This window comes from Acanthochromis polyacanthus, chromosome 9 (assembly GCF_021347895.1).
Source record: "Acanthochromis polyacanthus isolate Apoly-LR-REF ecotype Palm Island chromosome 9, KAUST_Apoly_ChrSc, whole genome shotgun sequence".
NCBI classification, from domain to species: Eukaryota; Metazoa; Chordata; class Actinopteri; family Pomacentridae; genus Acanthochromis; species Acanthochromis polyacanthus.
The window spans coordinates 3,130,122-3,253,122 of NC_067121.1; the positions used below are offsets into that span (position 1 = coordinate 3,130,122).

Consider the following 123,001-nt stretch of genomic DNA (forward strand, 5'->3'; position numbering starts at 1 on the left):
CTGAGGTTCATCGATTCCCTTTTCTCTCCTGACAGAATCCTCTAATAAATGCCACAAAAACACATCTGCGGACGTGAATCAAGTATTAGAGAGTGCAGTTTGAGGTGAGCTATCAGGGTGGGACGTCTAGCACCAGAAGAAACTGTTTGAACGGCGTCAACATGAGAAGCTGTAAACGGTAGCTAGTGTTAGCGCTCCATTTAAATTCTTCAGCCTGCCAGCTTCTGTCCTCCACAGTTTGATGGAAAAACCTCGCAGCTTTCCCCCAAAAACTGAAACACATCGAGCTGTCCCACAAGTCTTCACCCTCGCCTTCCAGAAACAGATTCCAGTAAAACGACTGAACAGAAGGAGGAGACTCTTCACCGAGCATTAGCAGTTAGCGCTAACTCTACCGGCGACATTCTGCAAACAAAGCTGTGAAAAAGAGCAACTCACTGAAGTAGTGTAAATAAATCTGCACGGCAATAATCACCGAGTCCCTCTGTGATGAGATTTTCACTGTTAAGTTGCACATGGATGCGATGAGATAAAGAAGAAGCTACATGAAGCTGCCAGTGGACACGCAGACAAGCCTCAGTCTGCTCAAACATCTGGATGAACTCAGTGTTGGTCTGTTTACAGGCTGATGCAAAAACAGAGGAGGAAAAATAAAAGAGGAAATTAAAAGAAAGCAAATAAATAGAGTAAAAGGATGAACGGTGCTCTACATGCACAGTAAAGTGCTTTTTGTCTGCAGGCCCTGATCCAGAGAGAAGGCGTCCTCGATGCTCTAGTGATGGTGGTTCTGGTAGCCCTGACGTTATTTCCTTTTTAACTCTCCCTACTGGGGGGACTTGGGGGGGGTGTGGTGGGGATCCTTGCTGGGGGGTTTCCCTGGATGTGGAGGAGGAGACGCCCACGCCCGGCCGGCCTCCGGGCCTCCTTGGGGGGCCTGGCTGGAGTCGCAGGGCCGGCTTTGGAGGAGGGGTGGTAAGTCTCTCTGGCCTTGGCCTCCCCTGGGGGGGTGGAGGCATCAGCACACTTCCTCTCCTCGCCTGTGGGGGCGCTGCAGGCTGGCTTAGCTTCCTTGGGGGTCTGCGGCTGTGATGTCGGAGCGTCTTTGACCCGCTGGCAGATCTCAGCGTAGGAAGGTTTCCTCAGCTCCTGCAGAAAGAGTTCATGTTCAGCTGTAGGCTCATTTTAAGCCACTGTAGGCTCACTTTAACTCACTGTAGGTTCATTTTGGCTCACGGTAGGCTCATTTTAGCTCACGGTAGGCTCATTTTAGCTCACTGTAGGCTCACTTTTAACTCACTGTAGGTTCATTTTGGCTCACGGTAGGCTCATTTTTAGCTCACGGTAGGCTCATTTTAGCTCACGGCAGGCTCATTTTAGCTCACGGCAGGCTCATTTTAACTCACTGTAGGTTCATTGTAGCTCACTGTAGGATCATTTTTTTTAACTCATTGTAGGTTCATTTTAAGTCACTGTAGGTTCATTTGTACTCATTGTGGAATAATCTTTCCTCACTGGTTGCTTAATTTGTACTTATTGTGGGTTTCACAGTAGCCTAGCCACGCTCTTAAGACACAAGGGTCTAGGAATTCTCGAGCAGGGAGGGAGGCGGGCTAAAAGGTTGTCTTTCAAATCACTCTGGCAGCAATTGGGTAAGTATACAACCAATCAGCACAACGAATAGGTGATGTAGTTCATAGAGCGCCGGATTGTGGCGCTAAGTCCCATTAGCTTCCCAACCAGCGGAGCCAACTGGTTATATTAAGGATTTGCCATATCCCCGTCGGCATAAGTCCAAATACGTCTTCTTTCTCAATGAAACACTTTCAGTGCCGTCCTTTGTTTATCTTTCAAGTTGAATTTAGCTTCAAATCTTTAAGGGCTGTGGCCAAAGCCCGAGTCGAAAGATAACTGTTTATTGTGCGCCGGTTGTTTCTGTCAGAATCGTCGCGCCTCTGTTGTCACTTAGTTACGGCCCGCCTTCTGACTCTACACTTCATGGTGATTGGTCCGGCCAGTTTAGGAGAATCCAGCCTCGAGGCTTATGGAGGGTAACTAGACCCACCCTGGCAGAGAATAATTCGTTTGCCGTGGATTGTCTAGTGCGGCTAGGCGAGGTTCCACAGTACAAAGGAACATTAGTTTATTTAGTCAGTAAACATAATGATCAGGGCTGTTACTGTTTCCTGTTGTCATTTTAGCATAAAGAGGTTGAACCAGGAAGCAGTCAGGAGTCTCATTATACCCACATTAGTAGATTAATTATTCTCCTGTTCTGTCTTTGTGCCACCAGGTTTTAATCAGAGGTTGTTTTTTCCTCCAGATGTTTTCATCTGGACCCCTCCTGACCTAAAGAACAGCAATAACTGGTTTCCTCTATCAAATCCTGCCTGCAGGTTGTTCCCAGTAAATCTTTTTTTTAAAAACCTTCTCCTGCAGCAGGAGTTAGCAATGTGTTCAATAAAAATCAATATGAGACACTGCAGAATTAAGGTGGAATTAATTTACCCTCCTTTGTTCACGATTAGATGGATTGGTCTGTGATTGAGGTCTCTGAGGGCAGCTGAACGTTAGAGCAGAAAAAGCAGAAATCGATACTGACTGTGGCGGCTCCGTTGACTTGCACTGATTTGCTCGCGGTGGACAAAGTGCCAGGAACTCGCTCCACGGAGAGCTGCACCTCCTTCGGCTTCACCTCCGTCACCTTCACCTCCCTGAAAGCAACAGCAAGTCATTAGAGGAGCAGAGGAAGGGCAGAGGAAGGGGCAGAGGAGGGGCAGAGGAGGGGCAGAGGAGGGGCAGAGGAGGGGCAGAGGAGAGAGGAAGGGCAGAGGAAGGGCAGAGGAAGGGCAGAGGAGGGCAGAGGAGGGGCAGAGGAAGGGCAGAGGAGGGGCAGAGGGAGGGGCAGAGGAGGGGCAGAGGAGGGGCAGAGGAGGGGCAGAGGAAGGGCAGAGGAGGGGCAGAGGAGGGGCAGAGGAGGGGCAGAGGAGGGGCAGAGGAAGGGCAGAGGAAGGGCAGAGGAAGGGCAGAGGAAGGGCAGAGGAAGGGCAGAGGAAGGGCAGAGGAGGGGCAGAGGAAGGGCAGAGGAGGGAGAGGAGGGCAGAGGAGGGGCAGAGGAAGGGGCAGAGGAAGGGCAGAGGAAGGGCAGAGGAAGGGCAGAGGAAGGGCAGAGGAAGGGCAGAGGAAGGGCAAGAGGAAGGGCAGAGGAGGGCAGAGGAAGGGCAGGAGAGGGCAGAGGAAGGGCAGAGGAGGGGGCAGAGGAAGGGCAGAGGAAGGGCAGAGGAAGGGCAGAGGAAGGGGCAGAGGAGGGCAGAGGAGGGGCAGAGGAGGGGCAGAGGAGGGGCAGAGGGAAGGGCAGAGGAAGGGCAGAGGAAGGGCAGAGGAAGGGATGCTTTCACTGTCAGGACCAGGAGATTAATGAGGACTAAACCGACCTCATTAACAATCAATTGGAGATTAATGACTGAAATGAATGAAACAGTAAAAGTTTCACCATAAAAACACTTTTAACCACTGATATCTTATTTTACCTCATCTTAACTCATCCTCTCTTGTCTATCTCAACTTCTATCTCATCTTATCTTGTTTTATCTCATCTTACGTCAATTTGTCTTACCTCATTTTGTCTTCTCTTATCTCATTTAGATAAGATCAAATGAGATAAGAGAAGCTGACATAAAACAAGATGAGACTAGATGAGATGTTATTAAAACCCAGAGGAAGTTCTTGTACCAGAAATTACACCATAAACACAGAACCTAAAAAAAAGGAATGAGATCTACGTATGACACTGTTCTGAATAAAATAAGTCAGCTGGAACACAGCAGTATGATGTAATGCTGGTTCTGATAACGGATATATTTCACCAGTTTTCCAGTTGACTACAGTTTTGCACACTGACATACGGTTTGTCAGAATAAAATAACTTCAATCGGAGGTTGATAGATTTGTTTAGATGAATGTGTAGATGTCTGACAGATGAACAGAACAGCTGTTATTTTCAGCTCGACTTCCACACAAAACAACGACCAGAGGCCTATACAGGTGTTCAGGTCTTACGTTGCAGGGATGGAGGGGCGGGGCTATGTGGCGTGGCGGAGGCGGGGCTCAGCGTTGGGGTTGGGGTGGTGGCGGTGGGCGAGGGCTGCAAGCTGGTGGGCATCGGGGAGGTGGAGCACCGGAGAGGCTCCTTAGGACCGGCCGGAGAAACAACTCCTCCACTGCTGGAGTCAGCGCTGACGTTCTGCAGATAGAGAAGATCCACAGCTGCTTCAGTTTCGATTTTATGTTCATCATTAGGACTCATTTACGCTCGAGTCTACACGAAAACGACTTCGTCATGAACCTATAGTACTGGAGATACACTTTATAACGGCCGTTTGCTCACTTTTCCTCATTGTGTGCTAATTTTTACTCACTGTGTGCTCATTTTTGTCACTTTTTGCTAATTTTTAATCTATTTGCTAGCTTTTACTCACTGTTTGCTAATCTTTATCCACTGCGGACTCATTTTTCCACTCCAAAAGAAACCTCTGCTGATCTCAGTTTTAACTCTGGATGATGTTTAACTAAAGCTTACAGATTAAAAATAATTTAATTTTGAGAAATTTAAACCATTTTTCACCGGAGGTACTTCTCATTCCAGCTGATGTTTTATTGAAAAGCAGAAACTGAACCTCCAAGGTGACAGCATGAGTCTGTGGTTTAAATTTGACTCTTGTGTTTTTAATCTGCTGGGACGGCTGGTGTCGGAGGCGTTTCTGACCCGTTCCTTGGCGGTTCCCACCACCACGCTGCTGGCCAGCCGGTTGTCGAACACGTCGTCGGTCTTCAGCTGGCCGGCGGCTCCAGGCAGCGGAGGGAAGCTGGACAGGCCCAGCTCAAAGCTCGGAGACGGAGGTTTGGGAGCGGCGGCGGCGACGGAGGCGTCACTCTCTGGAGGAGGCGACAAGCACAGAGTCAGAACCACAAAAACAACAGAAACAGTTACACGTATCAAAGCTGAATTCACCATCAGAAGAGGAATAGAAAAACAAAAGGTACTCACTGTAAAACTTTTTCGTCCCTCTTTTTCCTAGAAGCCAGAAACATTTTTCCTTTAAGAAAGAGAACATCTCCATTACAAACATCCATTCTGTCTGAAACAGTGACTTCACCTCACACACCGAGGATCATCCCAGAACCGAGAGGACGTTTTACATCCAATAATCCATGTTTTTAAACCCTAAAACATCAGCAGTGTTAAATGTTCTTAGCTGAGACCAAATCTATATAAACTTGGAGAAAAGAATGTTTAAAATATTTTAAAACCAAACAAGTCTTAGTTCTCCTAAAATGCCATTTTTCTTTTGTCCTCCTGATGACCAAACTGGACCTCTGATAAAACAGAATCTGATTTAATCTACTTCCTTGGTTTTATTTTTTCATTCATGTGTCTGTAAATGTGGGAACATTTATTTAATCAATATTTGAATACTAATTACTATCCATGGAACGTGTCCCACAACATGCAAGCAGAAACTGTCGATGACGTCGTCGTCTTCTGTCTCCCTCGTTTGTTGTTTCAAGTCTCGTTTTGGTCGTTTCCAAGTCTCGTTTCTGTTGTTCTAAGTCTCGTTTCTGTTGTTCTAAGTCTCGTTTCTGTTTGTTCTATAGTCTCAGTTTCTGTTGTTCTAAGTCTCGTTTCTGTTGTTCTAAGTCTCGTTTCTGTTGTTCTAAGTCTCGTTTCTGTTGTTTTAAGTCTCGTTTCTGTTTGTTCTAAGTCTCGTTTCTGTTGTTCTAAGTCTCGTTTCTGTTGTTTTTAAGTCTCGTTTCCTGTTGTTCTAAGTCTCGTTTCTGTTGTCTAAGTCTCGTTCTGTTGTTCTAAGTTCTCGTTTCTGTGTTTTAAGTCTCGTTTATGCTGTCTTGTCTGTTTTGTTGTTTTGTGTCTCATTTGTTGTTTCTGTCTTGTTTTTGTCGTCTCCATCCTCCAACAGTGTTCTACAGAATGTGTAGATCAAAGCTATGTCCTCTCTTCTATTTCCATCTTTTCATCCATTGTCAGCCTTGATTGAATGTCTCACTCTACCTCATATTATCAGGATCAGATTCATTCTTTGGACTGTTTTCCATCAGTGGTCAGCAGTAACAGCTAGCTAAATATTTAGACTTCTACTGCTGAGAAAAAAGATCACATTAGCATGGATTAGAGTAGGGTTAGCAACACACAGAAAACATGGAATAAAGATGAGACAATCAATACCAATTATTGATCAATATGGAGCAGAAAACTGGACAAGAGAAGGTTTAGTTTCACACATTTAGAAAGCTCAGATGTCCTCCCAGTCCTGGAATGATTCCTTTCAGAAACATCAGCTCAACGCCTCATCCGACCACGTTAGCTTTCAGATCTCATCAGCTGCATGTTCCACAGCTCTAGAAGTAGATTCTATGGGGTCTTCTCTTAGAGTTAGTTTTTGATGCTTTAATTTTCCACACATTATTTTTATATTTTTCCAGGGGCTGCTTGTTCTTTGTTGGCCTCTAGACGGCGCTAAATGGCAAATGGAGCAACACCAGGTAAATAAGTGAGAAAAGCTGCCAGTGTTTCAGAGGAAAACCCAGAACAGAACACCACTGTTCTGATGTAAATGAGCAGTAAATACACTGTGGAGGTTATTTCCATGTAGAAAGGACTGACGGTGACTTTCCTCCGTGTTTTTTCCCCTCTATACTGGAGTGCTGTGAGACATAAAACACGTCACGTCAGAGCTGTTTTACCTGAACATGGAGCGTCTGATGATAACCGCACTCATCAGTTTGAGTGTATTTTTTTAAATGTGAACACTGCATCAAATTTCTGTGATTACAGCTTTTTAAATGTGAATATTTTCTGGTTTCTCGTCTCCTTTGTGACAGTAATCTGAATATTTCGGGTTGTCGACAAAAGACATTTGTTAAACATGTTATTGATCACAGCTTTTAATCCTGAACATCTACATAATAACAGAAATAAATTTTGGACTGTTACTGAATTGCAGGAGTTTAATATACAAAGAGCTTTACTAGTTTTGTTGAAATGTGTCTTCTGGGTTGCTTTGACCAGTAAATTTGGTTTAAACTTAGAAAAACTTTGTTGTGAAAGTGAAAAGCAGATGTGGACGTTGTGTTTTACATAACGTTTTCAGTCAGTAAATCTAGATTTAAGATTGTAGCTGTTTAAGTACCTGAACTAACATTAAATCTTGAAATAATGATGACAAAAAAAAACAAAGAACAGAGAACGATGTCTCCTCTGTTAAGTGTATTTCCCTGACCTGAACAGACTCTTTCTAACATAGGTTCCTGGACCATCACTGAGCTACAGCAGGTCTGTGGAGCTCCATACCTTCCTCTGGCCGAGGCCCAGGGAGTAGTCGTGCTGCTGGGCTCCGTCACCCGGCCGTGCCCACCGTGTCTCTGCGGGGGAAGGCCGTGGCGGGGGGCAGCCGGGTCCTGGCCTGGCCGCCGGGGAGTCGGTCGGCGGGCTGCTGCGGACGCGTTCAGTCCTTCGCTGGGGAAGCTGGGAAACAGAGTCGGGTTGTCCAGGAGGCCGCGCTGCGATCCGCCGTTGGGAGGGTCGGCCTCAGGTGAGGTTTACTGTGATTCCTGCAGGAAACACAAGACGTGGTGAGAACAGCAAAAAGGAACTGATGAGATGAAATATGACATGAGATGTGACATGAGATATAACATATGATGAGACATGACACAGATGAGATATGATGAGATGAGATATAACATGAGATGAGACATGAGATATGAAACATGAATGTAATGAGATATGAGATAAGAATATGACACAGATGAGATATGATGAGAAGAAATATGAGCGAAGATATGAGCTGTAATGTGAAGAGACATGAGATGATACATGAGATAATACAGATGAGAATATATGAAACATGAGAGATGACATGAAATATAACATGAGACGAGACATGAGATATGAGATAAGAGACTAGATATGAAACATGAGATGAGATGTAATGAGATGAGATATGACACAGATGAGATATGATGAGATGAAATATGATACGAGACATGAGATATGATGAGATGAAATATTAGATGTAATGAGAGATATGAGAGATGAAATGAGATGAGATATGATGAGACGACAGATGTGATGAATAATGAGATGAGACATGAACATGATGAGATGAGACATGAGATATAATGAGCTGTGATGTGAAGAGATATGAGATGTGATATCAGATGTAATGATATGAGATACCAGAGGATGAGATATGAGATGAAATATAATGAGATATGATGAGATGAACAGATCTGATGAGATATGAGAAGACGAAACATGAGATATGAAACATGAGATATGACAAATGAGTTTTACGCTGTTAGAGAACACTAATATAGAACAGATTCTTCTTGATGTAGAAAATATTGATAATAAACGCGTTTGGATGCAGTGCTGCTGGAATGTGTCGGTTTTCCTACGTGTGCTCTGCTGGTTCCTGAGGTCTGTCCAGCTTGCTGTCAGAGTTTATTTTATTTCTACATGTTTTAACTTGAGAGCAGACCCTTCTCATGTTTTGGGTGTTGATGTTTTCGGTATCTGTGCAGCCGACAAACATCTGTAATCATGATAAAGTTGAGTGAAGAAGCTGAACATCATGAGTTGACTGATATAAGACACCAACACCAATCATCTGCAGGTCTAATGAGACAATCATCACCTCAGCCGTTTAAAGAGTCAGACTGAAACAGGAAGTAGAGATTTGAACCAAAGGGACTCTTTGGATTCAGTCACAACTAATCGTGATCACAAGAGTCCAGTTAAATCTGAGGGGAGAATTATAATAACTCGGATTCATGTTTCTGGGATGAAAGCATCGTCACCTGATCCTCTGAGGAGATCCCAAACTTCAAATACTCTAACAGGTTGTATTCTCATCAGCAGGGTTTATTGATGTTTTCCTACATTCAGAGCGACAAACCTGTTTTCGGGTGAGAAGTGTCTGACGGTGAGTGGCGACGCTGGTTTGAAACTGTGACGTCGTGAATCCGTTGATGAACTGGTTGTTGTGAATGGAGCAACCTGGGAAAAAAAACAGAAAACAGAGTCATCAACAAGAATCCAGAGAGCTGGGAACTGGACACAGCTTCAAAATAAAAGATTCTATATGGTGCCTAAATAAACCAGATACCGTGTAATTAAAGCGAGTCTAGATGTTCGTATTCATAGAGGTCTAGGTGTTCATAGAGTCTACTAGGTGTTCATAGAGGTGTAGATGTTGATGTTCATAGAGGTCTAGGTGTTATGGAGGTCTAGGTGCTCACGGAGGTCTAGGTGCTCACAGAGGGTCTAGGTGCTTTGTGAGATTAATAAAGTCTATCTTATCTGGAGGTAGAGGATAATAATTTGCCTTCGGACAATAAACAGACTACGTCCTTGTTACATTTCTGATTCCAATCCACACCTCATCTTCTGGTTCTTACCAGCGTGGGGTCGATGAAGCTGTGAGTGGCCGACCAGGCCTGCGGTGTGATGAGGCTGTACAGAGGGAACTGCTTGCTGAGGGCTGTAAACCCGGAGGATGTAGTAGGACGTGTAGCGTTGCTGGGCGTATGGGTCACCTCCACCGGCCGGTAACCGTCTTTGGCATGAAAGTGTTGATAGCGATTGCCTTCGCCTTTATCCTGGCCTGGTCCAAAGAACCAGAACAGAGGCAGAAATCAGCACCAAACACCCATGGAGATAAAACAAGAAGCAACATTACGCCCAAAAATGAAATCAGAAAAACTACAAAAGCTACCATCATTAAACCAAGAAGTTTACCTTAATGGTTTCCCTGGAAGGTCTTCACCTCCTCACGGAGATACTGATATGCCTTCAACGGGAACACGACAGAACAACGTTAGCTTTGATTTAAAAGTCATCAGAAAACAGGATTCACAAGCCTCAAGGCTTCCTCTGGAAGCGCTGACATCCCTGAGTTTGAGAAAGTCCCTCCAATAGTCATCCAGCTGAGACTGTGTAGCTCCGCCCCTTCACCTTTGACAGGTGAACGTTTACTTCCTATGGCCAGCTTCTGCTAAACTCTACAACTATCTGAACCCACGAACAAAACTCACCAAATGTTCTGTTGTTAGAGTGAACACAAGAGTCCCATGCATGACAACACCCAGATTACTGCTGGGACAGTCCTTAGTGTTAGCATGCCACGCAGCTAATGTGGCTAATGCCTAATGTTAGCCACTCTGTACAAAGGAGAATCCTCACTGTTAACTCATTTTGTGGCTCATTTGGCTAACATTAGCACTGGCTACAACAATAGGAAAATCCTTTGTGTGAGCATTTCGTGTGGCTAATGTGGCTAACATTAGCATTAGCCACAACATGACGTAAAAGAGATTTCAAACCAACAAGCTGGAAGAGCTTGAGTTCAACAGAAATAGAAATGTGCTGCCTATCCTGAGCATTAAATCTGAGCTAAAAAACACAGAAAATCGAGAATAAAACATGACTTAGTCTAATTATTGAACTTCCAACAAACTTCCTGACTCCTGTGTCATCCCTACCAAACACCTGATGTCTCCTCCAACACCCTGCCTCGTTTTTTAAGCAAGAGGATAAATCCATGAAGAGATGGAAAAAGATTAAATTGTTTTACCCCTGCTGCTGCATTCTGCTTCTGATTCGAAGGTGATGATGACCAGTTTGTCGTTGTAAGGCAAATTCACAGTTGATGAATCTTGGGTAGGTTGTCCCATTTAAACACAGAGCCTCCCACCTCCTGGAAAACAATAGCAGGTTTACTGCATTATTTACCAGACTACCTATCAAGGAGGAAAAGCTTTCTGAATGCATTAGTTTTAAGCCTAGAACAAACATCTGAAATCATTCCTCACTACAGAAAACTAAATCCTCCGAGTGTTGAACGCTAAAGCAGGTTTTAGATGTGAAGGGATTCTGACACAGGAAAGCAGATTCTTAGACTTTTATCATTCCTGTTCGCTACAACCATCAGTGCACCAGAAAACTCTGAACCACTGCTGCTGTTAAAACATCAATAAATGCTGCACCAACCCACCATAAAACAAAAAAACCCACGACAGGTCTGGGAACAGCAGCATGTGGTCAAACAGAGGCGTCCAACAGCCACGAGAAGGTTCACATGGAGGAAATAAGTCAGGCGCCTGAACACAAACAGAAATATCACTAAAATCCAAAACCTTCTTCAGCATGTGGTGAAATATAAGGCAATGTAAGAAAATCCAGATTTGATCAATTTTGGACAAAAATTTCCAGGTCCTGTTGAACAATTTTTGACAACTTTTGGGAAATACGCGAGTCCATTTTGAAGGTTTTTGACATTTATTAGGAACAAATTGTAATATTTGTGGGAAAATTTGTGTAATTTTGGACATCTTTTGTAATTTTCAACAACTTCTGAACCATTTTGGCAAATTTGAGAAATTTTGAGTAATTTTATACAACTTTCCTGTAATTTGACCCAATTTTTAATGAAGAACACATTTGAGTTCTGATAAAACTGACACCAGATCAGTTTTCCATGTCATTTTTTAGTCATTTATGGAGGTTTGACAGTTTGGACAAATATTAAAGTCATTTTGAATGTTTTGTCTTTTTCTGTCTTTTCCAGTAATTTTCGTCAATTATTGAGCATTTTTGTCAATGATTTTGTTTAATTTAAAAATACTTTATGTCACTTTGACGATTTCTGGATAATTTTGCACATTTTTAAACATAAATTTAAACATTTATCAAGGTCATTTTGGACACTGCTGTCATTTTATCATGTCACTGTGACCATCCAGGTACCTATGATTTTGAATATTTTCAGAGCTCCAGACCCTTGAAGTACATAGAGGGCTAGATCAGTTTTACATCCATCCAGGTGCTCACAGACTGAACACTGGATCTGTTTCTGTTCATTTCCTCCAGAACCCAGCTGTGACCATCAGTACTTTGCTACGATCCATTTTAAATCCAGAGAAAACTAGTTGGATGTCATTACCCTCCACGTCAGTCGTCGTCATGGTGGAAAACACGACGTTCTCATGGACCCAGAGTTTCAAACCATTTTTTAGCCTGCAGTGCTAACTAATCATTTGCTAAAATAAATTAACTACAGTCAACTTTATTTCTAAAGATATCAGTTACTTTAACCTTTAAACATTTGACCTACAAGTTGCTTCTTTACTGCAGACACTCAGGTGTATAAAAGCTGCCTCAGTAAACTGTGAGTGAATTTATCCCTCCAGTAGCCCCCCATTTACAGACACCAAAAAAATACTGTTTCCCTTGTCTAAAAAAAAAAAATGCAAAAATTCAGCAAAAAAAATTTCCCAAAATTCCTGAAAATTTGCAAAACCTTTAGGAATAAAATTCCAATAATTCCTGAAAAGTTTCCCTTAAAAGTTTTATTCAATTTTTTTGAACAAATTCCCAAATCTGGCATTCTTGTAAATATTTTCAAAAAATGAGTAAAAATCCTCCAAAAAAAAATTCCGAAAAATATGTAAATGATTACACACACACACCACATATATATATATATATATATATATATATATATATATATATATATATATATATATATATATATATCAGTAAAACTTTTAAAATATCTTAAAAGAACATTCAGATAAAAATCAACCAAAATCCAGCGCTGGATTTAGGTTGATTTTTTATCTCAATGTTCTAAAGAAACATTTTTTAAACATTTCTTTTTCCGCACCAAAAAATGTTCAAGGAATTCTCAAAATGTTGCAAATGCAGACATCAGAAGTTTCACTGCAAAAACGTATTTTTTTCCCCACATTTTCAAAATTTTAAAATGGGTCGATTTGACCGCTGGATGGCACGAGGGATCAAACACCTGAGCTCTGGTTTGGAGGTCATTAATCACTCTCATCAGACTTTGTCATGGTGCCCGCTGCTGCTAAACTCCCACAATGCTCTCTGCTTCAACTGTAGTCTGAGTGACGCCTCCTCTGGTCTCTACAGGATTAACCCTTACAAGGCCATGTTTCTGGAGAAGTACATATTCTAAAACATATACTAAAACCACCTAATCCATAAAAATATCGATCAAGTCTTGCGAGGTCACATTGTCGTAGACATTTGCTATATTGAAATTTCGGCCGGTACGCGGCCCGATAAGAGCTTCGTAATTGCGGCTTCGTTATAACGGCTCATACGGCTTTATCGTTTGAAATACGCAGATTTGGGGCCAATGTTTACATCGACTTAAACATACGGGTGTGTGCATATTTTATGCTAATTAGCAATCATAAACAAGTCACACGTGTTGAGCCAAGAATGTTCGGTTTCGGCTATATGTACGAGTAACGTGAATGAGTATACTCGGTCCCGGCTTTTTAAGGGTTAAAAAGAAGAGGCTCCACCTGGTGGAACAACCAGGAACTACAGCTGATCTACATTTACCATTCAGGAAACAGTCTGATGTTTCTGCTGCTCCTCTGTAGAAGTTCAAGAGAACTTGGTACAGGGTGGAGTGAACTACTCAAGCTCCTCTGTGTAATGTTCAAGCATTGGGACTCAGATCCCAGACGTGAAATATGTGCACTACGAACGGTACTTTCAGTTAAATGGCTCAGTGTAGCGTATTTTATTACTATACTATCATTATGTTATTATTACCCATGCATTTACATAAAAGCAGGATTTTACCGCTATAATAATCTTATAAGAACTATTTAAATACAGTCGACACCAGCTCCACCTCTGGACTGATGTGAGCTTCCTCCTCCCCCATCAGAACACAGAACCAAGGAAACCCGGATGTAGAATCTGTTGACTTTAAGAGACTCTGAGAACCTTCCCAGGTGGACTGAAGCTGTCTGGAAGCACATAGACTTGTATGTTGGTGTTCCTTAATGTGTCCCACTCCCCTCTATAGGCGTGCTCTCTGGAACTCTCTGAGGATCACGATGCAGCGGTTCTGATTGGGTCGCACCTCTCCCCCTTCTCATCCACCTGGACCAACGGGCAGAGCTGCAGGACGCCACGGAGGAGGGCAGAAATGTCAACGACCAATCAGAGATGACCAATGATTACACCTCTCCACAGAAAGACACAGCTACAGAGTTCAGCTTCAATAACTCCTGCATCTGACCAGCATCTTCTTCTACTAAAGCTGCTCAACACTCTACACAGAAAGATTCAATACCCGATACAAAAAACGACAAAAAATGAGACCAACGACACAACAAACAAAAAAAGACAAATAACCCAACACAAAAGTTAGAAAGGTGACAAGAAAATGGACAGATGACAAAAATGACAAATGTGAGAAACAAAACAATGAATAAAGCAAACACAAATGACAAAGGAAAAAAAAACAGATTAGACAAAAAGGAAACACAAAACGACAAAACGAAGAATCAAACGACACAACAAAACAAAAAAGAGACAAAAGTTAGAAAGTGACAAAAGAATGGACAAACGACAGAAATTTGACCAAAAAAAAAAACTCACCAAAAGCGAGAAACGAAAGGTCAAAAATAGGCTAACAACGCAAGCAAGACGAAAAACAAAATGACAGAAATGACACACAAAACAACGAATAAAAACATGAAACAAATCACAAGTCAGACAGAAAAAGACAAAAACAGACAAAATATTATAAAGTGAGAAACAAAACGAGAGAAACAAACAAAAAATGAGACAAACAACAAAAACAGACAAAATATTACAAAAATGAGACACAAACAACAAGAAAAACCAAAACGAGAAAAATGAGACAAACAAGACAAAAAAGTGACAAAGTGACAAAAAAATTTTACAACGACAAAAAATTTGATACAAAAACAACAAAACAGACAAAATATTACAAAGTGAGACACAAAACGACCAAAGACAATCTAGTATTTTACTTCATGATCCAAACAACTTATCATGGTCTAGAAATGATTTTAAATTTATAGTTTTACTAGTTTACAATCTGCAGTTAATGTCTTCTCTGTGATTTTTTACACTTTGAGGGCCGGATTGGACCCTCTGGAAGACCACTTTTGGACCACGGGCCTCATGGTGGACACCCCTGGTTTACAGAAACTCATCCAGTTCTGAAGGTAAAATGCTTGCAGGTCATTAAGCCCTAAAATAAAGGCAGAGCTCTGAGCAGAGAGGATTCATCTGAGCAGTAAATGAAGCGTTTAGGACAGCCTGTCCTGGGAATCAGCCGTCTTTCACTCACATCGTAAAATGTCCACGATCAGCTCCACGTCGGTGCTGAGCTTCTTGACATGGTCCAGGTTTGGCCACCGTCACGATTGGCACATATTGGTCGCTGTCCATCTGGGAGATGAGGTACATGTCACTGGCCAGGTTCTCCCTGAAGGACAGAGGAGACGGGAGGAGGACAGAGGAGACGGGAGGAGGACAGAGGAGACGGGAGGAGGAACAGAGTCAACAACAGCTGGGAGGTTTCTGTCTCCTGCGGACACATTTAACAGTTTAACAGGACACTTCTTGTTTTATTTTGGACACATTTTTGTCAAGTCTGAACAGTTTTCTAAGACTTTTTTTTTTTAAGGCTCTTGTGATGATTTTCTGTGTAATTTTACCACTTTCATGTAATTTGATCAATTGTCAATAAAAAGCACATCTGAGTTCTGATAAAAACCGACACCACATCAGTTTTCCAGTCATTTTTGGTAATTTCTGAGTAGTTTTACATCGGTTTTTCAAAGTTTGGACAATTTGAGACATTTCAAATAATTTTTGACGATTTCTGAGTAATTGTCAACATTTTTCAGTAACCTTTACTGATTTTTGTATGAATTTAGGATACTTTTATGCCACTTTAAACAATTTATGGATAATTTTCCTGTAATTTTTTATTGATTTTTGTATAACTTTAGGATACGATTTATGGATAATTTGAGCAATTTCAACAATTATCAAGTCACTTGGGCCATTTGTCACAGTAATTTTGTACTTTTTGTGTAATTTGCAAGTAATTTGTATAATAAACAACAATAAATATATTGTATGGTCTTAATCTTAATATTTATGATCTAAACTAGACCAAGAAGTTTGTATAATAAATAACTATAAACGTAGGGTCTTAGCCTTGGTACTCAGGTTATTTGGTGTTGTATATAATGTTGTAGAGGCAGATATATCTGTAATAATATCACTGTAGGGCCTTAACTTGAATATTTCAGTGAAATCTGTAACACTAATCAGATTCTCTACTAAATCTGGCTGAACTCATACAAACATGTGATGTTGATCATTTCTGTGCTGTTCTGAAGGGCTCTTGGAATCAGGACTAGGCCGGTAGTGAACCTCGGTCTGAATCATCGCTGACATGAGCTCACCTGGACAGACAGAACTCCAGGGTCTTCTTCAGGTGCTCCCTCAGGCCCTCCTGGGGGTTTTCAGGCTGGGAGTCGCTGCCTGCTGACAGAGGAAAGCTTTGGTCAAACAACATCCGAGTTCTGTTCAGACCCAGCGTCGTATGGAGGGCAGAGACCAGAAGTGATCCATGGATTGATGAGATTTATCTGAAACTCTCCCTGTAGCTGTGGAGGATGCTGAGAGATAAATGTCTGCTACAAACCCGATAAAACCTTAATGCTGCTGATGAATAAACATAAACAACAAGCAGCTCTTCAGCGGTGGCTGTATCCTCCAGGAGATAAATCCTGCTGCTGGAGGATGAGCTCAGCTGTAGTCGTAGTTTCATTCCAGTCAGACTAACCGGGTAGAAGGAAGAGAGGTATCAGTAACGATGACTGCTAACCAGAACAACCAGCTAAAACTAGCCCCTGCTGACCAACAACCACTCAATTCCTTCACTCAGCTGCATCTTTAAATCACACATTTTAACAATTTAACTCTTGATTCTAACGTCCTGCAGCAGGATGAGCCGAGCTTTCTTTGTGAGCTGGTTCTAAAAACCCAACCAGAGACATGAGGACATCAGCTACATCTGGTTCAGATCACTACCTCTGAGAATAATATCAGCAGACATAGACTTTATCTGTGCTCAACAGAGCTAGAGGTAAATCAGGACCAAGCAGAAGAACATATCTACACATTTTCTGCTTTACAAACTGAATGATTACAGGTTTTCTACAGTTGATGCTGCCTGTAAACTGAGCGCTTCATTCAGCCGCTTCGCAGGACGCAGAAAAACATCAATGCTCAGAACATCTGGAGAACCACTGGAGCTTCATCCAGAGGATTTAAATCTAAACTCTGACAGAACATCAGTTTACCATGGAGCTCTAGCTCTGTAGCATCAGTTACTATGGAGATCTAGCTCTATGGCATCGGTTACCATGGAGATCTAGCTCTGTAGCATCAGTTACCATGGAGATCTAGCTCTATGGCATCGGTTACCATGGAGATCTAGCTCTGTAGCATCAGTTACCATGGAGATCTAGCTCCACAGCATCAGTTACCATGGTGATCTAGCTCCGTAGCATCGGTTACCATGGAGATCTAGCTCAGTAGCATCGTTACCATGGAGATCTAGCTCCACAGCATCAGTTACCATGGAAACATAGCAGTGTTTTAAATCAGAGAGCCCTCTCTCTAACCCATTAGTTTTTGTTTGTTGAGTCCTCAGGTGTGAATTCAGATCACTGGTCCTGGTTGAGTCCTGTAGCTTGATGGTGTCTAAGGTCTGTTTAAAAGCCTCCAGGCATCATAGACAGATGGTTAACCTCCACTAACTAGCTAACTAGCTCATTAGCTCACAGTCCCTAACCAGCCACCTGTGTGCCCTGGCTGCCCAGCTTCGGGGTATTCTGTGTAGGTGGACTCGGAGCTCTCCAGGGTCACGGGGCCACGGGAGCCGGCTCGGCCAGCATTACTGGGACCGGTGGAGGCTCATCTGGGTGGGTTAGAGGGGGCTTGTCCTCACTGGCTTCACAGCCTGTCAGTCAACAAGGGAGGATATAAACGTTAACGGCAGCAGAACAGGGACTCATCTGTGACTAAAAACCAGCAGCTGGACGAGACAAGACCGGACCCAATTTATAATAACATATTATTAAGATTGTTTTCAATCAAAATCATTCCTCATCATTTAGAACCATTTCTGCTCAACTGTCTCCTGATTGTCTGATTGTTTTATAGCATGAAATATGGGACACTGACAAAGACATTTGTGTATATTTAGCTTGATTTACGGAATACTTCTGGAGGTCTGCACCTACTGAATGAATATTTTAGTTTCTGTGGAACAGCTTGTCAACCTGCTCAACCAGTTACTAAAGTTCAACTAAATTTATTTTCACTAGGTTTACTTCTGATTATCAGTTTTTTTATTATAAGCTTAAAAAGTTTAATATTAATTAAATCACAAAACACCCAGAGATTATCTGATCTACGGTCCGATATTAGATTCTGAATTGGTGACATGATGATCAAGAAAGAAAATTTCAGGGTTTTATCTGTAATAGTTCCTCAGATGTTATTGTTCAACAGACTCAGATTTAAATGTGAGAAAAAAAACTCCAAAACATTAATTATCTCAATCTAAAATGTCATAGATATGACTGAATATCCAGAGTTTATTGTAATAAGTGAAGCAGAGACGGCTGAGCAGACGCTCTGATCTGATAAATTCAGAAAAAACCTCAAACTAAAAATCTACAAATAACAGATGAAGGCAGCACAAATAAATAAAGGATGGATAAAAAAAACAGATGTTTCCAACAGCTCTAATCCAATAAAATAACTCATCTCTTAAGAATTTGCTCTAAATGATCAGAAAAAAAGGAATTATTTTTTGTTAACTAATAATTTATAATATATATAATATATATATAATATAGTATATATACTATCAAATCAAATTTATTTCAAATCAAATGAAATTTATTTATAAAGCACCTTTAAAACAACCACAGTTGACCAAGGGCTGTACAAAGGCATAAACAACGAGATTAAAATAAAAATAATAAAAACAAAGATAAAACATTAACTACGATAAAACAATAAGTAAAAGCAGACTGCACAATAAAAACAAAAACAATAAATAGACTAAACAAACTGGACTGCCCCTCCCAAATATATATACATGCACATGAAAGAACAAACCTGCGTGGTGTGAATGCCAATGAGAAAAGGTAAATATATATATAATATATATACACACACACACACATATATATATATATATATTACATTAAACTTTCTAAATTCAACTTCCTGGAAATATTCCCCATCATAAGGGAATCCTGTCGCTATAAGTGGAATAATTCTCTAAAGAAGCAATAAAACGTGATAATTAGTGCTGTAGAAGAAGATTACAGATTTAAATGAAGACAAAAGGATCACATGGAGGAACTGTTAACAGCAAAGTAAAAAAGGAACGGAGCAGAAGAAAAGGATGAAACATGAGAACATGTTCAAGAAAGGTGAAACTAGAAATACAACCCACCAAATCAATAAATAATTTATGAAAACACTAAAAACGGTTTAGTTCTGTTATTTAATGTTCTCCATCTGCTCTGTGACACACATCAACGACTACAAACGATACCGTCATGAGAAAGAACTGCTGCTTCACCAGGACAGAACACAGCTGACGTCATGGTGACACCTGTACTGACAGGTAATCCATGAAAACCTCCAGCCAAAGTCACCACATGGACTCCACAATCTGCTGCTCTACATCTAAATGTCTTCATACACACCGACCACACATGGACACGGAAAGTTTTGAGCCTTTACATTTAAAACCAGCAGATCCAGTCTGAGCCGCGTTTAAAGGACAAACCATAATTTTAGGAACCCACACTGACATTCAGCGCGATTCAGTCACAGAGAACCGTAGTTTTACGAGTCCTGAAGGCCGAAATATGGAGACAGAATGGACCTGGATCACCATGGTAACTGATGCTGTGGAACTGGATCTCCATGGTAACTGATGCTGTGGAACCGGATCACCATGGTAACTGATGCTGTGGAACCGGATCACCATGGTAACTGATGCTGTGGAACTGGATCACCATGGTAACTGATGCTGTGGAACCGGATCACCATGGTAACTGATGCTGTGGAACCGGATCACCATGGTAACTGATGCTGTGGAACTGGATCACCATGGTACTGATGCTGTGGAACTGGATCACCATGGTAACTGATGCCTGTGGAACTGGATCTCCATGGTAACAGATGCTGCAGCGCTAACCTGCTCTGGAGGTTGTGTCAGAGTTCTGGATGTGAAACGGCTCTAAGCAGCGTCTCTCTGTAACTGGATCCTCTCTCTGAGTGGTTCAGACTCTCAGTTGGAGTTTCATCTCAGACGTTTGTAATACAGTAAATATCATTTAATCCCACTGGATGAAGCTGTGCAGTCACAGAGGGATTCAACATGTTGCCATGGTGACCTACATTTAGCACATGATGCAGAAAATGCATAAATCAGTTTTTAAGATCTTTATCTTCTAGAAAGTCCAGGTGGAGCTCCAGTGGAACCAGCCGAGGCTGAAGCGTCCCTCTCTGCGATCAGTAAACCTGATGTGACAAACACCACTACAGGAACAACCAGAACGCATTCAGTCTGCTGCAGTAAGTTCTCCTTAACTGTCCTGATGGAGGCAACAGATGAAGCAGACGTCAGTCAGAGCCCGGCTAATCGATCATTTCTGTTTCTGCACCACATCCTGGTGGTCTGCGTGCTGCTATACTTGGCCGGGACATTAAAGTGACTGATTACACTCATTTAAGTAGAAGAAGGTTGTAATATTCATAGCTCCCACTAAATAGAGTATGAATGATTAAAGGCGAGCCCCGGCGTGACGAAGGCGGGAAATAAACTCACTGAGCAGCCGGCAGGATTCTGGGATTATTTCACGCTGATGTAAACTGTCAGATTTACTCTCAGTTTGTTTTCTACATTTCTCTGGAGCATCTTTTCCAGCTCTATAATCTGAACCTTTTGTTCATACTCCTGGACACTGTTCACACTAAAACCTTGAATGTCTGTACATCCTGTATACGGGACATTTAGCTTTTTATGTTAATCTAACTGTTTATTTCTTTTTTCTACTGTAGCTCTCTGAGATTAATAAAGTATTTCTCTTCTATATTCTGTTGTACTCTGAACACATCAAATATTTTACATCACATTACCTCATTCTGAGCTTTTAGAAACTTCTATTCCTTCTGTGAAAAGACTTGTAGAGACTTCTTAGTCATTTTGCACATCATATTTTTCGCCTTGTATATTCTTTGTATTTTGCACATCGTCTTTTTGACATTAGAAATATTTCATTATATCATTCTGAGTTTTGGAAACTTTAGTCCATCTGAATAGATTTTAATTCAGATTTGTACACACTATTTCTTCTTTACTGTATATTTGATAAATTACATATTTTAAACATTTTTGTACACTTTAACCTTTGCATTATATTTTTTCTACAGTTTGCAAACTATATTTTGTGTACTGAATATTTTCTACATTATATAATTCTTCTGTGTATGTTTACATCACAGATAAATATTATATGACGTCATTGTTATTTTCTGTGTGGTTTAGTGCGTCTGTGAATATAATAATAATATATTTAGATTATAAGTCATGAGGAGGACGGTCTGTCCGCCTCGTCTGTTCTCTGAGCAGTAAAGTTGAACTAAGACGTCCAAAAGCTGACCCGTCCCTGTGGACTGGTAGTTTTTTATGACTCGTCCCTGTGGACTGGTAGTTTTCCTGACCCGTCCCTGTGGACTGGTAGTTTTCCTGATTCGTCTCTGTGGATTGGTAGTTTTCCTGATTCGTCTCTGTGGATTGGTAGTTTTCCTGATTCGTCTCTGTGGACTGGTAGTTTTTATGACCCGTCCCTGTGGACTGGTAGTTTTCCTGACCCGTCCATGTGGACTGGTAGTTTTCCTGACCCGTCCCTGTGGACTGGTAGTTTTCCTGACCCGTCCTGTGGACTGGTAGTTTTCCTGACCCGTCCCTGTGGACTGGTAGTTTTCCTGATTCGTCTCTGTGGACTGGTAGTTTTTATGACCCGTCCCTGTGGACTGGTAGTTTTCCTGACCCGTCCATGTGGACTGGTAGTTTTCCTGACCCGTCCCTGTGGACTGGTAGTTTTCCTGACCCGTCCCTGTGGACTGGTAGTTTTCCTGACCCGTCCCTGTGGACTGGTAGTTTTCCTGATTCGTCTCTGTGGATTGGTAGTTTTCCTGATTCGTCTCTGTGGACTGGTAGTTTTTATGACCCGTCCTGTGGACTGGTAGTTTTCCTGACCCGTCCCTGTGGACTGGTAGTTTTCCTGACCCGTCCCTGTGGACTGGTAGTTTTCCTGACCCGTCCCTGTGGACTGGTAGTTTTCTGACCCGTCCCTGTGGACTGGTAGTTTCCTGACCGTCCCTGTGGACTGGTAGTTTTCCTGATTCGTCTCTGTGGACTGGTAGTTTTTATGACCCGTCCATGTGACTGGTAGTTTTTATGACTCGTCCCTGTCCATGTGGACTGGTAGCTTTTATGACCCGTCCATGTGGCTGGTAGTTTTATGACCCGTCCATGTGGACTGGTAGCTTTTCTGACCCGTCCCTGTGACTGGTAGTTTTATGACCCGTCCCTGTGGACTGGTAGCTTTTATGAACCCGTCCTGTGGACTGGTAGCTTTTTATGACCCGTCCCTGTGGACTGGGTAGCTTTTATGACCCGTCCTGTGGACTGGTAGTTTTATGGACCCGTCCATGTGGACTGGTAGCTTTTTATGACCCGTCCCTGTGGACTGGTAGCTTTTCATGACCCGTCCCTGTGGACTGGGTAGCTTTTATGACCGTCCCTGTGACTGGTAGTTTTATGACCCGTCCTGTGGACTGGTAGTTTTCCTGACCCGTCCCTGTGGACTGGTAGTTTATGACCGCTCCCTGTGGACTGGTAGTTTTCTGACCCCGTCCCTGTGACTGGTAGTTTTTCCTGATTCGTCTCTGTGGACTGGTAGTTTTATGACCCGTCCCTGTGGACTGGTAGTTTTCCTGACCCGTCCCTGTGGACTGGTAGTTTTCCTATTCGTCTCTGTGGACTGGTAGTTTTCCTGATTCCGTCTCTGTGGACTGGTAGTTTTTAATGACCCGTCATTGTGGACTGGTAGTTTTCCTGACTCGTCCCTGTGGACTGGTAGTTTTCCTGACCCGTCCCTGTGGACTGGTAGTTTTTATGACCCGTCCCTGTGGGACTGGTAGTTTTCCTGACCCGTCCCTGTGGACTGGTAGTTTCCTGATTCAGTCTCTGTGGACTGGTAGTTTTCCTGACCCGTCCATGTGGACTGGTAGTTTTTATGATCGTCCTGTGGACTGGTAGTTTTCCTGACCCGTCCCTGTGGACTGGTAGTTTTTATGACCCGTCCATGTGGACTGGTAGTTTTCCTGACCCGTCCATGTGGACTGTAGTTTTATGGACCCGTCCCATGTGGACTGGTAGCTTTTTGACCCGTCCTGTGGACTGGTAGTTTTCTGACCCGTCCATGTGGACTGGTAGTTTTTATGACCCGTCCATGTGGACTGGTAGTTTTTGACCCGTCCCTGTGGACTGGTAGTTTTCCTGACCCGTCCCTGTGGACTGGTAGTTTTTATGACGTCCCTGTGGACTGGTAGTTTTCCTGACCCGTCCCTGTGGACTGGTAGTTTTTATGACCCGTCCATGTGGACTGGTAGTTTTTGACCGTCCCTGTGGACTGGTAGCTTTTATGACCCGTCCCTGTGGACTGGTAGTTTTTATGACCCGTCCCTGTGGACTGGTAGCTTTTATGACCCGTCCCTGTGGACTGGTAGTTTTCCTGACCCGTCCCTGTGGACTGGTAGTTTTATGACCCGTCCCTGTGGACTGGTAGTTTTCCTGACCCGTCCCTGTGGACTGGTAGTTTTCCTGACCCGTCCCTGTGGACTGGTAGTTTTATGACCCGTCCCTGTGGACTGGTAGTTTTCCTGACCCGTCCCTGTGGACTGGTAGTTTTTATGACCCGTCCCTGTGGACTGGTAGTTTTCCTGACCCGTCCCTGTGGACTGGTAGTTTTTATGACCCGTCCCTGTGGACTGGTAGCTTTTATGACCCGTCCCTGTGGACTGGTAGCTTTTATGACCCGTCCCTGTGGACTGGTAGTTTTTATGACCCGTCCCTGTGGACTGGTAGCTTTTATGACCCGTCCCTGTGGACTGGTAGTTTTTGACCCGTCCCTGTGGACTGGTAGCTTTTTGACCCGTCCCTGTGGACTGGTAGTTTTCCTGATTCGTCCTGTGGACTGGTAGTTTTTATGACCCGTCCCTGTGGACTGGTAGCTTTTATGACTCCCTGTGGACTGGTAGTTTTCCGACCGTCCCTGTGGACTGGTAGTTTTATGACCCCGTCCATGTGGACTGGTAGTTTTCCTGACCGTCCATGTGGACTGGTAGTTTTATGACCCGTCCCTGTGGACTGGTAGCTTTTATGACCCGTCCCTGTGGACTGGTAGTTTTCCTGACCCGTCCCTGTGGACTGGTAGCTTTTATGACCCGTCCCTGTGGACTGGTAGCTTTATGACCCGTCCCTGTGGACTGGTAGTTTTCCTGACCCGTCCCTGTGGACTGGTAGTTTTTATGACCCGTCCCTGTGGACTGGTAGTTTTCCTGACCCGTCCCTGTGGACTGGTAGTTTTTATGACCCCGTCCCTGTGGACTGGTAGCTTTTATGACCCGTCCCTGTGGACTGGTAGCTTTTATGACCCGTCCCTGTGGACTGGTAGTTTTTATGACCCGTCCCTGTGGACTGGTAGCTTTTATGACCCGTCCCTGTGGACTGGTAGTTTTTATGACCCGTCCCTGTGGACTGGTAGCTTTTATGACCCGTCCCTGTGGACTGGTAGTTTTCCTGATTCGTCTCTGTGGACTGGTAGTTTTATGACCCGTCCCTGTGGACTGGTAGCTTTATGACCCGTCCCTGTGGACTGGTAGTTTCCAGACTCGTCCCTGTGGACTGGTAGTTTTTATGACCCGTCCATGTGGACTGGTAGTTTTTATGACCCGTCCCTGTGGACTGGTAGTTTTTATGACTCGTCCCTGTGGACTGGTAGCTTTTATGACCCGTCCCGTGGACTGGTAGTTTTCCTGACCCGTCCCTGTGGACTGGTAGTTTTCCTGACCCGTCCCTGTGGACTGGTAGCTTTTATGACCCGTCCTGTGGACTGGTAGCTTTTATGACCCGTCCCTGTGGACTGGTAGTTTTCCTGACCCGTCCCTGTGGACTGGTAGTTTTCCTGATTCGTCTCTGTGGACTGGTAGTTTTTATGACCCGTCCCTGTGGACTGGTAGCTTTTATGACTCGTCCCTGTGGACTGGTAGTTTTCCTGACTCGTCCCTGTGGACTGGTAGTTTTTATGACCCGTCCATGTGGACTGGTAGTTTTTATGACTCGTCCCTGTGGACTGGTAGCTTTTATGACCCGTCCCTGTGGACTGGTAGCTTTTATGACCCGTCCCTGTGGACTGGTAGTTTTCCTGACCCGTCCCTGTGGACTGGTAGTTTTCCTGACCCGTCCCTGTGGACTGGTAGTTTTTATGACCCGTCCATGTGGACTGGTAGCTTCCTGTCCTCTGAATGTGTGCTGCTAATTCATCTAGAGTGTAGAAGCAGTGAGGTGGTGTAACGGCTGAGGGATGGCTGACCTTCAGGGCCAGGGTCGGCCGAACTATTGCAGCCTTCCTTCCATGGCTGCAGGGCAGCAGGCGTGGTGTCGGGAGTCCCACTGGGGTCCAGGCTAAACATGTGGTTGGCCCATGCTTTGGCATTGGGGTTCAGGTCTGAAACCTTGGCGGATTCCTGCAAACACAAACAAAATCTGGTCAGATTCAGCACATCAATAGTCGACACGTAAGCTCTGTCATATCAGAAGTATCAGAAACCTTTTTAACGCTTCTATTCCATCACATTTCACATTTTAGATCTCCTGCTGGTCACAAGCCGACGGAACAACTTTATATAAATCAGCTTCTAACCCTGTAGATCCCAGCGTTGCGCTACGATTTAATATTAATTTTGATTGGTGGAAAAAATACAACACAACAACAAGACAAAATTTAAAAAACAAAACAACAAAAACAAGACAAAAAAACAAAAACGAGACACAAAACAACAAAAACAAGACAAAACTAGAAAAGCACTCAGAGAGCGCAGACCTCCGCCAGGCCATCTGTCTGTTTGTCTGTTAACAGCATAACTCAAAAAGTCATGGACGGATTTTCACCAAATTTTTACAGAATACCCAAAAGAGCAAAAGTAACAATCGATTAGATTTTGGAGGTGATCCGAATCACCGTCTGGATCCAGGATTTTTCTGATGATGATGGCCGCCAGGCCATCTCTCAATTGTACAGAGTCCTTCAAAAAAATCCTGGATCCAGACGGTGATCCGGATCACCTCCAAAATCTAATCGATTGTTACTTTTGCTCTTCTGGGCATTCTGTAAAAACTTGGTGAAAATCCGTCCATAACTTTCTGAGTTATGCTGTTAACAGACAAACAGACAGACAAACTCCGATGATTACATAACCTCCTGGCGGAGGTAATTAAAAAACAAGACACAAAACGGCAAAAACAAGACACAAAATGGCAAAAACAAGACACAAAATAGAGACCACAGAGAGAGGAAAACCAAAGCTACTGGATGAATAAATAAGTGTAGCTCGGCTCAGAAACAGTGAACAGAGGAGCAGGTTGTTGGACATCTATGTAGCATGATGGAACATGTACAGATGATGAGCAGAGTAGATAACTCCATCATTCTTTCTGCGTATTAAATCTGAGGAGTTCCACTAACATTTCACACGTTCACCAGAACTCACCGTTTGTAAAAACACACAATAACAGAAATCTGTATAAACCAGACCACAGGATGTTGAGCAGCTTTGTACTAATCTGAGGGATACAGCTGTGCAACTTATAAACAAAAACCATATTCAGTATTTTAGGTTAAAAAAACAAATAAAAATACCACAAAAATTTCCACTACAGGATGTCAAAACGTAAGAAACCCTGGATGAGAAGACAACAGCATCCCCACTGTCCTCTATTGGATCAGGAGGGTAAATTAAGCACGCAAATCAGGATAAACTGTAAAATGTATGATTGGTTTTCACCTCGTTTTTTATTCATCACACTTCTGGAAATATTGCAGGAAACAAGGGCTTCTTCTAGTGTCGCATCCCTTTCTGTAAAACTGGACCATCGGCTTTAAGATCCCTCTGGAATGAAGACTAGAACGGACTTTAAAGACTTTGGATCCACAGAAACCCAGCCTGTCTCGTCTGCTTCAGGGACTGCAGATGCTCTGGACCAGAGCATCTCTAGCTTGTGTTTAGTGTTCTTCTGTCCGTGGTCGCTGTCAGAAACCACCTCCTAGTCAGAATCCGACAGATCAAACCCGTCTTTAGGATCTAACGGGTTAAAGTAGAGCCTCCAGTGACGCATAGGACAGATGGAAACGTGTTTAATGAACTGAATATTCAGACACACGCTCAAAGAAAACATGTATGTTGCTTTTCATACCAGCTTAATAAATGCAAATCCCTGTGCTGCTAAGTCAGATTTGTTTATTCCTCATCATGTAAAACAGGCCGACATGGAGAAAAGAGTTCAGCCACCTCATGGACCTCCTGCAGGGAAAACCTCAACGTTTGCCTCATTAAAGAAAACTACCAAACCTCCTGAAACAAATCAGGAGCTCTGAATTATCCTCTCACTGCTGCAAACACTGGACATACCCTAAAGGTCCTTACACACCGGGAGCGATGCGAATAAACGATGCGAAATTGCGAAATATTCGGATGCGAGTTTGACGCACCTGTCCATACATATCAAGCACGATGCGTTTTTGCGACTTTCCGAAGGGGAGGAAGACGTTGCCGTAATGTATTTCCACCTCTTCTGTTTTCCACCTGCCTGGCCACTCCTCGTCATTTCTCCCTCCTCTCTCTTCTTTCTCACGTACGTGTCCCTCAAATTCCTCCACATCTTCTTCACTTCTTCAACTATAAAGTATGAATAATAATATCTACCATATGCCACAGATACTAAAAGCAGAAAACACAACACCGGACGGATTATTTTCAGTTCTGATTAGATGCGTTGCGATGTCTTTCTGTCTTGATATCATGTACTGTAATGTGAGTCGGGGCCAGTACCGGGTAAGCAAAACATTAAACTATAATCCATAAACGTAAGGTAACAACCGAGACCTAATTGATGACCGTGACATCAACGCAATTGACAGTGAAAAGTATGTTGTATGCCGGTGAATGGGATGTCGCAACAACACACAATCTGATTGGTCAGAAGTGGTCACAAAGAATGCGAAACTTTAGAAAAATCGACCATGATCCGAAAAAATAAATGCCGCAAAATCGCTGAGCGAGAAAACGTTGCCGATGTGAACGCGTGTATTGACAGGATACAGGTTCGAAAAAAAATATTGACGTCCAAAAAAAACGCACCCGGTGTGTAAGGACCTTAAATCACAACTTTTACCACGACATTATGAGCTGTAATCCTTCAGTGAGCAGAATTTATACTCAGATATTTACATCTACAAGTCATTCATGCTTCTGTTTTACACTGCATCTATTTACATCCTTCCAAACTGTACATCTTGAATCTACTTGAACTGAATCTTTGCCCAAACAAACTTCTGTTGAAGATCAGTTTTAATCTCTTTACACTGACATAAAGCAGACATAAACAAGCCTATCAAACACCGGAAAACGTCCAGAGCTGTTCTGAGACAAACTAACGCTGTAGAACGTTTTCCTCTGAACAGGACGGTGAAGCCTCCAGACGTACTCACAGGATCAAAGAAGCAGACTAACAGGCTGTAACCCAGAGCTGTGGTCAGAGCCAGAGCTTCATTCAGCTCCTCACAGCTCCAGGAGCCTCTAGTCCCAGGCTCCACTGCATCCAGGCCATGACCAGCCAGCAGCATGGTGGAGCCGCCTCTGAGTCTGCCGGGTCGATCAACAGGTCCACAGGTCTAACAGGTCCACAGGTCTAACAGATCTAACAGGTCCACAGGTCTAACAGATCTAACAGGTCCACAGATCTAACAGGTCCACAGGTCTAACAGGTCTAACAGGTCTAACAGGTCCACAGGTCTAACAGGTCTAACAGGTCCACAGATCTAACAGGTCCACAGATCTAACAGGTCCACAGATCTAACAGGTCCACAGGTCTAACAGGTCTAACAGGTCCACAGATCTAACAGGTCCACAGATCTAACAGGTCCACAGATCTAACAGGTCCACAGATCTAACAGGTCCACAGGTCTAACAGGTCTAACAGATCTAACAGGTCCACAGATCTAACAGGTCCACAGGTCTAACAGGTCCACAGGTCTAACAGATCTAACAGGTCCACAGATCTAACAGGTCTAACAGGTCCACAGATCTAACAGGTCTAACAGGTCCACATATCTAACAGGTCTAACAGGTCCACAGATCTAACAGGTCCACAGATCTAACAGGTCTAACAGGTCCACAGATCTAACAGGTCCACAGGTCTAACAGGTCCACAGGTCTAACAGGTCTAACAGGTCCACAGATCTAACAGGTCCACAGGTCTAACAGGTCCACAGATCTAACAGGTCCACAGATCTAACAGGTCCACAGGTCTAACAGGTCTAACAGGTCTAACAGGTCCACAGGTCTAACAGGTCTAACAGATCTAACAGGTCCACAGGTCTAACAGGTCTAACAGGTCCACAGATCTAACAGGTCCACAGGTCTAACAGGTCCACAGATCTAACAGGTCCACAGGTCTAACAGGTCCACAGATCTAACAGGTCCACAGATCTAACAGGTCTAACAGGTCCACAGATCTAACAGGTCCACAGGTCCACAGGTCTAACAGGTCCACAGGTCTAACAGGTCCACAGATCTAACAGGTCCACAGATCTAACAGGTCCACAGGTCTAACAGGTCTAACAGATCTAACAGGTCCACAGATCTAACAGGTCTAACAGGTCCACAGATCTAACAGGTCTAACAGGTCCACAGATCTAACAGGTCTAACAGGTCCACCCCGCTGGACTCGGCTGGCGTGGCAGAAGCTGACTGGCTGCTGAGCGTCCGTCGCTGCTTTCCGTTTTGTCGTCGCTGCTCTGAGTCATTCTCCGGCACACCTCAGCCTGAATGAAGCTGATCCACACGCATGACGGAGCCTGAAGCGTGGCTAAAATTAAAATGGCCCTTGGAGTCCCGCTTTTAATAGATTACTCCGCTAACGAGCCGAAAAACGAAGGCTGAGAAGCAGTTCAAGAAGCAGCAAGTTCAGAGAAGGCAGACAGAGACCAGGATCACATTTCACCGACCACATCATCCCAACAGCTAATAACCCAGCCCTGCGCCAACGTAAAACTCCCACTCCGCTGCCATGGAAACGGCTGCTGACATCACCACGTGTCCCGGTCATCGCTTGACCTTTCTACAGTTTAAAATGTTCCCCTTCTTGACAGAGGAGGAAAAGGTTAGCCTCTTCCCTGATGGAGAGTGTTTGGGGAGGAAACGAGAGGACGTGATTCATCAGGAGACGAGTTATGGTCGGTGTCACGGCGGGGCGGCCGGCGTGGAGCTGGCTTTATTACTCTGTCTCTGAGATGGAGGTGAGCAGTCCTAAAACAGCCCAACGAGGACGGATGCGTCTGTCTGACAGACCTGGAGGACGCCGAGGAGAGACGAGCATCAAAACAAGCTTCTAGATAAAGTGTTTTCATTCAGCTTTTACAGCTGTAGCAGCAACAATCTGTAGAAACGATCAAAAAATGTGAGAGAAGAGCACCAGAAACACTGCTCCACTGTAGAAACTGTGCAAATATCTGATTTAAATATGATAAAGTTCCTTTTTTTTGTCCACGTAAACATTTCTCTACGACTGACTGAAAAAATTCAGTTTCAGGTGAACTGCAGGCAGTGTTTCCTCAGAGAGGCCGAGAGGAAAACCAGTAAAATAAACGCAGCAGAAACAGAGAAGCAGATTATTGGAGATCCATCCAGCATGGAGAAACATCTGTAGATGATGAGCAGAGAAGAGAGGACAAGACTGAAGACATGGAGATAGAAGAACATCTGCAGGATGAGGAGATGGTAGGAGCTTCAGAAGAAACCAACTGGAGGTTCTGGAAGACATTTCTAAAAACGTCTGGGAGCAGTCCTACCATCTCCAGGACCTGGATGACTGAGAACCTCCAGAGAAGTCTGAGGAGACAGGGGTTAAAAAAATACTGTAAGAAGACACAAAACAACAAAAACAAGACACAGAACAACTAAAAACGAGACACAAAACAACTAAAATGAGACAGAAAAGTACAAAAATGATACACAAAATTACGACAAAATAATGACAAAACGACAAAAGTGAGAGACCAAAGAAACGATACAAAATGTTAAAAACGAGAAACAAAAATGAGACCTTAAAATACAACACAAAACAATGAAAATGACAAAACTACAAAAACGAGAAAAAATGAGACAGAATGAGAAAACGACACAAAATGACAAAAACAAGATAAAACTACGAGACAAAACCACAAAAATAAGACCAAAAACAACAAAAAGACATAAAACGACAAAAGCGGGACAAAAAATGACAAATACAAGACACAAAACAACAAAAAAAGACTTAAAACCACAAAAACGAGACAGAGTAAAGAGAACAGAGAGAGTAAAATCAAAGCATCTCAGGATGTAGACACTTGGAAAAATGTCAGACTTGCTGATTTTGGGATTGTTTTTTTGATTTCATGTGCAACAATGAGAAAGATTCCACTTCTTTTTGTCCTGTTATGGTTTAGTTTATGGCGTTAAACTTGAATCCCGCTGATCAGAAGACAGTTCTGTCGTCCTAGTCATGCTGGTGTTCTAATCGAGCTGCAGGACTTCATATCAAGGTGAAAACGAGCCTCAGAGAGGAAAAACACCCAGAAACCTGCTGAGGTTCAGAGAAGTAAAGTCAGGATTCCAGACGAACACATGCAGATGAAAAAGGCATGGAAGATTTGCTTTATCATTAAAAGTAAAATAAAACAGAAAAGCGATGTGAACAAAGCGACGGAAAAACCAGCGGGAGACATGAATGGATCTGCTGTCCAGCTAACGTCTTCTAGCCGATTAAACTTCTGTGTTGAGTTAAAACGACAGAAGCAACACACGTGTCAGGCTCAGGTGGTGGAGCGGGTCGTCCAATGATTGAAGGGTCGGCGGTTCGATTCCCGCTCTCCTGTCCTGTTGTGTCCTTGGCAGCACCTTTCCTCCAGTGCTGCTCTCACACTGGTGTATGAATGCGTGTGAATGTTGGTGGTGGTCAGAGGGGCTGTAGGCGTGGATTAACAGCCACGCTTCCATCAGTCTGCCCCAGGGCAGCTGTGGCTACAAATGTAGCTTACCACCACCAGAGTGAGAATGAATAATGGATCCATTGTGAAGCGCTTTGAGTGCCCAGAAAAGCACTATATAAATCTAATACATTATTATTATAAAGTCATGACTACCAACAACTTTCATGCTGTACAGTATGAATCATTTTACAGGAAGATAACAGAATATGATGCAGTGTTTTTACAACTTCATCTAATAATGCCCATGTTCGCCCGGTTCCCAGCATCTTACTACATCTAATTTGACTTTCCTTTTCTTCCAAGCATCAGAAGAGTCTGTCTTACACTGGCAGCCACAATGAAGGCAAAAAGTTAGTGAATGTAGGACAGTCCAAGGTGGAGTAGAACCGGAGAATGAAACAAAGCCGTCTGATAGTCCAACGTAACAACCAAACTCTGTACGATAAACTGAGAACCTCCTGTAACAGGCTGCCAGACTTTCAAAATAAAGTGGAAATATTTACCAACACTTCTGAGCTCAGGAAACCTGAACCTCTCAGGATGTCAATGAAAGCATTTCTAAGATGCTTGTACAGTAGAAAGATGGATAAACTGCACCGTTAAAGGGTTAAACTGGTGGGACGGTGGAATATTTAACCTTGTAAACCTACTAGATATCAACCTAATGTCAGCGGCCTCATGAGGGGAGGTGAGTTTATCTCATTACTGGACATCTTTAAGACATTTGAGCTGAACCACTGAGACGGAAACTCCTTCTGATTGACATCCTGGATTCATTCTGCACATTCGTAGACAAACAGATCATTTTTATACCGCTGACCAATCAGCTGCTCGGCTCCCTGAAATGATCCGATCCGTTCTTTCGTGTTCGTAACCGATTAGCCTGAACAGCTATAAATAGGACGTGCTGAGTTTGTGGTGTGTTTCTAACACATATGTGCGAGGCATATGGTGCATCTGAGTGTGAATAAGGAATGAGCTGGAGGCCACATGGCCGGCGTTACTGTGGCACCACCGAGGATCTGAGGAGGAACCAGATAGCACAACAACACTTGCAGATAACTGGGTCTCCAAAATGTTTCACATATTTCTGTATTTCACATTTTAATCACGTTCTACAGTCTCAGTAGTCGACCTTTCCATCCACATTTGGAGGAAATAACACACGGCTGGGGTGTGTTAAAGACTCTTCTACACATTCAGAAAATCCTCCACAAGTCATAAAACTACAAACTGACCTGAAGTGCAGCGTCTGTGCAGAACTGTTGTGCATTTTATGACTTATTCAAATGAGAAAACGGACAAAAATGAGACGCAAAACAACGGAAAGGACACAAACTGTCTTAAAAAGACCCGAAACGACACCAAAGTCATAGAAAACAACAAAAAGAAGACAAAAAACAATCGCAACGAGTAAAAAACTTTCCCAAAGTCACATGAAATGATTAAGTTTACAAGTTGTTTGAGATCCATCCAGCATGGTGAAACATCTTCTACAGACGATGAGCAGAGTAGAGAGGAAAAGGTTTGAAGAGGTTACAGAAATGGAAATAGCTTAAAAAAGACACAAAAGGCAAACAGCATAATAAAATAAATGCAGCATGGCTCAGAACCAGAGAACAGAGGAGCAGGTTGGTGGAGATCCATCCAGCATGGAGAAACATCTACAGATGATGAGCAGAGAGAGGAAAAGACTGGAAACATGGAGATAGTAAAACATCTACAGGATAAGGAGATAAAACTGGAACAAAACCAGAAAAACAAGACACAAAGCAACAGAAAGGAGACAAAACTGTCCCAGAAAGACCTGAAATGTCACAGAAAACAAAAACAAGATAAAAAAACGACGATTAAAAAAAACTGTCCTAAAGTCACATGAAACTACAAACCGACCTGAACTGTCACGTCTGTGCAGGATTGTTGCGTATTTTATGACTTATTTGAATCACAAAGCACGGATTACAGACTTGCTATAATGTCTTCCTCTTTGCTCAGGACGCTTGACGACCTGATTTTATTTGAGTCTGAGAGCAGGTTGTAGTTTCCCAGCACAGACCCAGGCCTTAATGAGACCTACAGCCTGCAGCTTCAACCCCCTATCGCCTCTCCCATCTCCAGAGTGTGTGAACGACTACGGAAAAAGACTGCAGCCTCTTTCCACTTCCTCATTCTGGAGCTCTCAGGAAAAACTGCCGCTTCTCCGCCTGATGGCCGTCCGCTTCCTCAGCATTCCTTCCTGCTAGAAGAGGCTGATCGAAGCCGTCAGGAAACATGAAGACACGGCCGGGTGCTGGTCCACAGACAGACCTGATAAAGTCCATAAGAAGCATGAAGACACGACCCGGTGCTTGTCCACAGACAGACCTGATAAAGTCCGTAAGAAGCATGAAGACATGACCTGGTGCTGGTCCACAGACAGACCTGATAAAGTCCATAAGAAGCATGAAGACACGACCCGGTGCTGGTCCACAGACAGACCTGATAAAGTCCATAAGAAGCATGAAGACATGACCCGGTGCTGGTCCACAGACAGACCTGATAAAGTCCATAAGAAGCATGAAGACATGACCCGGTGCTGGTCCACAGACAGACCTGATAAAGTCCATAAGAAGCATGAAGACACGGCCGGGTGCTGGTCCACAGACAGACCTGATAAAGTCCATAAGAAGCATGAAGACACGACCCGGTGCTTGTCCACAGACAGACCTGATAAAGTCCGTAAGAAGCATGAAGACATGACCTGGTGCTGGTCCACAGACAGACCTGATAAAGTCCATAAGAAGCATGAAGACACGACCCGGTGCTTGTCCACAGACAGACCTGATAAAGTCCGTAAGAAGCATGAAGACATGACCTGGTGCTGGTCCACAGACAGACCTGATAAAGTCCATAAGAAGCATGAAGACACGACCCGGTGCTGGTCCACAGACAGACCTGATAAAGTCCATAAGAAGCATGAAGACATGACCCGGTGCTGGTCCACAGACAGACCTGATAAAGTCCATAAGAAGCATGAAGACATGACCCGGTGCTGGTCCACAGACAGACCTGATAAAGTCCATAAGAAGCATGAAGACACGGCCGGGTGCTGGTCCACAGACAGACCTGATAAAGTCCATAAGAAGCATGAAGACACGACCCGGTGCTTGTCCACAGACAGACCTGATAAAGTCCATAAGAAGCATGAAGACATGACCTGGTGCTGGTCCACAGACAGACCTGATAAAGTCCATAAGAAGCATGAAGACACGACCCGGTGCTGGTCCACAGACAGACCTGATAAAGTCCATAAGAAGCATGAAGACATGACCCGGTGCTGGTCCACAGACAGACCTGATAAAGTCCATAAGAAGCATGAAGACACGGCCGGGTGCTGGTCCACAGACAGACCTGATAAAGTCCATAAGAAGCATGAAGACACGGCCGGGTGCTGGTCCACAGACAGACCTGATAAAGTCCATAAGAAGCATGAAGACACGACCCAGTGCTGGTCCACAGACAGACCTGATAAAGTCCATAAGAAGCATGAAGACACGGCCGGGTGCTGGTCCACAGACAGACCTGATAAAGTCCATAAGAAGCATGAAGACACGGCCGGGTGCTGGTCCACAGACAGACCTGATAAAGTCCATAAGAAGCATGAAGACATGACCCGGTGCTGGTCCACAGACAGACCAGATAAAGTCCGTAAGAAGCATGAAGACACGACCCGGTGCTGGTCCACAGACAGACCTGATAAAGTCCATAAGAAGCATGAAGACACGGCCGGGTGCTGGTCCACAGACAGACCTGATAAAGTCCATAAGAAGCATGAAGACATGACCTGGTGCTGGTCCACAGACAGACCTGATAAAGTCCATAAGAAGCATGAAGACATGACCCGGTGCTGGTCCACAGACAGACCTGATAAAGTCCGTAAGAAGCATGAAGACATGACCCGGTGCTGGTCCACAGACAGACCTGATAAAGTCCGTAAGAAGCATGAAGACATGACCCGGTGCTGGTCCACAGACAGACCTGATAAAGTCCATAAGAAGCATGAAGACATGACTCGGTGTTGGTCCACAGACAGACCTGATAAAGTCCATAAGAAGCATGAAGACACGACCTGGTGCTGGTCCACAGACAGACCTGATAAAGTCCATGAGAAGCATGAAGACATGACTCGGTGTTGGTCCACAGACAGACCTGATAAAGTCCGTAAGAAGCATGAAGACATGACCCGGTGCTGGTCCACAGACAGACCTGATAAAGTCCGTAAGAAGCATGAAGACATGACTCGGTGTTGGTCCACAGACAGACCTGATAAAGTCCATAAGAAGCATGAAGACATGACTCGGTGTTGGTCCACAGACAGACCTGATAAAGTCCATGAGAAGCATGAAGACATGACTCGGTGCTGGTCCACAGACAGACCTGATAAAGTCCATAAGAAGCATGAAGACATGACCCGGTGCTGGTCCACAGACAGACCTGATAAAGTCCATGAGAAGCATGAAGACATGACCTGGTGTTGGTCCACAGACAGACCTGATCACTGCAGGCCATAAGAAGCATGAAGACACGCCTCACCGTGACGAGGAGATCCACCACACCTCCACCAGAGGAAAAGTAGAGCAGTAGGGCTGCAGCTGTCCCAGCAGTTTAGTAGTCGAGTGTTCCACCGATTATTTTAGTAGTCCAGTGTTCTATTGATTATTGTGGCGATTAATCCAGTAAACTGATTTTATTCTTGGCGTTGCGGCATCAAAACAGGAAATGAGCGATGTGCAACAGAAATAACCGTCCTGGTGGAACGCAATAACACAAGACGAAACGACACCAATGGGACGCAAAACAACAAAAACATGACAAACGAGACTCACATGGCCAAAAAAATAGACAAAACTGCAACAAAACGAGAAAAACAAGACTAAAAGGACAAAAACTGAGACGTGAGACAACTGAAAGGAGACAAACTGTCCCAAAAAGACCTGAAAGGTAACAAAAAGGTACAAAAACAAGACAAAAAAACGACCACAAAGAGACAAAACTGTCCCAAAGTCATATAAGACGACAAAATTGACAAGTAGTTGGAGATCCGTTCAGTGTAGAGAAACATCTGGAGAGGAAACATGGAGATAGAAACACGTCTACAGGATGAGGAGAGTGGAAACATGTTGGACTTGTTGCTTTCAGGTTTTCATATTTTTGTAAAACATAAAATCAAACAAATCCATTTTTCCTTAATTAGGATTCAGATGGTTCTTTCTGGGTTCCCTCTACTTCTACAGAGGAGCAGGACTTCATACTGCAGTGAAAGATGAGCCTCCAGTGAGCTCAAATGTAAAAGGAGCAAATATAACACCCAGAAACTACACGGAGCTGACAGAGCTAAAGCACTGGAAGCAGCAGAAAGCTGAACATGTTCTGGTCAAACCAACCAACCAGACGTCTCTGAAACCTGAACATCAGCTGGTCAGCGGACGCTACAGACTCATCCAGAATCTACCAGGATCTTCTGTAACGTCCACCCCCGTGACCACATTTAGCCCAGAACGCCTTCCAGAAGCCCGCATGTGCTTCCATCAATCAGACCTGCAGGGGAACCAGAAACCCAAAAGGCTGAGCGGAGGATTATCCACTCAGTACACAGGCAGGGTCACCTCAGCACGAGCTCTGTGGACGGTTCTGCTGCATTTATACTGCCTCAATTTAAAGAGGTGGGTCCACATTTATCACCTTTTAATGGACTTTTTCCATCATTTCTGAGCCTCAGAACTTCATCAGTCCAGCAGATAGAACCAGGACATTTAGGAGGAGAAACATCTGAGTTCTGGTAGAAACTGAAACTAAAAAAAGGCTGGGAAATTACCACAAAAAGACACAAAATTACCTCCAAACAGCCAAAACTATACTGATAGGTTTACATATGCCAGGAAAAACACCCAAAATCACCACAAAAATATCAAAACTCCCATAAAACAGGTGAAATTGCAACAAAAACTCAGATTTGGCTTAAAAAAAACATGCAAAACGACTCCCAAACCACCCCAAAAAAATTAACACAAAAAGACAAAAAATCATCCCCAAAAATGCCAAACTACCTTCAAAGGTTTAAATATGCCAGCATAATCACCACAAAAAGCACCATAATCACCACAAAAAGCACCAAAATCACCACAAAAAGCACCATAATCACCACAAAAAGCACCATAATCACCACAAAAAGCACCAAAATCACCACAAAACAGGTGAAACTGCACTAAAAATTTAAATTCAGCACAAAAAACTTGTAAAATTATCCCAAAAAGAGCCCAAACTAACCTGAAATGTTCAAACACACCTGCAAAAACATGGAAAATCCCCACAAAAAGGACCAAAGCTACCAGTCCTAACTAGCAGTTTCCTAAAACGCCGTAGCTGGAGGTGTCGTCTCTGTTGCTATGATAAAACTGAGGCTAACGGTAAAGCGCAGACAGACGATGGATTAAAGAGGCTTCAGCGCTCTATATCCTGTCGCTGCACAAGAATAAAGACTTTGACACAAAACAACCACAAGCTGTCCTTTAGTCCACATTCAGTTCTCCTGATATTTCTACAAACGTTAAAGTCAGCTCATCATGTTCAGAACATTTAAAACCACTGAGCCAGACTGTTGTCATCACAGAAATACGATAATAAACGTAGGAATAAGTTTAAATATGAAGTAGCAGCATCGTTTAGATTTACTGGATGAATTTAAACAACACAAACTAGAAACATTCATTTTAACACACCGGTCTGGAGCCAAGCCTTCCCTCACATTCATCCATGAAACACTCTGACCAACGGCTTAAACAAGCTAACGAGCTAACAGCTAACAAGCTAACCTGGTAGCATGGTCGCTAAAACTAGTGCTGGTTAGAGACGTAGCTGATTACTGGAAGAAGATCAGGAAGTCCATCTAACAGCGACTACACTTCAAACACACCTGTGTCTGACGCTAACACACCTGTGTCTGACGCTAACACACCTGTGTCTGACGCTAACACACCTGTGTCTGACGCTAACACACCTGTGTCTGACGCTAACACACCTGTGTCTGACGCTAACACACCTGTGTCTGACGCTAACACACCTGTGTCTGACAGTCTGACACTAACACACCTGTCTGTGTTATCTAACCTGGCAATAGCCAGATTAATAATTGTGTAGTACTTGATAGTACTCCACAATATCAATCTGGAACCGCTCCATGTAAATCCGTTCGGAGGAAAGAGGCACGGATTGGACAATGCAACAGTATGTCCCGCCTCTGACACGTTTGTTTTTAGCCAATCGCGGGATCTTCACAACGAGCGGAGCCAATTGGTAGATTAAACTCTGACCAAAACCCGTAGGTAAAAAAGCACAAACATCTTTACCATCCAGAAATGCGCAAAGCGCCTCTCGTTGTTCTTCCTTCAAAGAAGCGATAGGAGATTCAGCTAAAACTGACTTAATAGCAGCATCTACACGATCGTTGTCCTCCGTTGCCGTGTTTGTTTTGATCTACTGGCGCTTGGTGTCGTCTTCACACCCGGATATCCCGCCCCACACACGAATACTGCTGCGTGATTGGCCCGAACCAACTTGGTTCTGTACAAACAGTGAAAGCGGGAGCGGAGCAAGATGTTTTCTGGAGAGATTTGTGAACTCACAAATATCGCGAGAAATCAACTTGCTGGCAAGTTATGTGTTACCTGCCTCAGACAACAACAGAACTCCTCCTATTTTACATGTTTCTGTCCAGATGTGGGTTTAAGCTCTGATAAGTGTGAGTCTGTTATTCAGAGGCAGAAATAAAACAGGTCACGGTTCTTCAGTTACACAAACTCTTCTCTATAACACACAATCAGTGTGGGAAATCAGCCGGGCTCAAAAGAAGACGCTCCATCAGGACCATAGTTAGGGAGGAAACGCATTCAGAACGTTAGAATACTGGAACAAATATCACAACATGTTGGAGCCACACTAAGGTCCTGCTACGTCTGCACGGTGTTTTAACAAAGACGACAAGTTTAACAAGAGAGAAAACCATCGAGTTCATCTGTTAAACCCTTCAGGTTGTTAACAGTACTCTGAGGAATTTAAGGTTACATTAACTATTTAAACCTGATTTAAAACTAAATTAAACTACAACAAAATGATTCAACAACCTTCTCCAGCTTGAGATGAAAACTTCAACAAAATCAGACATTTAATGAACGGATTTATTTTATTTGACCTTTATTTAATCACTGTGTCTTTAGGCTGAACTCATAAAAAGGACATTTAATAGAGGCAAAGAAAATCTAGTTGAGGCAACCAAATATTTAAAATATGTCAACTTAAAAGCTTCAGAATCATGATAAGTAAAACATTTTAAAATCCTTTCTAAAACTAGTTGGAAGAGCTGAAGTTTCAGAAGCATTCACCTCAAAACTTCACGTTTTCACTGGCAAACATTAAATCAGCTGTGATTAAAACACATTTCAGTGTTAAACTACTTAATCTGCTTCGTTGGATGAAATAAATTCAGCAGAAGTTGTTTAAACTAAATAAAATTATTCAAACTGTTAAAAGTTAACTGAGGCTCTAAATCCGGTCCCAAAGTGTAAAAATCACAGAGAAGACATTAACTGCAGACGGTAAATTAGTAACACTAGAAATGACAAGTTGTTTGGATCATAAAGTAAAATACTAGATTGTTCTTTTGTCGTTTTGTGTCTCATTTTCGTAATATTCTGTCTGTTTTTGTTGTTTTATGTCTTTTTTCATTTGTAGGTTTTTGTCGCTTTGTAACTTTTTTGTCCCATTATTTGTCACTTTGTGTCTCATTTTTGTCACATTTTGTCTTGTTTTTGGTCTTATTTTTGTCGTGTTTTGCTTTATTTGTTGCTTTGTGTTGTTTTTGCATTTTCTTTGCTTCACTCGTGTTTCTCATTTTGTTCCTTGCTTTTGTGATTTTTGTCTTATTGTTTTTTGACCATTTTGTTGTCACTTTGTAACTTTTTTGTCTCTTTTTTTGTCTTGTTTCATGTTTTGTTGTCATTTTGTGTCTCATTTTTGTAACAATGTCTCTTGTCTTTTTATGTGGCTGTGATCCTCCAGTAAATCCTCTGTGCTTCAGTTCCAGATAAATAAATGTAGTTTCTCTGTCAACACTCTGATCTGAAGGTTTTAATGTGGAAATGATGAACTGAATTTGTTTTCTTCATAAACTTCAGGTTGTTCATGATGTTTAGTAAAAAGATAATTCCTTAAAGGTGAACATTTCTGCACTAAAACAAAGGAACCAATAGGAGTTTTTTAGAGGTTATTCTGCTGTGGTTCTACTGGAGATCAGACTGGACTAAGATGAGATTAATGTAGAACTAAACTGGACTAGAATAGAGCTGCAGCTAACGAAGCCTCGAGTAATCGTCTGAGCACGATACGTCATCAAAAGCGGAAGTGAGCGCACAATGCAACAGGAATCACTGTCATCACGTCGTGCATATATTATGTAAGTAAGTAAATTTTATTTATATAGCACCTTTCACAGACAGAGAGCCACAAGGTGTATGCATGATGCAGCACGGATGTCCGGGATCTATCGTAAGCCCAGATGTCAGTGTTTACTATACAGCTGTATCTAAACACGGTCATCCGCGCTGCATCATGCATACATAATATATGCACGATGTGATGACGGCGATTCCTGTTGCATTGTGCGCTCACTTCCGCTTTTGATGACGTATCGTGCTCAGACGATTAGTCGAGGCTTCGTTAGCTGCAGCCCTGGACTAGAATGAGCTGAACGTAGAACTAAGCTGGACTAGAATGTGCTGAACGTAGAACTAAGCTGGACTAGAATGTGCTGAACATAGAACTACCCTGGACTAGAATGAGCTGAACATAGAACTACCCTGGACTAGAATGAGCTGAACATAGAACTACCCTGGACTAGAATGAGCTGAACATAGAACTACCCTGGACTAGAATGAGCTGAACATAGAACTACCCTGGACTAGAATGTGCTGAACGTAGAACTACCCTGGACTAGAATGAGCTGAACGTAGAACTACCCTGGACTAGAATGAGCTGAACATAGAACTACCCTGGACTAGAATGTGCTGAACATAGAACTACCCTGGACTAGAATGTGCTGAACATAGAACTACCCTGGACTAGAATGAGCTGAACATAGAACTACCCTGGACTAGAATGTGCTGAACATAGAACTACCCTGGACTAGAATGTGCTGAACATAGAACTACCCTGGACTAGAATGAGCTGAACATAGAACTAAGCTGGACTAGAATGAGCTGAACGTAGAACTACCCTGGACTAGAATGAGCTGAACGTAGAACTAAGCTGGACTAGAATGAGCTGAACGTAGAACTAAGCTGGACTAGAATGAGCTGAACGTAGAACTAAGCTGGACTAGAATGAGCTGAACATAGAACTACCCTGGACTAGAATGTGCTGAACATAGAACTACCCTGGACTAGAATGAGCTGAACATAGAACTACCCTGGACTAGAATGAGCTGAACATAGAACTAAGCTGGACTAGAATGAGCTGAACGTAGAACTAAGCTGGACTAGAATGAGCTGAACGTAGAACTAAGCTGGACTAGAATGAGCTGAACGTAGAACTAAGCTGGACTAGAATGAGCTGAACATAGAACTACCTTGGACTAGAATGAGCTGAACATAGAACTAAGCTGGACTAGAATGTGCTAAACGTAGAACTAAGCTGGACTAGAATGAGCTGAACGTAGAACTAAGCTGGACGAGAATGAGCTGAACGTAGAACTAAGCTGGACTAGAATGAGCTGAACGTAGAACTAAGCTGGACTAGAATGAGCTGAACATAGAACTACCCTGGACTAGAATGTGCTAAACGTAGAACTAAGCTGGACTAGAATGAGCTGAACGTAGAACTAAGCTGGACGAGAATGAGTCTAATCTGACCTCATCAGCTGTGGATCCTCGCTGCTTCTCTTCAGGACTTTAAGGGGAGGAACAGGCGCTAAAACCTCAGATGTCTGTGTGTGAAACTCACCAAATGAGCGTTCTCTTTTGCCTCTTGAACTTGCTGCACCTGTGGTTCAGCTACAACTTTCGTGTCCTGGTCAGAAGTCATGAGCCGTCTGCTTCTTGGCTCCTCAGGGAGAAGTCGCTGTGTCACCAAGGAAGCTACAGGGGGCCGGAAGGGACAAACAAGTCAGCTTCAAGAACACGCCACCGTCAAACAACATCAGCTGTGACACGAGCCGGACGGAGGCCAGCGTCCGATGGTTACCTTCAGAGCAGAGTCTGAGGAACTGCAGCAGATCCACATCTCACACTGCTGTGTAAAGCCTGGATAGTGCACGTTTAGAGCACGTATGTAGTCAAAACCTGCCGTTTGTCATCACATCTAATCATTCATCAGATGGATTATTTAACCCTCGTGTCGTCCTGCGGGTCAAACTGACCCGTTTTCAAGTTTGAAAATGTGAAAAAATAAATAAATATTTCCACAGAGAAACTTCTGATGTCCACATTTTCAACATTTTTGGGAAATCTCTGAACAACTTTGGCAGAAAAAATAAATGTTAAAAATGTTTCTTAAGAACATTCACATAAAAATCAACCAAACTCCAGACAATTTCACTGGATAATTTGATTTTTGTGTGAATGTTCTTAAAGAAAATATTAAAAGTTTTACTGATATATATAGAATCAGATATTTTTAGGATTTTTTGGAAGACTTTTACTCATTTTTAGAAAACATTTACCAGAATTTTCTTGCCAAATTCAGAACATTTTTCTAAATAAAACTGTTCAGGGAAACTTTTAAGGAATTATTGGAATTTTTTCCTGAACATTTTGCAAATTTTTAGAAACTTGAGGAATTTTTTGTTAAATTATTTTCAGACCAGGAAACAACAGGAGGGTTAAAGCTAACATCACGCTCAGCCTGAGGACCGAGCTAAACACCGCCAGGTAAAGGTGAGAAATGTCTTCTGAAAGCCACAAACAGCCGCAGCGCTCCTGCTTCAACACCTTTCTAAAATAAATTTAAAAATCAGCTGAGAAGGCCTCTGTTTGATTGGACCGGCTACGGCAACAGCAGAGGGACAAATTTAAACAGGTTTAATAACAGGAACAGCCACACAGCTGTTCTTCTGCTTTTATTACTGGAGATAAACATGAATTATTCCTTTATTGTTCTTCTTTTAGCAAAAAAAAGTACAAATTTAGGTGCAACGATGAAAAAAAGTCTTCAATTCTGACAAGATCAGATTGTTTTTCATTGAATTTCTTTGAAAAACTAACTTTTAAAAAGTACTTTTGGATTAAAACTGAAATTTTAAATCCAATTTTAGATCCCTGAGAGTCACAAATCTGTTTTATTTATTTCCTTTGAGAGTTTTATTAGAAACAAAGCTCTGCTGCCCGTCAGTTTAAAGGCTAACAGAAAGTGAGATTACAGAGAAAACAACTGCAGTAATTATAAAGAACATCACATTTTTTATTGTTTTCTCGTCGACACAAACACCGATTAATAAGTAAGAAGAGGATTTGATCCTTCAGGCTGCTGAGCTTCTGTTCAACCAATCAATAAATCAATAAGTCCATGGCATTAGAACGGGGTAAATGTTGATCAGACGCGTCCAGCAGAGTTTAAGGCGGAGCTTCACCCGGCCGAGCGCTAAAACGACTAATGGTGAAAGCTTCATATTTCACACACTTTTTAAGATAAGGTTTGCAGCCTGTACATTTTTAGAGACCTTTAAACACCAACTTTACTGTCAAACCAGTTTTTTTTTTTCATTTTGAACAACTGGATTGAAATTAAATACTGTTGAATTATGGAACCCCAAATTAAATCTTGTATTTGCCCCAAGCAAAATCTAATGCAATATTTACCATAAAATGATACAAATGCTCCACGTAGAACTTTAACTATGGACCTGGGCACCTACTAGGCATTTGTCCTATTTCACTGTGGTTACCATGGTAACGAAACCAAACAACTGCTACAAAGATTTTCATATATAACTCAGCATAGAATGAAGTTATCAAAAAAAGGCTAATATGTGCATTCTACAGAGCCTGTACTAGCAGCATGGCAACAATGGGAAGTTTTGGTCAAAGATAAACTAAGGGGCAGTTTATTCGTGTCCGAAAATCAAGTTTTGAGAAATCGGCACTGCGAGTTTATGATTGATGATGAGTCATTATATAAGCAGTCAAATAAAAAAAAGAATCATCAGGAGAAAGAACACGTTTAGGGATACGATAATGTTTTTTAAAAGTCAAGGCCATGAGCTGGACTTTATCACCCAAATCTATCATCTGAAGGTAAAACTCCTCCTTAAATGATTCATGAGTCACTTCTGATGCTCCATCCTTCACTTAAAGCATTTATTAGAAATAAACATAAATTAACTGTTCGGTCCACTCTGGAGGCTTCATTTTCTCTCACTTTGTGTTTCCTTTATTGTAATTTTGTGTCTCATTTTTGTAATATTCTGTCTTGTTTTGTAGCTTTTGGTCTTTTTTATCTGACTTTTGTTGTTTGTTTCTTTTTGAAACTTTGTCTTTTTGTTTTGTGTCTCATTTTTTAAAATATTTTGTCTTGTTTTTTTCTGACTTCTGTTTTGTGTTTCCTTTTTGTCTTGTTTGTGTTTGTCTATTTTGTTGTTTTGGTCTCATATTTGTCATATTTGGTCTTGGCTTTGTTTGTCTCATGTTTTTGTTGTTTTGTAACTTTGTTGTCTAATTTTTTGTCTCTTTGTTTTGCTTCGTGTCGTGTCTCATTTTTTGTCGTTTTGTGTCTCATTTGTAAAAATATTTTGTCTTGTTTTTGTCGTTTTGTGTTTCCTTTTTGTGTCATTTGTCTCTATTTTGTCGTTTTGTTTCTTGTTTTTATCATTTTGGGTCTCATATTTGTAACATTTTATCTTGTCTTTGTTGTTTGATTCATATTTTTGTTGTTTTCTTTCTTGTTTTCGTCGTTTTGTAACTTTGTTGTCTAATTTTTGTCTTTTTTTGTTTTGTTTCGTGTCACTTTTGTAATTTTTTTCCTCTTTTTGCTGTTTTTTGTCTGACTTTTGTTGTTTTGTTCATGTTTTTTCCCTTTGTAACTTTGTTGTCTAATTTTTGTCCTTTTTTGTGTCTCATTTTGTCTCGTTTTCTTATATTTAGAACGGAGGACAAAACAAACGGGGAGCTTTGGAAACTTGAAACTTTTCACCTTTGCTGACAGTTTATTCACTAAATGAGGAACTGAGAAAACAACAAGAAGCAGTGAGTGTGCAGAGCGACGGTTTAACTGTTAAACGTTCCAGCAGCTCTACGCCTCCATTAACTCTGTCCGCAGGTGATAAGAACCGTCGTGTACGTCCAGGTTCCAGCATCGTTCTGTCGCCTCGCAGCTTCAGGACCAGCGGTCTAACCCCGACCGGCCGATAATCCGGCCAACAATCGGCCGCCTGTCTCTGTGTTTGCATACAAAGCAGAAAAAAGAAAGGCTGGGCTGTGGAGCTGCGACCTCTGATCCACATTCTGACATGAATGGAGCTAAACACCAGCCTCCGTCCGTTCTGCTCCAACATCCACGACAAAGCTGTCAGGAAAACCCCTGGAGCTCTGGGAATCCATGTTTCTGAGAGGTCAGCAGGATGTTGTTCTATGAGTTTACAACGCAATAATTCTGCTCCGTAATCCTAATCTGATCATTTATGGGGGCAACAATCAAAGACAGACGGTCAGAATTTAGCCTTCATGAAGATTTCTGCACACAAACACTGTTCCTGCACTCATCTGAGGGGTGCTAAATACAATAAAATAAGCTAAATAATAACCTGAGGGGTGTGAAATACAATAAAATAAGCTAAATAATAACCTGAGGGGTGCTAAATACAATAAAATAAGCTAAATAATAACCTGAGGGGTGCTAAATACAATAAAATAAGCTAAATAATAACCTGAGGGGTGCTAAATACAATAAAATAAGCTAAATAATAACCTGAGGGGTGCTAAATACAATAAAATAAGCTAAATAATAACCTGAGGGGTGCTAAATACAATAAAATAAGCTAAATAATAACCTGAGGGGTGTGAAATACAATAAAATAACCTGAGGGGTGCTAAAGGGGAACTTCGTTTTTTTTCAACCTGGGGTCTGTTTTCATGTCATTTCATACATGTGAGTGATGGAGAAATGAATTTTCAACACAGCTCCAGTATTTAGCCAGGCAGGCAGCTTAGCAGCTCAGCTAGCAGCTCAGCTAGCGAAAAGTATGGGGCAACTGCCCCCCCACGTCAAAGTCCACCCTAACGTGCTTTTTTCCCCACACTGACCGGCTCAGATAGTCTCAGTGAGTGTCCCACAACATACTAGAGATGAGAAGTGAACGAAAACCTCCACATTACCTGGCGATCGCTCTTTGTTGTGGTCTGTATCCAAATCTCAGGATGCTAGAATCCGGTGTTTTGACGCGCGATTTCAGAACGAGATTTGCTTTCTAGCGTCCTGAGATTTGGATACAGACCACAACAAAGAGCGATGGCCAGGTAATGTGGAGGTTTTCGTTCACTTCTCATCTCTAGTATGTTGTGGGACACTCATTGAGACTATCTGAGCCGGTCAGTGTGGGTTAAAAGCACGTTAGGGCGGACTTTGACGTGGGGGGGCAGTTGCCCCATACTTTTCACTAGCTGAGCTGCTAGCTGAGCTGCTAGCTGAGCTGCTAAGCTGCCTGCCTGGCTAAATACTGGAGCTTCGTCGAAAATTCATTTCTCCATCACTCACATGTATGAAATGACATGAAAACAGACCCCAGGTTGAAAAAACCGAAGTTCCCCTTTAAATATGGCGATTATCTCATCATTCATCCTGTTCTGGAAATTCAAGGCATCTAGTAGCTTCCATGCTCCTTTGGAGAAAAATAATGAAACTAATGTGTAAAATAAGGTGTAGCTTCACTGCTTTGTTCTTGTTTTTAACGTTAGAGTCTAAATCTGGACAGCAGCTCGTTGGTAAAACGTTAAATCCACCCAGAAAGTTCAGCTCCTCATCAGGCAGAACACAGTAAATAAGCTCCTATGTTCAGAATTCACACATTTATTCACTAAAATATCTTTAAACCTGTGAACCAGCTTCAACATTCAACTCGTGGCGTGAAAACAGAAGAAGACGTGAACAAGGGTTTATTTCTGTGGTGGAAACTTGAATTAGAACACTGGAGCTGAGCCTCTCCTATAAAGTTGGACTTCACTGCAAAGTTTACCGTAAAACAAGCCAAACACTGGAAATAACTAAACACCGGCATGTTTGAGTTCACCAAGATATTTGTTTACATACCATAAATAATCTGCAGTGAAAATGGAAAACAAGATGAAAAATTACTTTTAGTTGTGACTTTATTGAGTGTGAGCCGTTTTAAACCTGGCAGAAGCATTAGTTTTATCTTTTACTTTAGATGTGATATTTGTACATTTTTACAGCTGTTTGTTCGTCTGCCAGGTTGTGTTTGTCAGTGGTCCTTTAATTCTGATGATTTTAGGCCTGGAGGATCCATTTAGTAGCTTTGGGGAGCATTTTGACACTTGGGAAATGCTCTATAAATAAAGATTATGATCTGGCTTTTCCGCTTTTGTAGCGCGTCGTTATTTCTGACTTTCTGTTCTGCTCATGATCAACAGACTCTTCTTAGTTAAATAAAGTCTAAAAACAGTGAATTATCTTCAAACAGACTCTGGTGAACATCAGTGATGAGAAATTAGAGTTTCCTTTTGCATCGAACAGCAGATAACGTTTGAGCCGGAGGTGTTGAGATCTTTCAGCCGATTTTACATCAGTGTTGGAGCTGCAGCAGGTCTGCTTTAAAGCTTCAGTCTGAGTCAACACCTCCCTCAAACACTCAAATATGGAGGAAATAACCTGACCAGGTCCTGGTCCAGACTCCTGACCTGAAACATCCCATAAAAACACTGAGCACAGTGAGTCAACAGCAGGTCTGGAGGAGGCCTGAACCCAAACACAGCCCGGTCCTCCTGCCCGGCCTCAGCAGCTGATTTACGGCCCGGTTCTCCTAAATAAGGCCGGGGCAGTATTTATAGTCGGAGGGTCTCCTGCAGGTCCCTGTAGGAGGGTCAGCCCGCTGGTACCTCCATCAATACAGACGCAGTGCAGGATCTCTGGAGCTCTGACAGCCGCCAACGCCGCACCGAGGGCCGGACACACACGGAGCCTCGGCAGGCAGAGAGCGGCCAGTAAGCGGACAGAGAGCAGCCGAAAAGCCGCTGTCAACGTCCGGTAGTCTGAAAGTTGAGCCCCAGAGCAGCAGCCATGTCCGGCTAGATGCTGGCAGCATCCAATGAAAGATGGCGACCTCCGGCGTGATTTCGCGGATTCCCCAACCCCCAATGGCTGCTAACGTTGAGTTAGCAGCTGAGCTAACTGCACCTGAGCTACACGGCAGCGCAGTGACAACACCTGGCGGCTGCTTCCAGGTAACCTGGGACCAGCCATTAAACAGCAGGTACTCACCTGTCAGCTCTCACTGCACGGCGAAGCCAACACTGAGGGGGAAGAGGCGGCTGGTGGCTGAGGCCTTCCGCTGGCTTCCAGGCTAAATGCGCAGGGTGTTAGCTAGTTAGCTAGCAGGCGGTGATGAGCTATGGACGAGCAGCTCCCGCTTCAAACTTCACCGTGAATCAGATTAGAAGGAAACAGCCGCAGAGACAAGAAAAAACGCCCCAAAACTGTCTCCAAAATAAAACAAACGTCTACCCGACCAGCACTGCAAGCTAGTTAGCAAGTGAGCTAGCTACGAGTTAGCTAGGTGGCTAGCTAGCTAGCTTGCTATCAACTTCGTGCAGTCGGGTTCGATAAATCTGGCGCCTGGATTGACACGAAGCAGATTCCTCCCGGTGAGCGGCGGACTGTGCGGCAGCGGGGAGCCAGAGACCGACCAAGAAACCCTGGAATCGAGCAGCGGACGCCTCGAAGCTTCCGATCGATGAGACGGTGCTGCTAAAGACGGGATGAGGGTTCGGAATGGAGAAGTCTGTCGGCGTTTCCTTTCCCTTTCGAGTGCAGCTCAAAGATCGTCTCCAGTCCGGGATGGATCACTACAGAGAGGACCCATAGCGTCACTGATGCTCCTGTAGAACTACAAACCTCCAGCCAAAGAGTTTCCAACAGAGAAATGAAACTGGTTTTATATGAGTTTAACTGACAGCTTTAAACTTTCCAAATTTAAATATTAGATAATTGAGATTAGGACCCACTATGAGGGTGCATTTATGTGAATAATTTAAATATTAGCCTTTAAAAAGATAAAACACTCATTTCCCTGACTAATTCAAGATATTAACATTAGGATCCTACAATATTATGTAATGTTCAACTGTACCTGACTAATTTGAATATAAAGGATCAAACCCACAGTGTTTATTATCATGTACATTCATTTAAATTGCGCAAATAGAGCACTTTTTTTCCAACACTGAATAAACTTCTAGTTTATTTGATGAAGATTTGTGACTCTGGGCCGTTAATAAAACTGTTTTCACCGACTCTACAGGAAAAGTACGGTATGAGTAATCAGTGGAACCACCGGAGATGAGAATCGCCATGAATTAAATTTTAAAAAACAGTTATAATTTTAGAGTAAAACAGTCATGCAGAGCAGATCAGCAGGCTGCAACACGCTGAACTCAGTAAGACAACACTGAACCAGTTTTAAAAGTAATTAAGGACACAAATTCAGATTTTTCTAAAAATAAAGTCAATACAGCTGATCTACATTTATCTACATATCTATAAAAATAATATTATTTTTACCTGGTTTAAATCCACTAAATGCTGTAATTTCACTGTAACTCATTGTAAGGAAGGAATAATCATTGGTAAAAACAAAGACAGCTCAGATGTTTGATGTGGACCTTATTCATGGTCTGCTCAGTTGAGTTTTTGATGGTTTTTTTTTTTTTAGGTTTCTGAGTGTATTTTTTTCCTCAGAATTTAATGATTGGATTTATTTGTTTAATTTATAATTTTTTTCATCCAAAAATGATCAAAAATCTTTTTAAAGACAGACTTTCACTGTTTTAATGACAGTAAAACAAACCGTGAACAAACTTTGCCTTGTAAATGCAGTTCATCATAAACTCTGTTGGAATTCATTTCTGTAGACGACAGCGTGGATCAAACGTTCCCCGTAGAACGTTCTCCTCACAGGTTAAAGAAACACAAAGTTCTTCACAGACGACCGCAGCTGAAAGACACAGAATGAAGCCGTTTAATGGAATAAATGTTGAGGAAGCATCAGAGTTTAGAACAAACGTTCCACCAAATAAAACCATGGAAGAAACAGAACGTTCCCACATTGGAGAACTTCACTTCTTCATTTTTTGTATATTTTTTAGACTGTATTTTCTGTAGTTTGTATGTGTGAGGGACCAGGTCTGCGAATTAGCTGTCAGCTATTGACCTATAAACACGACATCGGTTAATGTAACAATGTTTGTTGTTCTGTCCCTGTCAAATAAACAAATAAACAAATAAACAAACCTGCACGTTCTAATAATGTTTGGAAACTTCTGAAGTTCAAAGAAAATGTCAGGAAACGTTTTGTTGAAAGTAACGTTCTTATAAAGTTCTTACAACATTTAGAGAACGTTGTCAGAACACAGATGTTCTCTGACAACACAGGAGGAACGTTTTCCAGACGTTCTCTGAGCCTCAGAGGATTTCTAATGAAACGTTCCTGTAATGGTTAATATTAGCAGGAGGAACGTTCTTTCTGCAATGCTCTCAGGACGTTTTAGGGATGCTGTTGACAAACACATCATAAAACGTTCTCGATTAAACATTCTTATAACGTTACATGACAACAGAAGAGGAACGTTCTCAAACCAACATCCAGATGTTCTCCAGGCCTCAGATGACAGAACTTTTAATAACATTCCTGGAATTTTATCTGTTAAAAGTGGAACATTTTGACTGGTGGTTGAAGGAACACATTCTGGAACGTTCTACTAGAGGAAGGATGTTCTCAGTGGAGCATTCAGAAAACATTTTAGACTTTTTCCGACAATATTTAACTTTCATTCAGAACGTTGATGGTAGTGATAATAACTGCTGTTTTGCTAATAGTAGTAATAATTTTTATTGTGCTAAAAATAATAATAACAATAATACTAATAATAATAATACATAGTATAATAATAATATAATAATAATATTGTTATTACGAATTTCCTTGTCTATCTGAACCATGTGGACAGTTGTTTGATAAATCAGCCCTCAGTGCAGGTTTATTTTTCCAGGCGGAGTGAGACCTCGTCATATTTCTGTCCTCTGTGGTGCAGCAGTGAACCGCAGCTGTCACACTCAGATCCAGGCCCGCCCCTCCACCCTCGCTCTCCCCTGATTGGTCCGCACGTCCAGTGGGCGCACGCGAACCCACTCGTGATCAGAGGGAGTGGGCGGGGCCTGAGGGAAACTGACGCACGCTGATTGGCTGCTTCTTCATCACAACAAATCCATTTTTTTAGCTCCAATAGTCAAAACATCAGCAAATATTCAGAAAACAACAAAAGTAATAAAACAACAAAAAATAAATATTTTAAATGATACAATACTAAAAATACAAAAACTACAACAAGTAAATATTATAAAATAATAAAACATTAAAAATGTAAAATTACAAGTAAATATTACAAAATGTTGAAACATTAAAAATGTAACTCAAATTAAAACTACAGCAAATAAATATTATAAAATGATAAAACACCAAAAATATAACTCGGATTCTTACAAATTAGAAAAATGGTCAGCATTTAAAGTAAAAAAAATATGCCAACACATCAAGCTTCAGTCAAAGTGAATCCTAAATTATTGTTACTGTTAATTTATTAACGAACTTTTCTTTTTTGTTAACAAATGAGACCAGTATTATTGTTAGAACCAAATAATATGTGTGTACACTGTGTATTTGTGTGTGTTTATGCGTGTGGTTGTTTATGTGTGTGTTTCAGTCTCCGGCCACCAGGGGGCGCCTCTCAGAGATTCCCTCCGTCTCCGCCCCTCGGGTCTCTTCCGTCAGCAGCGGAATACCGGAGCTCTTCTGTCGGTGCCGTCGGTGGAAAACAACGTGTCCGACATCATGGCGCTTTATAACTTCAAGAAAATCATGGTAGTTCCCACCGCAAAGGTGAGTTTCTCCGGCCGGTTACCGGCTTTTAACGGCGGCTGTTCGAGCTGAAGGTTCCGGCGCTGAGACGGTAGAAGGTAGAAGAAGAACCGGCATGGGGGAAACACGTGTAGCTGCTAGGGTTAGCATCCAGAAGTCCTGTTAGCATGCAGAGGTCCTGTGAGCATCCAGAGGTCCTGTTAGCATCCAGAGGTCCTGTTAGCATCCAGAGGTCCTGTTAGCATCCAGAGGTCCTGTTAGCATCCAGAAGTTCAGACATCTGGATGTTTAGGACTCGTGTTATTGTGTTTATTCTGAGGCCTTTGAGCTGCTGCGGTCTAAAAGTTGTGGTTTGTGGAGAAGAACTGCTGCTGTTTGAGGCTCTTGGGCACCAAATTGTTCAGAAGACACAGATTGTTAAAGTTAAAGGGGAAAAATCAGCTGATAGTGTCTCAAAGATGTTTGGTTGGATTCTGGAAAACAGTTTGATTTAGATTCATCTGAATCTAATTCCTGATTGCAGGAAATTTTTGTGAATAAACGTTTGGTAGCAGTTTCAGAGCATGTTGCAATATTAGTAGTTATTATTATTATTACTAGTAGTAGTAGTAGTAAATATCAATGGTAGTAAATGTTAACTTTATATAGAACAGTGAAAGCTAAACATAGAAACGGTGGCCTTTAGCTTCAGCTTAATCAAACCTGTTTATTTGCTCATTGAATAGCCTTAACTTCAGGTGGATAAAACTGATGAAACAGTCAGGTTGTGGTTGATGGATGTCTGATCCACTTCCTGTTTCTCTCTGCAGGATTTCATTGACATCACTTTATCCAAAACCCAAAGAAAAACTCCCACAGTGATCCACAAACATTACCAGATCCACCGCATCCGACACTTCTACATGCGGAAGGTGAAGTTCACGCAGCAGAACTACCACGACCGGCTCACGCAGATCCTCACCGACTTCCCCAAACTGGATGTAAGTTTCCACTGAACAGCAGCGCTCGATTTAGACAGTCACCATTTGCGACTAAAAACGTCACAAATGGTGACCTGGCGACCGTCGAAATTGAGCGCTCAATCAAGCTGAACCGCCTATCATGTTTTCTTCATGGAGGCAGCCACTTTGTATGATGTCATCAACCTCCCACGATTCCCGGCGCTCGCGGCGACCTGGCGACCATCTAAATCGAGCGCTGGAACAGACACTTTGACGGGATGAGTGATCAGATCTGAGCTGTGGTTGTTTGTTTTCAGGACATCCATCCGTTCTACGCCGATCTGATGAACGTTCTGTACGACAAAGACCATTACAAGCTGGCGCTGGGGCAGCTCAACATCGCCAAGAATCTCATCGACAAGTGAGTTAATCTGAAATCTTATCGGAAGCTGTTTTTATTTATTTAATTTAAACTTTTGTTTGTCCAGGTAGGTTCAATGAGTTGACTTGATTTTTCAACAAACTTGATCTCAGAGCATCCACGGAGGAAGTTTTGACTCTCAGCTATTTCTGTTGAAAACCAGGTACCGCTGCGTGCAAAATTAAAAATCAAGATTTAATTCGTAATCCATCCAAAATTTCAAAGTTGTTACAAAAAGCAGGTTGCAAAATGATCATTTTGCCAGAATGTCATAAATGTCAGGAGGTTGAATCATTTTGCATGCAGCTGTATTTAGTTTCTTTTGTCTTTAAAACTAAATGGAGACTATAGAAAGGACATTGGATGCTCTTGAAAGTGTCCTGCAGTGAAGGTAGAGCAGTAGTTAGAGAGGAACTAGATGTGTAAATAATGGTGTCATCAGCATACAGATGTAGGTTAGAATCCCTGCAGCAGGTTCGATGTTATTGAGGAAAACATTGAACAGTGAAGGACCCAGTATGCTTCCCTGTGGGACACCATCCAACTCTCAGCTCTGGTTCTGTTGTTGTTTGAACAGATCAGAACCTAGAACATTGTTTAATTGCTCAGATAAAGGTTAATAAAGGCGTTTTCCTTTGACTGCAGCGTCGCTAAGGACTACGTGCGTCTGATGAAGTACGGAGATTCGCTGTATCGCTGTAAGCAGCTGAAGAGAGCAGCTCTGGGTCGGATGTGCACCATCCTGAAGCGACAGAAGTCCAGTCTGGAGTATCTGGAACAAGGTGAGGCTGGTTTTTATGCTCCGTCGTCTTTTCTGTGTCGATCTGACACTCAACTCTCCTCCCTTCAGTCCGCCAGCATCTGTCCCGTCTGCCGAGCATCGACCCCAACACCAGGACGCTGCTGCTGTGTGGATACCCCAACGTGGGCAAGTCCAGCTTCATCAACAAGGTAGCTGTCACAGTTTGGTCCATTTACAGCATTCTTTCTCTTCCAGGTTGTTTGTGTCGTACTTTGGTCATTGTATGTCTTTAGGAGTTCTTATTTTGGTCTTTTTATGTCCTTTTGTGGTAGTTTAGCATCTCATTTTGGTTGTTTTATATATTTTAGTGGCAGTTTACATTACATTTTGGATTTTTGTGTCCTTTAGTGGTAGTTTAACATCCTTTAGTGGTAATATAACATCTCATTATGGTTGTTTTGTATCATTTTGTGGTAGTTTAGTATCTCATTTTTGTTGTTTTATGTCTTTTGGTGGTAGTTTAACATCTTGTTTTGGTTGTTTTATGTAATTTTCCGTCATGTTTTAGTTGTTTCATGATTTTACATCCCAGTTTATTCTGCCGTTGTTTTGTGTCACATTACTGCAGATGTGATTCCTTCACAGACCAGATAAATTTTCATCCACTCCAGCTGTCACAACCTGAACACTTAATCTGGTTTTTGTTCAGTATTTATATCCAGCTTTGAGTACCTCTGTGTACTTGTATTAATTATAGTATGAAGGTCAAACTTTGCTTCATTAATAAAGAATCAGCTGTTCCACATTTGATTCATGTGGACTGAACCTCCTACATCCTCTTTGGACGGCTCTAAAATAAAACCTCAGCATCATGAATGTCTGATTTTACAGCTGCTTTAATTTAAACCTGAACTCTGCTGGAGGGTTTACCTGCTGCTGATCTCACCTGGTGACCTTCTCTTCCTGTCAGGTGACCAGAGCAGACGTGGACGTGCAGCCGTACGCCTTCACCACCAAGTCTCTGTTTGTGGGTCACATGGACTACAGGTATCTCCGCTGGCAGGTGAGACGATGCTACAGATATGCTGTAAACGTGCAGGTTTTTTATTTTTCTTTAACTGTAATCAGCTTTTTTATTATCTACTGACTATGTGTGTAAAGTCTTAAACACAACCATCATTTTATAAATATCGTAGCTAAATAGAACTTTTAAACATGACAGAAGGTCCAGATTATAGATTGGATTTTGTTCAGTATATTTTCAAACCTGATAAAACCTTCAACCAGAACCTCCTCACAACATCTGATTCTTCATCTCCAGTTACTTTACCAATGATCAGAGTTCTACCTTTAAACTGGGAATATTTCCAGAGTTCCAGATCCTTGAAGTCCATAGAGGAGAACATCTGCTGGAGAAAGTTCTAGAGTAGACCTACCAACAGCTGGACAGTTGTCGGTAGGTCTACTCTAGAACTTTCTACAGGTGTCGGTAGGTCTACTCTAGTTGTCAGTAGGTCTACTCTAGAACTTTCCCCAGTTGTCGGTAGGTCTACTCTAGAACTTTCTACAGGTGTCGGTAGGTCTACTCTAGTTGTCGGTAGGTCTACTCTAGAACTTTCCCCAGTTGTCGGTAGGTCTACTCTAGAACTTTCTACAGGTGTCGGTAGGTCTACTCTAGTTGTCGGTAGGTCTACTCTAGAACTTTCTACAGGTGTCGGTAGGTCTACTCTAGTTGTCGGTAGGTCTACTCTAGAACTTTCTCCAATTGTCGGTAGGTCTGCTCTAGAACTTTCTCCAGTTGTCGGTAGGTCTGCTCTAGAACTTTCTCCAGTTGTCAGTAGGTCTGCTCTGTAACTTTCTCCAATTGTCGGTAGGTCTACTCTAGAACTTTCTCCAGTTGTCAGTAGGTCTGCTCTGTAACTTTCTCCAGTTGTCGGTAGCTCTACTCTGGAACTTTCTCCAGTTGTCAGTAGGTCTGCTCTGTAACTTTCTCCAGTTGTCGGTAGCTCTACTCTGGAACTTTCTCCAGCTGTCGGTAGGTCTACTCTGGAACTTTCTCCAGGTGTCGGTAGGTCTACTCTGGAACTCTCTCCAGTTGTTGGTAGGTCTGCGGCCCGCCTCGTCGGTCATATTGGAGGGGAAACACTGACTGGTGTGAACAGTTTAGAGTCCTAGAACCAATCATTGGTTCTCTGGATGTGTTTCTGTTTCTGATAATCCACCAGATAAACTCTAAAAGGTGATTGTGGATAAACTTTAATGTTGGTAGGTGGTTGGTCAGAACTATTAGAGATGATGGAAAAAGAAACCATCTAACGGTGTAACAGGAGGTTCTGTTGAAGGTTCCGTTGGTCCTGTGGTATCAATCTTTTGCTGTCTGACTGCAGGTGGTGGACACTCCTGGGATCCTGGACCATCCTCTGGAGGACAGGAACACCATTGAGATGCAGGCCATCACGGCTCTGGCTCACCTGCGAGCGGCGGTTCTTTACGTCATGGACGCCTCTGAGCAGTGTGGCCACACCCTGCAGGAGCAGCTGGAGCTGTTCAGCAACATCCGGCCGCTGTTCGCCAACAAGGTGGGTTCATCTGCTCCACATGCTGCTCATGTTCTCCTCTTTGTTTAGTGGACTTCTGTGAGTTCACAGCTTTTTAGGTTTGTTCAGGATGTTCAGTCAGGAGTTAGTCTATTCCTGCAGCAGCACTTTGTCTCATCAATGCTCACTGTAGATTCATATTTACTCTCTGTAAACAGAATAGAATCACTTTATTCATCCCTGAATATTCAGTAATTCAAAATTCAAACTCATTTATTCTCACTTTAAACTCATTTTTACTGACTGTAAAATGGGTTTATAGTCAGTAAAAATTAGTTTACAGTTTTCTCACTATAAACTCATTTTCCTCACTATGATAAACGGTAAATGGTCTGTATTTATATCACGCTTTTACTATGCCTGAAAGATCCCCAAAGCGCTTCACATTATACAAACATCACACACGGATGGGGAAGCTGCCATGCAAGGCGCTAACCAGGACCCACCAGGAGCAACTGTAAACTCATTTTATTCACTATAAACTCATTTTATTCACTATAAACTCATTTTATTCACTATAAACTCATTTTATTCACTGTAAACTCATTTTATTCACTATAAACTCATTTTATTCACTGTAAACTCATTTTATTCACTATAAACTCATTTTTATCCACTATAAACTCATTTTATTCACTGTAAACTCATTTTATTCACTATAAACTCATTTTTTCTCACTATAAACTCATTTTATTCACTATAAACTCATTTTTATTCACTATAAGCTCATTTTTATTTACTATAAACTCATTTTATTTACTATAAACTCATTTTATTCACTATAAACTCATTTTTTCTCACTATAAACTCATTTTATTCACTATAAACTCATTTTTTCACTGTAAACTCATTTTTCTGACTGTAAATAATAGTTTCCTCGCTGTTGGTTCGTGTTTCCGTCTAAAGTCCTGCAGCTCTGTGGAACCAGAGCCTCATGAAGGAGAGAACTCAGAGAACTCTTTGTGCTCTGAGTGTTTCTGAACAGGACGACTTCTCATTTGTTTCCCTCTGAGGCCTTTCAGGGAGTCGATGGGATGATTTCCCTCTTTGTGCCGACCTGTCTGTAGTCTGTCAGTGATTAAAGCCGCTGTGTTTCTGCAGCCGCTCATCATCGTGGCCAACAAGTGTGACGTGAAGAAGCTGAGCGAGCTGTCTGAGGAGAAGCAGGTGAGCCTCAGAGCGTCAGGAAAGATCTGACCTTCAGCTCCACGCAGACTTCATCTAAGTGTGTCCGTCTCTCAGAAAATCTTTGCAGATCTTTCTGCCGAGGGAATCCAGGTGATCGAGACGAGCACGCTGACGGAGGAGGGAGTGATGCAGGTGAAAGCCGAGGTGAGCGAAGATTCAGCCGTTAGAGGCAGCTCTGCTCAGATGCTGGTAGAAGAATCAGAAGGCATTCTGGATGTCTGTTTCACTCATTCTGGAGACGTTTTTGGTCATTTTGAAACATTTTAAGTCATCTGAGACAGTTTTTGAGTAATTCTGGACAGGTTTAGAATAATTCTGGAGGCATTTTAAGTCTTTTGGGGCAAACTTTAAGTCATCTGAGTTGTTTTGGACTTCCTAAAAACATCCAAATATGGAGATCATTGTGGTTGTTTTGGACATTTTCTTTTTGGCATTTTAGACTTTTTTGAGTAATTTTGTACAAGGTTTTGTCATTTTGGAGTTTCTGTCATTTTATATCATTTTTAGAAGAATTTGAAGTCATTTATTGTGTTTATTTTTAACTATTTTACTAATTATAGACAAATTTTGTCATTTTGAAGAAGGTTTTGGTATTTTGGGACCATTTTTGAGAATTCTGGACAGGTTTAGAAAAATATTAAAGTCGTTTTGGGCCAATTTTAGGTCATTTGGGACATTTTTTGAGGAATTCTCAACATGTTTTAAACATTTTAGACAAATTTTAAATAATTTTGGACATTTTAAAAATATCTTTGGTCAAAATTAAACATTTCTTTGGATAATTCTGAACAATTTTTTTGTCATTTTGGTGAGTTTCTGCTATTTTTGACAATTTTTGGAAGAATTTGAAGTCATTTTTGTGTTTTAGGATTACTTCTTAGTAATTCTGGACACATTTGTAGTCTTTTTGAAATATTTTAAATCATTTGGGAAAATTTAGAATAATTGTGGACAGATTTAGAAAAATCTTGAAGTCGTTTTGGTCATTTTTAATAATTCTGGATGCATTTTAAGTCTTCTTGGGCAAATTTTAAGTCGTTTTGGACGTTTTAATAATGTGTTTTGAACATTTTAGAAGAATTTTAAGTCTTTCTGAACATTTTAGTGGTTTTCGACAATATCTGAGTATTTCTGGAAACATTTTCGGGTTTTTTTTGTGCTTTTTTTTCTCCTTCGTTTTAGACACTTCAGTGAAAGTTGTTCTTCTTTGTGGTTCCTCTTTCCTTCCACTTTGTTAAATAGCTGCTTTTCAGTGCATGTTACAGCTCCAGAGGCTGACTTCAGATAACTGTGGTGTTTGCAGGCCTGCGACCAGCTGCTGGCTCATCGCGTCAACACCAAGATGAAGGGCAAGAAGGTCCACGACGTCCTGAACCGGCTGCACCTGGCCATGCCGGCCAAACGGGACGAGAAGGTAGACGGTCGTCAGTCTGTGTCAGTCCTGCTGTTCTTCACTCTCTGCTGCTTCCTCATGTTCTCTTGTTGACCAGGAAAGGCCTCCGTTCATCCCAGAGGGAGCCGCCCTGCGAAGGAAAGCCATGGAGGTGGACGCACCCAAACGCAAACTGGTAATCAGAGTGTTTTACTGCTGTACTCGAATACAGTCATCCTGACTTTAGTACGACAACCTGAAGGTAAATGCGGAACCTTCCACAGTTAGTTTCTGCAGATAAAACCTGAAGAAGTTTTCTTAGCGTTTAACGGTTTCTCAGTGCAGTTTTTCTTTTTCATTCGATCGTTGGATTGTTCTGTGTGACTAAAGCCTGAATGTTTGTGGCTGCAGGAGAGAGATCTGGAGGTGGAGCTGGGTGACGACTACGTTCTGGATCTGCAGAGTAAGAGGCCTTTCCCTTCAGTCAGGTTGTAGAAGCTGGCGGCTCGCGCTCACTCTGCTGTTGCTTTTCAGAGTACTGGGACCTGATGAACGAGGACGAGAAGCACGATAAGATCCCTGAAGTGTGGGAAGGCCACAACATCGCAGACTACATCGACCCCGACATCATGAAGGTGGGCGGAGCTCAGCTACTGTCACAGCCAATCAGCAACAGCAGAGTAAAGCTGGAGCTGGATAATGACGTCTTTAGTCGTCGTCCTTCAGAGGAACGTTCTGAAGACTCAACATCCTGATGGAAACGGAGCAGAACGTTCTCAGAATGTTTTAGGATCAGCTGTAACTGTTTCCTGAGTCACATTTTACTGAAGCTTTTAAATGAAAACATGTTAGTCTGAGGAGAAAAAACAACAGAAGCAGTGAACTGTGATGGTCTGTTTAATGTCTGCAGAACAGCTTCTAGTTGTCCATCTGCTCCACTGTAGATCTCAGCTGGTCTCCAGGTTTATCTGAGGTTTTAGCTTCTTTAAATAGAACCGTATATTTAATAGTGTTTGTTCTCTCCTCCGTCTGTGGATCTGTTAGACCAGCTGGAGGACAGCTGGTTGGTCCTGGTGTCCTCTGAAGTCTTGTGGTTTCCGTCTTTCCCTCAGAAACTGGAGGAGCTGGAGAAGGAGGAGGAGCTGAAGGAGCGAGCCGGCGAGTACGACTCTGATGACGACAGCGATGACGAAGAGATGCAGGAGATCAGAGTTCTGGCCAAACAGATCCGCGAGAAGAAGCAGCTCCTGGTGATGGAGTCGAAGGAGAAGGACGTTCACGGACCTCGTATGCCCAGGACGGCCACCAAGGTGAGGGAGGCTGAGGTTCTTCCAGGTCAGAGGACGTTACTGAGAAAATGAGAGGATAGAAAGCAGATATTCAGCTCCAAGAAACTACATTTACAGTGAAAAACAACCAGGATGTTCTTCTGGGGTCCAACTGATGTTTCAGCTACTTTCTAAGTCACTGGTTTGGTCTCAATGTCTGAAAATAGTGAAAAAATGTTCAGAACATTTGAGATGCAGCTGGTGGTTCAGACCTGCCCTGGTTCAGCTTCAGTTCACTTAGAGGAGGTTAGTTATACACACGTGGACAAAATTGTTGGTACCCCTCAGTTAAAGAAGGAAAAACCCACAATTCTCACTGAAATCACTTGAAACTCACAAAAGTAACAATAAATAAAAATGTATTGAAAATTAAATAATCAAAATCAGCCATCACTTTTGAATTGCTGATTAACATAATTATTTAAAAAAACAAACTAATGAAATAGGGCTGGACAAAAATGATGGTACCCATAACTTAATATTTTGTTGCACAACCTTTTGAGGCAATCACTGCAATTAAACGATTTCTGTATTTGTCAATGAGCGTTCTGCAGCTGTCAACAGGTATTTTGGCCCACTCCTCATGAGCAAACGGCTCCAGTTGTCTCAGGTTTGATGGGTGTCTTCTCCAAATGGCATGTTTCAGCTCCTTCCACATATGTTCAATGGGATTCAGATCTGGGCTCATAGAAGGCCACTTTAGAATAGTCCAACGCTTTTCTCTCAGCCATTCTTGGGTGTTTTTGGCTGTGTGTTTTGGATCGTTGTCCTGTTGGAAGACCCATGACCTGCGACTGAGACCAAGCTTTCTGACACTAGGCAGCACATTTCTCTCCAGAATGCCTTGATAGTCTTCAGATTTCATCGTACCTTGCACACTTTCAAGACACCCTGTGCCAGATGCAGCAAAGCAGCCCCAAAACATTACTGAGCCTCCTCCATGTTTCACCGTAGGGACAGTGTTCTTTTCTTCGTATGCTTGGTTTTTGAGTCTATGAACATAGAGTTGATGTGCCTTACCAAAAAGCTCCAGTTTGGTCTCATCTGTCCAAAGGACATTCTCCCAGAAGCTTTGTGGCTTGTCAACATGCATTTTTGCAAATTCCAGTCTGGCTTTTTTATGAGTTTTTTTCAGCAGTGGTGTCCTCCTTGGTCGTCTCCCATGAAGTCCACTTTGGCTCAAACAACGACGAATGGTGCGATCTGACACTGATGTACCTTGGCCTTGGAGTTCACCTTTAATTTCTTTGGAGGTTGCTCTGGGCTCTTTGGATACAATTCCAACGATCCGTCTCTTCAATTTGTCATCAATTTTCCTCTTGCGGCCACGTCCAGGGAGGTTGGCTACTGTCCCGTGGGTCTTGAACTTCTGAATAATATGAGCCACTGTTGTCACAGGAACTTCAAGCTGTTTAGAGATGGTCTTATAGCCTTTACCTTGAAGATGTTTGTCTATCATTTTTTTTCGGATGTCCTGGGACAATTCTCTCCTTCGCTTTCTGTTGTCCATGTTCAGTGTGGTACACACCTTTTCACCAAACAGCAGGGTGACTACTTGTCTCCCTTTAAATAGGCAGACTGACTGATTATGAGTTTGGAAACACCTGTGATGTCAATTAAATGACACACCTGAGTTAATCATGTCACTCTGGTCAAATAGTTTTCAATCTTTTATAGAGGTACCATCATTTTTGTCCAGGCCTGTTTCATTAGTTTGTTTTTTTAAATAATTATGTTAATCAACAATTCAAAAGTAATGGCTGTTTTTGATTATTTAATTTTCAATAAATTTTTATTTATTGTTACTTTTGTGAGTTTCAAGTGATTTCAGTGAGAATTGTGGGTTTTTCCTTCTTTAACTGAGGGGTACCAACAATTTTGTCCACGTGTGTAGCTTTAACTTCATCAGATCAGACTGTTAGCGTAGAGCTAATCTGTGCCAATTTAGAGATAACTCATGTTAGCTTAGAGCTAATCTGTGCCAACTTAGAGATAACTCATGTTAGCTTACAGCTAATCTGTGCCAACTTAGAGATAACTCATGTTAGCTTACAGCTAATCTGTGCCAACTTAGAGATAACTCGTTAGCTTAGAGCTAATCTGTGCCAACTTAGAGATAACTCATGTTAGCTTACAGCTAATCTGTGCCAATTTAGAGATAACTCATGTTAGCTTAGAGCTAATCTGTGCCAACTTAGAGATAACTCATGTTAGCTTAGAGCTAATCTGTGCCAACTTAGAGATAACTCATGTTAGCTTACAGCTAATCTGTGCCAACTTAGAGATAACTCATGTTAGCTTACAGCTAATCTGTGCCAACTTAGAGATAACTCATGTTAGCTTAGAGCTAATCTGTGCCAACTTAGAGATAACTCATGTTAGCTTAGATCTAATCTGTGCCAATTTAGAGATAACTCATGTTAGCTTACAGCTAATCTGTGCCAACTTAGAGATAACTCATGTTAGCTTACAGCTGATCTGTGCCAACTTAGAGATAACTCATGTTAGCTTAGAGCTAATCTGTGCCAACTTAGAGATAACTCATGTTAGCTTAGAGCTAATCTGTGCCAACTTAGAGATAACTCATGTTAGCTTAGAGCTAATCTGTGCTAACTTATAATTAACTTGTTTTAGCTTTAAAGTACCATGTGCTAACTTAGAGCTAACCTGCGCTAACTTAGATCTATCTCATCTTAGCTTAAACCTAACCTGTGATAATCTTAGTCTTGATTCGTGTTAGCTTGGAACTAACTCTTGCTAACTTGTAGCTAACTCATGATAATTTAGAGCTTATCCATGTTAGCTTAGAACTGACTTGTGCTCCCACATGTTAACTTAGCCCTAGCTCGTTAGCTTACATCTAACTCATGCTAACTTGTATCTAACTTGTGTTCACTTAGAGCTAAATAGTTTTAGCTTAAAGCTACCTCATGTTAGCTTAGCCCTAACTTGCGTTATCTTAGTGCTAGCCCCTGTTAGCTTAGAGCTAGCTCTTAATAGCTTAAAACTGCCTGTGATAAAGGTTCAGATTGTGCCTTTAAAAATCAAAAACCGCGTTTAGTTTAACAGTTTATTAAAATCAGTGACGTTTTTTTCTGCAGCTGAGAAGTCATTTTATTTCCACAATCTTTGTTTAAATTTGAAGGTTTTTCTACTTTTAAGGGTTGACCAGCAGAGACCTGGACCTGAGTTTATCCCACAGAGCTTGGACTTGGGGTCTCTGTTCAGCGCCTCCCTGGAGATGTTTTAGTGACTAAATGCTGAGATGTTTGTCTTTCATGTGTTCAGGTTGAAAGGAAGCAGCTGGAGAAGGAGATGGGGAACCTCGGCCTGGACATGAGCGACAAGGACGATGTGAGTTCTTCCTCTAGATTCATGCATGGTTCTAGATGGAACCAGTTAGGACCTGGTTCTGTTCCATAGCTTCATGTGGAAATGTGACATTAACGATAAAGCGTCCAGTAGTGAAGGTTGTTCTGCTTCCAGGCTGCTGGTCAGAGTTCCTGAACACATGAGGACTTTAGCTTTTAGACGTGTCAGGATGAACATGTGTGTTCTTTCAGAGCCACTACGCTCAGCAGGCCAGACGCTCTCGCAGCGTCGCTGTCAAACGGAAACGGGAATCTTCAGCTGCTCCCACCTCCAGGACTCGCAGCCAGAGCGCCTCCCGTCCACCGAGAGACCAGTCGGGTCTACGAGATCCAAAGGTTAGTGCCAGAATGTTACTGGAACCTGCTGCAGGTTCAGATGATGTCAACACACTCTAGAAAGTAGTGATTCATCCATGCAGGGCTGTAGAAGAACCTGTAGTCTAGTGATTCTTTAATGCTGTAGCTGCATCTACCTGATGCTGGGAGCAGTTTAAGCTCAGATATTCCGTTAATGGTTCTACCTTTATGGGATTCTGATGATTAAATCAGACACTTTAGAAGTCCTTTAAATAACGTAGAAACTTTCATCAGACCAACTTCATATTTATAAAAACGGATGTAAAACGGACGTATTTAACAAACCTTTGAAGACCAAACACTGATTCCTCCGACTCAGTGGAGTTTGTTGGTTGAACGTGATTTCAGCAGAAGTTGTTTCAACTAAAAAAGACAGTTTTTATTTTCATGATGTAATTTTTCCTGAAGCAGCAGAAGAACTGTTGTTAGAAACTGTCTAAAGCTGGAACTCACTGCTGGTTCTGTTTGTTCCTCAGATGGCGAAGAAGGCGAAGAAGATGATGAAGAACTCCCAGAAAGGCATGAACCGCCAGGGCAGGAAGGGAGAGTCGGACCGGCACGTGTTCGACCTCAAACCCAAACACCTGCTGGCTGGAAAGAGGAAGTCCGGCACCACAGATCGCAGATGAACCCAATTTCTGGGACTCTTCATATGAAACGTTCCCCAAACCATCTAACCGCTTCGTAATGATCCGAATGTTTGGTCTTTTATGGATTAACTTTTTCCTGCTTAACGTCTTCTGTTTGTCTACTTCATGCAGTCACTGATCTGTAGAACGTCTCATGACTTTTACTCTCAGCAGCAGTGAACTTTTCTGTCTCACATCCTGTCTGTGGCTCCAGAACCGTTGAGTTTATTCTGGATAACATGATGATGTTTCTTTTCTAAAAGAAGAAATGTTAAAGAACAAAGGAGGTGAATAAATCTATAACTAACCTGAAGCTTGTCTGACTCTCAGTAAAACCAGCTGGAATTCAGTTTTACTTCCTCCTGGTCCATAGAGGAGGCTCCACATTTATCACTTTTTAATGGACTTTTCAGAACCTCATGAGTCCACAGACAGAACCATGGCATTTAGGAGGAGAAACATCTGAGTTCTGATCAGAGTGATTGTTGTTTTGAACCATTTCAGGTCATTTTTCTGCAGGTTATTGAGTCACTTTGGTTCATTTCTGTTCAGAATACTTTTGTTTTAAACCATTTTTGATTCATTTCATGATTTGTGACCAATTTTTACCAATTCTTCCGTAATTTTGGTCATTTCCATGTAATATTGGATCCTGATGTAATTTTGCCCATTTTCTGAGTCATTATTGAGTAATATCTTGAATGTTTGAACAATTTTTGACAAATTTGGAGCAATATTATCATTTTAAACATCCAGCACCGATGCTTTTGGCTGTTTTTATAAATTCTGAGCCTCAGATCTTCATCAGTCCAGCAGAAAACTGAGTTCTGTTACATCTGACTCCAGATCAGTTTTCCGTCCGTCCAGAGCTCTTAACCATGAAGCAGTCAGAGGTAACTTCAGGTTTTACAGAGTTTTCAGGATGATGATGGAGGATCTCTTTTTACCGGGTTGTTGCCGTGGTAACTGATGCTGAGCAGCTGATGTTCCCAGTAACGGATCAGTAAAACTCCTCAGACTTCTTAGGACAGGGATGTCAAACTCATTCCACAAAGGGCCGGTGTGGCTGCAGGTTTTTGTTCCAACAAAGCAGCATCACACCAGACCTGACTCATTTCATCAACCGATCTCAGTCTGCAGACAGGTGATTGGTCAGACTGTGTGCTCTAGGCTACAGCATTTAGTTCCAACATATCTACAGCACATCTACAGCCTCTCTTGTGGAGAGTGTTTGTGTTCTGTTTTATTATTAAAAAAAACCTGCCTGTCTGTCCGCCTGCTGCTTGGGTTCACACTCCGTCCGTTTCATAACAGAAACGGCGTTTTCATGAATGTTTAAGCTCTATAGATTAATCGAGTCCAAATTTGAGGAGTCTAAGTGTAGCGGTTCTCGAGCTGGACCTGGTCTAATGTGGTCTGGATGAGAAAAAAACAGTGAAATGTGCCTTTATTGCATTTTCACAAATAGAATAAAGTTTTCACAAATCAGAGACTGTGTTTTTATGAATCTACAGGCTCTGTAGAATAATTCAGTCCAGATTTGAGGAGTGTAGGTACAGTGGTTTTCAATCTGGACCTGGTCTAATCAGGACTGGTTATAAAGCAAAAACGGTGAAATATCCCCTTAAACGTTTTCACAAATAAAATACAAATTTTACAAATACAATAGCTCTTGTCAGGCATAGTTAATGTCTTACCCAAATGTCTAAAATGTTTACACATCAAGAAGTGTCGGAAAAAAACAGATAATCAGTGGATAAACTGTCGCACGGCACGTTCATTTCATTTCCCCTTAACTTTTCCCTTAAGTGCCGAATCGGAAGCTGCCGAATCGGAAGCTAACTTCAGCGTCGTAATGCTGTGGGTCTGTTACTGTTACATAGAAGCCATACTGCAGACAAAAAATACAGCAACTTCCTGGTTTCTTTGACATCTTGTTGAAGATTAACAGAAGATATATTATTTTTAATTCATAATTATATATTTTTGGGTGGGTGAACTGCCCAGCGGTGTCAATCAAGTAAAAATAAATCCCGGTGAAGGAAATGCACGGCCACAATGAAGGATCGTCAACCCACCCAGTCTTCAAATTGTAGGGATCTGGCAAGGTTTCACTGTTTCCCTGATATCTCAGCTTACTCACGTATATTTGTCGGGCCTCAGGTGATAAGGATTGAGCATAATCGGACAATTTCACGGAAGGATAGTTCGCATCAGCCATTGTTCCTCTGGTTCCTCTTGCCAACCAGCTCGGTAATCACGTGACTTCGTGACGTCACTGTTTGTAAACACTGGCGTCTCCCATCGACATGACGGGTCCAAAAAATTTTGGTCACGTGATCTATAGGAGCCATTTTGATTCCAATTCATGAACGCCGGTTATGCCTGTTAACGTTGTTTACAACGCAGAGAGTAATTCTCGGTCTTTTTTGGCTTCATAAATACCTGAAAAATGACGGGCTGTTGTGCCTTTGGGTGCATAAATTGATCGGAGAAGGGATTACACATGTTTAGATTTCCCAGGAGTAGTGAAAGAATGAAACTATGGGAAAATAAAATCCGGAGAGTGGGATGGAAACCGACTTCATCATGATTTTTGTGCCAGGTTAGTCCCATGTATGTACTTTCATGTTATGATGTATGGGTGAATGACAGATAGAAAAGTTTGATGTGATTTTAGGCAGCTGTGGTTATTTTGACTTTGACCATTTTCATGCATGGAGATGCATGAAATACGGGCCGCTGAAGTTTAACGGGGTAACCCGTTAAACTTCAGCGGCCCATCTGAGCTTCGACAACAGCCTCCCTGTTCATTCACATGATTTCCAATTCAACAAACAGCTGACAGTTTTCTGTTTCCTATTTTCTGTTTTCCGTCCAACCTGCAGTCACTTATCAGCCTCATATGACCCGAACAGGCTCCGTGTTGTTCACCTGTTTCTGGGCTGTTAGCCGCCGTTAGCATGAGGATGCTGTTAGCCATATGCTAACAGCTGCAGCAGCGTACAGGCGGACGGGAAAACGTATTTTACTAAATTGACCGAAGCTGCAAACTCGATGATAGAAACATTATACACCCATGGAAAGCTTAGATTCTCATGAATCCGCCGGTATAAACCACTTTCAGATGTGATTACCACAGCGGGTAATATAAACACATTTGTCCAACAAACAGCAAATAACGTAAACAGCACAACTCACCTTTGAAGGCTCAAAACTAGTCACAGATGAAAATATTCCACTAAAAACGGCCATAATCCAACCTTGGACATCCAGACAAAACAAGCCAGTAAATTATTTTGTCCAAAACATGTCTTGAAATCAGTAAACAATCCATAGTTTTCGTGAATGTGCACCTCGCGCTGCGCGTCCCATATTGAGTGAAAGGAAACAAAATGGCTTCAAATCCCCAGTTGTCGCCACTCTCATTATATAGGCACTCTAACAGCAGCTAGAGTGCCTATATAATGAGAGTGGCGACAACTGGGGATTTGAAGCCATTTTGTTTCCTTTCACTCAATATGGGACGCGCAGCGCGAGGTGCACATTCACGAAAACTATGAAAAACTGTAATGTCTTTCATTCCAGCCGTCTCATGTCAACATGTGTCCATAAAGAAGTGTCTGCATGTGATGCTGCTGCTGTGTTACACTGCTGCCCTCTAGTGGCTGCAAACACACACTGCATCCAGCCTTCTACTGCTGCTGCTCCTATGAGCACACACTACTGCTGCTGTGGCTGCTGCTTCTGCTGCTGCTGCTAATGCAGCTACTTGTGCCTTCATCATTCATTCATGTGTTGCTGATCAAAGTGCATGTTTAATCCAAGCAACAATCACAAAGTAAATGATATCCAGCAGCACTGTGCAAAGCTTTCAGGCTCTTTCCATCTTTGGATTCTTCTCCATCAGCATCAGGAGGCGTCTGATGGTCCCAGATTCCTTGTGCAGCAGGACAAGCAGCCCAAACATCCAGCCAGACTCATGAAGAACCACAAACTGACAGCACAGCATCTGAAACCACAAATCCACAAGATCCAAATACCTCAGTCTGAGATAAATAACTCCAGGATGAGGAGACAAACAGGCTCCACACCAGCAGAAGCTCCTGTCAGAGAGGAAACCAAGCTTCTCTGGAGATGTGACTTTCAGTCTCATGTTCCCAGATCATCAACAGGATTCATTTTATCTACCAGCGATCATCATGTTTGGTGCTTTTTCCCAACAGCTGAAGTCAAATCAAAGAAACTTGACACTGCCTTACAACGTTTTATTGACACTGTTGATACAGAAAAGTACATTTTGATAATGAATTTTGGTTCTGACCCACAACCGTCACTTTGAACCACTTTCTCACTTTTATGCAACCGTATGGAAGCTTCCATTGTTTACCAGCAGGTACAAGGAGACCAAATAAACAGATGTTTGATGTTAAAAGATTTAGTGAAGCCTGACAGTTCCTCATTCAGAGGCTGGAGCATCACATGTGAGCTAACACTGAACTACAAAGTCCTCTTAGCAGCGCTCATGGTGCGATAATACAAGGCATTACAGGACTAACTCATAAGGATACGTTATACAGTGCTGAGTCTAGAAAAACCACACCTCTTCATGTACAGGACATGTTACAGAAACACTTCCATCCTTCTTCATGTTCATTCACTGAATCCAGACCTTCTGATGTCGGCGCTGCATCTTCAAATGATCCTTTCTAACCCTATCCAGGACGTTTCAGAGCTTCAACTCAACCAAACAGCGACTGAAAAGCTGTGAGAGAAGCTGAAGTCCAGAGATAACGTGTAAACCCTGCAGCCCTGTGAGGTCTCTGCTGCTCATACGTAGCAGTGTTTAACAGGCTGCTAGCATCTCAAACCAGCTTTAATTCCAACAGCTGGCGTTTAGAAATGCTGTGGGCACACAGAGCAGCGTTCACAGCTCTGACCGAGGTTTACCACGTTGTTTCTGAACTGAACGGTGATACTAAACAGGAAAACACTCCAATCATGAGCTGGTCATCTTCAGCAGCAGCTTGGAGGAGAAACAAAGCGTCTGTGCACCGTGAAGCTCAGAACAAACCGGATAAGAACAGAACACAGTGAGAGCAAAGCGCTCCCTGAAGGGTTTGTGTTGGTGGAAAAGGGTTGAAGTGTGTCAGAGCTGCAGCCTGTTAGCTCACTGCTCAATCAGTCCGACAGAAAAACGTCTGAGAGGAGGCCACAGCTCACACTCCTTCCTTCCTTTCTGCTCTCTGCTGACCACAAGCTGAGCTCTAAATAGACCGTTTATCAGCTCTCTCAGTGGTGAAGTCATCAAATAATGGAGTGAACGTGGAGATTGGAGGCTGAGTTTGGCGGCGCTGCAGGAACAGAACTAATGTTCTTCAGGAAGGAGGCGATCTGGAAAACAGACGCATGCAAACCAGGAGAGTTTACATTCTGACAGGACGGCCGTATGTCACATCTGACGCATGGACGCTGAAGTTTAGACCCCAAAAAACACAGGAGCTGGAAGTGAAGCCAGTTTTACATGTGAAGATATTCACAGGAAGATTTCCATGCAGAGCTTTCTGCTGCTCGCTGGAATAAAAGTAGATCCCTCCACGACTGAAACGCTTCACGACAAATCAACAAGGTACATACAAAAACAAGAAAAAGAAGTAATGAAATAACAATACGTCCTTCTTTTCATAGTTCAGAATCCAACCAGAAACATTCCTGGTGACTGTGGTTCAGTTTGGTGTCTGTGGAATTCTGGGTAATGTAGGAGCAATCAGCTGATCAGCTACCAGACAGAAGGTGTGACGCTGAGTTTGCTCTAAGGTCAAATGGAGAAATGTGAGCTGAAATGTGGATTCTGCTGCAGAAATACTGAGCTCTAAGAAGCAGCTTCACCTTCAGGCTCAGATTAAAGTCACTTCAGGAAAAACACTTTGAGTTTCCCTGCTTCCTCTGTGAGACTGAACGGTTTAAAACACGCTGTCAGCAGACATGAAGACATCTGAAGTGTTCAATAAATGATGGAGAATTAATGGAACAATACATTCAGAGGAAATGTTTCATGATTTGATTCAAAACAGAAAATCTCACGTTTTATTGTATGCATCACAAACATTACAACGCTGTATGAAGTGCAGGGAAACCTTGAGATGAGTTCACTTTAAACCCTGTGTAATTGATCATTTAGGATTTTTCTTGGATAAAAGTTGATCACAGATTTACTAAAACCCTTAAATGTCCTCATCAGCTCACTGATAGTGTGATAAATCATGTCCTGATGCTGACATGATGCTAATAAATGCTAAACTGACCTCATTACAGCATCAGACTGAAGATGAAGAGCAGGAAAGCCGTTCCTCTGCCATGAAAACGCTGCTGCTCTGTTCTGCGTGGCTTTCAGGAATGATAGCGATCATTTAAATAAACGCAGCTCTCTGTCAGCTACACGAGGACATTTTTACCATCTTTGATCAAAAGACACTTCTTTGAATCTCACAGCATTTTTTCTTCATTTTACTCTCAGATTTAGTCAGACTTTCCTCCACATTTAACAGTTTTTAGCAGACTGCGGCCAAATGAAAGACTTCAGTAAATATTGGGTTTTATCAGAGCCGTCACTGTTCTGACTGATCTGAGCCCAAATCCATCTGAACCAGAACTCTTGGTGCACGTGCACAACTTTCTCTGTGCTCAGAACCGTTGAGAAGCAGTTTGTCAGTGGACCTTAGATGAACCCAACGAGAACTTTAGTTTGACGAGGAAACCAGTGGAGCAAACTCAGCTTGTTCTGACATTTCAAAGCAATAAAAGCATCTGTTGTTTCCCAGCAGCAGAATGGAGATCCAGGTCAAACAGCTGATGCTCTAAATGCTGCATCTGAACGCAGCTTTGACAGAAGATTGATCTGCTTTTGCTGCAGCAGCTGCTCCAGATGTGTTTTTATGGAAACATAAAGTCATAGTTTGTTCACTAAACTAGTATTTCACTTTAAAACTGTGATGTCTGTCTATTGTTAAATCCCTACTTTCGGTTCTGGTGCAGCAAGATTTGACCATCTGCAACTTGATGGCAACACCTTTGACCAATCGCACTTTTTGCACTTTTTGCACTTTTTGCACTTACTACAGGTTTTTCCTTATGTCTGAATTCTTGCTTGTGTTGTACGTCGCTTTGGACAAAAGCATCTGCTAAATGAAATTGTAGAATTGTAGGAAAAAACTATTTCCATGCAGTACCTCTCCTCCTATGTGTTTTTATGCTGTGAAAAATAAAAGATCGCATTAAAACCAGCTGCACTCGTCTAGTTCCTAAAGCCGGTCGTCCGTCTGCAGACCAACCTCCAAATCACACCAGAATCAGTTCCAGACAGACCACCACAGACACCCTAACAGAAGGTCCATGAAGTGACTGACAGACTCATCAGACTGCAGATCAGAGCAGGAAGTGTTGGGAGGCGTCATTAGATGACCGTCGGTGTGGTCGGCAGAGGAAGGAAGGTGGTGCTGCTGTGGAGGCTGGTTGTGTCTTCAGGCTGATCTCAGCAACAAGCTGCTCCACATCAACGCGTCTCCACCTCCAACTGTTCAGCTTTGAATGCAGATTTTAGCAGGAAAAACACAAATGGAAACGTTCTGTTCTCACCACCGTCCAGAGCTCTCTGAGCAGAAGGCCTTGGTCTCCACATGTCCTCTGACCTGAACTCTTCATCCATCAGTGGCGTTGGAGGAGTTTGGAGAGGAAGCCAGAGGAGGCCGGCTTGTGGCTCTGGGCCTCCTGGTTGCTCTTCTCCTCTTTCAGCCCCAGCTCGCCCTCCAGTTGCTCCAGCTCTGACTGGTCCAGCAGCTCAAAGTCCTCCACCTCGCTGTCCGACTCCTCGGCCAGCTCCAGCAGCCTGCTGGGTTCTGGCAGCCTTGACCGCCCGCCGTCTCCGCTGGGCGCCACCAATCCGACCGCCGCCTCGATTCTCTCCTGGATGGCGGCCGTGACGGCGGCAGTGATGACGTCGCTGGCCACCTGGCTGACCAATCCCAGGGCTTCGTCGGCGGGCCGGTCTTTACAAAGAGGAGGCATTTGCTGGGATCTGATGGGCTGCTGAGGTGGAGCTGAGGGGAGGCCGAGGCTCAGGTCATCGTCATCGTCGCCGTTGGTCGTTGCGCCGTTGTCAAGCGAAGGGAATTCTGGGAGGCCGCCTGTGAATGCTTCCTCTCTGTCCAGGTCTGTGAGGTTGAAGGAACAAAGAGCAATTTTGAAACAACAACTAGAAGCTCTATTTTTTCTCCTAGAAGACATGCAGGTGGTTCCATGAAAACAGAGGTCAGTTGTTCTGTTGGTTCCATCTGTCGGCCTGTTTGTGAACGCTGATGATGTGGAACGTTAGAATCAACTCTGGTCTTTTCTACGGGGCAGAAATGATGCTGCAGGAGTGATCAGAGATATTCCTTCACAAAATACAATCTCACATTTTACATTTTCATCATCCTAAACAGTTCTGACCAACCACCTACCAACATTAAAGTTTACCCACAATGACCTTTCAGAGTTTATCTGGTGGATTATCAGAAACAGAAACACATCCAGAGAACCAATGACTGTCTCTAGGACTCTAAACTGTTCACACCAGGATACATCCCATAATACTGATGATCACAGCTGGTTGTAGAGGAAATGATCAGAACTCAGATCCAGGGTTCAGACTGAGACACCTGGATGGTTTTGAACTGATCTGGTGTCAGTTTTTACCAGAACTCATATGTCTTCTCCTCCTAAATGTCCTGGTTCTATCTGCTGGACTGATGAAGTTCTGAGGCTCAAAAATGATGGAAAAAGGCCATTAGAAAGTGATAAATGTGGACCCACCTCTATGGACTTCAAGGACCTGGAATGTTCTAAGTGAGACTAAACTGAAAGACTGGAAGCAGGAAAGGAGAACGTCCCCTGGAGAAAGTTCTAGAGTAGACCTACCGACAACTGGAGAAAGTTCTAGAGCAGACCTACCAAAAGCTGGAGAAAGTTCTAGAGCAGACCTACAGACAGCTGGAGAAAGTTCTCGAGCAGACCTACTGACAGCTGGAGAAATTTCTAGAGCAGAGCTACAGACAGCTGGAGAAAGTTCTAGAGTAGATCTACCGAAAGCTGGAGAAAGTTCTAGAGTAGACCTACAGACAGCTGGAGAAAGTTCTAGAGTAGATCTACCGAAAGCTGGAGAAAGTTCTAGAGTAGACCTACTGACAGCTGGAGAAAGTTCTAGAGCAGACCTACAGACAGCTGGAGAAAGTTCTAGAGCAGACCTACCGAAAGCTGGAGAAAGTTCTAGAGTAGACCTACTGACAGCTGGAGAAAGTTCTCGAGTAGACCTACTGACAGCTGGAGAAAGTTCTCGAGTAGACCTACTGACAGCTGGAGAAAGTTCTCGAGTAGACCTACTGACAGCTGGAGAAAGTTCTAGAGCAGACCTACAGACAGCTGGAGAAAGTTCTAGAGCAGACCTACAGACAGCTGGAGAAAGTTCTAGAGTAGACCTACCGAAAGCTGGAGAAAGCTCTAGAGTAGACCTACAGACAGCTGGAGAAAGCTCTAGAGTAGACCTACCGAAAGCTGGAGAAAGTTCTAGAGTAGACCTACCGACAGCTGGAGAAAGTTCTAGAGTAGACAGGTCTACTCTAGAAGTTTCTCCAGGAGATGTTCTCCTCTATGGACTTCAAGGACCTGGAACTCTGGAAATATTCCCAGTATGAAGGTAGAACTCTGATCCTTGATAAAGTTACTGGAGATGAAGAACCAGATGTTCTGAGGAGGTTCTGGGGGAACTTTTAGCCAGATTTGGTTGATTTTCCAGGAACTGCTGGTTTATCTGCAGCTGTTCAGGCAGATGTGGTGTTTGTGAACGTACCCTCTGAGTTCTCCGTCTGTGGCGTGTTTCCTTCTGACAGGTTGAAAGTGCCGTTGTCCGTCCACGTCATGTCCGACACCTCTGTGTCCGATACTGACATTTCTTTACACACCGCAGAGTCGAGCTGCAGGACGGAAACACATGGAGTTGAGCTCTGATTATTAAATGATGGATTAGATGGCAGCTGTTCAACCAATCACCAACTGTTCTGGTAATCAGTTCATCAGTCGACGTCATTTAGGATAAAAACAGTCTGATTTCTGACTGCAGCTTCTTAGATGTGAATATGTTCTGGTTTGTTTTTCCTCCTCTGTGACAGTAAAGTGAATATCTTATCTCCTGTAGTAGAACTAGAATAAAGTGTGGTCAGACCATTTTACACAGCGCTGCTCACAACTCGAGACTGGTCCGACTATGTGAGACTAATCCTGGCCTGATGCACCAATCCATTCATCTGTCAGCCACAGACGAAGCATTTTAAGGCTGATTATTATAAAAACTCAATGAGGAGAGAGAAGTCGGACTCAGATCCTCCTGACGATGAAAGTGGAGGCTACCAGTGATCCAGTGAACAGAAACAGTCCTACAAACAACCACTGCAGCTACCTCAGTGCTGGGGCTGCAAAACTAATCACTATCATGACTTTATGTTCTGATATATCAATAATCAACTGGTTTGACATTTAAAATGAGCTTCACTCATAGAAAACTTTCCAACTAATGACGCTGCAGCCACCTAACTAGTGTTTACTGCAGAATGCATGAGGAACGTTTAGGGAACAAAACGACGACTCAAAAGCAACAAAAAGACATTTCTGAGGTGAACAGATGCCGATGTGGATCATGTGAGTTTTATTTTCTTCAGCTGGAGCCTGTCAGTCATCAGAGGCTTGATCAGAGTGTTGGTAAACCTTAGGAAACATGGAGGAAAGGTCCGACTCGATGCCTTCTTTCTCAGTCTGAGCCTGCAGGAGTCTCTTCTCTGGAAGGAAGAAAACATGGAGGAGACTCACTTCATTTTCTGTTCACATTAAAAAGTGAAGCAGAAGCTGCAGGTTTGCCCATAAACACATTGAAGACATTACAGATTCACTGATGTGGTTCATAAAGGAGGACATATTTAAAATGTTTTCTACTGTAAAGACTGCATGGTTCAACCCCAAGTGGACTCTGATGGGTTCATGTTCTTATGTAGCCTTGTTGCACCAACAAATACAGATGTTAATAAAGTGATATATAGTGCAAACAGATGTCATATCCTGAATAATACTTACCGTGGTTGTCTTTGATTTTCTGGAAAAACTCGCCAATGCCAAAGTCCAGCTTCTGCAGAACTGGCTCCAGCCACAAACCGACCTCATGAGATGAAACCAGAGGCCACAGGAAGACGCCCAGCACTTCAGACACACACCAACACAGAAACAAGCTCTGGTTTCCAGTGAATCCATCGACACAGCAGCCACACTACAAGTCATCCCAGCTTCATGTGCAGAAACCAGGTTCATGCTGAGGTCCAGTCAGTGATATCTGAGGTTCTAAACGGCCTTCACGACCTTCACTAATCCTTCACACTCACGATAAACTCACAACACTCTCTCCTGTTGAAGTGGATGATTTTTCATGTTCTTCCACTCATTAAAATGTCGTTTTCACATGCAAAAATTGAGTTGACTCACCAAGAACATATGAGATCACAATCCCTGGAATGTAGCGTCCTAAGACGGCGAAGAAGGTGCACAAACTGCAAACCAGCAGGCAGAACTGGAAGAGGGACAATTTTCTACCGTCAGTTACAGCATAAAGCAGGACTGCATGCAAAAAGAAGACGCTGTGGCCTTCTATGACATGTAAAAATACAGCAGCTTTCACCTCTTGTTGATTTAAGAACTCTACAAGAGAGGTTTTTTTTTTTTTTTTTGTCCTTTCCGGCAACAGAGCAGGCAGAATGGGGATCTGGCTGCTGCATTGTGCCATACAAGTTTGCTTTTTCAAGGGGAGTTTATAAGTATAAGACTCCCCTTGATACTGTACAGTAATTTATTTAGTTTGAATACTTCTACAAGAGAGTTTTAACCTCCTGTAGGAGGTCCTCAGTTTACGACGTCCTCGTTTCATCGTTACATCAGAACTGGTTACTGGAACTAGTTGACAAGCGGATGAATACATCGTCACATGGCGCTATTAGACGCTTTTTTCCATTCTCTGGTTGTACTCCACCTTGGACTGTCCTACATTCACTAACTTCTTGTCCTTCATTATGGCTCCCAGCGTAATTTAGACTCTTCTGACTTTTGGTGAAAATCAACTTACATCAGAGCTCTGTTCCTACGATCCCTGGTATGTTGAAAGACTGAATGGTGATTTTTATGGAAGTACATCAGCCAGAAATTAAAAATAACATTTAAAAAAGCTGAAAAAATCCATTTGGACTCACTTGTATAGAACATACACTACGATTCAAAAGTTTAGGGTCATCCAGATAATCTCATGTTCTCCATGAAAACTCCCACTTTTATCCATGTGCTAACATAACTGAACAAGGGTTTTCTAACCATCAATGAGCCTTTCAGCACCATTAGCTAACACAATGTAGCATTAGAACACAGGAGTGATGGTTGCTGGAAATGTTCCTCTGTACCCCTATGGAGATATTCCATTAAAAATCAGCTGTTTACAGCTACAATAGTCATTTACCACATTAACAATGTCTACACTGGATCTTTTCTTTTCTCCTGTCACGTTTTCAACAGAACAACCTTCCAACTGGGCATTCAACATCTTATAGGTTACTTTGTTTCCTCATTTTTCCCCTCTCTGCTTGTGTAAACACAGCCTGCAGTTCAGCCCAGTTCAGCCCAAAAATCACTGAATTTCTGTCACCAGACTGTTGGTCACAGCTGGATCTCTAAAGGCTCCGTGATTACAACGAGGAGCGCAGAAATTTTGGTTATTTACAGAGTCTAGCTCAGGCAAACACTTAATTTTTGATGATTTTTTAAATTTATCCAGAAGAATAAAGTGATTGTGATGAAATATCATAATTTTAAGCTTGGATTTGGATAATTTTTCCAACAAAACTGCGCCTCACATAGTTTAAAGACCAAAAAAAAAAGTAGAAAATCTGAAAATTCTTTCTATTTTTACATTTTTTTTCTTTTGGCCTCCGATACATTTCCTTTTGCCTTTCAGATCCACTGCTGTGTTTTGTGGTTTAAAAGAGTTTAGGGCTCAGATTTGGGTTATGGTACGTGTCCACAGGATCCGTCACTTTCTTACATGTTGGTTGCGTTGTACCATGTTGTCTTAGAGCTCATTTACATAAAGTGGACTTGACTTCTACTTGATGTAAATTGGATGCAGGGAGCAGAGGTTCAACACATCGTGAAACTTTCATCAAACGTCTAAACCAGCCGTCACTGAACTAAAACCAGGTCAGATTCTGCAGCTTGTTCCTCACATAAAATGTTTTCAGAAATACGTTTCGCTGAACTGTGCAGAATTAAAGAGAAAGTTTGCAACCGAGCTGCCATGTTGGTCCGATGCTTCTACCGGGCTGAAGGTCTGAAGGTCTGTCATGTGACCACCTAGAGACCACTAGTGACACGCCCACCAAGCTGCGATATTCAGATGTGTTAAGTTTCCATGTGGTAAAGAAACGCCCCTGTAGAAACACGGCTTTAGTCTGGAGTCGCTGCCTCACCTTGCCGGGGTTTTGCTGCTTGAAAGCCGAAGTCTCCTGGAGGAAGAGTTTGAGGGAGTCGCTGAGCTGAAGTCCAGCCCCAGAGCGTCCATCCGGGCCTGAATCGATGATCTCCCAGCTAGACACACCAAGACAGAAGCAGTTAGTCAGATCTAAGGACAGCTTTAAATCCTTCCCGTAATGACCAACCAGTAGCGTAATAACTTATTGCATCGTTGGCAGGTCTTATGGTACTGGTTGCTGCAGGCCTCCAGGAGTCTAGAACATCTGGCCTGAAGCACTTTGTTCAACCTGCTGTCTTTGTAGGAGTGAGGAGACTGACTGGACCTACATGTAGATGTTCTCCTTGGAACCGATGACACAACATAACAGAGCACTAAAAATAGGAGCAGCACATGACCTGCATTGTTTATTCGCTCTTGGTTCATTGAGGGTCACTGATAAAACCCGTAAAAAGCCGGTCCAATGCAAAATGTCATCGTCTAAATTAAGAAGCCTCCGGTCACCAGATGGCCGGATGGACAGGTGTGAGATGGGAATAGGGATGTCAAAGAGTTTTCCATGCGGTGACACTGCTGGGAATTCTGGGCCACCTGGTGAGGTATGAAAGTTTCCCCTCCAGCCCGCGGGGTTCCCAAACATCATCTATTTAAGCTGCAATCCGCCATCGCTCCAGCTGAACCAGCTGAGATGTGATGAATCGATCAGATGAATAGAGTGTGAGGTGTGTTCCTCTCTGGGACTCTTTCTGGTCCTTCATCAGGCCTTTCTGTGAAGCTGAAACACCGTTTTATGATTGTAAGCTGAAATTTCAGAACCGAAAAGCTCGTCTGCAACGATTAGATAAAGACCCATCGGAAAGTTGAAAATATGATTCTGGTTTTACAGTTCCCAGTTCTAATGAAAGTTCTTATGTTGGTGATATTTTACAGATGAAGTACCTTCTGAACCTGCAGGTGGGTTTTTACTCCACATTCAATCTTTTTTACTCACAGTCTGACAAGCAGCTGAACTAACATGTTTCACCTCTGAGACACAAACTGCAAGAAGTCTGTGTGGATTCTCAGTCATCCAGGTCACGGTAATCATAGGAGCTTCAGTAGAAATTAAATGGAGTTCTCTGGTAGGTTCTTGAGGACGTTTCACCTGCTAGAAATCACCTGGACTTCTTTTGTCTGTCCTTGAAGACGTTTCACCTGGTGAAACGTCTTCAAGGACAGACAAAAGAAGTCCAGGTGATTTCTGCTGAAGCTTCTACGAGTATTTATGGAAGGTTTTGGGTATTTATGGAAGGTTTTGGGTATTTTTGAAGGGTCTCACCAGGTGAACCGCCTTCAAGAACCTACCAGAGAAGTCCAGGTGATTTCTACTGAAGCTCCTTGTGAAACTGCAATAAGCTTTAAAGGTAAAAACAGTTCCTGGTTGTTTTACTCTGGCATGTGAAGAGTCAAAATGAAATCCTGAATCAGCTTCAGTCTGAGGCCACTGTGTTGGATGGTGCAGCCACAAATGAAAGCAGCCAAAGTCTTCCTCCTGAACCCTAAACCTCCCTTCCCCCAGAATCTTGTACCGACGAGCAGCTCCAGTATCTCAAATAAACCCACCTGACCCGACCGCATGACCCCGCCGATAGAAGGTCAGGGCACCACTCCACTTCCAGCCACATAGCCGGCAGAGAACATGATGGGCCGACATGTGACAGCGACACGGCGAAGCATTAATAGCAGGAAGGATGGAGAAATGTTTATCTGTTCTACGAAAGACACACATCTCCCTGGAAAGAGATGAGAACCTTCCTGGGTGATGCAAACCTTCATCGATTGCTGCTCAGTGATTTCCTCTGCAGTAGAGACGGCAATGAGCAAAAACTGCGTCTTATAATATCCATTAGTGACTTATTAACCATTAACTGTATGCTACACTTTTATTTCTCCTACATCTACGCATATTTTACACTTTATGCTTGTACTTTTTCTACCCATGTTTATATTTTCTGACATGTTTTCATACTCATGTTTATATTTTAGGACACATTTTTTTACTTTTGCTTATACTTCTAGGACACATTTTTCTACTTTAGCTTATACTTTTAGGACACATTTTTCTACGTTAGCTTATACTTTTAGGACACATTTTTCTACGTTAGCTTATACTTTTATGACACATTTTTCTACGTTAGCTTATACTTTTAGGACATATTTTTCTACGTTAGCTTATACTTTTAGGACACATTTTTCTACGTTAGCTTATACTTTTAGGACACATTTTTCTACGTTAGCTTATACTTTTATGACACATTTTTCTACGTTAGCTTATACTTTTAGGACACATTTTTCTACGTTAGCTTATACTTTTAGGACACATTTTTCTACTTTTGCTTATACTTTTATGACACATTTTTCTACTCATGTTTATACTTTTAGGACACATTTTTCTACGTTAGCTTATACTTTTAGGACACATTTTTCTACTTTTGCTTATACTTTTATGACACATTTTTCTACGTTAGCTTATACTTTAAGGACACATTTTTCTACTTTTGCTTATACTTTTATGACACATTTTTCTACGTTAGCTTATACTTTTAGGACACATTTTTCTACGTTAGCTTATACTTTTATGACACATTTTTCTACGTTAGCTTATACTTTTAGGACACATTTTTCTACGTTAGCTTATACTTTTAGGACACATTTTTCTACTTTTGCTTATACTTTTATGACACATTTTTCTACTCATGTTTATACTTTTATGACACATTTTTCTACGTTAGCTTATACTTTTAGGACACATTTTTCTACTTTTGCTTATACTTTTATGACACATTTTTCTACGTTAGCTTATACTTTAAGGACACATTTTTCTACTTTTGCTTATACTTTTATGACACATTTTTCTACGTTAGCTTATACTTTTAGGACATATTTTTCTACGTTAGCTTATAGTTTTATGACACATTTTTCTACGTTAGCTTATACTTTTATGACACATTTTTCTACGTTAGCTTATACTTTTAGGACATATTTTTCTACTCATGTTTATACTTTTAGGACATATTTTTCCTACTTATGTATATCTGTATATTTTTTCTTCTAAAAATCTTTTAAAAATGCAAAAATGACAGCATTTATCAGAGCAAAAATATTAAAACTAAAACAATTTTGATTTTTGATGTGTCGCCACCGAAAAACTGCACCTAATCAATGCTGAAAACAATATTTCATAAAAATCACACTTCTCTGCGTCTATTTTTCAATCTAAAGTCTACAGCTGTGAAGAACCAGAGCAATATGAAGAATGTGTGAGAACTCAGAGATGTCTTCTTTCAGTAGGACTCAGCTAAAAGGCATGATATGTCTTAAATGAAGTGAAAATTGTTTAAAATGACAGAAATTCATCCAAAAATGACCTAAAATGTGCTTGAAATGACAGAATATCGGCTAAACTCACTTTTTCCTGGAAATACTTGACAGAAATTAGGTTAAAATGACATGGAAGTTGTCTGAAATTACAAAAATCCATCCAGAACTACTTGAGAATGATCAAAAATTAATTGGAAAACACTTTAGAATGGCATGATTTCTCCAAAAACTCTGCTGACAGTTCAGCTCAAAAGTTCCTGGATTTTTGTAACGTGCCCGTCGGTCGCTGCTGAGTCAGTTTTAGTTTCTCAGTTACGACAAGGAAGGCAGAATTTTTACATTTAAACAGCTTCCCATTAGAGTAAAAAGATTATTTTTGGGGATTTTTTTTTTTGTAATTCAAATTTTTATTGTCATTTCACAAACACGGTGCATGGCTTCCACAAAAACCAGCATAGCCTACTATAAAAGAATTTTTGGTGAATTTTTAAATAAAGTTCTGTAAGAAAAAAAGGGATTTTAAGCTTCGATAATGTCCCACCAGTTCTCCTGGTTCCTGCTCTCATTAATGTGATTAATTTTGGATTTTTTTCTTGCCTTTCAAACCCACTGGTGGGTTTTGTGGGACTGAGGGTTCTTTTGATTGTTAGGTTTGTTTTTATGAGCAGAATTTTTCCATAAAATAATGTGATTTACTGTGAAAGTAACCCCTGATTTAAAACTGAAGCTAATGATGGTATTTTTTAGTATTTCTCCTCTCTCCTGTTCATACGTTGGATTGCTGCTCAGCCTCTGTCTGCACAGATCCTCACTCGTTTCTGGCTTTAAGCATTTCTTCCACATCTTTATCAGAGTAACAGCCATCGTATGACCCTGACGTGTCTCCTCCCTCCTGTCACGCTGCACAAACAGAAAATATCCCGTTTCGTCGCTCCACCGTGTCATCGGCCGGAAGGTTTGGTCGCGTGCAACCTGACGTCAACAGAAAACCACATTTCAACAGAGAACCTGACAACAAGTCTGAGGGGTGGAGGGAGGAGCGAGCAGCTGTCGGCCGGAGATCAGTTTTTACCCAACAGTAAGTTTGAGACAACACAGAGCTTCCAACAAGCCTTAAAAATAGCTCCAGACGAACAATGTGAGGAATGGCGGCAAAAACACACCGACTCCAGTGATTAGGACGGAGGCGGCTGCACATATGTTTACCGCAGAAACACGACTGATACCGGTTTGAGTTCCACGCACAGCAGAGAGTGAAATAAAACCTTCAGGACGATCTGCACCTAAAACCTAAAGCTCAGAGGAACACAAGACACCAGCGAACGACGTCAGAAAACAAGACTTTCTGGAGTAAACCCTCCAAGTTATGAGTTCAGATCACAAAGTTCTAAGAATAAAACCCAGATTTCACAATCAAAACACAATAAGAGTCTCCTCATGGCGGCTTAAAGGCTCAAAACCAAACAAAGAAAAGACGTTTTTCATCCACCTGCATTATCCAAACCAATAACAGGACAAAAAAATAATACTGTAAAAAATGGAAGATCATAAAAATAAATTAATACAGTTTCTAGCCTTAATTTAACATAGATCGTGTCTATTTCATGGATTTAGTGAAATATTTCTGACCTAATAAAAAAATCTACATAAAATCATCAAAGGAATATTTATCTTTTAGTTCACTGTTATTTATTTCAGGTAATTTTAGAAACATTTTAGAACATTAAACATGTACTTAGCAGTTTCCCTTTATTTTAAATAAATACCTTTTTCATGAAAAAATCATTATCTTGGCTTGAAATATAATTTTAAATTAGACATGTGAATTTGGTCTATTTTTCTACATTTTAAATATATATTATTTTCTGTATCTAAAAAAACCCTGAAATGAGACATAAGAAAAATAACAAGGAAAAAATTGGTAAAAGAAGGAAGTGAATTTTTTTCTAATTACAGAAGCAGGATTTATTTTTCAGTAAATTCTCATTAATTTTACCTAATTTTAGACATTTTTTTACGGCATCAAAAGTGCAGTTTCTCTTTTTATTTAAAAATAAATAAATAGTTTGATTAAAAATTATATTTCCTGAGTTGTAATATAATTTTATAATAGACATGTACATTCAGTCTGTTTTTCTACATTTTTTCTAAATATATTTTTATGTATTTTTTTTAGAAAATATTGAAAAAATAAAAGTTACATATAAAGTGGAGTTTTTTGTTTTTTTTTCCCCTTTTTCCCCAGTGTGTGCTAAAGTGAAGCAGGCATAAAGTAGGGTGATTGTTCCTCTCAGGTGTACCTCAGTCCTGCCCCACGGTCTTCAGGAGACATCTCCAGAGCTTCAGGTTCCTTCACAGCTGATCCAGGTGATGCTGTCTGCAGGCAGGAAAGCAGCTAGAACCGGTCTTCAGCCGCAGCGAGAACCAAACAGGTTTAACGTGACGCACCGACAGAGAGCAGCTCGTGTTTATCCTCAATGAAGCCCCGGTCGCAGTATTTCAAGCGGCCGGTCTAAAAATAAGCGGGTCACACTACATTCCAGCAGCCACCAGGAGAACAGCCTCCACCCAACAACAACACCAAGCACACCTCCTCATGTGTCGGTGGCATGAACCAACCCACCAAAGAACATGTTGGCGTGTCCATCAAAATGACGACACCAGATCCAGACCGCTTAGCGTAGCTTAAAGATTGGGAAAGACGGCTGACGTGCTCCTCAGTCCTTCAACCCGGTCCAAAAAACATGACTGAAAATGAAGCGCCTCTTCCTTTTTAGCGTCTGTTTTAACCTCAACAGACACTCAGCAAGAACGCAGACTGAAGTGTTTGGGTGGTTTAAAGAGAAATCAAACAGTTCCTCCTCAGAACATCTGGTTCTTCATGTCCACTAACTTCATTAATGATCAGAGTTCTACCTTCGTACTGGGAATATTTCCAGAGTTTCTGATCCTTGAAGTCCAGAGAGATGGGTCCAGATTTAGCACTTTTTAATGGACTTTTTGCATCAAAAATGAACAAAAATCAGATTTAGTCTTTAGACTGTGACACCTGGATGGATGAAGACTTAATCTGGTCTCTGAACGAATCATATTTGCTGTAATGTGACACAAAAGAACCCCAGAATGAAGAAAAACAGCCGAACTGTGACGCCAAACTATCATTTTAGGATATAAAACAGCCTAACTGTGACGCTAAATGAACTGAAAGACATAAAATGACCAAAGCACAGCACAAAACAATCACAAAAAGAAGAAAAACAACCAAACTGGAATGTATGAAGACGGAAAACAACCACAATGTTTCACAAAACCTCAACATGAAGGCATGAAACGACCAAAATGTTTCACAAAACCTCAACATGAAGGCATAAAACGACCAAAATGTTTCACAAAACCTCAACATGAAGGCATAAAACGACCACAATGTTTCACAAAACCTCAACATGAAGGCATAAAACGACCAAAATGTTTCACAAAACCTCAACATGAAGGCATGAAACGACCACAATGTTTCACAAAACCTCAACATGAAGGCATGAAACGACCACAATGTTTCACAAAACCTCAACATGAAGGCATGAAACGACCAAAATGTTTCACAAAACCTCAACATGAAGGCATGAAACGACCAAAATGTTTCACAAAACCTCAACATGAAGGCATGAAACGACCAAAATGTTTCACAAAACCTCAACATGAAGGCATGAAACGACCAAAATGTTTCACAAAACCTCAACATGAAGGCATAAAACGACCAAAATGTTTCACAAAACCTCAACATGAAGGCATGAAACGACCACAATGTTTCACAAAACCTCAACATGAAGGCATAAAACGACCACAATGTTTCACAAAACCTCAACATGAAGGCATAAAACGACCAAAATGTTTCACAAAACCTCAACATGAAGGCATGAAACGACCACAATATTTCACAAAACCTCAACATGAAGGCATGAAACGACCAAAATGTTTCACAAAACCTCAACATGAAGGCATAAAACGACCAAAATGTTTCACAAAACCTCAACATGAAGGCATGAAACGACCAAAATGTTTCACAAAACCTCAACATGAAGGCATAAAACGACCAAAATGTTTCACAAAACCTCAACATGAAGGCATGAAACGACCACAATGTTTCACAAAACCTCAACATGAAGGCATAAAACGACCAAAATGTTTCACAAAACCTCAACATGAAGGCATGAAACGACCACAATATTTCACAAAACCTCAACATGAAGGCATGAAACGACCAAAATGTTTCACAAAACCTCAACATGAAGGCATGAAACGACCAAAATGTTTCACAAAACCTCAACATGAAGGCATGAAACGACCAAAATGTTTCACAAAACCTCAACATGAAGGCATGAAACGACCAAAATGTTTCACAAAACCTCAACATGAAGGCATGAAACGACCAAAATGTTTCACAAAACCTCAACATGAAGGCATAAAACGACCAAAATGTTTCACAAAACCTCAACATGAAGGCATGAAACGACCACAATGTTTCACAAAACCTCAACATGAAGGCATAAAACGACCAAAATGTTTCACAAAACCTCAACATGAAGGCATGAAACGACCACAATGTTTCACAAAACCTCAACATGAAGGCATGAAACGACCAAAATGTTTCACAAAACCTCAACATGAAGGCATGAAACAACCAAAATGTTTCACAAAACCTCAACATGAAGGCATAAAACGACCAAAATGTTTCACAAAACCTCAACATGAAGGCATAAAACGACCAAAATGTTTCACAAAACCTCAACATGAAGCCATAAAACGACCAAAATGTTTCACAAAACCTCAACATGAAGGCATGAAACGACCACAATATTTCACAAAACCTCAACATGAAGGCATGAAACGACCACAATGTTTCACAAAACCTCAACATGAAGGCATGAAACGACCAAAATGTTTCACAAAACCTCAACATGAAGGCATGAAACGACCAAAATGTTTCACAAAACCTCAACATGAAGGCATGAAACGACCAAAATGTTTCACAAAACCTCAACATGAAGGCATAAAACGACCAAAACGTGATGTGATGCACCTACAAGATGCAAAACAAGGAAAATGTCATTCAGAGACCACAAAATGACAACAGATGACCAAATTGTGGCGCAATATGAACTCACCAAGACATAAATTGACCAAGGTTTGGCACAAAACAAGAGAAAAGAAGCAAAAGGATGTAAATGAACCAAACTGTGACATAAAGGAAGTTCTACCTTCATCCTTGGAATATCTTCCAGAGTTCCAGGTCCTTGAAGTCCATAGAGGTGGTCCACATTTATCACCTTTTAATGGACTTTATCCATTATTTCTGAGCCTCAGAACTTCATCAGTCCAGCAGATAGAACCAGGACATTTGGGAGGAGAAACATCTGAGTTCTGGTAAGAACTGACACCAGATCAGTTTAAGTCCATCCAGGATCTCAGTCTGAACACTGGATCTGGTTTCTGTTCATTTCCTCTAGAACCAGCTGTGATCATCAGTATTATGGGATGTAATTTTAGCTAGTTTTATATTTTATTTCTACAGCATGAAATGTGTATTTAGCAGTTTGTCTTTTTATTTAAAAACAAATAAAATTTTCATTTAAAAAAATGATAATATTATTTATTCCTGGCTTGAATATAATTTTATATTAGATGCGTAAATTCAGTATAAATGTTTAGTTTCATTAATATTTTGTATGTATTTAATTAAAAAAAAGATTAAAAATATTGTAAATTATGTAAAGTTACAGACGGAAGACTTCTATTTCAGTCAACTGTTTTTAGTTTTAACAAATTTTAAAAATATATTTACAGCATTAAGTGTGTATTTTTAGCAGTTTCTCTTTTGATTTATAAATAAACACTATTTTTATTTAAATAATGATAATGCACTTTTTATTGATAGTTCCTGGATCGTTTTATGATTCTATATTTAGACGTGTAAATTCAGTCCATTTTTCTACATTTTCCAAAACATATTTTCATGTATTAAAAACACACAAGACAGAAAATAAAACAGGTAAAAGAAGTAAGTGGAAAAATATTATAAATGAACAGAAGCACTGCTTATTTTTCAGTAAATTCTCATTAAATTCAATTAATTTTGGAACTACTTTCACAGCAAAAACAGAAAATGATAATGAGAAAAAATGATAATACTATTTTGACCAATAGTTCCTGCTTGTAATACAGTTTTAGATCAGATTCATTCTGTTTTTCTAAACTGTTTAAAACATATTTTCATGTTGTTTTTCGTCCAATCAGAAGCAGCGCCAAAAAGCACGCCCTCTGTTTGCAGTCATCTGACCAGCTGGAGTCTGAATCAGTTCCTGTAGAAACAGCTGAGTCACACACACACACACACACACACACACACACACACACACACACACACACACAGACACACACACACACACACACACACACACACACACACACACACACACACACACACACACACACACACACACACACACTGCTCTCAGGTTACACAACTCTTAACACACTTTGTGTTTGTTGTGGGAAACAGCAACCGACGGTTTTTCCTCGAAGCCGTGGACTCAAAAACACGCCTCAGCCGGAGTCTCGTGATGTCTGTCGTCATCAAAACACACAAACACACATGAAGAAACACACATGATGGGAGCGTGTTGGACCCACAGCTGCACCTGTCCAATGGGGAAACGATCACTGCTTTTATTTCCTAAAGTCCTGTTCAGACACCCTGTTGCTCCACAGAGACGCCATTCCATCATCCAGACCAGACCAGTCACCCACTGATGGATGACAATTAATACTAGTTAAGCACCTTTTAATTGTTAGTAATACTAGTTACTAATACGGATTCAACAAGCTTCATCTGTCCATTTATGGCTTCCTAAAGTCTGATAATCTCATTACTGTTTTAATAACAGTAAAATAAAAAACATCCGTAATAAATGATGTCTGTTTCTGAAGCGTTATTGTTTGGTAGTTTCACTCTAGTTATTAAATTACCTTTCACTCATTGTTAACTATATTACTGACGTGTTTCCGGTTCAGATAAACCCACTGAAACCACCAGCAGTACTGGGTTCCTCTACATAAACTGCATTCTCAGTTCATTGCAGAGGTGGAATATATTTCTGTGAAGATTCTCTGTCATGTAGGTCGAGATCATCACAGGTCAGGAAAATCAACTGGACTTCTCTTGTAGGCTTCAAGAACCTACAAGAGAAGTCCAGTTGATTTTTACTGAAGTTCTGTTGTAGTGAGTTTGATTATTCATGATTAATCGATTAATTGCTGTTAATATTTCAACTGATAAAAAGTACAATAATCTAAAGTGGCAGGGAGCGTTGTGGGGGTTAAGCTATCAGTGGGCACCATGACAAAGGCTTCTGTGGTGGTTAATGACTTCAACCAGCCTGTGTTTCTGTAGATTAATCAGAATAACATCCACTGTACTCACTTTAACCACTAAACCACTAACGCTGATTTAAATATCTGTGACATCTTCTAACTATCTTCATTTTACTGTCTATTTTCAGTCAACAAATCGTATATTAGATGAGACGGGACTGAAAAACCCAGAGGATGGAGGTAAAGACGACGCAAACCCTCGTCTTTCCTCTTTAAAAGCAGCAGCATCAGAATCCATTTTAGGAGACGTCATTGTGGTTAAAAATCGAGCTGATCCAGAGCAAACGATCAAACAAACGGTTAAAACAGCAACTATGCAGCCTGTGGTACGTCACTTTCACACAAACCCTCCAGCTGTCAGCGGATAATCTCCTGATGTACAATTACCCACAAGACCCCTCTGACCGACAGCAGCAGGTGGAAAAACACAATCCATCCTGCTGGGTGAACATCACCGAGGCCGAGGGAGTCTGAGGGAAGCTAGACGAGCTGGAATGACTTCAGTTCAAGAGTTCTACACAGTTTGCTGCTAAATAGCAACACTGCTGATTACCAAAAGGTGTTTCCATGATTCTGTAACGGTTAATTAGCCAGTATGTCCAAGCTCTTTAATCCAAATGACATCTTTAATACTAAATATAATTATTGATTTCTAAAATATTACTGCTTTCTTGTTTCTGTGACAGGTGGTCTAATGAGTTTGTTGAGTGCTGCACGTACAAATAAACCATAACTAACTGCAGCTCTGTTATTCTAAAATTAAATCTCAAATCTTGTCGCAGAATCTTAGAGAAGACATCCACTAGAGCTGGAAGATGCCTCCTAGAGCTGTAAGATGCCCACTAGAGCTGTAAGATGCCCCCTAGAGCTGGAAGATGCCTCCTAGAACTGGAAGATGCCTCCTAGAGCTGGAAGATGCCCACTAGAACTGGAAGATGCCCACTAGAGCTGGAAGATGCCCCCTTGAGCTGGAAGATGCCTCCTAGAGCTGGAAGATGCCCCCTAGAGCTGGAAGATGCCTCTTAGAGCTGGAAGATGCCCCCTTGAGCTGGAAGATGCCTCCTAGAGCTGGAAGATGCCCACTAGAGCTGGAAGATGCCCACTAGAGCTGGAAGATGCCCACTAGAGCTCCAAGATGCCCACCAGAGCTGGAAGATGCCCACTAGAGCTCCAAGATGCCCACTAGAGCTGGAAGATGCCCACTAGAGCTCCAAGATGCCCCCTAGAGCTGGAAGATGCCTCCTCGAGCTGGAAGATGCCCCCTTGAGCTGGAAGATGCCCCCTAGAGCTGGAAGATGCCTCCTAGAGCTGGAAGATGCCCCCTTGAGCTGGAAGATGCCCCTTTGAGCTGGAAGATGCCTCCTAGAGCTGGAAGATGCCTCCTAGAGCTGGAAGATGCCCCCTAGAGCTGGAAGATTCCCCCTAGAGCTGGAAGATGCCCCCTAGAGCTGGAAGATGCCCCCTAGAGCTGGAAGATGCCCACTTGAACTGGAAGATGCCCACTAGAGCTGGAAGATGCCCCCTAGAGCTGGAAGATGCCTCCTAGAGCTGGAAGATGCCCCCTTGAGCTGGAAGATGCCTCCTAGAGCTGGAAGATGCCTCCTAGAGCTGGAAGATGCCCACTAGAGCTGGAAGATGCCCCCTAGAGCTGGAAGATGCCCCCTTGAGCTGGAAGATGCCCCCTAGAGCTGGAAGATGCCCCCTAGAGCTGGAAGATGCCTCCTTGAGCTGGAAGATGCCCACTAGAGCTGGAAGATGCCCCCTAGAGCTGGAAGATGCCCCCTAGAGCTGGAAGATGCCTCCTAGAGCTGGAAGATGCCCCCTTGAGCTGGAAGATGCCTCCTCGAGCTGGAAGATGCCTCCTAGAGCTGGAAGATGCCTCCTAGAGCTGGAAGATGCCCACTAGAGCTGGAAGATGCCCACTCGAGCTGGAAGATGCCCACTAGAGCTGGAAGATGCCTCCTAGAGCTGGAAGATGCCTCCTAGAGCTGGAAGATGCCTCCTAGAGCTGGAAGATGCCCACTAGAGCTGGAAGATGCCCACTAGAGCTCCAAGATGCCCACTAGAGCTCCAAGATGCCCACTAGAGCTCCAAGATGCCCACCAGAGCTCCAAGATGCCCACTAGAGCTGTAAGATGCCCACTAGAGCTCCAAGATGCCCCCTAGAGCTGGAAGATGCCTCCTAGAGCTGGAAGATGCCCCCTTGAGCTGGAAGATGCCTCCTAGAGCTGGAAGATGCCTCCTAGAGCTGGAAGATGCCCACTAGAGCTGGAAGATGCCCACTAGAGCTGTAAGATGCCTCCGAGAGCTCCAAGATGCCCCCTAGAGCTGGAAGATGCCTCCTAGAGCTGGAAGATGCCCCCTTGAGCTGGAAGATGCCTCCTAGAGCTGGAAGATGCCTCCTAGAGCTGGAAGATGCCCACTAGAGCTGGAAGATGCCCACTAGAGCTGGAAGATGCCTCCTAGAGCTGGAAGATGCCCCCTTGAGCTGGAAGATGCCTCTGAGAGCTGGAAGATGCCTCCAAGAGCTGGAAGATGCCTCCTATAGCTGGAAGATGCCCACTAGAGCTGGAAGATGCCCACTAGAGCTGGAAGATGCCTCCTAGAGCTGGAAGATGCCCACTAGAGCTGGAAGATGCCCACTTGAGCTGGAAGATGCCCACTCGAGCTCCAAGATGCCCACTAGAGCTCCAAGATGCCCACTAGAGCTCCAAGATGCCCACCAGAGCTGTAAGATGCCCACTAGAGCTCCAAGATGCCCACTGGAGCTGTAAGATGCCCACTAGAGCTCCAAGATGCCCACGAGAGCTGGAAGATGCCCACTTGAGCTGGAAGATGCCCACTAGAGCTCCAAGATGCCCACTAGAGCTCCAAGATGCCCACTAGAGCTGGAAGATGCCCACCAGAGCTCCAAGATGCCCACTAGAGCTCCAAGATGCCCACTAGAGCTGGAAGATGCCCACTAGAGCTCCAAGATGCCCACTAGAGCTCCAAGATGCCCACTAGAGCTGGAAGATGCCCACCAGAGCTCCAAGATGCCCACTAGAGCTCCAAGATGCCCACTAGAGCTGGAAGATGCCCACTAGAGCTCCAAGATGCCCACTAGAGCTGGAAGATGCCCACTAGAGCTGGAAGATGCCCACCAGAGCTCCAAGATGCCCACTAGAGCTCCAAGATGCCCACTAGAGCTGGAAGATGCCCACTAGAGCTCCAAGATGCCCACTAGAGCTCCAAGATGCCCACTAGAGCTGGAAGATGCCCACGAGAGCTCCAAGATGCTCCTCTGACCGACAGCAGCAGGTGGAAAAACACAATCCATCCTGCCAGCTGAACGTCACCGAGGCTGAAGGAGTCTGAGGGAAGCTAGAGGAGCTGGAATGACTTCAGTTCAAGAGTTCTACACAGTTTGCTGCTAAATAACAATAAAACTACAAATCTGTTTTCTGTGAAGGTTTAATTCACACCAACAAGGTTTTTGATTCCAGGTTTCCTTCATGAGAGGAGAACTGGGCTGAATCGTCCCTGACCCGGACTCACCCGACCGTCAGTTATATAACTCAGATGTGTTGCATCCCGCCCGGCGCCCACAAATCCCTGACACCTCCGCTGAATCCTTCAGAGCTGCCGGAGGCATCAAGTAACGGACGACGCCGAGCACTCGGCCGGCTTCAAAAGCAGGGCAGGAGTGTGAACCAGCTCACCAATGTGACTCCCAGAACACCACAAAGCAGACCGAGTGGGCCAAGTGGGTCAGAACCCAGCAACACCAGGACAAACAGGCGTGTTGTAGAAAGGAGGCCAAAGGTCTCTCAGGCCCTCGAAATAAAGAAATCGTCAACATTTTGTACTTTTTCCATCATTTCTGAGCCTCAGAATTTCATTCGTCCAGGAGATGGACACAACATTTATGAGGAAAAACACATCTGAGTTCTGGTAAAAACTGACACCAGATCAGTTTAAGTCCATCCAGGTGTCTCAGAGGGAAGCATGTTTACATTAAAATGCTTCTTCCATCATCTCTAATAGTTCTGACCAACCACCTACCAACATTAAAGTTTATCCACAATCACCTTTTAAAGTTTTATCTGGTGGATTATCAGAAACAGAAACACATCCAGGGAACCAATGATTGTTTCTAGGACTCTAAACTGTTCACACTAGGATACATCCCATAATACTGATGATCACCAGGATACATCCCATAATACTGATGATCACCAGGATACATCCCATAATACTGATGATCACTAGAATACATCCCATAATACTGATGATCACTAGGATACATCCCATAATACTGACGATCACCAGGATACATCCCATAATACTGACGATCACCAGGATACATCCCATAATACTGATGATCACTAGGATACATCCCATAATACTGATGATCACAGCTGGTTCTAACATGGACTGGAAAGGTTTGGAGCCATTGTGAACCATTTCATTGGAACTTTAGTGAATGTTGAACTGATCTAAGACAGGTTTGGAATCATCTGGACACATTTTGAACCATTTCTGAGACTTTGGACCAAACTGAGTCTTTTCAGATCATTTCTGAGACATTTTTAACAAGTTGTTGTCATTCTGGACAAGGTTCAAGTCACTTTGGAAAAGCTTTGAGTCATTTTGGACAGATGTTAGGACCTCTGGACACATTAGGAGTCATTCTGGGAAGGATCTGATGTAGTTTGAAGAAGATTGGACCATTTTAGACGATTAAACTGTGACAGATAAATATGTCAGATATTAAAGTGCTGCAGTTTTACTGTTTAAACTATGATACATCCCATAATACTGATGATCACAGTTGGTTTTGTCGAAAAGGAACAGAAACCAGATTCAGTGGTCAGACTGAGACACCTGGATGGATGGAAAACTGATATTTTTTGGTCATTTTGTGTCTAATTTTTTAGTTTTGTTTTGTTTTCTGCTCATCTTTGTCATTTATTTGTCTCCCTTCTATAATTTTACATCAGTTTTGTGCTGTTTTGTTTGTCTTTGGGACAGTTTTTATCATTTTTGTCATTTTGCATCTTTTTTCTGTTTTGTGTCTCAATTTTGTTCTTTGTAATATTTGTATTTTGTTTCCCTTTTTTGCCATTTCATGTGTCATTTCTCTTGTGTCTAAACTTAGACTTCTGTGTCTGTTTTTTCTTGATTTGTTGTTGAGTTTAGGGGACAGTTTTGTCTCTTTCTGACATGAAACTATGATACATCCCATAATACTGATGAACAAAGTCGGTTTTATCGAAAAGGAACAGAAACCAGATCCAGTGTTCAGACTGAGACACCTGGATGGATTTAAACTGATCTGGTGTCAGTTTCTACCAGACCTCAGATGTGTTTCTCCTCCTAAATGTCATGGTTCTATCTGCTGGACTGATGAGGTTCTGAGGCTCAGAAATGATGGAAAAAGTCCATTAAAAAGTGATAAATGTGGACCACCTCTATGGACTTCAAGGACCTGAAATGTTTTAAGTGAGACTAAACTTAAAGACCGGAAAGGAGAACGTCCCCTGGAGAAAGTTCTAGAGTAGACCTATCGACACCTGGAGAAAGTTCTAGCGTAGACCTACCGACAACTTGAGAAAGTTCTAGAGTAGGTTTAATCTATCTATCTATCTATCTATCTATCTATCTATCTATCTATCTATCTATCTATAACTACTTCCTGATAATGAGACGTGATGTCTACATGCAACACTAAAACATTCCAACCTCCTAGGGATCATCTACCGCCTCACACAGCATCAGCCTCAGATCGTTCGGATGTTTCTTCTCTCCATCTGATCACGTTAAATCAGTTTCACATTCATCCAGTTAAACTCTCCTTCATGTGACATCAGCAGATAAATCAGCTTCTGGATCAGGAGTTCACTGCTTCAGTGTCAGATGCATCTTAAACCAACATTTATTACCACATATTTCATATTTACAGACTTGTACAGTGAAAGACTTGGATCTGAACGTTATTTTTTTCATACTAGTGTGTTTGTGTGTCTACAGTCTTGTTGTTTAACCTTAAACTGGGATGATTTTAGCCTCTCAGATATGTCAGACACAACAAACACCCACTACATTTAGCTCAGAGTCCTACCTGGTCGTCATGCTGCGCCACAAGTGAGCTCCTGTGGAAAAACACAAAGAATTATTATAATTAATCACACTGATGGCGTCACACTAGCAGAAACAGCCACAGTACTGATGATAAAACACACAGTGAGGGATCTTTTGTCAGATATTTGTTGTTTTCCTAAATTGAGTCCTGAGTCGCACATGTGGATTATTTATCTAGAAACAGTTTAATAAGTAATTCTACTGATGAATGGGCTAACTGTTTATTATCAGCTTCCTTCTGGATGAGTCAGATCACCAGAGTTCTGTCCGACTTCTTGTCCAGGGCATGATGGGAAACGTTCTGGCAGCCGATTGGTTTAGACGTTGGCTCAACAATATGGTGGAAACAGATTTTAATTTTATTTCTCTGATTTTGAAGGTGGGGCTGCACAGTGGAGTAGTGGTTAGCACTTTGGCCTTGCAGCAAGAAGATCCCCGGTTCAAATCCCGGCCTGGGATCTTTCTGCATGGAGTTTGCATGTTCTCCCTGTGCATGCGTGGGTTTTCTCCGGGTACTCCGGCTTCCTCCCACAGTCCAAAAACATGCTGAGGTTAATTGGTTACTCTAAATTGTCCGTAGGTGTGAATGTGAGTGTGATTGTGTGTCTGTATATGTAGTCCTGTGACAGACTGGTGACCTGTCCAGGGTGTCCCCTGCCTTCAGTCAGCTGGGATAGACTCCAGCACCCCCCATGACCCTAGTGAGGATAAAGTGGTGTATCGAGGATGGATGGATGATTTTGAAGGTTTATTCTCCATGTGTGGTCCATGTGACGTTTAACAGTCATCGGTTTTACACTGGACTGATTTAATTGTTGAGCTTCTGCTAACATCTGAACAGATGGAAAGTCTTCTCATCTGCCTCTTATCGATACAGCTGTGATCCCATACATCAGTAAATAACTTGGTGAATACATTTACTGAAAGACAGAACAGAAAAAACTACAAACAATAACCTGTTAGGCTGTTTCTGCACTTGACAAATACTGTTGTTGTCTTCATTAGTATCTGTGGATATTTTACAACTGCAGTCAACAGTAGTTAGAACTCGTAAATTAAAGGATTTGTGTTAGAATGTAGTAACTTAATTTGATTAACTAATTACTTAAACAGTAACTCATTTGATCTTTAAAGTGGAGAAAATTTTCTAAAGGTCAAGGTGACGTCCTCAAGTTCCTTTAGTTTATTTTCACAAAGAATAAAGACAGGAAGCAAACATTAATAATTGAGAGGCTGAAACTAGATAAAGTTTGCTGTACAAACTGACCTAAAGCATAACTGATCATTAGTTTATTTCCTGCATAAACTGTGTCATGAAAACTAACACCTAGCAGCAGGTTTCACTCATCTTAAAGGTGTTCATGTTACCTGTGGATCTGGACCGAATGATGTCTCTGACGGTCACCGTGACGACCAGGAAAGCCAACAGGACGGCCAGGAGGCTGTAGGCTCGAAAAGAACCGAAAGCCACAAACCTGCAGAGAAACACACGTTTAGCTGAAAAGTGTGTGTTAGTTAAAAATGTGGCTAACGTTTGACCTTTTTTAACTAAAAATGTGGTTAACATTTGAAATTTTTAGTTAAACGTGTGGCTTACAATTGAAATCGTATGCTAAAAGTATGACTAAGAATGGAAACTGTTGTCTCTAAGTGTTGCAAACATTTGAAATTGTTAGCTTAACACATGCCTAACATTTGAAATTTTTAGTTAAATGTGTGGCTAAGAATTAAACTTGCTAGCTACAAGTGTGGCTAACAACTGAAATTGCTAGTTAAAAGTATGGTGAAGAATTGAAACTGTTAGCTTAACATGTGAAACTGTTAGCTTAACTTGTGGCTAACATTTGAGATATTTAACTATGTGATTAGCAGTTAAAATATTAGCTAAAAATGTGGCTACGAATTAAAAAAAAATTGGTTAAGTGCAGCTAACATTTGAAATTGCTAGCCAAAAAGGTGTCTGACATCTGAAATTGTTAGCTAAAAATGTGGCTAACTTTTAAAAATTGTTAGCTAATAATGTGGCTAACAACTGAAATTCTTAGCTAAACGTGTGGCTTAAATTTAAAATTGATGGATAAAAATTTGGCTATCATCTGAAATTGCTAGCTTAATATGTGGCTAACATTTAAAATTGTTCGCTAAAAATGTGGCTAACAACTGAAATTGTTAGCTAAAAGTGTGGCTTAAATTTGAAATTGATGGATAAAAATGTGGTTATCATCTGAAATTGTTAGCTTAATATGTGGCTAACATTTAAAATTTTTAGCTAAAAGTGTGGCTAACATTTGAAATTGCTAGCTTAAAATGTGGCTAATATTTGAACTTGTTAGCTAAAAGTGTGGCTAACATTTGACATTTTTCGCTAACAGTGTGGCTAACAACTGAAATTGCTAGCTAAAAGTATGGCAAGTAATTGAAATAGCTAGCTAAAATTGTGGCTTAAATTTGAAATTTATGGATAAAAATGTGGCTATCGTCTGAAATTGTTGGCTTAAAACTGTAGCTAACATTTGAAATCGTTAGCTAAAAGTGTTGCTGACAAGTAAAATTGTTATCTTAACATGTGAGACTAGCAGTTACAATTATTAGCTAAAAGTGTGGCTAAGAATTTAAATTTTTGGTTAAATGTGGATAACATTTGAAATTGCAAGCTAAAAATGTGGCTAAAATTTGCCATTTTTAGCTAAAAGTGTAGCTAATGGTTGAAATGATTAATTCATTGTATAAATTAACAATATGAACACATTTAAACGTGAAGCTGCTGATGAATATCAAAATTCTTTTGCTATTAAGGGAGCAAATACAATACCACAAACTTTAATAAAGTATTTTCAGATTGTGAAGCAGGAAGACTCGTCATTAAAAATTATAAACTATAAGAACACGTGGTGGATATGTCAAAGGCTAATTTGTGTGTTTTGAATGCTTTGATACCTGCAAAGATTAAATAAAGTAATAAATATTTCAACAATAGCGCATTTTTTTCAATACAAATGAAAAACAAATTCCACGGGATTCTGATATTGTACATAATATAGGCTATTATTTAATTTTTAGTATATGTGTGTATTATTGGGGACTTTAGACTCATCACGATGGTCATATATGCAGTCTGCATACATTACTGTTATTGTCAATAATTAAATAACATTTAAAAAATCAGCTCCTTATTAAACCTGAGTATGACTGAGTCACCAGGGTGTAAATATCATATCTAGTCCTGACTGCTGCAGAAAGTACTAAGAACCAGTAAAGAACAGGATTTAGAGGTAAACACAATAATGTGAAGTCATTCAGATGTCAGCTGTTCTCACTGCTTTAATCCACAGTCATAATTAATTTCCCGTTAATTAGCTGCCAGATTTCCCTGCGTCATGGAGCCTACCACAGCACGGTGTTGGCTGCAGCCAGCAGGGCTGAGGTCCTCCACGGTCTCCGCCTCCAGCTCACCAGGCCGGCCAGGAGATACACAGCCCGGCCGGGAGGCGTCTCCTCCCCGCGGTGTGTCCGGCTCAGCGGCCCCCGCGGCCGCGCAGCCTCCTCCCCGCCGCCGGCAGGTCCTGCTTCCCGGATCCCCAGCATCGGAAAACGCCCGGGGTCCCTCCGCTCCTCCAGCAGAGATCAGCGTCAAGCTAACCGCAGCATCACCGGAGGAGTCCCGGTGCTGGTTTCCACAATAAATGCACCGTCACCGCCCTGCCCAACACCGAATAATTCTGAACTTTACCTAGCATTACAATCATTTTACTGTCTGAGAAAACAAAAAGACGTAGTTCTGAAGAATGTTTAGTATTTTACTGAACAAAAGCAGCCTTTTTGTGTTTTATAGGAGCATTCATGGACATTCTGAACTGTTGATTGGAACAGAAAATAACAAATGCTTATATTATTATTATTATTATTATTATATAATATAGCCATATAATTCTACATTAAATTTTATTGTATGAGAACCTCTGATCAGTTTCAATGTTCTGGCCTGGATTTGTGATTAATGTTAAACTTATGCTATAGCGTTAGCTAACTAGCTAGGTAGCTGACTGTTAAAGTAATAGGCCTATGCCACATTAACATCCTGTAATGCTAGCTAAATAAATTGCTCCATGCTAAACCAATAGCTTTTGCCATTTTCACTTGTTGTAGCACTAGCTAACTAGCTGACTATATGTTAATGGGAGTACATTCCTCAGATCCACCCAGATTTTACATTTAGTTTATATCAACAAAGCTGCAATATTTTTTTTAATATCCTTCTGAATTTGTTCAGTTATTACTTCTTGTGTTTATATTGTATTGATAACTAAATCTACATATTTTAAAAGAAAATAGATGTTCTTCAGAGAGACCTTTTTGCTTGGTTTACCCACCTCTGATTTTTAAAGTAAAGTCAAATGTATTAGTGAGTTGCACATAAAAATCACAGATTTAAATTCCAGGTAGTTTAAAGTTTAAACTTTGAAGTGGAGTAAAATATAATATTATATATATTATAATATTATATTATATTATATTATATATTATATTATATTATATTATATTTCCCTTTGAAAGTAGTGAATCAGAAAGTAGCAAAGAATAAAAGTAAAGTAGAAACACCTCAAAACCTGGATAAAGATAAATCTGACAGGTCACAATGGGATTAATGGAATAAGTCAAAATTAAAATACATTTCTCTCTTTTTTGTTGTTGTTAATTAAAAAAAAATTATATTCCCAATTTTCTTGTGAAATAATATTTTACTTTGTCAGAGAAAAAATAAAACTGAGCAGTGTGACAGAGAGCAGCAGCAGTGTTTTCTGTATTAAATGTAGATTATCACATCATATTGTGTTGTCAGACGCCTGCAGCAGGAAAACCTTTTATTGTCCTGCTTTTATTCTGAAATAGAAACTCTCTGGTGTCCTTCCAGACTTCAGCTGTTTCTTCCTGTTGTGGTTCATTTCACTGACGTCAGGTTTGTACATTTATTTGAACATGATGTCGTTTGTTTGTTCTGGAATAAATGAATTAATGAACTGCCGTTAAATTCTATCAAACATTTTCCAAAATAAGGATATAAACCAAAACATAGATTTTATGGAGCCAAACACAGGACGGACTGACTGCTGCTGTAAACACTAAAACGTTCTCCTAACGGTTCTTTAAGCTCCCTTTACTGGGAACTTAAATCACATTCTAACAAACAGAAGGTTTACTTTTCTCTTTTACATATTTTTTGTGTATTTACAGAGCTAAAGTTAAAAATCTGTGAACCAACTTAGAATATACATTTTTTTAAATAAAATGTAAATGTTTGGTATTAAAAGGCTGTTAAAATACAAATATAACGGAATACTTTTATTATTATTTTCTTTTTGTTAAATAGATGAAATGGTTAAACTCAAATTTACTGCTGTAATTATGTTTCTACAACTATAATTACAGTCAATTAGTGAGAATAAACAGGAAAATATCTTTTGCTTCTATAATAACTACACAGATTTGTTCACTGAGCAAACATATCTCATATTATTACATATATTTTTTATGTTATATTGTGTTTTAATAACAGGTAATTTAACAGTTTGTATTCACTAAATAGCCTTTGTGAAACACATAAATGCTTTATAAATTACATATTCTTTAATTGTGGCAAATGACAGCATTTTGATGAGTTGTTTATTCTCCATTTTTTACAGTGGGGTTTGGTTCCCAACTTAGTTCCATTTTTAACAGAGTACTCTCACATTACCAGTGGGAATCATTTGTTACAGGATATAAATAAAGGGAAACAAATCAAGAGCTGGCATGTTTTAACCCATAAGAACCCAGACCCATTTTTCCTTAAAGGACTTAATGAGTTAAGGTCAGACATGAAACTTTACAGGAAGACACTGTGGCACTCAAAGTGTTTGTGACACTGGTGTCACCGTAGGTTCTTATGGGTTAAGGGTGAATTCAGTAGTTTGTGTCCTGGTGAGTTAAATGAATCCCCTCAGTGTTTTCTAACAGCGTATTGTCATCCTGGTGTCCTACCATTCAAGTTTAATTTGAGATTGTCAGAGTTCTACCTGATGGCATTGATTATTTTATATTTGTTTGTTTTTGGGGGTTCTTGTGTATTTTCATACGTTGAATGCTAAACAGATCGTTATGCTAATCTGACAGTAATTTGTTTGTTCTCGCTGCGTTTTCTGTGACTCTGGAAGCTGATTGGGGTTTTAATTACCTGCAGTGTAATTTGTCTGTCAGCGACATTCCTCTAAAAAAGAACAACGGGTTTGGATGAAATGTTCAGTGAAGGTCAGAAATGAGTCAAGGACCAAGTGATCAGATTCTGGCAGTGATCAGCTTTTAGTCTGGATCCATGGATTAAAGATTTCTGTATCATTACCAGATAGCAGCATGGCATCACTGTAACCATGACAACCAGTGAACGCCACATCAGCTGATTGTGATCCTACTACAAATCCACCTCTGAGGACTTATCAGGACTTATCCATCAGAAATGATCCAAGGAACAGCTGATTAAACTGTGGGGGTGTTTCTGAGTCGCCCGTTACATATTAAGGTCACATGATCCGGTATCCGTACATAACGTACACATGCAGAACACACGCCTGTGCTCAGCTAAAGTGGATTTTCATTAATAATAATAATAAACTTTATTTATAGAGCACTTTTCATGCGCTAAATGCAGCCCAAAGTGCTTGAACAAAGTGATATAAAATATAACAGTTAATAAAAACAGAGTAAAACAAGGAATACAACAATAAAAACATAAAACAAGAAAATGCTCAAACAAAACAATAGCCGTGACAATAAAATCAGCCAGAATAAAAAGCCAAATTAAAGAAATAGGTTTTCAGTTTCTTTTTTAAACTAGCCAAGGATTCTGCCATTCTCAGATCTGGAGGGAGAGTGTTCCATCATTTAGGGCCATAAAAAGAAAAAGCAGCTTCACCCATTCTTTGTGGGACACCTTGGGGACAGCTAACGACAGGCAGTAGAAGATCTGAGGGGTCTGGTTGGGACATAAGAAGAAAGGCAGTCACTGATATAAACAGGTAATAAATTATTAAAAGCTTTGTAGACAAATAAAAGAACCTTAAAATCAATAAAAGAAACAGGAAACCAGTACAGTGATTTGAGCTGAGGACTGATGTGCTCTCTCTTCCTTGTGTTTGTTAAAATCCTGGCAGCTGCATTCTGAATAATTTGCAGTTTTTTAAGTGTTTTCTTCGGAAGACTTGTAAAAAGGGAGCTACAATAGTCCAAACGACTTGTGATAAAAGCATGGACAAGTGTTTCAGCATCTTGTTGATTTAAAAAAGGTCTGATTTTGGCGATGTTTCTGAGATGAAAAATGATGTTTTGGCAACTCTGTTAACATGGCAAGTAAAACTAAATCAGAATCTAAAATCACACCTAGGCTTGTAACTTGAGGTCTAATCTGTTGGGACAGACTGCCAAACATTGATTTAATTTTTTTCTTTTCTTCAGGAGGACCAACAAGTAAAATCTCAGTTTTCTACTCATTTAGTTTTAAAAAGTTTTTGTTCATCCAGATGTTAATGTCTTTAAGACACGCCAAAAGACCTTTTAGGGCATTTGGGTCTCCTGATGAAGCGGAGATGTATAGCTGCATATCATCAGCATAGCAATGATTGTGTACATTGTGTCTGCTGATGATATTTCCCAGAGGAAGCATATATATATTGAAAAGAGGATTGGACCAAGGATGCGCCCCTGAGGTACACCATAGTCTACATCAAAAGTCTTTGATACTGAGTTACCAATGTTAACAAAGAACTTCCTGTTTGACAGATAAGAATGAAAACAGTCCAGCACAGTCCCGGAAAGACCCAACCATTTCTCCAGTCATTCAATTAAAATTGAATGGTCAACGGTGTCAAATGCAGCACTCAAATCAAGCAAAAACAAAACAGCAACATTGTTTGAGTCAGCTGCAATCCTCAGGTCATTCACCATCTTTAATAAGGCGGTTTCTGTACTGTGGTTTGTGCGGTATCCAGACTGAAACTTATCTTGTAGATTATTACTGTTAAGATGGCTAAAAAGTTGATTAAAAACAAATTTCTGTAAAAGTTTTCCAATAAAAGGAAGATTTGAGATAGGCCTGTAATTAGCTAGATCACCACAGTCGAGGTTGGGTTTCTTGAGTAAATGGACTTGCTCTTATATAGCGCTTTACTACTTATCAGAGTACTCAAAGCGCTTATACAACAATTGCTTCCATTCACCCATACGCTCACACATTCTCACTCTGGGGCGGACGGAAGCATGGCTGCCAATCCGCGCCTACGGCCCCTCCGACCACCACCAACTTTCACACGCATTCATACACCAGTGAAGAGCACTGGAGGCAAGGTGGGTTAAATGTCTTGCCCAAGGACACAACAGCACATGACTAGGCGAGAGCAGGAATCGAACCGCCGACCCTTCAATCATTGGACGACCCACTGTACCACCTGATCCACAGGTTTCACTATGGCAACTTTGAAAGCAGCAGGGAAAGTACTGGACTGTAAGGAGGTGTTTATGATTTTTCGAAGTGAAATTGGAAAGACATGAGAAACTAGATTTAAAAAGTTGAGTTGGAATAGGGTCAAGTGAGCAGGTAGAGGACTTCATTTTTGTCAGAGTTGCACTGATATCGCTCTCACTCACTAGATAAAAGATGCCATAGATGGAGGCTCACGAACTGGTAGGTCGCCAATTGCCGATGTGTGTGTGGACAGAAAACTTGACCTGATGCAGTCGATTTTTCCTTTGAAAAATAATGCAAAATCTTCACATTTACTTTCTAAGTTGTGGTCATCCGGGCAGGGCGTCGACCTTTGATTTAAAAGAGAATTAATTGTGGAGAAGAGGAATTGGAGTTGTGTTTGTTTTCAATAATGATCTTAGAAAAGTGAGCTCGTCTTGTTCGTTTAACCGCATCATTATAAGCAGCGATATGATAGTTAAAGATGTCAAAGTGCACATTTAATTTACTTTTTCTCCATTTCCTTTCGGCTCGGCGACAGTTTCTTTTAAGCTGGGATATAACGTCAGTTTTCCAAGGTATGTTTTGGGTAAAGAGTTCATCTGTTGGAAATGATGTAAGGACTGAGCAGCCTTGGTGGAGTACTGCTCTCTCTGGGTGCTTTTCTTGTTTTGTTTTTTGGGATTTTCTGTGAAGTTGGCTTAAAAACTTTCTGTTGAAACGGTAATAAATAGCAGATTGGTGCTAAAGTTTGAAGATTAACTCATTATTTTGCTAATTTTCCAACGTCAGCACAGTTTTCAGTGTAAATCCAAAGAGAAGGTGAAACCATGAGCTCAAACACACCTGCAGGCTCAAAACTGGCTTAATTAGCATCTTTGAGATCATTGCATTGAACTGTTGTAACTTTCAACGAGCAGCTGTTATTTTTTTATACTTTATGAATTAATTAATGAAACAAAATGCCACGTGACACCTGATGGAGTCAGAAAGAACCCGTCCAGTGGAGTAACGGAGGGAAGCACAAAGAGAAGATGACCCATTTAGCTCTGCAGCCTGCTCCGATCTGGACCAGCACCAGAGACCTCCAACAACGACCTGCTCCACTTTCCGGCATCGCTCCTTCGCTCCACCGGGCCGGACACACATCCAGCTGACCGGCCTCGTCTCCACAGCGATGGTAAACGGTAACAGACTCCACATTTCTGGTCCGCTTTAAGAATCACACCTTAATTATGAGTTCCTGCATCCGACAGTTGGGCGGTTTGGTTTTATCTGACTCTGACCATGACAAGAACAAAAAGACCGACTTATTCCCACCTTTTATTATGAGTATTATTATTTATTAGTATTATTACAATTTAGCATGGTGCAAGATATATTTTAAAAAAATCTAAAAGCCAATAAGCCGCACATCTTTTTAAAGGTTGGCATAAAAATAATATTGCATCAACTTAATGTGTCAAATTTACACTCAGTTTTTTAGCTGATTTAAAGCTAAATTCAGGTTAAATCAACCTAATGAAATCGGCTACATGATTAATTTTTCCTAGCCAAACATCAGAGCAACTTAATAATTTAAATTTGATCATAGTTACATTAACCCTTAATTAAAAATGTAGAAAAACTAGTTGGAACAGTTTCACTTTAATAAGTTAGCATCTTAAAAATGTGTTCTGTTTATGCTCATGATCATTTTGTAAATAAAAATCAACAAAAACTTGGATTTTAGAGTAAAAAGTTGATTCCTTGGTTTAATGTGGTTCCCAGTACAAGCTTTTTACCTCAAAAGATCCATGCTACTGTTATTTCCTTTGTCATGATGTTTTAGAGTTAATGCTGTGATTTTATTAGAGCCTTTGAACGAAGAAGCGGTATCCACCCGATAAAAGAAACACTGCTGTAGATAATCCATTTCCAAAGCGTGACTTTGGAGTGTTTCTGATGTTTCACCTCCATGTTTGGGGTTCGGACACATCTAGGTAAAGTTTGGTAAAGATCTGAGCCTTGATTGATGAAACAAACCAGCGTTGGCTTTTTAGGGAAGATTAATCACAATTTGTCAGATCAATGACCCAACCCTCCACCCCCACCTCCTCCCTGGGAGAATAACAGCACAGAGATAAGCTGTTAGGAAAGCATTTGCTCTTTAAATGTCTGGATATAGTATTTTTTAATGTGTTGGCTGGTTATTTACACATCCAGCACTCATTACTGGATCTCTTTTAGTTCTGATTTTGGTCTCCACCTTCTTCTGAGTAAAATATCGCCTCCTTTAGCCCCGTTTAGTTCATGGAATTAGAAGCAGAGTGGTCGAACCCACAGCCCAAATCTAACGCTACGGTGGAATGTTAGAACACTCCGGAAAACACAAAACTTTGAACCCATTTCTCTTAAAAACTACAGAAAGTGGGTCAGACCACTCTACTTCCAAACTGTTAAAAGTGACGACAACATTTAATTATAAAAAGTGTTTGTTTCTGGGATGTTTTTCATTCATTCATGTTTTACACACAACACAAACTAATTCACACAAAATACACAAGTCTCTGTTTGAACACACTTAGTCTGCTCTGTGTGTGTGTGTGTGTGTGTGTGTGTGTGTGTGTGTGTGTGTGTGTGTGTGTGTGTGTGTGTGTGTGTGTGTCCCCACAACTGTAGGAAAACTGAAAACTATGTCATTTGTGGGGACCTCATTTTGGTCCCCACAAGTTTAAACAGTGTTTTCTTGGCCATGTTGTTGCTACTGAAAAAAGTAAAAGTGCAAAAACGTTTCTTTAGGGTTAGACATTGTTTTGGTCTGGGTTAGGGTTAAGGGTTAGATATGAATGGGAGTCAATGGTATGTCCTCACGGGGATATAAGAACCAGACGTGTGTGTGTGTGTGTGTGTGTGTGTGTGTGTGTGTGTGTGTGTGTGTGTACTTGTTTCTGCTATACCGGTGGGGACTTTGACCTGACTATTTGCTATAAAGGTGGGGACTTGTCTTACGGTGGGGACCTAAAATGAGGTCCCCACGGGTGGCAACACCGTTTTCTTGGCCATATTGTTGTTAATAAAAAATGTAAAAGTGCAAAAACGTTTGTTTAGGGTTAGGCATTGATTTGGTGATGGTTAAGGTTAGGGTTAGGGTAAGGGTTAGGAGTTAGATATGAATGGGAGTCAATGGTAAGTCCCCAAACATGTGTGTGTGTGTGTGTGTGTGTGTGTGTGTGTGTGTGTGTGTGTGTGTGTGTGTGTGTGTGTGTGTGTGAGCTACTAATTGGACTGAATTTCACTGAGCAACAAAAGATCGGACTCGAAAATTCCAGCTCTGGTTTGTACAGGCTCTGCTTTGTTGTCCTTTTGCTTCTGTTTGCTGTGTTAACAGTTACCTCTCTCCCCTCTCTTCCCTCTCTCTCTCCCCTCTCTCTCTCCTCTCTCTCTCCCCTCTCTCCCCTCTCTCTCTCCTCTCTCTCTCCCCTCTCTCTCCTCTCTCTCTACCCTCTCTCCCCTCTCTCTCTCCCCTCTCTCTCCCCTCTCTTTCCTCTCTCTCTCCCCTCTCTCCCCTCTCTTTCCTGTCTCTCTCCCCTCTCTCTCCTCTCTCTCTCCCCTCTCTCTCTTCTCTCTCTTAGTGTCTCTCTCACTTTCTCACTCTTTTTCCGTGCGGCCCATGAAAGGCTTGTCGCCCCAAGCGAAGCTCGGAGGCCAGAACCTGTGAGGGGCCGCTGGACGCCACCATGAAGCCAAGACCTTCGTTGCTGTGGACCTCCGTCTCCATGTATGGGAACCTGGCCTCGTCCCTCGGTGCTGAGCCTGGACCGGAGCTTTTGGTGGGATTGTTCTGCTGATCTGGCGGTAGGACACTGTTTGAGGACGTGATGATGCTGGAGCTGCAGAGCGGTGAGGATGTCGGCCACGTGGACCCGCTGGGCGCTGATGAGCTGGAGTGTAAGATCTGCTACTGCTTGTACAACCTGGGCAGTCGCAGGCCGAAGGTGCTGGAGTGCTGCCATCGCCTGTGCTCCAAGTGCCTCGCCAAGATCCTGGACCTGGGCGAGTCACCGCCCGACGCCCTGGTGTGCCCGTTCTGCCGCTACGTCACCAGGCTGCCAGGGGAGGCGGCCAGCGGCCTGCCGGACGACTGCAACCTGGTGGCCACGCTGGCCCTCCGGAGCAGGAACCAGAGGAACCTCCACTTCCACCAGGACGCTACGCCAGAGCTGCTGCTCAGCCCCCAACGCCTGAGTTCACTGATGGGGGGAAACCCATCCTCCTCCACCACCTCCTCTTCCTCCACCGCCTACTCCACCATCCGGAGCTCCCCCAACTTCGTGGTCATCACCATCATGGAGCCTCCGCCGGCGTCTGCGTCCACCCAGGACCTCCACCGCTACCCGCTGGCCTCCTCCAGCCTGGACTCCATGGCGTCCATCACGCAGCGCTGGACGGTCTGGAACTGTGCGGCGCTGCTGTGCCAGACTCTGGCCCGGGCGCTGGTCTGGGTCCTGGGGCTGCTGTACTTCAGCTCACTGCCAATGGGGGTCTACCTGCTGATCATGCAGAGGACCACGCTCGGCGTTCTGCTGGTCAGCCTGGTTCCCACCAGCCTGGTCATGATCATGGTCTACGGGTTCTGCCAGTGCATCTGCCACGAGTTCTGGGACTGCATGCCGCCGTAACGGACCCAGCGGACGCTACGGACCCAACAAATCCTACGGACCCAACGGACCCAACAGAAGAGCTTTGAACCGACGGTGGACCTCCAGACGTTGCGACCATGTGGACAGAAAGAGAAGATTCCTACATGACACACAGAGCTCACAGTTTGGAGCTTTATTTTTATTACTATTCATGTTAATCTGTGCTTTTCTTCTTTTAGGCTGACAGACGACTAATGATCCTCAACATAAAGACCACATGTAGTGATAACAATGTTGTAGTGACAAACCTGAAGAACATCTTGTTATTTAGCCATAAATGTCTCAAATCTAACTTCACTGTGTCCTCCAACTTCTTCGAATCAGCGCAAACATAAAATGCACCAAAACCAGTGAGTTCAGAGTGTTTTATGAGCCAACAAATGGCCAAAACAAGCAGTGACGTGGTTTAAAAAAGTACCAGCGAATGCCTTTATGTGATTTTTGTTGAGTTTATGTTGAATCACAGTCAGGAAAGCTGCACTGGTGGGAAGCCAGTGAGGGATCACTGTTTGCACTTTAAAAGTCTTTGCATCGATGTTTGACCAACAAACTCTGCTGAGCTCCAGGAATTAGCCTCAAAAGTGTTTTTATTCAATTCTCTCTTAAAACCTGTGATTTTAAAAGTTGCTCATAAAACAAATTGTTCCAACAACTTTTTCCAGATCATTTGAAAGGACTTTTAAAGTGTTCTTCATCATCGTAAGTCTAAACACATTTTCTTCAGCTTGGACAGGTTTTTATTTGTTTAACTTTTAAGAAATTCATCCATTCAACAAACAAACTTTTTAAAATTTTGACCTGTTGTGTGTTTGAACTCAGACGTGTGGTTTTGTGAAGCGTTCTGAGTTTCAAGTTTGTTTAACAGAATCTCTAACATCCCATCTAAACCCGAATCTGTTCATTTCTGTTTGGAAAAGGGACTGAAGTCTTGAACCCACAGTGGAGAAAAATGAAGATATTGAGCTTTTTACATTCAGCACAACTTGAATTTAGTTTTAAAGTTTAAATAAACACAATCATAAGTTGATCCAAATACCAACATTATCATGTCAACACAACTCATCAGAATAATGTTTGGAACTTAAAAGATTCATTTAAATCAGTACATTTGTTGTTTTTCTTTCCACCATGCACCATTTCAAGTAGTGAGAATAATTAGAATATAGTTTGTTTTGGTGTAGTGACATCAATATGTTCAAGCTTGAAGCCAAGAGAGAGGATTTGTTTTTTTATCAAATCATAAAATAGTAATATATCATTTTATTTTTAGAGCACAAGTCTCAACTTTCACACAATGAAGCAAATTAAAATCAAACTGAAAAAGCAGATGTCAGTTTGTAACAATTCAGCTCTAAGTCCAGCAATAAAAATAATAATGACCTAAACAACCTCAACATCTTAGTGTCCCTGAAAAACCAGTCAGTGTCTGATTTTACCTCCAGTACCTTTATTAATGATCAGACTTCTACCTTCATACTGGGAATATTTCCAGAGTTCCAGGTCCTCGAAGTCCATAGAGGAGAATGTCTCCTGGAGAAAGTTCTAGAGTTGTCAGTAGGTCTGCTCTAGAACTTCCTCCAGTTGTCGGTAGGTTTACTCTTGAACTTTCTCCAGCTGTCGGTAGGTCTGCTCTAGAACTTTCTTCAGTTGTCGGTAGGTCTACTCTAGAACTTCTTCCCGTTGTCGGTAGGTCTACTCTAGAACTTTCTCCAGTTGTCAGTAGGTCTGCTCTACAACTTTCTCCAGTTGTCAGTAGGTCTGCTCTAGAACTTTCTCCAGCTGTCTGTAGGTCTACTCTAGAACTTTCTCCAGTGGTCGGTAGGTCTACTCTAGAACTTTCTCCAGTTGTCGGTAGGTCTACTCTAGAACTTTCTCCAGCTGTCTGTAGGTCTACTCTAGAACTTTCTCCAGTTGTCGGTAGGTCTACTCTAGAACTTTCTCCAGTTGTCGGTAGGTCTACTCTAGAACTTTCTCCAGTAGTCAGTTGGTCTACTCTAGAACTTTCTCCAGCTGTCGGTAGGTCTACTCTAGAACTTTCTCCAGCTGTCGGTAGGTCTACTCTAGAACTTTCTCCAGTTGTCAGTAGGTCTACTCTAGAACTTTCTCCAGCTGTCAGTAGGTCTACTCTAGAACTTTCTCCAGTTGTCGGTAGGTCTACTCTAGAACTTTCTCCAGTAGTCAGTTGGTCTACTCTAGAACTTTCTCCAGCTGTTGGTAGGTCTACTCTAGAACTTTCTCCAGTAGTCAGTTAGTCTACTCTAGAACTTTCTCCAGCTGTCAGTAGGTCTGCTCTAGAACTTCCTCCAGTTGTCGGTAGGTCTGCTCTAGAACTTTCTCCAGTTGTCAGTCGGTTTACTCTAGAACTTTCTCCAGCTGTCGGTAGGTCTACTCGAGAACTTTCTCCAGTAGTCAGTTGGTCTACTCTAGAACTTTCTCCAGCTGTCAGTAGGTCTACTCTAGAACTTTCTCCAGCTGTCGGTAGGTCTACTCTAGAACTTTCTCCAGCTGTCAGTAGGTCTACTCTAGAACTTTCTCCAGTTGTCAGTAGGTCTACTCTAGAACTTTCTCCAGCTGTCTGTAGGTCTACTCTAGAACTTTCTCCAGTTGTCAGTAGGTCTACTCTAGAACTTTCTCCAGTTGTCGGTAGGTCTACTCTAGAACTTTCTCCAGTAGTCAGTTGGTCTACTCTAGAACTTTCTCCAGCTGTCGGTAGGTCTACTCTAGAACTTTCTCCAGTAGTCAGTTAGTCTACTCTAGAACTTTCTCCAGCTGTCAGTAGGTCTGCTCTAGAACTTCCTCCAGTTGTCGGTAGGTCTGCTCTAGAACTTTCTCCAGTTGTCAGTCGGTTTACTCTAGAACTTTCTCCAGCTGTCGGTAGGTCTACTCGAGAACTTTCTCCAGTTGTCGGTAGGTCTACTGTATAACTTTCTCCAGGTGTCGGTAGGTCTGCTCTAGAACTTTCTACAGGGGACGTTCTCCTTTCCTGCTTCCAGTCTTTAAGTTTAGTCTCACTGAGAACATTCCAGGTCCTTGAAGTCCATAGAGGTGGTCCAGATTTATCACTTTTTAATGGACTTTTTCTATCATTTCTGAGCCTCAGAACTTCATCAGTCCAACAGATAGAACCATGACATTTAGGAGGAGAAACACATCTGAGTTCTGCTAGTCTTTGTCATTTTTAACAAATTGGAGTACTTTTAGGCAGGTTTTGGTCATTTTACCAGTTACTGAGTCATTCTGCATCATATTTGTACTTTCGTGCTGTTTTTAAAAAAAATTGGGGGGAGAGAGTAGTTTCACAATTTGTGATACATTTTTAACACTTATTTAGTCATTTTGGGTATTTTTTTATATAAAATATTGGACAACTTTTATGAATTTCTGCATATTTTGAGCAATTCTGGCCAAACTTTAAGTTATTTGGAACAATATTGTACTTTTAAACGCCAAGCAGTAGTGCTTCTAGATGTTTTCCTATATTCTGAGAACTTCATCAGTACAGCAGATAGACACACGGCATCTTCAGAGATTTTAAAAAAACTATTTTACATCCACTTCATCAGTACTGGGATATATCAACATAACTGCAGCAGTTTAATGTTTGCTTAGGGCTAAACTTTCATGTGGCCGTTTTATTCACGTCTAAAGTTAAGATTCTGGACAAAATAATGTGCGTTAAGAAACAGAAAATTTCAAATGGCCTCTACGTACTTAAATATCCTTAGAGTTAGTGCAGATGAAGAACCAGCTGATGGTGACGGTTTGATTCAGATCGGGCTGATCTGACCTCTTTAGTTGTGGATGTGAAGCTGCTAGACAGTCAGACATTCAACAAAGAGCCTAAAAAACAACAACAGTTGATTCTAAACGGTCGGGTTGGAGGATAAAATAGGAGTGATGAGTTCAGTGTGTTGTCCTGAGTTAGAAGTCTGAAACACGTCTGATGGACAAACATGTTGGATTTATTTCAGAACGTCAGAAAGAAGTTGATCCTGACAGTGAAGATGGAAGAAAACAGTGAGGAATTGTTCATCGGTGGAGGCAGCTGAGCTAGAATCTCAGTTTATCTTCAGTTTACTGACATATTCTTTATTTTTAATTCTCTGAGGTAGAGTCTAGTCTGAACCACCAGAGGGCGCTGTGACTGTTTATCCAGAGTCTGCCTTCCCGACCGATATCACATAAATTAACTGAAAGAAGGAATATGCATATTTATTTACCCATTTTAGAGTCATTCTGGACAATTTTTCAGTTGTGGACTATTATATTAATAATTTTGAACAAACTATGAGTCATGTTGGAACACTTTGGAGCCATTTTGGTCAAATTTCACTCAGTTTGAACAGGTTTTTAGCCTTTTTTTTTAATTTTTCAAGTCATTTTTGACAAATTGAACTTCACGTAAACACTTGAATTTTCATCTGTATTTGTTGTTTTGTTCTCTAAGCTAAGACGTTTATGTGCTGTACTGATGAAGTTTAAAAGTGATAAATCTGGACCCACCTCTACGGACTTCAAGGACCTGGTACTCTGGAAATTTTCCCAGTATGAAGGTAGAACTCTGATCACTGATAAAGTTACTGGACATAAAGAACCAGATGTTCTGAGGAGGTTCTGATTGATCATTACTGGACTGACCCAACCTTTAAAATATTCCAATACCAGTGAAAATCCTGCATCAGAAATCTTTATGAGGTGATAATGATGGAACTGTGACAGTAAGGTTCTGGTTTGAGGCCTGTGATTGTGTCTTATCACATCAGTTTAGAAGCAGCTGGTGGGTTTTCTAGTTTATGTATTTACAGACAGTAGTTCAGGTCAACATCTTCATTAGACATGTCACTCCTCCAAATACAGATTAATAGTCTGAAGGCTAGTTGAGTCCAGAAAGCTCCACAGAACAGTCTGTCCTGGTTCTGCTGATCATAAACAGTCTGCTTTGTGATTTCCAGGAGAGCTGATGTGAATCTGAGCAGAGCTTCCCTACAGGGAGCGTAACATCACTTCAGATTCCTTTTTAGTGATGCAATGAACATTCCCACATGCTGGTGTGAGCGACGTTCACAGCCTCTGCAGCCCGACTGCTGGAAAAACAGACAAACAAAAAAGAAAACAGCTTCCTCCAGCCTGTTCTTTACTTTCTGACTGAGATCAGAGCAAACAACACGACAGACACGAAGAACACGTGGCTGCACAGCTTTGGCTCTTTCAGTGTGTTTCCATGAACTAAAAACACTCTGAAATCAACTCACTGCTTCCATCGTTGAGTCGTGACCCTGAGAGGCTCCAAAGGCTCTAAATCAGTGGTTCTTAACCTTGTTGGAGGTACTGAACCCCACCACTTTCATATGCGCATACACCGAACCCTTCTTTATTGAAAAATAAAATAGGATTTTTGTCAAATAGGTATATGCTTTACTGGGGCACAAACTGAAGCGTGCATTAACATCACTGTGTTCAAAGAACAAAACCAGTACAATGCATGACCTCACAACCAATTACACACCTTTTCACAAAGACATGACCTTTTTTTAATACTACCACACTGAAATGGTTTTAATTTCTAACCTTATGTATTCCAGTAATGAACTTATTGTATTTATGCTATTTATTATTTTTAGCGGGCTGCACAGTAGCGTAGTGGTTGGCACTTTCGCCTTGCAGCAAGAAGATCTCCGACTTTCTCATTCAAATGAATAAGAAAGCATCCTAAAACTTTTGACAGGGGGTGTATGTAGCCCTGTGACAGACTGGTGACCTGTCCAGGGTGTCCCCTGCCTTCACCCGAGTCAGCTGAGATAGACTCCAGCACCCCCCATGACCCTAGAGAGGATAAAGCGGTGTATAGAGGATGGATGGATGGATTATTTTTAGCATTTCAACACACACCCATCACCTAATTTCCATCAGGCTACAGTAATAATGAATATTTACTGCAAATCAGTGGGACTTCTGCTGTTGCCTTTGAGAGAGCAGTTCAGAAATGCATGACTTCACCTTGGCAAGTGCCACTGTCATGTCATTTTCACAGCAAAGTCTGTTCCTTTTCTTCGTTTTTATGTCCAGCATCCTCAAAAAGGATTGGTCGCAAAGATATGTTGTAACAAATGGTATAAAAATAAAAAAATAAAACTAACACAGCTGGTTTTATGAGTGTTTCACCAATGGTGTGTGGTTTGCCCTGCTTTGTGATCAGGTAAGCAACTTCATACGATGTTGTGAGGATCGGTTTGTTGATGGGTTCAAAGCCGAGAGCAGGCAGAGTAGTCTTTTCATCGAATCTGGCTCTCTTTACCTTGAATTCAGCAAGCGTTGTGTTCTTGTATTCCCCATCTCTGTGCAGCTTAAGGAAGTGTTCCTTTAGTTATGCGGGGCTAGACTAGAATTGCTTAACTTGGTATTGCAAATCATGCAGATAGGACACTGACTCCCATCACATTCCGTTATACATGTGAATCCATGCATCCATGCATCCATCCATCCATCCATCCTCTATAAACCGCTTTATCCTCACTAGGGTCATGGGGGGTGCTGGAGTCTATCCCAGCTGACTCGGGTGAAGGCAGGGGACACCCTGGACAGGTCACCAGTCTGTCACAGGGCTACATATACAGACACACAATCACACTCACATTACATGTGAATCCATATTGTACATATTCGTCTGACCACTTTCTTTTTTCCTTGACATAGTTAGTATGGATTAAAATATTAAGAAAGAAATAACACGACGTACCATCACGACAGTCACAAGTTGACTACTGAGCACACCAAATTTCCTGCAGCACAGATTGGCCAACAATGTACCTTGGCCAGTGATGGCCATGCAGGGCCATCATCACGAATCATATGAGTCGGGTGTGAGTCTTGACCTCCGCCGAACCCCTGAGACTGACTCACTGAACCCCTAGGGTTCGATCGAACCCAGGTTAAGAACCACTGCTCTCTCAAGCGGCTGTGGAGCGTTGTCATGTAGGACGCGTTTACCTGGGCTCCTCTGGAATGCGGTAATTTTCAGGATTTTTGCACCTTCTATTGCGCACTTTTCTCTCACCAGCTCTTTGGATTATTTTTTGGATGTGATTTTTGCTTTGTTTTTGTTGGTGGTGTCCCATAACAACGGCTTCTCGCATTAAGTCCGACGCTGCTAAAATAGGCTGCGGTAAGCCTCGGCCCTCACCTGAGGAACCTGCCCCGCCTGAGTCCCCCTTCGAGCCCGACGCTGATGAACAACTGCTGACACGAATGGCGCAGATGATGGAGGATATGCGGTTGGACATCGTGGGGAGGTTCGAGAAGATTGTGTCCGACACAGTGAAACAGGAGGTGACGGCCGCCCTTGGCCCGCTGGATGCGAAAATTACTTCGCACGGTGAAACTATTACGGATCTGGAATGCGCTGCTGACGACCACAGTGAGAGGACAACTAGCCTGGATGCTACCGTGGCTAGCCTGACTGCCCGAGCTGACTCGCTTGCCAGACACTGCGAGGATTTGGAGGGGCGGTCGAGAATGAATAATATTCGCCTAGTGGGGATCCCGGAAGGACTGGAAGGGGCTCGAGCGACTGAGTTTTTGGCCACTTTGCTGTAAGATTTGCTTGGTTTGGATGACAAGCCCACACTGGACCGGGCTCACCGCATTCCCCGCCCCAAGCCTGGAGACGGAGGACCCCCCCGTGCCTTCATTGTCCGTGTTACTTCATTTCACCAACGGAATGAAATCCTGTGCAAGGCTGGGGCGATCACTCCACTCATTCACAATGGCAAGCGGATCTCGGTGTTTCCGGACTGCACCTCTGCGGTGGCGAAAATGCGGGCCGCTTTTACCACAGTCAAGAAGGATCTTTGTTCTTGCCCGGGAGTTAAGTTTGGGCTGTTCTACCCTGCTGTCCTGAGGATTACTCTCCCGGATGGACGTGTCCAGAGGTTTGAAGATCATTCAGCATGGACTTTGTTGAATCCGGCGTTCAAACTGGGGTACCACCTGACACAGTATGACTGATTATTTGACGTTTTATACTGCCTTATGTGTATTGTATTTGCCTCGTTTGTGAGTTGGGCTTGATTGCAATAACAGTAATAGCATTAATGTGAGAATAATACTTGATTTGGGGACTTTTGAGGCGCTGGTGTCGCCTTTTTGTTTTTGTTTTTTAGTTCCCCCTGTGTTCATGAGCCGGTTGTGGTTGTTTACCTCTTAGTAGGAGACCACTTTATTTATTTTGGAATACTTTTTTGATTTTATTTTATTTTTTTATTTATTTTTTTAAAAGACGCAATATTATGGTGCTTTTGTGACGATATCTTTGATGCATTCCTTCAGGAGGTGTGGGGCTATTCACTAGTTTAGTTTCATGCCTCTGTGGGCCCTTTTCCAGGGTCGAGTGTTAGTTTTTGTGGGGTGGGGAGGGTTTTGCGCGTCTGATTTGGGCGGGCGCTTTTGCGAGTTGTTTGGAATGTTCGAGATGTTCTTGCTGTTAAGTGTGTGTGTGTGTGTGTGTGTGTGTTTTTTTCTGTGTCTGTGTTGGTTTGCCTCTTGCCACTCCATCTTATTGTGCACCTGCTGTCATCTGTTCCTTTGTCTCTTTAGCACCCAGACTGTACTTTATTGCTGCTTATGAATAGCAATGTTCTCTGTTTTAATGGGGTGGGATCTCCAGTGTGCAAGTTTTAATTGTAAGGGGCTCGGCAACCCTGTCAAGCGTTGTAAGGTTCTTCATCATCTCCATCAGCTGGGGGCCGAAAATTGTCTTTTTGCAGGAGACTCACCTTAAGAATTTGGAACATCAGAAGCTGAGGAAGGGCTGGGTGGGCCAGATTTATCACTCATCGTTCTCTAGTAGAGCCAGGGGTACTGCCATTGTGTTAAGCAAATCTGTTTCTTTTGTTTGTGACCGGTTCTTGCCAGACCCTAATGGTAGATATGTTATTGTTACTGGCACACTCCAGAATGTTCTTGTTGTGTTGGCAAATGAGTACGTGCCCAATTTTGATGATGATACATTTTTTCTGCGTTTTGTTTCTCGCCTTCCAGATTTATCGTCTCACTGTTTGATCTTGGGCGGTGATTTTAATTGCTGGCTCGACCCTGTACTGGACCGCTCGTCCTCAAGGCTGGCTCCCATTTCTCGGTCGGGGGGGGGGGGGGGGGGGGGGGCATTTTGGGCGCTACTGAACATGCATTGTCTTGTGGTGCAGTTATTGACATCCTTTTCGGGTTTGGCTGTAGGCTTTCTGTGTTATTTTGTTTTATACGTCTAGTTTTTTTGTCGTCTTTCTTTTTCTTTGTGGTTTTTTTAATCCTCATTCGGAATTGTTCAGTGAGTTATATATTTCTCTTATTGTAATTGTCTAAGTCTCTACAATTCTTGTGCAAAAGTTCAATAAAAAAGTTTGAAAAAAGAAAAGAACCACTGCTCTAAATTCAACAGTTATTTGGTATAATTTATATCCGTCCATTATTAAGCGCTAATACAAGTTTCAGGAAAGACGACGGTCTCGGTTCGATACAGAAAACGTCTGCAGGTATTTGAATCAGAAGACATATAAAGAAAATCTAAACCCCAATCCCTCCCTGACCTTCACTAAAGGCTGTCAAAGTCCTGCCTCCGTCCGCCCTCCATCCACCCCGACCTCCTCCCTGACTGGCTTGAATCCACAACAACGGTGCAAAACGGTCATATTTAAATGTCACTTATGAAAAACAGAATATGTGACAAACCCAGAGCCAAAATCCCTTTTATAAAATAAATTCCATATTCTGAAGCATTATTGTTGGTCGACATCAACAACTTAAAAAAAAGGAAATATCTTGACCAAAAAGAGGTAAAATAGCCTACCTGTCCTGTTAAGTTAGCTGATGATTTGTGACTGGATTTGGTTTGAGCTTGTCCTGTGAGGTACAGCCAGAGAGTGTCGGGGATGTACTGTGTAGGACCAATGTCAGTTTTCACTGAATCGTAACTTAAAGGGCTGTTTGCTGACTTTGCTCCAATACACAGTGATGGATGGCGGCGTAGTTAGTTTCCCTCGGGGGAACCGGGCAGGTCGTAACGTCGCTGTTTTCCACATCAAATATCTTTTCAGTAGTGAAGCTATTTTACTGATCAAACAACGCAATAGCATACACAGAAGCTACATTTTTCCAGACATTTCTAAATCCTGAAGGAACAGGAATATCTGCGTCGGCCTGAAGCGGTAACCATGGTGACAACAGATGCTCTGCTGCAGCAGGGTGGCTGACAGAGGAGGGGAAGAGAAGTACTTCATCTCGTGAATCTTGACAAAATTTGGGAAATACCTGAATGTATTTATTTCCTCAAATTGTTCTTTGACCTTACTGGTCATTTTTAACCGGGCTGATACCATTTTAACATTAACAAAGCATTTTTTTTATACCAGGTTCAAGAATGATTGTCAAACAGGCCATGAAAGAGAGGCAGGTGGACAGAGAGGGAGAAGCACAGATGAGGAGAGAGAGAGAGGAGGTGACAGAGGAGGTGCAACAGTTGAGCAAGAGAGAGGAGGAGGAGGTGACAGAGGAAGTCCAGGTGATGGAGGATCATCAGGTGACCAAAGAGAGGGAGAGAGAGCACAGGGAAAGGCAGCACAGGAGGCACAAATGACCAGGTAACATACCTTAGCCCTTGTACTGTGTTAGCTTTCTCTATACATGCTCCACACCAGAATAGAGGTGCAATCTGCACTCCAGTGTGCCACCCTGTATTGTGTGATGTATTGAGTGTTGCCATGAATTGTGCATAAGACATTTTCTGTTTGTACTTTAGTTGTGTCAATACAGTGATGCAATTGATTAATCTTTAAAGTTCTTGATTTTTCTTTTCATAGTTAGTTGACATAAACCCAAAATCAATTAAGTGGAAGCTGCTACGGTCTTGCTAGCGAGTACTTAAACACAATAGGAATTAAATGGTCATTGTTGCATAAATACATAAGTACACAGCTGCAACAACTTCAAGTAAATCACCAATGTATTTCTAATACAGGCATGCCAAATTACCACGACTCCTTTTACAAAAGTAAACGATTCAATAAATACCAATAAACAGGCACAGAGTTTAACCCCCCCAATGGAAGACCCAAAGTTACGCTCTTGTGTGAAATAGAGGAATTGATGCTCTATGGATTGCGCTGAATAGAGCCGGTGACACTATGGTAGAGTGATTCCGGTTAGAGAGTCACAGAGGCAGTACACACGTCTTTGGTATAACAGGAGAGAGGAACGCATCTGCAGCTGTTCACAGGCAACACAAGCTGCTCTAACGAGCAGCAGAAGAAAACTCCGGAAACTCCGCTCCTCTTAAAGGGCCAGTAACATAAGTAACACTACAACAGCACTTGAACGACGGGGCTTTCCTACACAGCCGCCCCCAAAAGTCTATCTAGACCTTTTGAACATGAACAGGAAAGCTTATTGAAGGTCCTCAGTATCTTGAAGACTTGGGAGCTGCACCAGCCTGGACACAGGGCGCAGATATGTTCTGTCCTTCACCTGCACAGTCACAGTGCGGACACAACCATCTGCTCCAGGATGAGTCTGAGTGACCTTCCCTACTGGCCAAAGCGCCCTTGGAAGCTGCGGGTTGACGATGAGGACCACCTGGCCCACTGACAGTTCTTTGCCATCCTTTCTCCACTTTCTTTCCTGTAGACTTGGCAGGTAGTGTCGGATGAAGGTGGAACAAAAATGGTCCGCCAGCACCTGGCTGTGCTTCCAGCGATGTGTACCAAGGAGGTCAGTAGAGTCGTACACAGCTTGTGGTAGGTATGAATCCCGGCGTCCCATTATCAGGATGTTCGGAGTAAGGGGATCCGGGTCCGCCACATCTGAGGAAAGGTAGCTTAATAGTTTTGCATTCATGATGCCCTCAACCTCAATGAGTACTGTGCGGAGAACAGTCTCGGGCACCGTCTGATCTTTGAGGATGACCTTGAGAGCAGTCTTGATGGATTTAACCTCCCTTTCCCAAGCCCCCCCGAAATGAGGCGCCGCTGGTGGGTTAAGGCGGAAGGTGATCTGTTGCTTGGCCAACTGTTCCTTCAGTTGGGGAGCCATTGCTGCAAAGGCTTCCTGTAGTTCGCAATCTCCACCAACAAAGTTCGTACCATTGTCACAAAGAAGCTCAAATGGGGTACCACGATGTGAGACAAAGCGTCGTAGTGACATTAAGAAGGCATCTGAATCTAAGCTCTCGAGAAGGTCAAGGTGTATACAACGGGTAGTCATACACTTGTACAAGATCCCCCACCTCCTCTCGTGTCAGCGCCCTATCTTGATGTGAAATGGTCCGCAACACTCTACTCCGGTGGAGTAGAAGGGGGGCTTGTACAGACGTAGCCGAGATGGTGGAAGATTCGCCATTTTGGGCACGTTAGGCTTAGATCGCCATAGCTGGCATTCTCGGCAGGAGTGTTGATGTTTGCGGATTGCTTCTCTGCCCCTTAGAACCCAGAACCTACGTTGCATTTACGCGGGTGTAGAAGAGCACTGTTGTAGTCTTAGATTAGCAGTTTCGTCAGGGGATGGCGCGGATCCAAGACCACTGGGTGGATTGCATCAATCTCCAAGTTCTCAGCTCGGCGTAGTCAACCGCCAACCTTGAGAAGACCCGTGACCTCATCATACTCAGGAGACAACGAACATAAGTGGCTGTCGGATGAAAGCGGCCGGTTTGACCTGAGAGCCTTGACCTCATCAGGAAATGAGTCCAGCTGAGCTTGGAGAGGAGAGCTGTCTCAGCAGCGAGGTAGTCAGTTGCTTCACAAGACTGAGGTGTGACTTGGGGGTCAGCCGCCCCGTGAAGGGACCTGGCTGTAGCTTCTATGAGCTATTT

General features: G+C 42.1%; 4 protein-coding genes and 4 long non-coding RNA genes across 12 annotated transcripts; 5 read left to right on the forward strand and 3 right to left on the reverse strand.

Annotated features, from left to right (window-relative positions):
- Positions 1–412: 412 nt before the first annotated feature.
- Positions 413–50,435, reverse strand: larp4b (La ribonucleoprotein 4B). Its single transcript, XM_051953643.1, is given in 28 exon segments — positions 413–903; positions 906–1,146; positions 2,600–2,711; positions 4,062–4,240; positions 4,763–4,903; positions 4,906–4,930; positions 5,045–5,071; positions 7,364–7,421; positions 7,424–7,512; positions 7,514–7,571; positions 7,574–7,623; positions 8,973–9,029; positions 9,031–9,073; positions 9,456–9,546; positions 9,548–9,609; positions 9,612–9,632; positions 9,635–9,680; positions 10,111–10,118; positions 13,914–13,940; positions 13,943–14,020; positions 15,225–15,285; positions 15,287–15,362; positions 16,354–16,432; positions 17,758–17,826; positions 17,829–17,918; positions 25,651–25,804; positions 43,396–43,529; positions 49,879–50,435. Coding segments are annotated over 27 exon segments (2,103 nt in total). The 5' UTR covers positions 43,477–43,529; positions 49,879–50,435; the 3' UTR covers positions 413–823.
- On the forward strand, positions 27,132–30,080 carry LOC127535574 (uncharacterized). Of its 4 annotated transcripts, XR_007944435.1 has the most exons (4): positions 27,132–29,410; positions 29,480–29,599; positions 29,704–29,780; positions 29,866–30,080. It is a non-coding gene; the product is annotated as an uncharacterized LOC127535574 (long non-coding RNA). The 4 variants fall into 4 exon arrangements; XR_007944433.1 differs by having other exon boundaries at positions 27,132–29,436; positions 29,480–29,797; XR_007944432.1 differs by having other exon boundaries at positions 29,480–29,797.
- Positions 50,436–53,430: 2,995 nt separating the features above from the next.
- Positions 53,431–66,789, forward strand: gtpbp4 (GTP binding protein 4). The gene is made up of 17 exons (XM_022204776.2): positions 53,431–53,551; positions 54,340–54,510; positions 54,789–54,892; positions 55,538–55,674; positions 55,743–55,843; positions 56,605–56,697; positions 58,022–58,213; positions 59,333–59,398; positions 59,474–59,563; positions 60,723–60,833; positions 60,910–60,987; positions 61,203–61,254; positions 61,326–61,426; positions 61,904–62,101; positions 65,408–65,473; positions 65,683–65,826; positions 66,324–66,789. Exons 1-17 carry the CDS (start codon positions 53,504–53,506, stop codon positions 66,474–66,476), a joined length of 1,905 nt encoding a protein of 634 aa, XP_022060468.1. The 5' UTR covers positions 53,431–53,503; the 3' UTR covers positions 66,477–66,789.
- On the forward strand, positions 57,081–57,869 carry LOC127535573 (uncharacterized). Of its 2 annotated transcripts, none has more exons than XR_007944431.1 (4): positions 57,081–57,127; positions 57,182–57,214; positions 57,323–57,475; positions 57,509–57,869. It is a non-coding gene; the product is annotated as an uncharacterized LOC127535573 (long non-coding RNA). The 2 variants fall into 2 exon arrangements; XR_007944430.1 differs by having other exon boundaries at positions 57,542–57,869.
- Positions 66,790–70,730: 3,941 nt separating the features above from the next.
- retreg1 (reticulophagy regulator 1) lies at positions 70,731–100,626 on the reverse strand. Its single transcript, XM_022204777.2, has 9 exons — positions 100,361–100,626; positions 98,341–98,447; positions 96,953–96,983; positions 80,060–80,177; positions 78,036–78,120; positions 77,634–77,756; positions 77,271–77,341; positions 76,360–76,483; positions 70,731–74,686 (listed from the first exon to the last, which is right to left on the reverse strand). The coding sequence occupies exons 1-9, from the start codon at positions 100,555–100,557 to the stop codon at positions 74,181–74,183; spliced, it is 1,362 nt and encodes a 453-aa protein (XP_022060469.2). The 5' UTR covers positions 100,558–100,626; the 3' UTR covers positions 70,731–74,180.
- Positions 74,694–76,353, reverse strand: LOC127535589 (uncharacterized). The gene is made up of 3 exons (XR_007944459.1): positions 75,956–76,353; positions 75,857–75,922; positions 74,694–75,790 (listed from the first exon to the last, which is right to left on the reverse strand). It is a non-coding gene; the product is annotated as an uncharacterized LOC127535589 (long non-coding RNA).
- An 8,416-nt stretch (positions 100,627–109,042) lies between the features above and the next one.
- rnf182 (ring finger protein 182) lies at positions 109,043–110,437 on the forward strand. Its single transcript, XM_022204759.2, has one exon. It carries the CDS (start codon positions 109,324–109,326, stop codon positions 110,122–110,124), a length of 801 nt encoding a protein of 266 aa, XP_022060451.1. The 5' UTR covers positions 109,043–109,323; the 3' UTR covers positions 110,125–110,437.
- Positions 110,438–112,134: 1,697 nt separating this feature from the next.
- LOC127535583 (uncharacterized) lies at positions 112,135–112,830 on the forward strand. Its single transcript, XR_007944451.1, has 3 exons — positions 112,135–112,165; positions 112,595–112,693; positions 112,727–112,830. It is a non-coding gene; the product is annotated as an uncharacterized LOC127535583 (long non-coding RNA).
- Positions 112,831–123,001: the final 10,171 nt, after the last annotated feature.

Coding starts and splice junctions, on each gene's coding strand:
- gtpbp4 (XM_022204776.2), top strand. CDS start 53,504: ATGGCGCTTTATAACTTCAAGAAAATCATGGTAGTTCCCACCGCAAAG. Junction 53,552..54,339: donor TGGTAGTTCCCACCGCAAAG/GTGAGTTTCTCC, acceptor TTCTCTCTGCAG/GATTTCATTGACATCACTTT. Junction 65,474..65,682: donor ACATGAGCGACAAGGACGAT/GTGAGTTCTTCC, acceptor GTGTTCTTTCAG/AGCCACTACGCTCAGCAGGC.
- retreg1 (XM_022204777.2), bottom strand. CDS start 100,557: ATGCTGGGGATCCGGGAAGCAGGACCTGCCGGCGGCGGGGAGGAGGCT. Junction 78,121..80,059: donor AGCAGCAAAACCCCGGCAAG/GTGAGGCAGCGA, acceptor TCCCTCTTCCAG/TTCTGCCTGCTGGTTTGCAG. Junction 77,342..77,633: donor GAAAATCAAAGACAACCACG/GTAAGTATTATT, acceptor TCTTCCTTCCAG/AGAAGAGACTCCTGCAGGCT.
- rnf182 (XM_022204759.2), top strand. CDS start 109,324: ATGATGCTGGAGCTGCAGAGCGGTGAGGATGTCGGCCACGTGGACCCG.